The sequence below is a fragment of the Ovis canadensis genome, chromosome X (assembly GCF_042477335.2).
Source record: "Ovis canadensis isolate MfBH-ARS-UI-01 breed Bighorn chromosome X, ARS-UI_OviCan_v2, whole genome shotgun sequence".
NCBI lineage: Eukaryota > Metazoa > Chordata > Mammalia > Artiodactyla > Bovidae > Ovis > Ovis canadensis.
The window spans coordinates 115414820-115536715 of NC_091727.1; the positions used below are offsets into that span (position 1 = coordinate 115414820).

The following is a 121896-nucleotide window of genomic DNA, read 5'->3' on the forward strand; positions in this document are numbered from 1 at the left end:
CCCAAACCCCGACGACAGCAGATTAATGACAGGAAAAGGAAAGAACTGCAATTAGAGGGCAGCCTAGCGGTCAGTTTACTCTTCCTCAACAAAGCCCACTTCCGGCCCCACGCCTTCCCTGCTGCGGGCTTTCCAGGCTCACTGGTCCCTGGGGCTTCAGGGGCGACTCTCAGCCTCCTGGTCTGCAGACCAGACTCGGGCCTGATGAAGGGAAAGCCACAATAGGCCTGATCAGCCTAAATATAGGCGCCCAGCCTACCCTCCTTGGGCCCGGGCCAGCCTGGTGCCCACCCTCTCTCTGTTCCCTCGTTTCCAGGCAATAAGAGGAGGAAGTTATCCAGGCAGCTGCATCCTAGCTATACAAGAGGGGGGAAATGAATGGAAGGTGGAAGAGAGAAGGGGAGAACGAGGGAGAAAAAGAGGAAAAAATAGTGGGTAGGGAAAACCAGGGAAGGAGGATGGAGGAGATGCATAGGAATAGGAGCAGTCACCCCACCACCATGCCCTGTACCACTCAGGTCCCTTTCCCAGCTCCCCCGCATCACATGTAAGGGGCTTTCTTCCTAAGGATGCAGGCGCCTCACCCAGGAGGCCTTCATGGTGGTGGTATCTGCTTGACCTGGCTGCTGACCTGGTTTCTGGTCCTCTAGCTTGCTGTGACCTCTCGGAAGGTGTGGTCGCTGCCCCTGATTACTGACTTGCTCTTGGTCAAGACCAAGGGAACTGAAGTGTTCCACTGTAGTCCCTGGGAGCGGGGGACCAATTATGTGTATGGGGGTGTATGTGATACTGCCCCTGCCCTGGGGGATTGTCATTGGACCCCCCTTTCGTAGGAAAGAGGATGTGAAACTTTCAACTTTGTGCAGGTTTGGGGCTTCGGTTCCTCAAGGCCTTATCTCTGGTGTCTGCAGCCGACCCCACTCTATCTGTCTGGCCATCTGTGAACCCTGGTTCCTGTGTGCACCTCTGGTCTTGACTTGATTCGGGTTCAGCCTCCCCTTCTTGTGTCTCAAGTCAGCTCTCCTTACCTGGCCCCACTTTCTCCTATCTCGCCATGTGCATGCATGTGCAGTTAAGAAAGCTCATTTCCTGAAAACAGGCTTATCAGTGCTGTCGACTGAAAAAAAATGCATAACCTAAAAGCTGAGAATTATGGTTTATTGAGTGGACTTTCTGAGGACTTGGGGGAGTGGGGGATGGGGGATGGGGGAAGCCTCTCAGATAGCTCCGAGGGACTGCTCCCAAGAGGTAAGGGAGGAGCCAGAATACAAAGGAGTTTTGTAACAAAGACCAGGTAGTCAGAATATCAAAAGATTACTGTTAAAGAAAACTAGACAACCCAAGTAAATAAATTTAGCCCTTCTCTGTGTTATGAGAAGATGCAAGAGTCTGCGCTTATTGAAGTTATTCCTTTGCTTTGCAAAGATAAGGGCCAGTATTGTGTTCTTTCCCATCCTGTGTCCCCTCAGGGAGCATCATCAGTGGTGGCTGAAGTGGCTAAGAGCCGGGCAGCTGGCAGCCAGTCTGCATCCTGGTGCCTCCAGGCTCACCGTGGGGTGACTGATGGTTGGATGGCCACGGCATCCTTTGTTTGCTGATACAGCGGAGATGGGCAACAGTTTTCATCCACAGCACAAACAATAGGTTGAGCCATGGACAGAGGAGCCTGGTGGGCTACAGTCCATAGGAGTCCCATGGGGGTCACAGTGAATCGGACAGGACTTAGTGACTAAACAACAACAAATCTGAACACTGGCAAGTGCGTAGAGTAGCCAGCTCATTAGCAGCTGAGATTAAAAGCAGAGATGAAGCCAGAAACTGGCAGCGTTCTTTTATTATGTTAGAACCAATCAGTGATGTCCCAAACCTTTTCTCATTCAGTCTGTACCATGGCTTTCCAGAACGCATAATGCCAGTCTTACTGGCCCTTGGATGGGACACCAATGTCACGGCCCTCTCTCTTCTTGGGATATCGATGTGTCAGGCTGAGGGCCCCAGTGTGTTTCCCACGATCAGTCACAGGAAACCAGGCCTGGGGAAGAGAGAGCCTGGAGGCCGGGCTGTGGGGTTTTGGAGGGTTTGCTTTACTGTATGAAGAGGTGACGCTGTTGCACATGAGGTAGGTCTCCAGTAGTAGACACGCATTTCCTCAGACACATTTAATCTTTTACTACAGGGTTCTGGGGACCAGAATTAAGGTGCTGGTGGAACAGTGGGCTCAGCCTGTGGCCTGACTGGGTTGAGGCTCCTGAGGTGAGGAGCCTGCTTAAGGGGACCGCTCGCTGCTGAAGAGCAGGATGAAGACTTGCAGCGTCACCTCTGAGCTCTGGGCCCAGCCCTGGGTTAAACGCGCTGTGTTGGGAGCAAGAACAGCTCTGTGCTCCTTACTGACCACAATTGTAATGCAACACAATTTAACTCCTGGTAACACTTCTGCTTCTCCCAGCTCTCCCTTCAGCGCTCCAGCAGCTTCAAAGATTTTGCCAAATCCAAACCCAGCTCCCCTGTGGTGAGCGAGAAGGAATTTAATCTGGATGATAATGTGAGTTCCAGAGCCTCCTTGGGGGATCTGGCTGCGGGCCCTGGATTGGGGAGTGGAGGGGAGGGAGGGAGGGAGGGAGGGGAAAGAGGATTTTAGGATTGTGGAGGCAAAGCCTTTTTAAATACTTTGGGCCTACCTCTGCACCCACCAAAATTCTAGGCCCTAAAGCTTCACCTGCATTCTTTTCGTTTGCAAATTGCTAATTTAAATATGAATGAATAGGGCCAAGAATAGGTCTGGGGCTAAAATGAGGATAGGGACCTCTCCTTCCACCCCTCCGGGGTTTACCTGGACCCCAAGGCCTCCTTCTGCTCCCAAGTCCTGGACCCAGACATGGCCACCTAGGTTCCCGAATCTCCAAATTTCTTGTCACAGATTCCAGAAGATGAGTCAGGTGTGCCGACCCCAGAGGATGCCGAGAAGAGTGGCAAGAAGCTGGGGAAGAAGTGGAGAGCGGTGATTTCCCGAACCATGAACAGGAAGACGGGCAAGAAGATGGTGAAGGCCCTGTCAGAGGAGATGGTGAGGCCTGGGACCCAGGGAGTCCGCGGGTTGGGGCGGGTGCCACAAGGAAAAGCAGCGGTCTAGTGGGGGGTGAGCATGGCCGTCAGGAGAGCCACTGCCTGGGCACACTGCCTGGCTCCATACAAGCACGAAGGTCACCATGGGAAGGGAGTTCCCCCAGCCAAGCACGTGGCAGGCAGGCACGGTCCTGAGGGAGCAGGAGTGGGGTCTGAGGAGGGATGAAGGTCTGGGAAACAAGCTTCCTTGGGAGACTGACCTGAGGAGATGAGATAGCCTGGGGCATGTTCATTCACCATGAAGTTTTACTTGAAAAGAGCCACTGAGATTGGAAAGGCTTGATTCAAAGATGCCCGAAGAAAGAAAATCAAGAAGGCTGGCTGTGGGGACGGGGTTTGGGGTAGAATACATACATGTATAGCTGAGTCCCTTCGCTGTCCACCTGAAACGATCACAACATTGTTAACTGGCTATATTCCAATACAAAATAAAAAGTTTTGTTTTTTTTTTAAAAAAAGGCTGGCCTTGGCCCAGGGAGGGAGGGCAAGACAGACAGCTGTGGGGCAGGCACATCCAAGTAGCTGAAGTCACACCGGGCGTCTGGTTTGCTCCTGGCTCTCAGAGGAGGCACCCTGGCAGCAGTGTGCTGGAGTTAGCTCCCGCTAGCAGACTCCTGCCAGCTCAAGACAGCAGTTGCTCAAATCTTCAGTAATTTCATGAGCCAGGTGTGAGATACAAGCATTATTGAAAATTAATTTATACCAACTTAGAATTAAATCAATTATTTTAAGAAGAAAAAGAGTAAAGTCAGTCTTCAAAATTCACTTCCTAACTCTTGTCCCGCCTTTCACTGTGCTCTGTGCCCTTGTCCCAGTGGCTGGGGGGTGCAAATAGCCAATGCTGCCACTCATGCTGGCTTCCCTGGCGGCGCAGTGGTAAAGATTCTGCCTGCCAATGCAGGAGCCATAGGAGATGCGGGTTCGATCCCTGGGTCAGGAAGAACCCCTGGAGAAGGGCATGGCAACCCACTCCAGTATTCCTGCCTTGGCTATCCCATGGACACAGGAGCCTGGTGGGCTAGAGTCCATGGGGTCACAAAGAGTTTCACACGACTGTGAACGCGTGCACACTGCTCATTTAGGTAGTAGATCTGTTGGTCACTATGGGAAGTATTTACAACACAGAAACTGGCAGCCCCTACAACTCAGGGCTTTTATTCCCATTCAGTCAACTAGTGAAAGAGTTACAACTGCACTGAGGGCTGGGGAGGCCCAGCAGCTGTGGAGTCAGGCTGACGGGGCTGTGAGTTCCTGCATGGCCTTGGGAACATTCCTCCGTGACTTCTCACCTGTCACCTTGGGGGGATCAAGCACCCGTCCTTGAATAAGGATGAACTAAAATCCTCTGTGTCGCACATAGGAACATAGTTAAAAGTAGTGAGTCTCTTCAGCACTGTGACCTGCCTGGCTATGCACTACTAACACCTCTGGGTTCAGACTCCAGCAGCAAGACTTTTTGTGTGTGTACAAGGGCACTTCAGGCTGACACAGCACGTTCACATGGTACCAAGGGAGCCTCATTCCATGGGCAGGGCAAGCACTCTCAGTCCCACTTCACAGAAGAGGAAACTAGGGCCCAGAGGGTGCCCTGCAGCCTTGCAAGAGGCACGGCTGGGGTGGCAGCCAGGCCCCAGCTCTCCCGGGAGCCCCGGCTCACTTCCTCTGCACCCGAGGCGGCCCTATGGGCACCTCAACCGAGGCTACTCAGGGCTTCCTGCTTCTCCTCCCCTCCAGGGAGATACTCTGGAGGAGGGCTCAGCGTCCCCAACGTCTCCAGACTGCAGCCTGGACAGCCCCGGCCCTGAGAAGATGGCGCTGGCTTTTTCTGAGCAGGAGGAGCAGGAGCTCCCAGCTCTCAGCCGCCAGACATCCACAGGTGAGTGTGGGAGGTGGGGGCACACTTGCTGACCCTGGAGGAAAGGACAGGGTGAACACCATACAGGTGACTGTCTGAGAGGGTTGGTAAAAGAAATGAATCTTTCCTGTTAATCTGCTGGGACCTTTCCCAGTCTCTTGAAATTAAATCTTCCTAACAATCTCATGGGGTGGTAATATTATTATCCCCACTTCGTTGATGTGAAAACTGAGGCTCAGGCAAGTTAAGTGACTTGCCCAAGGTGACCCCGTCTTGAATTTAATTCTGCCCTCCAGGAGCCTCCACTGGCTGGAAGAACCTCATTGCTCTCTTGGTCTAGGCCTCCTCCATCTTCCAAGGGGAGCTAGAGGCTATGGGCTCCCTGGGCCTCTGACATCCAAGGCTGGGGGTCAGGGTATTGGCTCTCCTGCTGTGAAGACTCCACCTCCTGGACACAAGCCCTTGGTTTGCTGGGCCCGGGGCTCCACTTGGCATCTTCTAGATGTCCCTGGGGCTGGACAGGAGCTTTCAGCAGCCCTGCCTGAATGAGGTTCTGCAGGCTGTGGGCTGCAGACCTACAGAGGCACTGCCTTTCTCACCCTTATGATTAGTTCCAAGTTCTCTGATGTTTCTCTTGCTCCAAAGACACTTCCTTACCCCCACTAAAAGTCACTTCCACCCTTCATCCTGCCCTTCTCAGAAAGAATCTGAGTTTCCATGTGATGTAGCTAGACACCGAGTCTTATTAAGTAATATTGATGCACGGTGTGGCTTCTTGGTGGAAGGTGACTTCCAGGAGCCCTGGAGTGGGAGTCAGGAAGCCTGGAGTCTAACAGACCCAGGGCTGCCAATTATAAGGTGAGACGCTTTGGGCAGTTCACTTAGCCTGACTGGTCTCAGTTTCCTCATCTGCTCATTGGGGGTGTTGGCCCAGTTGTTTTCTAGAGACCCTCCCAATTTGCCTAGTCTTTGATCCTCTTATGGTCAACTATTTTCATGCCTGGGGCCCCTGAAGCTGTGCTCATCAGGGTGGCGGAGAGGTTGGTTCAGAATCACTTCTGCAGTGTGAGACTTCTTGGAGCTCAGTTTTCTTCCCTTGGGATTTCTAGCCAGACCCCCTGGAAGGTACCAGCTGGGCACTGCCCCAGCTGTCCTGGGGACAAAGATGACCTTCCTCCCCACCCCATTTCCTGCAGGCAGTGAACTCTGCAGCCCCAGCCCAGGTTCTGGAAACCTTGGGGAGGAATCGACTGCACCACAGTACACGGGCCCCTTCTGTGGCCGGGCACGAGTCCACACCGACTTCACTCCCAGCCCCTATGACCGTGACTCACTGAAGCTGCAGGTAAGGTTAGCATTCAGGCCTCTGTTGAGCCTGGCAGGTTGTACCCATACAGGAGGCTGCACTGAGCCAGGGTAAGGTGGTGTCAGCAAGAGGCCAAGGGGCCCTCTCATCCTCCGTCCGTTCTACTCTCCTCTCCTCCCACAGAAAGGAGACGTGATCCAGATCGTTGAAAAGCCACCCGTGGGCACATGGCTGGGCCTGCTCAACGGCAGGCTGGGCTCTTTCAAGTTCATCTACGTGGATGTGCTGCCCGAGGAGGCTGTGGGGCCTGCGCGCCCCAGCCGCCGACAGAGCAAGGGCAAGAGGCCCAAGACCAAGACTCTGCATGAGTTGCTGGAGCGCATCGGCCTTGAGGTTTGAGTGGGGGCCCTGCCCGTATGTCTAGGAGCAAGGGATGGAGGCCAGAGCAAGTCAGTTCCGGGCGGAGAGATGGATCTTCAGTGGGGGTGGCTGGTAAGTGGCCTGCTTCTGCCCACAGGAGCACACATCCACTCTGCTGCTCAACGGCTACCAGACACTGGAGGACTTCAAAGAGCTACGGGAAACACACCTCAATGAGCTAAACATCATGGACCCGCAGCATCGGGCCAAGCTGCTCACGGCCGCCGAGCTGCTGCTGGACTATGACAGTGAGTGGGCTTAGGAGTGGAGGGTGGGAAGGGTGGGGTGGGGAGGCCTGCCCCAGTCCTGCCCTGGTGCCCCTCCGCAGTGGGCAGGTGCTTTCTACGCTTGAATTCCCATCTCTGGGCAGAGCTTGTGAGCAGAAGGGGTTTTAGGAGAGTTTTCTCGACCTCTACAACATCCTGTGAGATCAAAGGGGGCCAGAGGAGGTGAGGCACAGACTCCAGGCCTCAGTGTTGGGTAATGATGAGGCCAGGATGCAAGAGCAGGCTTCCTGGCTACTAGCTCAGTGCTGAAGACGTTTGCACTCCTGGACAGGAGAGCTGGCCTGGACAGCACTTGGGGCAGGGGGAGGGTGGTGGTGGGCCCCCAGAGGGAGAGACAGCCTCCAGTGGGCTTCCCAGGGTCCCTCCACCCAAAAGGAGCCCCTGAGATTTCTGAAGCCCCCTCACCGCTAAAGCCTGAGCCCCCCCAATTCCTCTTCCTCCCTGGCCTCTGGCAGCTGGCAGTGAGGAGGCGGAAGAGGGCACAGAGAGTGGCCAGGAGCCAGCGGTGAGCACAGTGGCAGAGCCCAAGGTGGACATCCCACGCGACTCTGGCTGCTTCGAGGGCTCTGAGAGCGGGCGTGATGAGGCAGAGCTGGCGGGCACCGAGGAGCAACTGCATGGCCTCTCCCTGTCTGGGGCCCCTTGAGGCCAGAGAGGGGATGGACCCGGCCTCCGGTGGTGGCCCTAGGCTGGAGGACTGGCACTGATCCTGGCCCTGATACCCCAAGGGCCCCTAGGGCAGCAGAGGCCGGCCAGGCCTTACAGATGCAACTGGAGTGCATGACAGGCCACACAAGCCCGGTCGCCTCCCTCCACCAGCTACTGACAACACAGCTCTTCCAGCTGCGGCCAAGGCAAGGGGGGTACCAAGAGGCCACCAAGGCCTCCAAACCCTCCTTGCCTCGACACCATCTTCCTTTGTCGTGATGATCCTGAAAAGGGGGCCAAGTCAGTGGTTCAGGTCCAATCTCAACACCCTGGGAAAGGTGACCATTGCAAAGGACTCTAACTGATCACAGATGAATCCAGATTCTCAAAGGTTTGAAGAAAGCCACATGTATCTTTCCTACTTTCCTTCACCGTAATTTTCTTACAGGTTTAGCCACTAAATCATTGTGCCCCTTCAACCGAGTGCTTTCTTCAGTCTCAGTCTAGGACGGGTCAGGATAAGAATGTATAGTTTCTGAGGGCCTTGCTAACTCTGACATTCTGTGATGGTTAAATGTCTGTTGTCCTGTTACTATGGCCCCGGACACCAGTGGGGTTTACTGAGGGTGCTAGAGGGGCTTTGGGCTCCCAAATGAAATGGCTCCTGCTCCTCCATTCCATACCTTCTCATATAACTGAAGCCAAGTTGCAACTGCCCCAGCTTAAGTCAATGCCCACACCTCAATAAGCACCTTCTGAGCCCCTCAAATGACACTTCCCCAAGGCTGAGCCAGACCTGGCTTCCAAGGACGGACTGGCCCCTCAGAGGTCCAGGCCCAGACCTGGCCTCTCACGTGGGTCCTTAAAAGCAAAGAAAGTGCAAAGCTTAACATTGTGGGGTCTGCTACTCCATCTTTACTCTGCTAAGGTTTTGATGGACCTTGAGCTCCAGAAGGGAGAGAGTGTTGGTAGGGGGCCTCCCTTGACCCCAGTACCAAGTTTGTGCCCAGAATTCCCAGAGTAACTCTTTCCCAGGGCCCAACTGGCCTGAGGGCAAACAGTGCCCACCATGTCTTGGACTGCTTGCTTCGCAGACACACTTGGACTCAGAACCAGAAACTCTGGTAGAAGCCATCTTGGGGGGGGGATAGTTTCAGTGTAAATATGAGGGAGGTGGGGGGGGTGCTTCCAAGGTGGCTCAGTGGTAAAGAATCTGCCTACCAATGCAGGAGACACGGGTTTGGTCCCCGGGTTGGGAAGATCCCCTGGAGAAGGAAATGGCAACGCACTCCAGTATTCTTGCATGCAGAATCCTTTGGACAAAGGAGCTTGGCGCGCTGCAGTCCATGGGGTCACATGACTAAGCATGTGTGCATGAGGGTGGAGGGTGACAGGTTGGTAGTAATAAACTGGTAGAACTAAATTACTGTCTCCTGCTGTCTTTCCTATGGAGGAGGCGGGGAGGTAAGGGGCAGGGTGTGGGGGGATGGAACAGATCAGTCTCCTTCAAAGCTGGACTCAGCAGAATTTCCTTCACTGTCAGGGCCATCTGTCCCTTACCCAAAAGATGCTCATGCCCTTGATCCCGCTGATGGCTGACCAACCCTCCTCAGAGCCCAGGCTCCTGTGGCCACCAGCCTTGCTCGGGTCTGAGGGTGGGAAGCAATAGCTCTCTCCTTCTTAGAACTATTCATTCCCCACCCCCAGTGACTGAGGAGCCTGTCCTGGGGGCTGTCCAGGGTCCAAGAGGGGGAGACTTGAAGTCAGCATGGCCTTTTCTCCAAGGTCACCTCTTCTCGGGTCCCACCATGTACCCACTGAAGCTCCACTGTCTCCTGGGAGGTGAACTGGAGACTAGGACCCTTGGCTTTGTTTCTCCAACATGAACTGCTTCAGGGACGGCAAACTGGAATGTGAGCTCCCACCAGCGTGAGGATGAGGCCACTCTGCTTCCATGCTTTGTTCCCAGCCACAATCATCCACTACTGTGAGTGGCTGGGCAGCCCAAATGGCCTCACCGCCCAAGGGGTACTGAATAGTTCCAATCACTTCAAAAGCACTAACACGGGCTTTGCATGCATCCTCATGCTATCCCCCCACTCTGAGGGGATATCTTCCATCATCTTCCCAATTTACAGAGGAAACAGGTTGAGTGGGAAACCCAACAAGCTTTCAAAGCCTCGCCAGCCCTCCAGAGGGCAGTCTATCCCTCTGTGATGTGCCTCTGACATCCTTTGACCCAGCCATTCCCTTCCTAGGATTCCATCTGTACAAAGAGCCACATGAGTGCACACAGATATATGAACAAAGATATTCAGGCTAGCTTCACGTAAAAAATTGGAAACAATGCAAATGGGGAATTAGTTAGATACATTATGGTTCATTCATACATCATTAAACACAATGTTGTAGAAAAATATGTAATGACACAGGAAAAATCTTTGTGATTTTTTATTGTTTAACTTGAAATGTTAAAATTATACAAATAACGTACAAACGTTCTTGTAAAAGAAGTCTGAGCAATATCATGGGGGGAAAGTGAGTAATAAACCTTATTTATACAGTGATTCCATTTTTATTTATGAAAAGGAAATATACACAAGAATAAAGACCAGAAAAATCTGCATCAAATGGTTAACCAGTGGTGATCTTGTGAGGAGGGTGGTTGGGATTAGGGGAGTGAGCAAGAGGAGTACTCATATAATATATTCTTGTCTCATTTGAATTTCAAAACAATGATTTTTATATCTATAAAAAAGGACCAATGTTTTAATTTTTTAATATGAATTTATTTATTTTAATTGGAGGTTAACTACTTTATTGTATTGGTTTTGCCATACATCGTGTTTTAATTTTTGAAAACAATGGAACTAACGGGCCTAAGCCTCCAGTTTAGGTAGCAGCAAAGTCGTTGTCCTGCTGCCTTTCTATGCAGGCTTTTGGAAAGATGGGGAGTGGGGGTGAATAAGACCCAAAGTACTTAAAATCCACATACACGAAGGGGAGCCTATCAGAGGAGAGTCCTACAATTTTCAAACCCCCTATTAACTCCAAGCTGGGGAAAGGAAAACTTCAGAAAAAGAGGAATGACTGAGAACATGTTTTGAAATCTTGCCCTGCCCTGGAGTGGGGGATGGGAAGGTGTCTCACAGCTACTGGGCTTCAGTTTGGTCTGTAAACCAAATATAGGCTGAAAGTAAGTAGTTGTGCAAGGGCTCCAATGATCATCAGATTTAGGGAGTGGGCCGTGAAGAAGGGCAATGAGGAAATGTAGACTACAGGCCAGGGGGAGAAAGGCAGTGTGCCTCTGCAGGTCTGCTGCTGGAAGCTCCTGTCCAGCCCCAGGGTCATCTAGAAGATGTCAAGTGGAGCCCCGGGCCCAACAAACCGAGGGCTGGTGTCTAGGAGGCAAAGTCTTCACAGCTGGAGAGCAAACACCCCCAGCCCAGGATGTCAAAGGCCAAGGGAACTGTAGCCTCTAACTCCCCTTGGAAGGTAGGGGAGGCCTAGGCCAAGAGGGCAATGGGGTTCTTCCAGCCAGTGGAAGCTCCTCTAGGGCAGAAAGGAGAGTACTAGCAGTTAGCAGCTCTGGCCAACCTGACTTCAAGTATTAGGTCTCTTACTCATTAGCTGGATCATCCTGGACAAATCGTTAAACCTCCTTGAACCAAACTTTCCACATCAGTACAGTGGGGATAATAGTACTAGTCCCCATGATGGAGCTGTTACCTAGACTGAATGAAGTAGTGTATGCAAAATACTTGGCATAGCGTTGAGCACAAAATTCATGCACAATGAATGATATCATGTCACCATCCTGTGACCTCCATTTCACTCCCTTTAAGGCCCATCTCTCCTTGGACCCTTAGTTAGTGCAGTGACCCAGAGCAAAGGCTTTGGAGTTTAACTAAAGTGTCTTCAAATCCTGGCTCCACCACTTACTAGTTAGTTACACAATTTGAGGTAATTACAGACACATACATTTCTTTTCTATAAAATAAGAATAATGATCTATATTGTGATAAATATATCAAGTGAACACTTTATACACCTTAAACTCACACAATGCTATGTTAATTAAATCTCAATTTTAAAATAATTTAAAATAAATAAAAATTAAATTTAACAAAAAAGAATAATCAGCTAATAATACCTACCTCTTGGGGTCAGCAGAGAAAGAAATGAGATAGTGTATAAAGTTCCTGGCACATAGTGACAATAAATCGTGGAGTTTTACATTTTTTGTAACCTTCAAGGTACTAAGCTCAAGAATGGGCACAAAGGCCATGCTGACATGTGCTTGTCTGCAGGCTAACTGCTGTAGCTCAGAGACAAGCTATCTCGAAGCTTCCAGAGGGTGCTAGCATTCAGGGTAGGGGTTCCAGCTCTGGTTTGTGGAGAGGCTGGTGATGGGAGAAAGTCCATCTGGGAAGCCTGGGACAGCCCTTGCTGTGCCCAGCCCATAGGAGGATGATCAGCCCAGGGTACCAGCCTTATTTTAGGCAACTCCCTTGGACGTCCATGTGCTGCCAGAAAGAAGTGGATAAAAGCCAGATTCAAAAAGAAAGAGCATCAAGTCAGGATTAGAGGCTGAAGCAGTTAGGGGAAGCAGTCAGCGGTATCAGCACCTTCCTCCTAAACCATCTCCCCTGTCACTCGCCACCTCTCTTTCCCAGTGGAGCCATGGGAGACAACGGGCATTAAAACCAAGCTAACAGAGGTCTGTAAAGGGAAAAATGGGCCCTAATCACGGTAGTCTCAGTGAGGTTCACCGCCTTCCCCCCCAGCCTCCCAGGCAGGAAATTCAGGATGAAGTACGAAGTTTCCCAGCTGGGGAAAAGAAGTGGCTCTCCCACCCCTCCTTCACAATAAGGCTACCTTCACTTCTCACACAACGTCAGCCACATTCTATGTTGCTTGGCCAACAAACAACACAATCAAGTGGGAAGGAACTGCCTCCCCTGTAGACCCAGCCGACACTCCTCCTCCAGGAAGGCCCTAAATAAACGCAATTCTATAGCACTTGATATGTAGACTTCACCTTTTCCTATAACTTCACAGTTACTAATATAGCATTTGTATACCACTGCCTCTGGGACCTGCCAGGGACAGCGTCAGAAAGGGCCCAGGGCAATGGCCCTCACAAAGGGACAGGCAATTTGACTGTGGGAACCCGGCTAGGCAACTTCCTGACTTTCTGTGCTAAAGAAACCCCACCATCAGTTCAACCTAAGTGCAGGTGTCTGAAGAGAGATTTAAGAGATTTAAGTTTAAAACAAAAACCCAACAACTGCCCCCAGACCAGCTCGACTATATATAGTCAGCCCTCTGCCTGCCTAAAATGGAGACATCATTGGTAAAATTCACCCAAAATGGCCAAAAAAAAAAAAAAATCCTAAAATCATCGCTGCTTCTCAACTCTCAAGAGAATGGGGTCAACAACGCAATTTTGCCTAAAGTTAGCCCTAGAATGTGGTCAGTTTTCAACAAGTATTTATTGAATGTTAAATAAAGGAAAGGTTCATTTCATTTCAGTGGCACTTGGAATTATTCAAACCACTTTCTCTGTCTACACCTGCTCGACTGAGGGATAGGGGGTTATGCTGGAAAACTCTCTGGACTCGGACTGAGGACATCTGGATTCTGGTCTTGGCTTTACCAGTAACTGTCCATGTGACCTTAGATAAGTCGTGGTACTTTCTGCTGAGAGACAGAGAGGGTGCACAAAAGTGAGCACAAGCAATATGAACTACATGATTGACTGGTGTTTTCCTTTCAGGAGTGTCATGGACAGAGGCCAGGTTTTATGACAACCATGTCTCTAGTTGGGGCACAAAACTACCACCCACGCAGGCAAGTTGGAATGGTCAGATAGCTGAAGACCGGCAGTGGCTTGCAGAAAAGGTAGTGGGAGGGGAGCTTGAAGAAAGTGAAGAGACATGGAATGTTAGGGTGGTAAATCTACGCTGTGCTCCAGAGTTGTAAGGACACTTCTAACTCAAGGCTCCCTTACTTCCTGGCCTACGGTGGAGGATGAGCTCCAAGCTTCCATTTATTAATGACAACCCAGTCCAGTACTCTTGCCTGGAGAATCCCATGGGCAGAGGAACCTGGTGGGCTACAGTTCAAAGAGTCACAAAAGAGTCGGACACAACTTAGTGACTAAACAATAAGAAAAACCCCTAATGCCAGAAGAAAGATAAACAAAGGACTTAGCCAATCCACAGAATAAAAATGGCAAGAAACATAAGGGAGGTGCAGAAAATGTTTTACCTCATAATTAACGGAATTAGGAAATGAAGGCATGGAGATACCAGTTAATAACTAGCTATCAGATGATCAAATGTTTAAATAAGGTGTGTTGAAGGAGGCTCTCTGATACAGAGGTGGTAGGACAAACTGGGTCAACCTTTCTGTAAAGTAATTTGGCCATATTTATCAAGAGCCATTGGAGGAGGAAGTGGCAACTCACTCCAGTATTCTTGCTTGGAAAATCCCATGGACAGAGAAGCCTGGCGGGCTATAGTCTGTGGGGTCACACGACTAAAGTGACTTAGCATAGCACACATCAAGAGCCATTAAACTCAGTAATTCCACCTTTTGGAATTTATCCTAAAGAAATAATAACAGATATGCCCATATATAAGGAAGTTCATCATAGCAATATTTATAATAAGGAAAAATTGGAGATGCCTAAAAAATGTCTGACAATAGGGGAAATATTATATATATATCATGGAGTCATTAAAAAAATTTTCAAATAATTTAAAATGGTATGAAAAATACTAAGTAAAAAAAGCTGGATTACAAAACTATATTGATAGTTGAATTCCAGTTATGTTCAAAAATATGTATATATATATATATATATATATATATATATATGTATGTATGCACAAGAAAAAAGGCCAGAAAGAAATAAACCAAAACATTAACAGTGATTAATATATTTGGTGATAAGTTTATGAGTGATTTTTTTCAATCTTCTTACATTCCTATATTTTCAAAATTTCAACATGTATTACTTTTAAAATTTAAAAAGCACATTAAAGGCATAAGGAGATGAGGGGCATTGTTGATTTTCTAAGTCTTCCAAATATTTAGAGGTAGAAAGGGACCTTTGAGATAATCTAGTCCAGGGGTTCTCAACCCTCCCTTCATATATATAATATTTTGTAATATACCCTTGGCCTGAAATGCATTTCACAGTTAATATAAACTGCTTATACTCATAATCTCCAGAATAGCAATTTAATACACTAACTATAGTATAAAGAAGAAACAAAAGGGAAGTTATTTAGAATCAGATAACTAAACTTCAGATGCAAATGCCTTTGTAAGACTATACTAAAAGCTCTACTAGTCCAATGCTTCCACTATACATGCAGATTCACTGCAAACGCAAGTGCTACAAAGGAAGAATAAATATTGGAGACTTAAAACACCATGAATGGCACTCCTGTTGGTGACCTGATTTTCAAAAGTCACAACTCTTGGTAAATTTCTGAATAAAATAAAGGACCATCTTTACTCAATTTACATAATTGCTGCATTACTGGAAATTCAGTGTATAATATTAAAACTATAAAAATATGTTTTGTGTTTACTTGTATAACGATTAGGCCCAGATAGTGGTACTAGGTTTTTCTACCTATACTGATGTCCTATAGGGCATCTGATGGTTTACAGAAGATTTCTAGTTCCCATTTCCCTTTCATATTTATCCACAACATGAAATCCACAATGACTCCCTTTTTAGGGAGTATGCCTTGCATCCTTTAAAAGTAATGATATTTGCAGTTGTAGCCTTTGAAACTATTTCTAAAGCATATTTCCAAAGAACCGCAAGCAATTCCTAGAATGTGTTCTCAAAAGTGACACAAATGCTTTTTGAATCATTGGAAGCACTGGTCTTCTTTAGTAGCACCAAGGCACGAGAGAAAATTATTAAAAAAAAAAAAAATTTACTGTGATCCCTTGGTGATTTTCCCTAGCCCAGCCCCAAGCTTCAGAGGTATAAAGTGAACTGAGCTGGAAGAAAAGGACTAACAGGGCCAGGCCTTGGGGAGAGGGAGGGGAGCTAGGTTGCTAGGTTACTGCTTGAGCCAATCCAAGTGGTCCCAGAGGGGCACCAGACACAGTACTGGTCCCTCTCTCTGCCCCACTAGGCTGAGGGCCCTCTAAAAGGGAGGGGGTCAAAAGGTGGTGGAGGGGTCTGGTCATTCACACTAGGCACAAGTAAAGAAATGAGGCAGAAGCACAAAGAAACAAACATCCTTCTATTTCTACAACTATTCAAGTCTCCTTCATTAATTGGCTTCCCCCCAGAAAGAAGGATTTCTTTATTAAGAAACACCAGAGAGTGAAAATCCCACCATACACATACAACACACACACACATTTGTAGGCTCACACAAAAGTGCTGAGATTTACATATTAAATTGCATTTAAGTTAGAAAACAGATCTTAAAACAAAATAATTATTTTTCCCTCAACAAGGTAACGAGATTCATTCAGCAGGAAAAAGGGACTTATGGGTAAAGGCAGGAAGGTCAGGACAGGAAGAATGGAGTTTAGCTGCTATAGATTGAGAACCCACTGCTGCCACTGGTGAAAAAAGCAAAGGGGGAGATGGTGTTCTCATCTAGGGCAAAGGGGGCCCCAGGGCCAAAGGGACATGAAAAATAAAAAGGCCCCAAAGAGTCAAATTCCACCAGCCCCCAGAGGTTTTGGATTCATGCCAACCATCCTGGCCTGGGGAAGTGGGGAACATAGGAAACTTAAGGAATGGGGAGGAAGGGGAGAGGTGGAAAGAATGTCAGCCATTGAAAAGAGTAAACAATTTAAAGCCTATTCCCCTGGGAAGGACCAATTCATCAATCTCCACTCTGATCAGAACTCAGACTAGGAACAGTCCCAGCTGGTGCATGGTATGAATGGACAGATCTTCAGGCCAAGGTCTTAAAAATAGAAGATTTATAAAGGAAAAGAACAAGGGCAGGAAGTAGGGAAAACCAGAAGCTTTAAAAAAATCATTTCACACTAGTGATAAGGGGTTTCCATTTTGACCCTTCACCTCAGGAAAAGACAGCTTATCTAATGGACCCAAGGGTCAACAGAAGAGTGGCTGAGGTAAACTGGAGGAGAGAGGACATGGGCTGAGACAAGATGGGCAGAGAACTGACTAAAAGCAGTTTCATCTGAGTGGCGAGTTAACTGAAAAAAATCTAGTATCTTCCCAACTTTCCAGGCTTGGCCTTATTTTGAACTGACTAAAATCTAACTACAAGGACAAAACCGAGAGAGCCAGAAAAAGAATGGGAAAGCAGAGGCAGATAGGACAGGAATCAGAGTTAGTCCCAGTCCTAGTCTCTCTGTCTCTCCAAGGACTGCTAACCTCAAATCCTGCTACAAGGAAAATAGGAAGACAGAGAAAAATCTGTGAGCAGCCAAGTTTCATTACTTTTGATTAACTGGGGAGAGTGAAACAGGAATTGGTAAGGAATTTTGATTAGAGACTATTTAAAAAGAAATATTACCATCACTCGTAAAAGATCACTAACAAAATATTTCCGGGGGCAGGGGGCTGATAAGCCTGCTTTAATAACTAAGACTCATCTGCAATTAAAACCATCCATCTGTATAAAAACAATATCCTAATAAAGAACTTGTTCTCTTACTTTAATATAACCCTCGACCCTCCCAAGCTTTCCAACACTGTCCATGGCCTTGAAAGGCTTTTTTTTTTTTTTTCATAGTTCAGAATAAGGTAAACTTCAACCCAGAGTGTAAAATAGATCAGTGGAGAGTTTGGGAGCAATCTCTCCAACCCAAGGGTCCCCTGGAAAAGGGAAGTATGGGTAGTAGTAACAAGCAACCCCTTCAACCCCACCCTCACCCCCCACCCCGCCACACAAAGATACTTACACCCCACAGTGGTTCCTGAAGTGGAAGGGGAAGGAGGAGGCAGGCAGTTTGCATTAGACACAGTTTAATCACCTTCAAATAGATTAAAAGTTCTGGTTTACACTCCCCCCCCTCCCCAGAAGTCATCCAGACAGGACCCTGGCTTAGAAAGAGAAAAACACAGGTGCTCTAGGAAATATAGCCACATATAATACATAAATTTTCTTCCCTGAAATAGAGCAGGTCCTGAGCAGAGCTGACTGGGGGCCACAACCCACCCCCAGGGTGAAGTGACTCTGGGACTCTGCCGGTGGAAGTGCTGGAAGATTGGGGCCTGGAGGAAGCCCCTGGTGTGGTTACCAAGCCCGAGATGGGCCAAGGCCTTAGAGTGGGTTACCCGGGAGGGCAGCAGTGCGGGGCTTTCCCTCCTCACTCAGCCGAGGCCTAATGGAAGTACTTGTTATCCTCTTTTTTCTATTATTTTTTTTCTGTTTTGAGGGGATACAGGGGGAGAGGAGAGGAGAGGAGAGCCTCTCTGTGCCTTGGTTTCCCCATTTGTGCATACAGGGCCTCTACAGGCCTCACACAGGGAGTCTGAGGGGGTAGTGTTTAAGTGAGCACTCGGGCTTCCTCTGAGGAAAAGGAGCCACCAAAGTGCAGACTTTTATTACTGCCGTTCCTGCTCCCAACGGGAACAAGAGTCAAAAGGAAAACAAATTAAAAGGGGCTAGTGAGAGAGGAGGAGAGATGAGACAGAGAGTGTGAGGGGCCGTGCCATTGGCATCTCATAAGTTCTTATTGAGAATGGCACAGGTAGTAAAAAGTTTCTGGGTAGTCTACAAGAAATGTAAATCGTTATCTATACTACAACTACTTACATATATCTCACAGGAAAAGAGTGGGGCTTAGGTGTTAAGAGAGTGGACAGGGGACAAAGGAGAAGCTACACGAATAAATACAACAACTGGAAGCTACCTGCCCCATTCCTGAAAGGATTTGCTGGCAATGTTGGCACTTTGGAGCCGTGAGAATCCTCCAAACCTACTCTCCATCCTCCTCCATTCTGAAGGCCTCGAGAATCCAGGTAGAATGCCCTGGCCAGCAGTCTCTGTGACTGCCTCTGGACTCGTGACATGCAGCAACTTGAGGGGAATTGAGCCAGTCTCAAGGACCTTTACCCCAGGATTGGGCCAGTGACCCCAAGCAAGAGAGCTGGGATCTGGAGGGAAGAGAGGGGAGTCCAAAGAGACTCCGTGGCTGAGGCCATGGAAAACCAGCGCCAGGGCCCAAGGGACCCATTTGTCCAGTTACCAGAGGTGACTGACATCTTCTGCGACTGCTTAGAGTCCAGAAATTAAAAAAGCTTGCAGCAAGAAAATGTCAGTTTACAACAGGGTGAATAAAGACCAAAGAAAAACAGTGAGAGGAACAGCTTACTCTCTCTCTGTCTCAGGTTTACCTTCTCCCCTTAAATCTCTCACAGCCCTAATCAAACACAATGAAAGTCTCTTCCATACATAGGCTACTTCTCAGCTTCCATCACCTCCTGTGGGGGCTCTGGGGGCTCTGGGGGTGGCATCTCTTCAGGAGTGCTGGTGTCCTCCGGCATCTCATTGCTTAGATGGTCTATTGGGGCCTGAGAAGGAAAAGATATCAAAGTCAATATAGAATCCAAATGGAGATAATCCATAGACACTGAACTCATCCTCTGAACCCATTAACCACACTCATGGCTAGAGATATGCTCCCACCAGCCCGAAACTCAGAACCAAAACTAGACTATTGTCTTCTCAACAGAAAGCAATTGAAATTTGAGTTCTACTCTTAACTGCCTGTTGTGGACAGATGTTTCCATTATTATTCATGTTAATAATAAACGGGACCACAAATAATTACACAGATCACCTTCCCTCTTTCACAACAGAATATTATAACATACATGTCTCACCAGGTCTGACACAGTGGCTCTCAATCTTCTTTGGGCCCTAATACGTGGCTCACTAGAACAGTGATTCTAAACCAAAGGGGGTAGGGTGGCTAAATTTTCAGATGGTACATCTGCTTTGAAAATATCTCCTGAATGATAGTCAGGGAAGTCTCCAAAATAATTTCATTTATATTATGTGAAAGTGAAAGTCTCTCAGTCGTGTCCAACTCTTCGTGACTCCATGGACTGTAGCCTGCCAGGCTCATGGAATTCTCCAGGAAAGAATACTGGAGTGGGTAGCCATTCCCTTCTCCAGGGGATCTTCCAAACTCAGGGATCAAACCCAGGTCTCCCGCACTGCAGGTGGATTCTTTATGACCTGAGCCACCAGGGAAGCCCATTTATATTATAATAACATCAAAAAGAATAAAAGACTTATGAATAAGGGTCACAAAAGAAATATAAAACTTATACTCTGAAAACTATAAAACATTGTTGAAAGAAATTTTAAAAGACCTACATAAATGAGATTATAGCCCATATTATTGGCTCAGAAGGCTTAATCATGTTAGTCTTAACATGTAATTATGTTAATCATAATATTCTCCAAATTAATCTACAGATTTAATACAATCCCCATCAAAATTTCAGCTGGTACATCTGCAGAAATTGATTAAGTTGATTCTAGGAGTCATATGGAAATTAGAAGGAACAGAACCAAAACAATTAAATAAAGAATAAATTTGGAGGACTCACACTTCATAATCTCAAAACTTACTACAATGCTACAGTAACCCAGATAGTATGATACTGGCATAGGAATAAACTTATTGATCAGTGGAATAGGACTGAAAGTCCAGAAACAGATTCTCACATTTATGATCAACTAATTTTTGACAGGGGTACCACAACAATTCAACAGAGTAAGGATAACCTTCAATAAACTGTGCCAAGACAACTGGATATCCACATGCAAAATAAAGAATTTGAACCCTCTACCTCATACAATATACAAAATTTAACTCAAAATGGATTAAAGACCTAAATATAAGAGCTAAAACTATAAAACTCTAAGAAGAAAACAGAGTATAAATCTCCATGATCTTCGATTAGGCAATGGTTTCTTAGATCTGACAATGAAGTGAAGTGAAGTGAAAGTCACTCAGTCGTGTCCGACTCTCTGCGACCCCATGGACTATATAGTCCATGGAATTCTCCAGGCCAGAATACTGGAGTGGGTAGCCTTTCCCTTCTCCACGGGATCTTCCCAACCTAGGGATCGAACCCAGGTCTCTGGCATTGTGCGCAGATTCTTTACCAGCTGAGCTACAAGGGAAGCCCTGACAATGAAAGCGCAAGCAAAAACAACAACCAAAATAGATAAACTAGACTACACAAAACTGAAATCTTTTGTGCTTGAAAGGACACCATCAAGAATGTGAAAAGACAATATACAAAACTGGAGAATCTTTGCAAATCAAATCTCTGATAAGGGACTTACATACAGAATAAAAAACTCTTACAACTCAACAATTTTAAAAAAAATCCCAAACAATCCAATTTAAAAATGGACAAAGGATCTGAATAGACACTTCTCCAAAGAAGAAGATACACAACTGGCCAATAAACTAATGAAAAGATGTTCAGTATCATTATGCATCAGGGAAATGCAAATCAAAGCTACCATGATATATGGCTGCACATATTCAAGGATGGCTAGAATCAAAATGGTGGATGATAATAACAAGTGTTGCCCAAGATATGGAGAAACTGGAATCCTCATATGCAACTGGTGGGGGTGAAAAAATGGTACAGCCACTTTGGAAAACAGTACAGCTGTTCCTAAAAAGGTTAAACATAAAATTATTATATGACCCAGTAATTTCATGTATATAGTCAAGAGAAATGAAAATATATGTCCATGTAAAAACTTGCATACACATGTTCATTTCAGCATTATTCATAATAACCAAAAGGTGGAAACAATCTAAATGTCTATCAGTTGATGAACGTATAAATAAAATATGGTCTATCCATATAATGGAATATTATCCAACCATATAAAGGAAAAAAGTACCACCACAAGCTACAACATGGATGAACCTTGAAAATACAATCCTAAATGAAAGAAGCCAGTCACAAAAGAACACATATAATACGACTGCATTTATATGAAATGTACTGAAGAAACTTAACAGTTGCCTAGGGATGGGACTGTGGAGAAGGCAATGGCACCCCACTCCAGTACTCTTGCCTAGAAAATCCCATGGATGGAGGAGCCTGGTAGGCTGCAGTCCATTGGGTCGCTAAGAGTCGGATACGACTGAGCGACTTCACTTTCACTTTTCACTTTCATGCATTGGAGAAGGAAATGGCAACCCACTCCAGTGTTCTTGCCTGGAGAATCCCAGGGACTGGGGAGCCTGGTGGGCTGCTGTCTGTGGGGTCGCACAGAGTCGGACACGACTGAAGTGACTTAGCAGCAGCAGCAGGGATGGGGCTGAGGGAACTGGGGGGAAAGGGACAGTGACTGCTAATGGGTACAGGGTTTTTTTTTGGGGGGGGAAGGGCAATGAAAATGTTTAAAAATTGATTGTTGTGATGATAGTGCAATTCTGTGAATATATTACAAACCAGTGAATCCTACATTTTTAATTGAGATTTTATGGTATCTGAATCATATCTCAATAGAGCTATTATTTAAGAAGAAAGTTCAACTAATAACTTCTGAGGAACATACTTTATTAAAGCATATCTGAGTAGTATAGCTGGGAGAGTTTCCGTAACACCTGCATATTCCAGAGAAGCAGCCCCCTTCTATCAAGGTAACCACACCACTAACTCCGACCCACTCCCCTGACCACTACCACTGCTCCTATAGCATTTTATTCTTCCCTCATCAAGACAACTGTCACTGTACCAACGAACAGCCTGTTTTATTGTCTCTCATCCCCACTACACAATGAGGTTCGTAAGATCAGGGACATTGTGTGCCTTGTTCATTGGTGTATCCTTAACACATTGGCTGACACAAAATGTTGGAGAAATGACTAGATCTTAATCTATGTCAAGGGCACAAAGATCTTAAGAAAATGTCAGCACAGAAGCAGACACAGGGAAGCTGGAGTGATTGGACACAAAATTGCCTAATTATATTGCCAAGGTATAAATTTACCCTATACCCTCTATCACCGAATCAGTCTTAAAGTCTAAAAGCTTTAAAACAGTCAGGAACACTTACTGGGCCCTGAGGCAAAAGGCTGGTACTCGCCTCTTGAGTACTGGGGGGTCGACTTCCGCTTTCCTCCAGTGGCAAAATACCCCTTCGATCCAGCACACTGAAGGAGATAGCAGAGTTAACACAACACCTCGCATCCACCTGTCCATCCACCCACATCTGCTTGCTGTGTGTGCTGGAAAACACAAGCCTGCCCTTTGGCAGTCTAGCCTGATCCAAGCACGCACCTCCTGCCTTCCATTCACTTTTTTCTTCCACAAATCATGGAATACCACATTAACAAAGGAATAAACAGATGAAATAAGAATGAAAGGTCATCCCTTCAAAACAACCAGCTTGTGGTCTATGGTCCATGTAGATATGGCACCCAGGGACAATCCCTGGGAAGCCCTCTTTTGACACCAAGAGGCCATGTTCAGAAGAATGCATCAGACCAGGTGACAGGATTGGGTCTAACTGCTTGTCCCAAGAGTCCCAGAACCTTCCAGTCCTTTGAGTACCTGGGGGGCAACGGGCCACACAGCACTTCACAGCAGTTTTTCACAATGTTGCCATGGCTATAGGGATTCTGGACACGATTCTTCCCTGTCCATGAGCCTTTGATCTGCAAGATAAAAGCCAAGGCTTACATTAAACATTATGTTGAAGAAATACATAGAGCATGGGAAGATGGAAAAGTTCTAGAGATGGATGGTGGCAATGGTTGCACAACAATGTCAATGTACTAATGCCAATGAATTGTACACTTAAAAATGGTTTAAGATGGTGTATTTTATGCTATATGTCTTTTACCACAATAGAAAAAAAAAGAAATATATGCACAGCCATGGAAAAATATTCACAATAGAGTTGAAAATGTAGATACCTGAGAGTTATATATTATTTCCATTTAAAAATATGTAATATTCATGTCAATGTATGGCAAAACCACCACAATATTGTAAAGTAATTAGCCTCCAATTAAAATAAATAAATTTATTTTTAAAAAAAGAAAAAAAGAAATCCAGACTGCAAAAAACCCCCATAATATACTCAAATAAACAAGCATGGGAACAAGTCTAGACAAGTCTAGAAGACTATAGATCACACCACAACAATGGTGAGGCCTAGGAGGTAAAATTACAGGGACTTATTTGCTATTTTTTGTTTATCTGTAGTTTCTGATTTTCTACAATAAATATGGATTAATCAGTAACTTTTTAAAAGCAAGGATGTAATTCAATGCAACTGTCTCTCTCCATTCCAAACCCAGTTAGTTAACTTTTAAGGACGTATGAACATTTGAAGACCTTGTGCCCACCCAACCATTCAATCTCTTTTTCCTCATTCCCTATAGGCATTCAGCTCCAAACAAAGCAGTCTGCTTGTTCTTCTACACACCTGGTTTAACCAATTCCCACACCTGCCTCAATCTCCCAGACCCTGGAGACAGTTCTCTAGCAGGTAATTAGAGAATAGGCTTTTGGTAGAAGAATATGTGATAAGGAAAGGAAAAGCTGACTCACATCTTCATTGGTTGTCTGGTTGAGAGCCACAAGGAAAGTGTGGAATCCAGTCAGTCCCACGACGGACCAGAGCGTGAAGAAGCAAATGAGTACTTCTAGAACAGTGAGGTGTTGTTAAGGAATGTTGAAGAGGCCACACCAGGGGACTTAATGCCTCAGCCCATGTTCATGGCACCAATCACACCATCTTTACCCCTTGGAACATACATCACAAATATATATCCATTTATAACAATGGATGAATTCTAAACTCACTGGCTGTATCCCTCATGAAAAGTAACAGACTCCTGTTTATACACTACAAGGAGCTCTCTAACAGATTTAGTGTATTTAGACGTTTTCTGTTTATTCATCATTGGCTCTTTGAAAGGGACATTTAGGAGGGGTCCAAAGCAAAACAACGATGGTCATCTCTGCCACCGGAAAACAAACTCTATAAACAAAAAAATTGGTGGGAAAGAAACCAGAATGTGATTTCTAGAAATCCCAGTTGAATCTCCTTCTCAGAAATGTAACTGCTGTACAAAATAAGCCTTAGCTGTAACAGGAAGGTGGGACTTCTAGTGACACAAGAGGTCTATTGAGAGCAAAGTACAGCCCACTAGAGAAGGCAGAGCTGAGCCTAGGATCAGAAGGACTTGGGAGGGAAGCAGTGGAGACAAGGGTGAAAAAACAACCTCCCTTTAAGCCCCAGCCATTTTCCATTCTGGTTGTTACCACTAAGACTCCATTTTTCAATTTTAGACATTGGCACTCTCTGACGTCTGAAAAATGAGATGGTGGAGAACTGCAGACAGAAAGCACGCTGAAAAGTAGTTTAAGAGGGCTGCACAGGGACCTACTGCCAGGGGAGGATATGTTCCAGGAGTTTCTTTCAATGTCTCCAGGAAGCCAATTTTCAAGGATTCTGTGAAATTGGGAGGAGGAGTAGAAAGATTAGTAACTTCAGTAAAAAATATCCACATACTCTAGTGCCTACTTTCTTCCCTCCCTATCCTTGTTACAAGCTGGCAAGAGATAAGCCCTCATTCAGGTAAGGGACTCTCCTGCAAACTGGTGCTCTCTTGACTAAAGGGTTCACCTTTCCAACGCAGGACCCAACACAACTAGAGAGTCAGCTACAAGCCCAGCATCTGGCTCCCCTCCCTTCTCCCTAACCTCCAGCTATGGGCATGCAGCAGGGAAATGCATTCATAGGTGAAAGAAACCAGAAATATCCAAGAAAAATCCTCTCTCTTCACCAATCTATATCTCTCCACTGTTCAAAACCCAGCTCAGAACTCATCTCTTCCCAGGGAGCTACCCTGAGGAAGACCACTCCTTTAACTCCACATCCTGTCTGTTCTTGGGCTGTTGGATGTGTGGGGGTGTGTGCATGTGCAGATGTGCACAAGTGTGTGTTTTCTATCTTCCGAAGCAGACCATGAGCCACTAAAAGACATTTCTCTGGTATAACCCCTTCTACCACCTGACACTAAGCAGGTCTTATGAGGCAGAAGAGAGGACACATACACCAAAAATACATCCTCAACCTTTGGGATCACCTGGGACATGCCAGGTACTCTAGGGACAAACTGGTAATTATGGCCCCGATCCCTAGCAGAGGGCCACTGAGAAGGCCAACATGCTCAGTAAATCCTGAGGTTTGGAGCTCTGCTCAGGAGCAGACAGTAGTGCTCACTTCTAATTGTTCCTAAGGTGCCTTTGCAATGGGAAAGTCTCCCCAGGATAGGAAACCACTCCCCTAAGCTGTCCTCAAGCCTCCTCCCTCCACCCACCCTTCCACCAACAGACACTGCCCTGTATACTCACTGAGAGCCACATAGACGATGTTGAAGGCGAAGACATAGATCGTGAGGAGGGAGAGAGACAGGATGAAGAGGTAGAAGTAGCGGTAGTTCCTCTTTCCAACACAATTCCCCACCCAGGGGCAGTGATGGTCGAAGCGCTCTGTGGGAGAAAGAGAGAGTCCAGCACCAAAGCCTCCAAGACGAAGCACAACCCCACCATCCACTTCATACGGAATTCCCAGACCCTTAGGGTCCTTGTGTACTGCAACTGCAAAAAACACTGGTTTTCACTTTTTGCAATGTTTTCACAGCCATCTCCTTCGATCCCCACAATCACCCTGGGAGTTAGGCAAAAGAAGATATTCTTTTCTCCATTTTATACATAAGGAAACTGGCATACTGAGGGGTTAAGTGATCTGTCTCACCATCAGTTAACAGCACAGAGCTTGTTTTTCCCAAGAAAAGTCTTAGTACGTGAGTCTACTAAGTGCAGGAAGAATAAATCAGTATAAACAGCCAAGGAAATTTTGAAAAATGAGTAGTGTGTTTTTTCTTAAACTCCAGTTAGTAAAAAATTACACACCTTAAATGGTGTGGCATAGCTTAATGGAATGGAAATCACCCAGAAATAGAATATATAAAAATCTTCTGTCTGGGAAAAGCAGTGCTACAAAACCAGTGGTGAAAGGCAGTATCATTCCATAAACAATTGGTTACTTGACTGAAAATAAGCTTCAATCTTTTTTCCTCACATTATTTATCAAAAGTAATTCCAGATGGATTAAAGAGTTAAATGTAAAAGCAAAGTAAAACCTTAAAATAACCAAAAACACTAGGTGAACATTTGTCTCCTGAATGGAGAAGGGCTTTCTAAGCATAAAAGTAATGGAAAAAAACACAGATGACAAAGAAATGATTTGACTTCATACACTTCAAAAAATATTTCCAATATGTTAAAAATACTATCAGGAAAATGAAAGAGGAAGAAAACCCAACAGGAATATATTTGAATTTTATAACAGTGTATTAAAAGTCCTTATAAATCAATAATTAAATACAAATACTCCTTCAAGAAAATAGTCAAAAATCAAAACAGTTAATAATACCACATAAACATATATTTAGTCCTCTGATTCATTAATAAGCCAGTGCAATGCTGCTGCTGCTAAGCCGCATCAGTTGTGTCTGACTCTGTGCGACCCCATAAACGGCAGCCCACTAGGCTCCCCCGTCCCTGGGATTCTCCAGGCAAGAACACTGGAGTGGGTTGCCATTTCATTCTCCAATGCATGGACAACAATAAGAAAGTTTTTGCCTATCAAAATAAGGATATATAAAATGATATTCAATGCTAGTGAGAACAGGGTAAAATGTATAATATACTGTTTGTGGAACTACAAATTGAGAGAACCTTTCTGGAAAGCAATTTGGACATATGTATCAAGAGCCTTAATAATGTTTACGTCCCTTTGGCAGAAGAAATCCATTTTCAGTAATTTCTCATAAGGAAATAGAGAAGAGCACAGAAATTTAGGGTCAATACGTTTTCATTAAATTTTTTATTGTGGTAAAATTTATAAAACATACAATTTGCCATTTTAACCAATTTTAAGTGTAAAATTCACTGGCATTAATTACATTCACAGTGTTGTGCAACCATCACAAATACTTATTTCCAAAAATTTTCATCACCCCTAAACAGAAACTCTGTACTCATTAAGTAGTAACTTTCCATTTTCCCCTTCTCCCAGTCCCTGGTAACCTCTAATCTTCTTTCTATCTCTATGAATTTGCTTATTCTAGATATTTCACTTAAGTGGAATCATACAATATATGGCCTTTTGCATCTGACTTCTCTTACCCAGCATGTTTTCAAGACTCAACCATGTTGTAGCACGTATCAGCACTTCATTCCTCCTTATGACTGAAAAATATTCCATTGTATGGCTGTACCACATTTTTGCTTATCTGTTTGTTGAGGGACACTTGGATTGCCTCCATCTTTTGGCTATTGTGAACACTGATGTACAAATATGTTTGAGTTTCTGTTTTTCAGTTCCTTTTGGTATTGCTATGGACAGAATTGTGTCATTCCCCCGCCTCCCTAAAATTCATATGTTGAAGCCCTAAGCCCCAATGTGACTGTATTTGGAGATATGGCCTCTAAGGAGATAACTAAAGTTAAATGAGATCATAAGGGTGGGGCCCTAATCCAATACAACTGGTAGCCTTATAAGAAATGGAAGTATGCAAGCACAGAGAAAAGGCCAGGTGAGGACACAGCCAGAAGGTGGCCACCTGCAATCCTCACCAGAAATCCACCCAGTCTGCTCTGTGATTTTGGACCACTAACACCCAGCACTATGAGAGAATTAATTTCTGTTATTTAACTTACTGAGTCTGTGGTATTCTGTTACGGCAGCCCAAGCACACTAATACAGGTATATATCCAGGAGTGGAATTGCTGAGCCATATAATTTTAACTTTTTGAAGAACTGCCAAAGTATTCTTCACAGTGGCAGCACCATTTTACAATTCCCACCAGGAAAGTATGAAGGTTCCAATTCCACCACATTCCTAAACTTATTAATTTTGATTAATGTGTTATAATAATGAATGAAATAGGATTGTGAATAATATAGACTGATAGCAGATTGCCTAAATAAACTAGAATATGGCCATATGATGGATTATGCAGTCATTAAAATAGCATATTCTGGGACTTCCCTGGCGGTCCAGTGGTAAAGACTTTGCCTTCCAATGCAGGGATGTGGGTTCAGTCCCTAGTCGGGGAACTAAGATCCCACAGGCCATGCAGTGAGGCCAAAATAATAACAATAATATATTCAAAAACCATTTATTAAAGATGTAGAAAAATGCTCAGGAGATAACAGTAAATGACAAAGGCAGGACTAAAAACTCTATCATGTAGATAGAGTTTTACAAACAAGAGAAAGACTAGAAGGAAATACAACAAAATGGAGAATGAGTTTGGGATTAAGTTTTATTTATACCTGTACTTTCTATCTTTTCTACAATGAATGTGTATTATTTTAATGAATCAAAAAACCCACAAAAAATAAAATACATCATTTTTAAAGCACAATGAGCTGTGTACCAGTCAAAAAAATAAGTGTTAAGAATGGTGCACCTCCTAGTTAAAGGGCTGCAATATCTTTTCAGAAAAAGGAATGAAGATAGCCTTACTTTAAACAAACCTGCCATATAAAAAACATTGGAAAATATATATTCATACAGATATATTTTTATTATATTAAAATCACACTTTTTTCTAATAATACAACTAGTACATGCTCATTGTAGAAAACTTGAAAATAATTTTTTTTCTAATGAAGGAAACAAAATCCCTTATAACCCCACAACCTATAGATAATAGACAATAAGCATTCTGGAGAACTTCCATGCATAATTCTTTATACATACTTAAATTTTTTTCAATGGGTAACTGAGATCACACTATAAATGTAGCCTATCTTCTATTTTATTTCATTCCACTTTTCCCATAGACAGAAGTCTACTGCATGAATGTCCCACAATTTATTTGACCGTCTATCTACTGGTGAACAATACGGTTCTTTCCAATTTTTCATTATTATAATAATCTGGAGGTAAATATGTCCATACCTAAATCTTTTACCATATCCCTAATTACTTTCTTGGGATAGATCCCTAGAAAGCAAGTTAGTGGCATCAAAGTATACATGTTCTAAAGGCATGAATCTTACTAGGTTGCCTTCCAAAAAGTTTTTTTCCAATTTATACTCTCACTAGTGTAGGACGAAGCATTATCAAGTTTTCCTTGCTGAATTTCTAGATTTAAAAAGATCTTGTTTTAATTTTTCTCTTTGATGTTGAGTAGAGATGAACATTTTTTCATGTTAACTAAGTAAATGCATTTCCTGTTTTATCTGCTGTCCATATTTCTACTAAAATATTAGGGCTTCTTCTTAAAAAAATCAACTTGCATGAGTTCTTTATGTTTAAGAATATTAATAAGGAGAGGAAATTCTTTCTGAAAACCGTCCCATCAGACTTTCTTAAAATATCAAGTTTCCTGATTCACTTAAAATGTTTCAATTTATAAAAATCCTATCTACAAATATCTTTTACCATTTAAAGTAAGATACATCTTCCCACCCTTAAACTAAAAAGAATTGGCTAACAAGAGGAAAGCAAGGTACTCAGGCATACTCCATGGCATATACGAAGAATGCTGGAAGAATCCTTATTGATAATATAAGGAACTGCACACATTTGCCTTTCAACGGACATATTTACTGTCTGTTTTTGATCGTTTCCAGGGCTCAGCATACACTAGGCAGTGATTACAACTAAGTCACATATATATGCAAATAGAAGCACAGACCGCTGTATTATGCACACATACACCTGCCACACTTGAAGCAGAAGCAGAGAAAGAACAAATGAGGATTTGGGAATTAGACCCTTTCCAGCTTCATACAAACCTACACAAAGGTGCTTCACCTATTTCCTCATCTGCAAAATGGGGATAATATCTATCTTATGGTGTTTTTATAAGTCTTAAATGAGAGAAAGGGAAAGCACTTAGCACAGTGCCTAATATATACGAGAAATTCAATAAGTGCTAGCAACTTTTTTCTTCTTGGGAACACCACTTCTTATTTAGCCCTTCCTTCCTCGATGCTGCCCTCCAGTGGACTAGGATTCTCCTCCCCCTTTATAAGGTGGGTTCCACTTGAAACAGATTCAGCAGAGGAAAATTCAGATTTGAAAAACAGGTAAAGTTTATCTCTTCATTTACAAGAGGTTTTTTTTTAGACTAGAGGATATTTAAATTATGATCTGATCTACAAAAGTATAGTTGATTTACAACTGTTCAGAAGCTTGTTTCCTATCTAAAGTTTCTTAACTAAATCTAGCTCATTTTCTATCTAAATCTATCTTCCCGTCCCCGAAAAATCACTCTGATCCTCTTCAACTCAGCCTTTCCCCCAGGCAAAGCCCCTTTGGTTTTACTCACCCACACAGTTGTCACAGATGCTGCAATGAGAGGCCCGGGGAGGCCGGAAGATCTTGCATGTATAACAGTATTTCAGTTTCACAATCTGGTTGTTTATCTGGAAATTCTTGATACGAGGGGGTGGTCGCTGGCCTTGGGGCACCGCACCATTGGTAGCTTCTGTAGAACAGTAAAGACAGTTAATACCACCTCTCCAAGAGCAATGAGAATAATCAAAGGCTCCCTAGGCCCACTGTCATCTCCAGACTAGACTCTCAACATCACAAGAGTATCTTCCCAAAACTCCACTGAGTGCCATGCAATTATTTTGTTTACATGTAAAAAAGTGTTTCTTCAAGCTTTTTGGCTGATAACACAGAAAAACATTCATATAAGAAGAAATAAAAATGGCTAAAAAATATATGAAATAAAAACATCCAACTTTACCTATAACCAAAGAAATAAAAAATTAACACAAAGTTACCATTTCCACTTTCTATATTAACAAATATTAGAAAGAAAAATACTCATTGTTGGCAAGGATGGGGAGGAGGTACTAGTAAGCAATATGGCAGTGACTACCAAAATTTTAAATGTGTATACTTTTGACCCAGCAATTCAACTTCTAGGAACTTACCAAATTACAAAGAGATGTACAAAAGATGTTAACGCAGGATATTTGTCACAGAAGTCCCTTTTAATAGTGAAAGACTGAAAATAACCTCAATATCAGAGTAGGAGATTGGTTAAGTAAATTATGATACACACATGGGGTGAAATATTATGTAGCCATTTTGAATGATGTATGCATTTTAAATGACACAGGAAAATGTTCACAACATACTGAAAAATGAAAATGTATGCTGAAAAGAAACAGGTATAAAGGATTTTATCTTGCAAAAGTAAATACATGCATGAAAAAACTGGCAATATTTAGAATCAGAAAAACAACTATTTAAAAATAAGTGATACATGTTTATTGCAAAAAAATTCGAAAAGACAGAAAATACGAATAGGAGATAAGAAAAGTCACTGACAATCTCTCAACTCAGGGATATTTATGCATTTTGGCGTATTTCCGTCTATTCAACAGATAAACAAACATTCATAATTTTTTAAATTTGAGATTATATTATAGATACAATTGTATACCTTGTATTTTTCACTCAACATTATACAATGGGCATTTTCCCACAGTTGTTAATTGTTTTTTTCTGAAAACATCATTATCTATATTGTATCATATGCATGTACTGCAATTATTTGAACCAATCCATGTTATTGGGCATTTAAGCTGTCTCTGGAATTTTGCTATTTAAATGATGTTGTATGCAAAAACTTAAAACGTTAAAGACAAAGCTTGTTCCCTTTGATCTCCACCCTAATCACAATCTCCTCCTTTTCCTCAAGAATATGTTTATGTGTTAAAATTTATTACTAAATCATAAAGAAAAAAAGGAAAACATGTTGAAGTCTGAGCAGTAATATATTAAGTTGCTGTCATTAAAATAGCTAGGAAAAAGAAAAAAGTGATGCATTAAAAATCCTTCTATGATTATTTGTGTACATCCCAGATTATTTCCTTTAGCTAATCCTGAAAGAAGTGAAATGACTGAGTCAAAGGGTAAGAACCCTAAAGCCCATGTCACTTATTGCCAAACTGCCTCCTAGACAGATTGTATCAATTTAATGCCTGCCCATCTGTAGCATGTGAGAGTGCCTGTCTCATTGCACCCTTGCTGTGCAGGATAATTCTAAAAACAGATTTTTTTCAATTCACTTTGATTTTTAAAATATCTGCCATATGGAACTTTTTTCCTTTTTTTGCAGAGTGGGGCGGATGCTGTGAAATCAAACAATAACAGTGTGACATAAGTCTTAAAAGAATGGGGAGAGCTATTCATTAGAGGATGATCTAAGTACCAGCATGTCACCTTAACATTCTTCTGCATGTGCTTTGCATGAAGGCACCTGGGAGACAGAGTTCATGGCTCACCCTCCCCATGAGGCAGGCTACTATGCAAGGGAACCACATGTCTTCTTCTCTCTCCTACCCAGCCCCCACCCACAGCATACCTGGTACAGGGCCAAATGTAAGTTGACAAAAACTTGTTAACATAAACATATGTATGAACTCAAGAATACACCCTACTATTGACAGAAACATGCTAAATGCAGAGGTAACAACCTGACAGCTCAAGACTGGGTCCTGGGCCCAGCAATCTGACAAAACAGAGCTAACCTTGCTAACCGTCTGCTGTGAGAGGCAAGATCACGGCAAAGCACTGCCTTGACCTTCAGCTTCTCCATATGTGAATGGAAAGAGGATGATAACAGAATAATAACCCCGAGAGAGCAAAGACTACACTCATAACTGTCCCTTCCTATCTTGCTGCTAACTAGCCCAGGTCTTCCCCAACTCCAGCTGTGCCAACAAGCCCCACCTCTGTTTCCTTCCCACAACTCCCACCCTCACTGCGTCCCTAAGTAGTCTGAGCTCAGATGTGCACAAACCCGTGTCCCCTTAGCACAACTAAAACAGACTGAAATTTTTCAAAAAGAAATCCACTAAGAAGCAAGATAAACACAGTTAAATAAACAAAAGAAATACAAAAGCTGGAAGCTTTAAAAGCAAGAATATCAAATCAAAACATTGTACATCTTAAACTTACACAATGTCACAAGTCAATTATATCTCAATAAAACTGGGGGGAAAAAGAAACCAACTAGAACTGGGAGAAAACATTTCCTTGACAATAGCACGCATATAAACATTAGGAAAAAACTCAGGATGAGAAGTACAGAAATTATATTAAAAATGATAAAAATTGTATCAAAAGGTACAAAATTCAGTCTGAAAACACAGAAAAATATACTATCCTCTTGGAGAGGCACATAATATTTATACAAATATAAATTCTCTCAAAAATAAGATATAAATGCAATATAATACCTATTAGAACTCTAACATGTTTATATCTTTCTAATTAAATAAAATAATATTATTATTAATAAAATCCCAACAAACAAGCAACAATAACAACAAACCACCTGAAGGAACTAAAGGCTAACCACGGATCAGTGCTCCATTGGCATGGCTTTTAGTCTTACAAGTCCTGGGTCCCTTTCTTCTACTCTACGTGACTTGGATACTGACTCTAGCTACTGAGTATCAGACTTGAGAACAACTTAGGCAGGCACCGACTGCTATTGGATCTGGTGGGCTCCCAGTCTCTCTGAGTACTGGCATCAGAGCCTTCTTTTGCAGTGTGAGCTCCTAGGATATCCCCTCCTCGAGTTCTGGAATGTTCTGCTTCAATTCATGAAGGCACTCTGGCTGGCTCCTGGTTAGTACAGCACTTCATCTCTGTCCCAAAGAGCCCTACCCTGAGCTGCAGACTGCACTGTGATGAGCTTGTAACTACTTCCTTTACCATTCCTAGAATTCTCAATGGTTCCTGGCACCATAAGTGTCTCCTTTCACCCTGTGTTTCCCTAAAGCAGGAATTCTTAGTTAGAAACTCATGCGAGTGCTTCAAAAGATCTATGAAGTCCTGAAATTATATCCAGGGACTTCCCTGGTGGTCCAGCGGTTAAGACTCTGAGCTCCCAATGCAGGGGGCCCAGGTTCAATTCCTGGTCAGGGAACTAGATCCCACATGCCGAAAACTAAAAAGATCTTGCATGCCCCAACAAAAATCCCATGTGCCCCAACTAAGATCCAGTGCAGCCAAATAAATAAATAAATAAATAATTGTATGTGTGTGATGCATTTAAGAATATTTTTATGAAGAGAAGGTTTATAGTTTTCATTCAAAAAAAATCAAATGAATTGATGACCCCCCCAAAAGTTTTTATTTTCTTAATTAAAAAAAAATCCTCTTGGAAACAGTGCAGCAGGACCTTGGTAAGAGATCCTTCCTGAAATGCAACCCCAAAGAGGGAAGAATGAAGTTCACATTCTTTACTGAGTGGTAACAATCTCAGATTCAGGATCTCTAGGGGAAAAAGCTGGAAGTGAGTATTAATCTGCAACTATAATTATGATTCCACTCCCTTACCAATCAAAGCCACTCACTGTACAGCATCTTGCCAGCTGGTCAGAAAACCCACCTATCTCCATTTCTATGAAAGCTGCTTCATCTGGTAGGGCCCGAGGGATCACTCCAGGATCACTGAAGCTGGTCCTCAGCAGGGTAGCCATGGAGAAAAGGAATAGCATGGCAGCGAACACAGGGATGGCAGGAGACAGCTGAACAGCCAGGTAGCGGCATCTTGAAGAAAGCAGACAATTGAACACTTAGTTATTCCGACCCAATACTGACCTCGAATTATTACCAGTGTGTCACTCTGGTCTCCACAACAAAATCACAGTATTTCAAGGGCAGGGACATATTTTTTACTTTTCTCAAATTACCAAAACCTCCTAACATATGGTTCTGCACATACTAGGAGCTCAACAAATACATCACTGATTGATGCTACCTATAATATACAGGAGATAGTCTAAGGGACCTCCGATACCCCCAAGCCCAGTCCCTTCCATCAGCTTGCTGGCAGCCACATTTCCTATGCACTTCAGCAAAGGCTCATACCTGTTAAGGTCCGGGACGTAACTGAGCCTGGATTGTAAGCACCACAGGTTGCTCTCACTCTGGGAATGTCTAGAGTTTTTCGTACTCACTCATCTGACATTGGGCCTGAGCCCAAGGAGGGGGAAGAAAAGATAAGGACCAGCCATGAAGCAGAGTCCCAGTGTCAAACAGATGGTATGTCCAGTGTGTTCAAAGGCCACTGAAAAGCTTCAGAGATGCTGCCCGACTCTGCAACATCCACTCACTCCTCTTCCTTCCTCAACTAGCTCAGCCAGTAGGTGACCAGTGACCATAAGCAAGTGAATAAGAAAACTATATCTCTTTAGCACCCCTTCTCAATATCATATTTCTTCCCCTCCTTCCCCTTAACTCACCTGGAAGGCCATTCCTCTCCCTCTCTGGATATCCCAGCTCTACTGGCCTTTCAGACCTAAAGCCATCAATGCCATCATTGTCACCATTACAACCACAATTTATTGAGCACACACCATATGCACTTGGCTCTTCAGACACATTGTAGCATCCACTTCTCACACTACATCTGTGATAGCTGAAGAATCTGGGATTTAGTGAGGTCTTGCTTCTTCCAAAGGCCTATCCTAAACTGCACTGTTTTTCACTACGTTGACTTCATTTCCCCCAATTAAACTTCCGAAGAGCAAGAACTTTGCCTTTTAGGAGTGGGAACGCCTGGGTTTGAATTCTGGTTCTACCAGCTCATGTTGGGGTAACTGAGTTAACTTCTGTCTCCTTACCTATGAAATGAAGATGATAATAGTAGTATTTCATAGGGTGGTTGTATGGCTCAAATGCATGAATACAAATAAAATGCTTAGAACTGCCCTTGACACATAGTAAATGCTAAGTAAATGTCAGCTATTAGCATTATCATCATGGATCTCTATCTCCCTGAGCCCAATACAAGTATGGGAACAAAGAAGCTATCAACAAATACTTGTCCAGTTGAACTGAATATCAAACCAAATAAATGGGAATATGTGATGAGAGTTATCACTGACCTATTTTTATTCTCCTTCTCCTGATGCATATTTCTTCCTTCAACACAGAAATCTTGTCTCGGAAGCTGACTATAAGTAGATGAATAAGGACCAGAGGGAGAGTGAAGAGAGTAAGCTAAGGAAAAAGGCTTACCTCATCAGCATGGGGATTAAGCACGCCGCTGTCCACTTGGAGTAGACCTTTAACCCCAGGCTGTACCTACGCTGCACATTTGGAACAATCCCCATGAGATCCTTCTCCTGCCTCCCTGCCACACACTCAACTGCATGGCGGGTGGGAACCAACCGTACTGCTCGGCTGAGCAATTTGCCATGAAGGTGAACATACGGAGTGAATTTGCAAATGATTTCTGTGGCTTTTTGTTTGCTTGCCTGTGCATTTGTTTTTTCTAACAAAATCCTTGCTCTCAGCTTGCTTTTGTACGATTTTCTTCCTTCTCCTAAAATCCCAGGGTAGGGTCTGGCTAACTGAGTTCAGGGTAATGAAGGTCCTTGCATAGCACGAGCTTGTGGATTACCCTCTTTTCTACTGCTCCCCTTCACTGGTACAGATAATCAAGAAGTGAATTCAGAAAAGTCACCTGCACTCATCAGGGACCCAAAAGGACACAGGAGAAACACAAGGTTCTGATCTTTGAGACAAGCCAAATGACATTACCACACTGACAGAAAATAGCCATCTTCCTCATCACTGCCCATCCCTAAAGTCACTCTTGAAAACAAAGAAGTGATATCTCCAGAATTCAGACTGCCCTGGGTGTATCATTGCCAATGAAAAGCCTTAGAAAAATCAGAGCCATCTGATTGGCCACCAAAGGGAGTTTAAAACTGCTTTATTTGAGGGAAAAGATACAAAGACAGTAGAACACAAACACACACATTAATGATGCCCCCATACCCTGAAGGACCGAGCTTAACTAAAGTCTCATTTCAACACCTGCTTGTTGACTGGACAAAGGACAACTTAGATTTGAATTACGCTTCACCATCAAGGATAAAGGTCTCTGTAATCTCCACACAGAATATCTTCTGCACCTGCTAAAACAATCCACTCTGTGTGTCAACAAGTACACAACAGGCCCATTGTATTGTTCTTCGGAGACAAGGCTACTGGCAGCCAGTTGTCACTAGTGAGTGGGTGTGGCTGGGAAGGCAGATGTGGGACCAGCAGGCCTTTCTACTCAGAATAAGAGGAAATAAGAAAGCCAGAGGCTAAGACCGCTGCAAACTACAACCCATCTGTCTGCCTTTAATACCCACCTGGGTTAGCCTCATAATTGCAGTAAGCTAGTGATCTCTCTTAAATAAGAATAAGCTATGCAAAGATTTGGTGGTAATTCCCAGTATCAACCTCAAAAGTCAGGAGTATCCTCAAACATCACTAATTTGTCCTAGAGAAAGACTGGATCTATCATCCACAAATAGAAACTCTTTGAAACCCTGTGTACTTTCTATCTATATTGATATGAATAATGATATCCATACACTACTTGAAACAGAACTCTCCTTTGTCTTCAGAATACCAGGCAGTTAGAAGTGACTTTTCTCCCTTGTGAATTTTATAAATGCAACCATGTCCCCACCAAATCTCCATTTCTGCCACCTGCAGAGACATCATCACTTTAAGCCATCTTCTTTCAACCTTTTGATCAGCTTCAGGCTTCCACAGCTGGACTACATGACAGGACTCCCACATGTCTCATGGGCCACATGATGGTACTGACCAGCAGTAACCAGCAGTGCCAGGCTGGGCTGGTGTGCTATATCCCATCCCCCATCTCTAGCACACCAGAGTTCATTGGCAGGACAATCATAATGACCCAGACTTCAACTCACACAAAAAACTTCAAAAGAGATTCATGAGTGGAAGTGGTAAGAAACCAGACAGATCCCACGACAGGGCTGCCTCACAGCCTGGCAGTGTGCACTGATGTTCTGTACTCTGGTTCTGTCTCCCTAATAGCTTTCTTGCTATGCTTTTTGCTGTTGTTCTTCTATCAGCACAATCAGCCAAGTATTTATGGGTCTAACAAATGAAGAACAAGAGAAATGGAACTTAATTTTGTTGGAGAAACATAACTAACATATGAAACAGCTAAATAAGATAAGACCAATAATCAAGTGTACGGATGGTGAGTCAGACTCTAAGGACTGTAAGTGGTCAGAGAAGAGCTCTCTTGGGAATCTGGGGGCTGCTTGAAACTGCTCCCACAGCAGTCATTAAGGGTGTCTTTAAGGAAGCTTGGCACAGCAGAAAGGGCTAAGGATTAGAGCTCCACAATGGCCCCTGAGCCCACATAACAGAAATAAGCCTTTGCTGTAAGTCCTCCCTGACAGGGGCTGCCATCTGTCCTTATACATACATCCTATCTCTAGAGCACGTAAACATGTAGAACCACCCACAGGACCAGTTCAGCATTCTTGCTGATGACATTCAGAGTTTGCATGAGGGACAAAGTTTCCTTGGACACTAAAACATAATTTAATATCAGCTTCAAGATTTACTGCTATGTGAAGGTCAGAGTTTTGAAAATGCATAACCCTGTTTTGCTCCAGCAGCAAAGGGAAAATTAAACAAACAAGGACATTTTTCAATTTTGAGGCAATGAGCCATCCTCTCACTGACGAAGGCCAAAATCTCTATAGAGGCAAACCTGTTAAGTAGTTCCCAAATTTCAATTGTAACAATACATTTCACATTTCAATTGTAACAAATATAACCAATTTCAAAAATAACAAGTAACAAATTTCAACTATATCTTCCTGATCAAGAACTTAGAACAGTTCCCTGCTACCTATTATATTAAGCCCCCACCTCCTCAGGCCAGTATTCTGAGACCCTCCTTTAACTGGCCTTATCTAATCATCATCATAGGTTCTTTCTTGCCTCTTCCTTGCTCCATTCCAGACACATCTTCCTCATTACCGTGAATTCATTAGCCTCTTGCTACCGCAAGAGGAGGCATAAAGTGTCTTTTTTGTTGTTAAACACAATACCAGCTCTGGCATCTCTGAGGAGGAAGATTTAAGACTTCTTTCCCTCAATAAGCATCTCAACTGTTGTCAGCATGCTAGGGACACCCCTGTCCTTTGTGTTCACTTTTCCCAAAGCAGATGATCACTATACTCAACTAAGACATTCTCAAAAGATGGGAGATACGTTCAGTGGAGACTGACAGTGTGAACCTCATCACCACAAAAGGTAGTAAAGGCTGAAAATACACAGATGAATTCTGAATGACAGAAGCGTAAAAAATTGGTAAAGAGAAATACATTGTTCAGGAGACATAGCCCAATCCTTCTCCAGGGGACATGCTTTATCAGGAAGTTGAGTTTAGCTAAGTACTGTAACAGATTGATATCAAAGAGGCAACTATGCCTTTCTAAAACTGTCTTTAGTTGGCAGAGTCACAGAATAGGGCTAGATAAGCACAAGACTGAACCTCCACAGGGCAATTCTTCAGAGAATACTCTCTTGATTAGAGATCATGATAAAGTCACTTTTTCTTCTTCTTAATCTCACCTAAGGAATTCAGAGACCTGGACTTTGTCACTATAGACAGGGATATCCCTCCATGTCAGAGTTTGGCCTTGGTCTACCTAGCCCTGTGTCTCCTCAAACCCGGTAACTTTGTTATCAGACTGCCTCTTCCCTTCTGTCTGACCATGGGGACACAGTGCCCCTTTCATTGCCATCACCCACAGAGTAATATTGTAATGAGCACACATTACCTAATTTTTCTCAGAGCTGTCCTCATCTTGGAAGCAGAGACTAGGAGCAGCAACAGGGGTGATGATCCCTTGTAACTCAAAAGCTTACTCTCTAAGTTCACACTTAAAGGAAGAGGTTCCTTGTTCCTGCAAGGCTACCAGAATGCCATGCTAGAATACAGTCAGTTTTCCACAAACATGCCTTCATTTTCTAGTGAGTGAAATCGCTCAGTTGTGTCCAACTCTTTGCAACCCCATGGACTGTATGCTACCAGGGTCCTCTGCCCGTGGGATTCTCCAGGCAAGAATACTGGAGTGGGTTGCCATTTCCTTCTCCAGGGGATCTTCCCAACCCAGGGATCGAACCTGGGTCTCCAGCATTGCAGGCAGGCGCTTTACCATCTGAGCCACTAAGAGCATGAGTTAAGGAGGCCAAAGTAACCTAGAATCCACTAAAGCAACACAAACATTAGCTAGCAAGACTCCAGAATATGCCAGTCCAGCATTTGGCACTATGCACAGCTTTAGTAATCTGCATGTCTTCAGGATTCCGTATTCAAAAGGCAACAATGAGATGAAAGGTAGTGTCGTATAAAGGCAGTGGCTGGCCGATTGACCTTGATGAAATCTATTTCTGTAGACCTGGTTTTGTCACCCGCAAAAGGATGGGATGGTCTCCAAGGCCCCTTTCAGATCTATCATTCTATGATTCTGTGAGTCAAGACTGCTACATCTTAAGTGCATCCAGAATGTATCAATTCAGCTACATTTATTGATTACATACTCTAAGTAAGGCCTAGTAGAAGGCACTGTGGGGGCCACACACATGCAGAGGATAGTCCCTGACCCTGAAAGAACTCAAACTGTAATATCCACAGAATTACAAAATATTAAAAATGTCATGTAATTATGTGTTAAATGACTGATATGTACAATTAGTCCTATGAATGCAGAAATTACTAGAAAAATTTCATGAAGGAAGAGTCAAGAAGGGACTTGAAAAAGAGGTAGAGTCTGAATAGGCTAGAAGTGGGACAATTATTAAGCAGTGCTACAAAGCTTTTTTCAGTTCATACAATTCAATGACTCCTCTGTACATCAGAAGCACCCAGGAGGGTCAGTCCAACAGGGTTTGATAATGCCTTGATACGATATCCGCTAGAAACAGCACAGTGAGGCATAAGCACTGATCACAGCAGTAAACGCCTTCCTACTTCAGGGGTCAAGAGTCACACAATCATTCATGCCACAAGAGACCTTGACCCCAGTAGTGATCTGGTCACACAGTTAAAAGAGAAAGCTAGGAAGCCACTTTCAGAACACAGTGCACTTGGTCTTTTCCCCAAGCTTTATCAGAAAGTTGAATTTGACTAAATACCACAATAGCCTTTCAGTAGTTGGACAGTTCACAGGTTGTCAGTGTCAGTCTGCTACAGTGTCCTGACATTCCTAGCCAAGCTGTTGGCTATGTGTTCATCACACAAGCTGGACAGAGTTTGGGCAGAAAGGATGGAGAATGGTTCATGTGCTTAAAGCTCACATTTCCTAAATACCTCATCCTAAGAATACATTAGGAAATTCCTCTTTTTTTTAAAATTAGAATACTCTTGATTAAAGTATAGCTGATTTACAATGTTGTGTTAATTTCTGCTGTACAGCAAAGTGATTCAGTTATATATACATTCTTTTCCATTATGATTAATTCCAGCGCATTGGATACAGTTCCCCGTGCTATATAGTAGGACCTTGTTGTTTATCCATTCTATATATAACAGCTTACATCTGCTAACCCCGGCCTCCCACTCCATTCCTTCCTTAACCCATCCCCCATGGCGACCGCAGTCTTTTGTCTGTGTCTCTGAGTCTGTTTCTGTTTTGTGGATAGGTTCGTTTGTGTCACATTTTAGAGTCCACATACATAAGTGATATCATATGGTATTTGTCTTTCTCTTTCTAACTTACTTCGCTTAGTATGATAATCTCTACTTGCAAAGAAAGTCTTTTTTTTAAGCACTGTACAAGCACTGTACACTCTGCTTCTAAATTCAAATACATTTACTATAGAAACAATAGATACAATTACATTTAAAATACAGCTATCTACTGGTAATCTTCTATCCTCTCCTTTTCTATGTGTGTATTAGAATCTTCCAGACAGACACAAGAGTTATAGAATTTCAGAATCTCAGAGCTGCAAGAGGCTTAGTGATAATCTAGCCCTATTTCCCATCCTGGGCAGGAATTCACTCTGTGACAGCAGCTCTGAGAGATGGCTACCCAGCTTCTTTGGAAACGCTTCTAACAACACAAAGCTAATGAGCACCTGTATGGACCACTTTTTCTCATTTTATGTAGTTAACCTACTGTCCACTGAAAAATCACAGGACCCTCCTTTGAGAAATCTAAACATGTAAAAGCGAAATCCAAAAATAAAAAAGATGTCCACTGACACTACTAACACTGCATGTTTTTCATCAAGGGGCGCCCACACGCCTGACCAGATTTCTCAAGCCATCTGGCCGACCCAGGGCTGTGCCACAGGGGGTTATAAATCACCTCTCACTCATTCCTGCACACCTGCTGCAAGCAGGACCCTGTTACGAAAATGCAGGTCCAGATGTGCCTCAAGATCTGAACTTTTTTCCTCAAGGCCAAAATGCAGCAGCCAGAGAATGTACAGTCTATGCTCCTATACAATTTAAACATGAAAAGAGACGGTCGGTTCAGACACCCTCAACTGCCTGAAGGCAGGGGACTAAACCAGGTGATTTCCTGAGGTCTCTGTAAGTTCTCATACTAGCAAAGGAGCCCATATTCTGCCCCCAAACCCTATCCTCCACCATGTGGTGGATAGTGAGTTATAGACCCCCAAAGAAAAAGGTTGACTAGAAAGAGACTTCATTCCTCAGAGGCAGGCTGGTGTCCTCTGTACAGCCTGTCAGTGGCTAGGCTCAAGGCAGCCGCCACCTAGAGTGCCCACGTGTCTGCATGTGACAGACAGATGCGTGCATGTGCACACATATACGCATACACATACGTGCTCACAAACACAGATCCCACCATTCTCAGTAAGAAGGATTCATTGACGGGGCCCTCTCCCCTTTGGTCAGATGTAAACTTCCCCATTCCACTTCTCAGCTAACACTTTTACTTCCTTCTCCCTTCCCCTTTTCTACTCCCTCGCCCAGCCCCACCTTCGAAACTATTTACTCTACCACACACACAGCTGGAACCCAGGGCAGTTTACAAACAACCTCACCCTTCACATCTGAGGGCAAAGCGCAAGAAATAACTTGGGGGGAAAAAAGTCATCTCACCAGAAAACCCAACCTGCCTCTGTCAAACAGTAACTTGGTTGGTTATAAGCTTCATCTCACAGGCAGTTTTCTTCAGAGGCCTTCAGGGCCGAACAGAACACATCCAAATCATACTCTGTCTGGCTTCCAGATACAAAAAGGGCCAAACGCCAGTAGCTCCAAATTTCAAGTTCCCTTGGCCAGTCAAACCAGAGGGTTCCTGGGCCCAGAATTACCAGCTCGCTCAGGGCCTGGAAACAAATCTCATCTCTGTTTTGAATGGTTTCAACCACAAAAATTTAACCCTGAGTTGGGGAGGGGAGAGAGGCAAAAAGAGCTAGTGATTTAGCAGAGGAAGGAGTGAGAATGACAGAAAGCAGAGTTCAGCTCTGCACTTCCATAAACAAGCAAGGAAGAAACAAAGCTAACTCGGAGACAAGACTGAGAAGTGGGGAAATATTTTTTTAAATGTTATGCTTATGCCTGCCCGCCTGCACACGCTCACTTGTACCACACAAAGTATACACACACACATTCAGCCATGAAACTCTGACTGGAAAGCAGCTAAGAAGCCATGATCAACCTGTCTGATTTTGCCAAATATTTTACAACTTGGTAGCAACAGCAGCAAAAAACGTGCCTTTGACAAAAAGGTCCTCTGACCTTACTTTCCTGGCCTTGTTATAAACTACATCCCTCTCCTTCCCCTGCTGTTATTCACGCCATTTGCACTTATCCCAAAGTCTGGCAAACCAGCCCCCAAAAAATCACTCTTGATGCACTGGGAAAGCCTGAAGCCCTTACAGAAGAAAGACAAAAATGAGCCCCCAAAGATCAGAGTTCATTTTAATTATCCACCAAGGCAAGCCAAGAAGCCCCCTCCTCCATCCCATGGCCACACCCCCTGAGGGGAGTTCCATTTCCAGGTCACTGGAGGGCATGAACTGTAGCAGTTCATATTAGGTGTAGCTCATGGTCTACAAACACATCTCTTGGCTCCTTCAAGGCCTTCCTCATAATAATCCCAAACCAATTAGCATTGCTCTCATCCCTGGAATGTACATTCTCAGCATACCCAGGAGTCATGCCACAGTAGTCAACTGGTCAACTCCCTAGAGTAGTGACCAACACAGATTTCAAACTGCCTCTAAAACTAGCTGTTACATCACAGGAAAAATAACTCCAAGGCTGGTATCAGGCACACACAGAATAGAGAGTTGTTTATGTTGAGTGATTTTGACTGAAAGAAAGAGCAACTCACATTTAATAAGCACATATGTGCCACACAGGCAGCTAGACTGTGGCACAGCTGAGGCTGGAATCAATCGGCAGGTTCCCAATTCAGTTGGCTTTTCAATTTAAGAGCTAGCTGAGAGCTGAGCCCTAAGAAAATAGGACCCAGAATAACAGAATAGGTGAGTATCATGGGGTGGAGTTATGGCCACAGGGAGTGCTCCTAGGCTCAGGAGGGGTGGAGAAGAGGCAATCTGTCACTAACCACCTAAGGAGACCACTGTAAAGGGGAGGTGAGTAATGAAGATGAATTCTTTTATTTCCTAAGTGTTCCAGGGGCGGCCCCAAATCAGTGCTATAAAATTGGTTATCAAACGTCTTGGTCTTTTAAGGAGGCACATACAAAGCAATGAATTCAGTTGACATGATCTACAGACACTGCTCAAGAGGACAGTGACAACCTTCCAAGGACTAGCCATAAACTCCCCAGAAAGAAGGTTCTTTCCCTGGACCCAAAGTAACCATAATCAGGCAACAGTACTCAATGGAAACTCACTCGAAGGCGAAGAAGAGCGTACATGTCCCCAGGATGAGGAAGAGGGTCAAATAGAAGATGCCCTTTTGCCGGGCCATCATGACGCGGCCATCACAGCAGAAGGTGTTCCTGCCTGGGAGTTTCTCCCATTTCCGTGTTACCTTCTTTCTCACCACCATCACAGACATGATTGGAATTCCTGGTCCAAAATGGGTTTGTGATTATAAGAGGGAAGATACAGAAGCTGAGCCCAGCTTTGAAATCACGATGTGTGCTATTGCTGCCACTGGGTCAAACATCATCAGAAGTCCAATTTCTAGCCCTAAGGAAAAACACAAAAAGAAAAAAAAAATGAGGCAAGAACAAGAAAATGCAGTTCAATCTTCCTTTCCCAGAGGCAGAAAGATGAGTACTGCCTCAAGGGTTGAGAGTGAAGAAATGGAAGAGTTTATTTCCAATCTGTTTTTGTCCCCTAAAAGAAGAAAAGGTTAAAGGTTCTCAAAAAGAGAAAGAGGCTAGTATATCTTACATACATCCCTTTACTTTCAGTATAATACTGATGATTTGACTATCACAGAACTAGGAACTAGAAGAGGTTTTATAGGTGACAGCCCCAATTACTTTGTTTTGGAAATAAGTAAACTGAAGACTGAAGTGGGGAAATCACTTCTCTGGGTCACAAGGCCACGAAGCTAAGCCAAGAAAACAGGTCTGTTGACTTTCAGTCCAGGGTGCTCTCCACTATACCATATTATTGTATAATTATCATGAAAAAGACTCTACAAATGATGGAATTTCTATCCTTAAGGGCCATTCCCTTCCCTCCTCCATTTCTTCACCTTCTTTCTTCAATTAGCCACTGGAATCTGAATCACACCAGGGAACAAGTCATCCTTTGGGAGAGCTAGGAGGTTTTGGACACTGTACACAAACCCAGGTTGTATTTACTCCAAACAGATTTCCCCTAATCAAACCCTCCTAACTTCCTGAGTCTGGGAAATGAACCAACTTTGCCGGTCTAGCCTAACATTTGTGGGAATCTTAATGAAACCACATCACAGACCTGTAGGTGAAGGGCTGACTTAAGCCAGAGAGATTCTTATATGGCTGGGAGGAGGAGGGGCCCAACGGGGGGGAGGGGTGGCAGCAGTTAAGAAAAGTCACAAAGGTGCTTTCTGGGACATTTCAGAAGTACCATCTCCACTTAGCATCCTGAATCCCCAGGCCCAGCCTTTCTCACCGCTGTCACCCTTCTCCTTTCAGGTGTGGTGCTGTGGCCTCTATTTACCGATACCACATGCCTCACGCTGGCAAGAAGGAGGCGGAAACCTGCAGCTCGACTGACTGATGAGAAATAACCAACTGGGCTGAAGAGGGCAACGGTCCAAAGAGAGACTAGGAGCTGAGCAGGGAAAGGAGAAGCTGGAAGGCTTGGGAAAGGGGAGGGGGCATCGGAGGTGTAGAGAACACTTCCTTTGTGTAAAACTAACCTGGATAACAATCTTCTCCTGATAAACCGCCCCAGCGGGAGGAGAGACCAGGAAGGGGAGCAGGGCCTGGGAGAACAAAGATCAAAATCCGTCGAGAACCAGCGACCAGCCCAGCGGTTCGGGGCCCGAGGCCCGAGTCCCGGACGGGCGGCGGGCGCGGCCTCGAGAGGCCCGCCCAACCTCAGCCACGCCGCCGACCACCGCCCCGGGCAGGATGGGACGCGCGCCACCTCCGCACGCTCGTACACACACACGCCCCGCCACGTGTAGTCACCCCCGGCCAGGGGCTCGGCAATCGCCGAGCCGAGAAGGGCAGAGCAGGCTCCGCGCATCCCAGGGCAGCCGAGGGGGCTGCAACCCACCACGCGGCCGAGCCCCGGAGACCCCCACCCCCACCCACCCCCTTGTTACCTGAACCCCGGAGACCGAACTCGGCCGGGAACCGAAGCCAGGAAGTACACTGTCCCAGGGGACCGCGTTGGCCGCCAGAGATGGCAGCGGCTTCTCCCCAGCCCGGAGGCTGCCTCCTCCTGACAAGGGGCCCCAGTCGTCGGGGCCCTAAACCAGCTGTGGCAACCGCCCACCGCTGGCCAAATGGAACGCTCCTCACGTCACCAGGTCGTTCCAGTAGTTGCTAGCCCTCTATTGGCTGATCCGCCTCGGCGCCTCCGCCCCTGCCACCCCTGCCCCGAACTACCATTGGCTGCGCAGAACGCCACTCGACGACGCCTCCGCCCCATTCCCCCACCCATCTCCCGACTTCGTGCCCACCTGCCAAGCCTTTGCCAGCCTCCCTTTGGGGTCTGAGCACCGATGTGTGAAGTGTCGCTTTCTATTAATATAGTTCCGCAGGGACCGGGATGAAGCGTAGTGTCAATGGGACTAGGAGGAACGGGGGACCTGCCTCCCCCCGCACACACGTACCATGAGACGCTGAAGGAACCCTGGCTCACAGATCCCGGTGCTCACCCCAAACTGGATCCTCCTTGGGCCTCTCCAGCCGTACTTACATGAAATCAATCGCGACTTGGGATTTTACTCTGTACCCGCGTAAAAATAAGTTCTGCCTCCCAAGTCATATTCACGAGGTAGGGATCCCACCTTTGTCCCAGTCACCCTGGCCTGCATCTGTGGCTTTAGGGACAAAACAAACATATAAAAAGGAACTTGAAAGAGATAACTGTCCCCAAGAGGATAGAATCACTTTGCGGTATCGTAAACAAAAAATTGACGCTGAAACTCTACTGACAGGACATAAATTCTTTCAGGTAGGTGATGAAGTAAAGATTGCTTCAAAAGCTTATAAATGACTATTAGATTTGAAGAGCTTGTGATAATGAGGCGCTGAGTGGGGCTCAGAGGGGAGCAGCAGAAACTCTACCCACCAACCACATTGATTCTATCTTTCTGCCACCTCTCTGACAGGGCAGTTATTACCACAATGAGCCACTGCTACTGATCTGAGTGAGTCGCATCCTTTAGAATAAGATTGGAGTGGGGAAAACAGTTGAGAACCGCGAAATCAATATTCTACAACAGACTTTAAAAGATACTGGGTCTGTTTCCGCTACTGTGGCTCTTGGCTTCCAAATATAAGGGGAAATATGAGAGAGGGTGTAAGGTGGTCTTTCCTTACCTGTCACACTATCAGGGAAAGTGCCCAGATTGTCAGCTATTTTCCTAAGCTTGAACAAAGTTTCTCTGGGGTGAAGGTATTTGCAATGAATACAAAAGAGACTGCCAAAGCTCTTCCCAAGGCAGTTTTTTTGTGTGTGTTAGTTGAAGGACCACTGCCTGGTCAAGAACTATTTCTCCTTTTATGGGATTTGGGTCCCACAAGATATGAAGCAAAATTCTATCTAATGATAGTTACATTTGACACATTCATGGTACCCTTCAATCAAAAATTTTAAAGGATAAAAAAATTACTAGGTAATTCTCTTATGAGAGATGTGTTATAATTCATTTGTAGGAGAAAGTACATCTTTATAAAGCTTTTATTGTTCCCCAGCACTCATGCTGATTATAATCATCGGTGTAGTTTTTATGAACTGTATGATCAGTATCATCACCTCCATTCTCCCCTTTAAATCCTCGAGGCTGCTGGTATTGCATTCATTTGGTATGGAAAGGAGAAGGACAGCCCAGCAGGCCTCTGGGTTCCCAAGCCTGTGTATACCAGAGGCCCTTAGGAGTCTCCCCGGCTGTCATCCTCCCAATTGGGGAGTGGACAAAAATAAACCTCCACAGCACCCAAACGTCTCAGGTGTAGGTGAAGCCCTGGGAGTCCTGGAATGAGTCACAGCAACACATTCCTGAGCTCTGCCCCTCCCTGCTCTGGGTCACATTCCCTCCGGGATTATTAAGTGACTGTGTAGGTCAGGCTTGCTTTACTACAATCTGTTATCATTTGTGCTCACCTCTGAAAGAAAAATAAGGAAAATGGATATGGACAAACCCTCCATACCGATTCCTTCTATGCCATTGCATCGTTTCATATTATCCCCAAGGTCTTAATACACATCCCTAACTACACTGTGACTATAAATGAACATTGTTTTCTCTTTTACTCTTTTCCACAAACCTCTAGACTTTATGCATCCAAAGGGGTGTTGGCTCCTTTGAAGGGGAGTTGCAGTCACGTGGTGAGTGCTCCAAACGGCATGGAATAAAGGCGTAGGCCTCCATTGTGTGGTCACACACATTCTGGTGTGCTTTTTTAAAAATACTTGTCTCCATATTGACAGTTCCTGCGTGTGTTCGTGGTGTGGAGGTGTCAACGGCCTCAGATTCTGAGTGCTGCTGTGGAGTTGCAACTTGCCTCTTTGTGTTGCTCCAGACATCTCTCCTGTAAACACCCAGAGACCCCTTCAGTACTGTATCCAAAACAGATCCCCAAACTTAGTCCCCATCCTGCATTTAAGCTCTTGTTGGCCTCATTTTTTTTTTTTGTCTGTTTACATTAGCCTCAACCTTTTCAGGCCGCCTTGTCCTCCTACCCACACAAGTGTCCCTTTCTAGCTCACCCACCTGGCCTGCTCTCTTCTTACTTTCTGGCTATAAATAAACATATATTTGTAGAATGAACTGATGAACAAAGGAAAGAACCACGGGCATCCTGTCCACAGGGACCAACTTAGTGTTCTTAAGCAATAGCTATTTCCCTGGGGGCTGGGCTGCTTTCCCTGATGCAGAAGAGGCAAGATGGTATGCATAGCAGAAAGCACCGAAGCTTTATAGCCAGATGGACTTAGGTTCAAATCCTGACTCTGCTACTCAGGAGCTCGTGTAAATTATGTCAAGTAATTTCTCATTTCTGAGTCAATTTCCTCAGCTGTAAAACAGAGCTAATGCCTACTTCATAGAGTTATAAAAGGAATGGGAGATGATGTGTGCTAAATGTCTGGCATATAGGAGAAATACAATCAATGATGTATGTTCTAATGATATCTGTAGGTAACTGCCGTTTCCCACCTCCCTCCTTTATCTGCACTGATGACTGGGGGTAGAACTGTAAGAAGAAACAGACCCATTCTTCACTTTGTCGAACCCTGGTCATCCGTGTGCTGTGTGTTTACAGAGCGTCTAAATCTGTCACTTGGAATTAATCCTTATCTGACTGGCCCCTTGGCTTCCCAGTCCCCGGGGAACCTTACTTATGCTTGGGAAAAGCTTGGGCTATAATCGTGGTCTAGTAGAGTGGCTGTTTTGTAGCACCATCATCTCCAGGGAATCCTCAATATTGCCTGAATATTATGTGTTTCAATAAGTAAGAGACCACTGGCATCTCTGTCATTGTACACCTTCTGTGTTCACATCACTGTGTTGGGACTGTTGGCTCCTGTCAGAGACTGAGAAGCACCTTTAGGATGCCACCATGTGAAAACCAAACATTTTACAAATAAGTAATATTTGTATAACAAATACAATACAAAAAGTCCAGGGAAAACTGCCTGGGTGCCAAGAAGATCCTATGACAGTGCAACTAAAGTGCTCCAACCCAGTCTCTGCCCCTGCCTCTGGTGCCAGTCTGCTCTTGCCAGTTTTAAATTTTATTTCATCTCTAGACTGTGGATCTTTGACTCTACCCAGAATGATTTTAGATGCTGTGCCGGAGCCCTCAACACTAATCCTAAGACTTCTTGTTGTTGTTTAGTTGCTCACTCGTGTCCCACTCTTTGTGACCCTGCGGACTGTAGCCCACCAGGCTCCTCTGCCTGGCAGATTTCCCAGGCAAGAATACTAGAGTGGGTAGCCATTCCCTTCTCTAGGGGATCTTCCCAACCCAGGGATCAAATCCACTTCTCCTGCATTGGCAGGCTGATTCTTTACTGCTGAGCCCCCTTTCACTAAACAGGAGTCATAATCACATCAATGGAGACCATTTATTAAGGACCTCCTCTGAGCCAAGGATTGTGCTAGGTATTCACAGTTTAGGTCCCTAGATTATGGTCTAAACTTGATGTCTAAGTGAGAGCATATGATACAAACCCAGCACAGCCCTAGCCTCCCACAGTTTGCTCAGCCTATACCAGGCATGGTGAGAAATATCCAAGAACTAAACGACATGATCCCAGGCTCTAAAGAACTTCAAGTATTCTAAGGGAGAAGAGAATAGCTCATGTGAAGTCATTAAAGATAAACATGAAACAGGGCAGAGTCCAGTTCTCAAGCATGCACCACAGTTTCCAACCTTTTAAGGAGAGCTTGCCTCAGAAGGGTGTACCCTTTCAAATACTGTTGATAGAAGAGTAAATTGGAAAAATCTTTCAGTAGGGCTGTTTGGTAGTATCTCTTAATATTTTCATATTGTATAACCATTGACCCAATGATCCTACTTCTACTAAGAAATCCTAGCACATGTGTTCAAAGATAAATGTACAAAGACATTCACTGTAACACTGCTTGTCAATGAAATAGTTAGCAGCAGCCAAAAGTTCATTAACTGTATACACAGGAAAGAGAAGACTATCACCTTTCTGTAGGTGTATATATTTCAATAAAGATTTTTACATTAAAAAATTAAGCATCAGCTGACAAGCAAGTGTGCCCAATATGTATTAAGTTTAAAAATCAAGTATCTAAACTTTTCTAAAATACAAACTTTGTAAAATAAAAAACTCATTTTGTATGTGTATGACTTTATATATCATATGTATAGTTTTTAAAGTCTGGAAGGATATATACTGAACAGTGGTTATCTCTGGCAAGTGAGAGTGGTGAACAGACTTTTAAGTTTTACTTTATACAGGTCTTTCATGTCTGAATTAGTTACAAAAAGTGTTATTAATTTTAGAACTTTAAAAGAAAGATTTATATTACAAGGCTATATATCTCTCATTCAATATGGCAGAAAGACCACATGCATTTATATCCACTCTCTCCTAAGACACTATTAGAATTATAATAAAGGGATTGAAAAGGCATAAGCTCATAACAAAGAGAAGGACTCAGATAACACTGTATTTTACAAATGTTTAGAAGACAGAAATTGGAGGGAAGGATATTGACTGAACACACGCTGATTTGGAACCAACGAGTCCAGAAAAACACCGTAGATAACAGAAAAAGAGGCACCCAGGGAAAAGGGGAGTTGGAAAAAGAGATAATATAGTTAAGAGCTAGGGAAATTTAGGATACAATAAAAGCATAGAAGGCAAGAAATAATCCAAAAAGAAGCAATGAAGAAATCCAAGAAAAACAAAATCTGTACAAGAAATCATGGATCAAATGTGAAAAATCAGATAGAATTAACACAGAAAGTGGGCTTATAGATGAATAGAATTTATTCTGAGCACTAGACAAAATGAGAAAGCTGGAGAATAGAGATATGGTACAGACAGCACATGTTTAGTCAACTCACAGCCAAAAAGAAAAAAAATGGGGGGCAATCAAAAATTCAAATACAAAACTGTTTAAAAATGTCATTTTCCAATAATGATGACCAACTAGAACATGGAGTGATATAGAATAATTGATGGAAGTTGTAACATGAAAATATAATCAAGGCCCATTTCTTAGCTTTACACTGAAAAATATACAATCATAATAATACAAACACTATCTTTATTGCTTTTCAACCTTTGGAATCCAATCTAGAGACAATCACAGGAAACAATTATAATCACAAAGTGTAAGATAAATGTTAACAAATAACTTTAAAGCATAGCATACAGAAACTGGAAAGTAGACAAATTTAGGGGAGGTGGAAGGTTGCATAGAGGCACTAATATTCTAATTTTAGAAAGTATAGAATCAAGAGATACTATCTATAGATGATGGAACAAGAAATATTTATGTGTCTTATATGAAGGCACAAAGATAACCAAAAAAGATATGTGAACAGAAAAGATACGCACTAAAATGGTTGTCAGTTGAGAGGGGAACTAAATAAAGGAACTAAAAGGAGTGATGTATTAGGAGAAAAGAGAAAAGTGGTTGCTGCAGTTTAAATGAGTTGTGTGTGTGCTTAGTCACTCAGTTGTGTCAGACTCTTTGCAACCCCACGGACTGTAGCCCGCCAGGCTCCTCTGTCCATGGGGATTCTCCAGGCAAGAATATTGGAGTGGGTTGCCATGCCCTCCTCCAGGGGATCTCCCCAACCCAGGGATTGAACCCAGGTCTCCTGCATTACAGGCGGATTCTTTACCATCTGAGTCACCAGGGAAGCCCATAAGTGAGCTGAATTCCCATTTATTAGACCAGGAAGTCACTAGATAGATGATATCTAGAGCTGGTAAATCAAAGAAAGGCATATCATTTAGAGAAAATGGATTACACCCCCCCTTACTTATCTCTCTGCTTCCACCCTTGTCCCCTTTTAGTCTATTATTAACACAGCAGCTAAAGAGGTTCTTTTAAAAGTTAACTCAGACCTTGCCAGCTGCAGCTTGTCCAATGGCTTCCCATCTGTGAAATAACAGAAAATTTTTTATTGGTCTTTGTCTCCCAGTTCCTGGCAAAGACTTCCTAAAATGCCTGTAAATTCCTAAGTGGTAAAAGCACTAGGAACATCTTTTGTTTTAATATTTGGCTTTTGATCCCAGTTCCTGACACAGAGCTCTTGAAACCCTTGTCATTTCCTGGGTGATAGGAATGTCTTTTGCTCTAATGAGGCAACTCTGGGGGCCTCCTGGAGGGAGACTGGTCACCAGAAAGACCACACCATGATTAGAAACTTGGGATTTTCAGCATCACCTCCCATTCTCTTGAGAAAGGAGAAGGGCTGAAAATGGAGTTAGTAATCAATCACGCCTATGTGATCTGTATCCTTTATCACATACTTATATAATAAACTGGTAAACATAAGGAACATGAGTTGTAACTGCTAGAACAGTTCTGTGAGCTGCTCTAGCAAATTAATTGAACCCAAGGAGAGGGTCATAGGAACCTCAGATTTACAGCCCATCAGACAGAAGGAGAGGTGACAACCTGGACTCGCCATCTGAATTTGGCGGGGGAGGGCAGCAGTTTTGTGGGACTGAGCCCCTAACCTGTGGGATCTGATGCTCTCTCCAGGCAGAAAGTGTGGTCTTGAGTTCAAGGGTAGGACTCCCAGCCAACGGCTCGTTGCAAGGAAACCCACACGCACACAACTGGTGTCAGAAATGCTGTGAGTGTGGCAGTCATGTGACAAATAAAGGAGAAACACAGGGAGGGAAAAGGTTTTTCTAACTCACCATCTCACTTGGAACAAAAGCCAGTCATTACACAGGCTTGCTAGACCTCACCCAGCCATCTGTCTCAGCACTCCCCAAGCCCTGCATCTCCTGCTACACTCCCTTGCTGGTGCTGTGTCAGCCCTCTTTGCCATTCCTTGAGCAAACAGGACATGTCCTCCTGCAGGACCCTTTTGTACCAGCTCCTCTGTCTGCTCTTTCCCTAGATATTTGCATTTGTTGTTTGTTCAGTCGCTCAGTTGTGTCTGACTCTTTGTGACCCCATGGACTGTAGCCTGCCAGGCTCCTCTTGTCCATGGGATTTCCCAGGCAAGAATACTAGAGTGGGTATTCTTCAGATACTTGCATGGCCTAATCTATTACTTCCTTCAGGTCCTTACTCAAATGTCCCCTTCTCAGAGAGATTTTCCCTGCCTACACTATTTGAAATTGCAGACTCTGCCTCTAAGAGCTCCCTAGCTCCTTTTCCTGCTTTATTTTTCTCCACCACAATTACTATCGTTTAACATGCTGTATATCTTAATTATCTTGTTTATTGTTGCTCTCTACCACCAAAATGTAAAGTCAATAAGAGCAGGGATTTTTGTGTTTTGTTCAGTTCTTTATCCCAGGTGCTGAGAATAGTGACTGGCACACAGAAGGTGCTTGGTATGGACTCAATTGTATGCTCCCAAAATTTACATGTTGGACTGCCAAACTCCACTATTTCAGAATATAACCATATTTAAGGACAAATTCTGAAGCTCCAATACTTTGGCCACCTGATGTGAAGAGCTGACTCATTGGAAAAGACCCTGGTGCTGGGAAAGATTGAAGGCAGGAGGAGGGGGAAACAGAGGATAAGATGGTTGGATGGAATCACCGACTCGATGGACATGAGTTTGAGCAAACTCCAGGAGTTGGTGATGGACAGGGAAGCCTGGCAGTTCCATGGAGTCTTTACAAAGAGTCAGACATGACTTAGTGACTGAACAACAACAGTATTTGGAAATAAGGTCTTTAAAGATGTGATCACATTAAAACAAGGCTGTTGGAAGAGTCCTAATCCAAGATGACTGGTATCCCTATAAGAAGAGGAAGAGTCACCAGGGGTGCACATGCACAGAGGAGCAGTCTCATGAAGAAGCAGCAAGAGGGTGGCCATTTTTAAGCCAAGCAGAGAGGCCTGGAACGTATCTTTCCCAAATGGCCCTCAGAGGAAACCAAACTTTCCGCAACCTTGATCTTGGACCTCCAGGCTCCAGAACTGTGAGAGAACAAAGTTCTGCTGATTAAGCCTCCCAGTCTGTGGTGTGTTGTTATACCAGCACTATTGCAGTGTTCAATAAATATGTGGTTTGAGTGAATGAATAAACAGGTCGATGGATACAACAGGAGCATTAGAAAAACTCAAACCAGAAAGACTTAAAGTGGTAACACTCAGGGGATGGGACCACAGGTGGGGAAGAGTGTGGCAGGAGATAGTTGCATTTTATTATAAGGAAGTCCTTTGGCACTACTTCATTTTTGTCCACATGAATGTATCACTTTGATAAACATTTATAAATGGTAATTTTTAAAAGGGGTTTTTTACAGAACAACAAAAAATGATGTTAAGTCCATGAGGCTTTATATTATTGGGTCCCCACTGGTGATGATTTTGCCCCAGGGGACATTTGTCAATGTCAAGACATTTTTGGTTGTCACAAGTGGGGGTGGGGTGCTACTGACATCAAGTGGGCCGAGGCCTGGGACACTGCCAAACTTCTTACGATACAAGGGACAGTGCCTCCTAACAGGATTATTCCACCCAGAGTGCCAAGAGTGCTGACAATGAGAAACTGTTTTACATAAATGTGTGGGTGATTGAGCCATAACAAATTATTAAGGAAAGTTATGGCTGCTGAGGAAATAGAATTAATCTCTACAATGTTAATAGAAATAACCAATAGAAGAACGTACTGGGGAGAAATTACCATACTATTCTACAATCTATTCTTTGATGCCTCTGTGAGAGAAAAATTCTGGACTGAATGATGGCAGTGCTAGGAACATGGAGGGCATAGTAAGTATAGAGGGACTGACTGACCTCTGCCCATAGATCCTTATATAAAACTTCACTACAAACAAAGGCAAATGGCCATTCATCCCATATTTCCTCACTCTCACTGCACTGCCTCATCCAGCCAGTTCAATCCATCTTCTCAGCTCTTCATAAATCACCATTCAACATTTCCTTCTTTCTTTTATCCCAGACTCCCATCTCAAGATTTCCCCCAGACCACAACTCGTGCTGGAATGCCTTTTCTGCACCTTTGAGGCAAGTTTCTCCCTTCTGTCATTTACACAGGACCTCTCTGATGACACCTTCTCCATCTCCTTGGAAAAGAGTGAACAATCTCTGACTGAGTCCACACTGCATAAAAACAGAAGCCGCTTGACAGCTAGCAAAAGCATCTACTTGTTCACATACATAACTAAGTAAATATTTAATGTATGATCTGTTAGCTGTTCCTGTTGCTGTGTATTTCTGATAAATGCATCTGTGTTAGTGTTATGTCCAGTTAGAAGTGGTTTGGACAAATGTGATCTGCTTTGAGTATATGGTTTCCAGGAGAAATGTGAGAAGGAACACGGGCAGTCACTGTTCCATGCTACTACTTAGAGCATCACTTTCCACCTCAAAGCACAGCATTTTCATGCTGCCGGTACTGAGTGCCAGCTAGAGAAGGGGAAAGATCTGTTCCACCATCAATGCACTGTGGAAGATCTATAAAAGCAAACACAAGAGACTGGTAACAGTGCTCGCCTTCAGGGGTAGAAACCGGAGAACTTGTATAAAGGTGGGAGAGAATTTTCAGTATACACTCTCTTACTGCTTTGAAATTTTGCTCCATGTGCATATATTACCTATACAGAAATTTTAATTAATTTTTACATCAATATACTGTACAAAATTACAGTACTTGGATTTCAAGCCAAACCTCTACCCAGCCACAAATGGATATAAAATTATCCCATCTCTTATATTCAGAACTGAAGTATTATGTATATATTCAGACAACCTGTTAGACTGAATCCCACACCGAGAAAAAAACTAAAAAGAAACTAATGTCTGCAAAGATATGTTCCCTGTTGATATGATTTTTCTTTAAATTGCCCTGAAATAGGCAGAAGAAAATTGGCTATAGTGAACTATAATGTTCATCTACCTCACTAAAGCATTAATTTTAAGGATATTTAGAGGTCTGAAAAAATGCAGTGACAAAATTTTAATTACATTTTAATGATATGTAACTGATTGGCCAGGAGCTTTTAGCACTCTGTGTTGGTTGTAGACGACAAGAGAAGGCCATTCTATCCAGGAATAAATAGTCTCTGCCTTGTTTTAATTAGGATATAATGATGATAGAGACCAAATCCCTTGGGATGAGAGAATGCTTTATTGAGAACTTCATTTCCTGAAAATTTCCACATTACCCAGGGACTGCAAAACCAAACGTCACAAGTTAAAAACGAAACAAAATAGAAACGTCTCTTGTCCAAACAGCCTCTAGTATGAAGATATACTCCTTTTTTTATCTGACTTCTAAGATCCTTCTGGACTTAAGAATGTCTACCAGATCTCTGGCCATCCAAGATAAATAGTCTTTACTCTTCTGATGTATCTTCCCCTGGAAACTCCAGGAAATTGACTTTCATTCCCACTGAGGAACCTCTTCCCCACTGGCTGCTCCTGTCACGTCTTGCTTTTAACCCTTGAAATCTTTTGCATAGAAGGTAACCTGAAGACTAATTTTCTAAAGGTGATATCAATGTGTTTTTAAAAAAAAAGAATACTGGAGTGTGCTTCTTAACTTCTCTTCTAAATGGGGAAGGAATCAGGCCAAGCCGAATCAGCAGAATCAGGCCAAGCCGAATCAGCTAAACCAGGCTATCTAACTACCTAGAGCGATTCAGCCTACCTCTGCCCTTCTACACTCCGTGTTTCTGTTCTGGGTTGAATAATATCCCATTAGTTATTATATTTATCTCTAGAAATGTGATCTCTGCTATTCTAAAATTTAAAAAGGTATCTCTTCAATCTTACAAAGTCTGTTCTTACATGATCACAGTTTAATTGGTTGTATATGTCACTCTGGTATGTTCGTCTGCTCGGTCTGCCGTAACAAAATACATAGACTGGGTTGTGTAAACACAGAAATTTATTTTCTTAGAATTCTAGAGGCTAGAAGTCCCAGATCAAGGTGCCAGCTTGATTAGGTTCCTGGTGAGAGCTCTCTTCCTGACTTGCAGACAGCTGTCTTCTTGCTGTGTGCTTACGTGGTCTTTTCCTCTCTGGCATGCAGAAAGAGAAAGAAAGGGAGGTTCAGGGGCAGGGAGAGATCTGGTCTTTCTTCCTCTTTTTATAAGGATGCTAGTCCTATTAGACTAGAGTCCCACCCTTATGACCTCACTTAACCTTTATTACCTCCTTAGAGGCCCTGTCTCCAAATATAGTCACAGTGAAGGTTAGGGCTTCAATATGTGAACTGAGGGACTTCTCTGGTGGTTCGGTGGTTTAAAATTTGTCTGCCAGTGCAGGGCATATGTGTTCAACCCCTGGTCTGGTAAGATTCCACATGCTATGGGGCTACTAAACCCACATGCTACAACTGCTGAGCCTGTGCTGTAAAGCCTAGGAGCTGAAAAGAGAGGCCATGGCAATGAGAAGCCCAAACACTGCAATTCACCACAGTAGCTCCCACTCACCACAACTAGAGAAAGTCTGTGCAGGAATGAAGACCCAGCGCAGCCAAAAATAAATAAACAATTAATTTTTAAAAACATGTGAATTGAGTTGGAGGGACACAATTCAGATCTTAACAACTGGTTTAACACTAAAACAGACTGCTTCATATTTTAGGAAATTATCAGTTTATTGGAGATATAGGGAACATGTATCTACCTTGTTGTTTAGTCGCTCAGTCATGTCCGACTCTTTGTGATCCTATGAACTGCAGCACACCAGGCTTCCCTGTCCTTCACTATCTCCTGGAGCTTGCTCAAACTCATGTCCATTGAGTCAATTATACCATCCAACCATCTCATCCTCTGTAGTCCCCTTTTCCTCCTGCCTTCAATCGTTCCCAGCACCAGGGTCTTTTCCAATAAGTTGGCTCTTCGCATCAAGTGGCCAAAGTATTAGAGTTTCAGCTTCAGCATCAGTTCTTCCAATGAATATTCAGGATTAAATATTCAAAGTATTTACCTACATATATACACACATTGAGAACACTACAACTGGCCAAAAGGCAAAGTGAACCGATTGTTTTGGAGTTGGTCAAGATGGTGCATAGAATGCATTTGGAAAAGGAAGAATAAGGATGTTAGGGAAGAATGAGAAAAGTCAACTGGTAGAATAAGAAAGGAGGAGGGGCAGCAACTATACTGGGAATCTTTAACCAGGAGAGTGTTGAGTTGCTAGCAAAGCCTTGCATTAAAGCAAACAAATTCCACAGGATTGAATAAACTGCTTTGAGTACACACTCCTCCCAATATTCACAGGGGCAAAGCTCTGTCTGGCAGGCTGGACTATGAACATTGGCCTAACCTGTCTCATCCTGATTGCACACTCACAGAACAGCAACCATGTCCTTCTAACTCACTTTCTACAGCATTATTGGGCAAAAAAAGCATTTAAATGCTTTCAATGGTGATGATTATAGAGAAAAATGGAATATAAATGGCTACTGACATGTTTCATTGTAACAACTTTTATAACCCCATTATTAAGGAGATGAATATCTTCATATTCCTAAATAAGAGGTAATCACATGTCTAAAGGCTCTTCGCCCCTCACTTATTTTGTTAAAATGCTCTTCTCATTTATTTTCCATCTTTTCCCCCTGGTTGTGCATTAGTTACTATGGAAACATTGGGATGCTATAGTTGAGCATATCAACATCCCCAAGTTCTGTTAGAGTATGAAGCCAATTTACATCAAGGTTACTGGGAGAGGGAGTTATTGCTGAGGGTTATAAATGAATGCCAGACAGAATGAAATGTGTGGCACTATCAGATAAACACGGTCCTCACTTAGCATCACAGAAGGGGTAAGGCTCATCTCCTTGGTCCATTCTGTGTACAGAAATCCAGCTGTAGTTATCAATGAGGTTGTCTAGGGCCATCAGTGCTGCTATAGCAAAATATCATAAACTGAGGGACTTTTAAACAACCAACACTTATTTCTGACAGTTCTGGAGGTTGGGAAATCCAAGACAGGGAGGTAGTATATCCAGTGTCTGGTGGGAACCTGCTTCCTAGACAGTTAACATCTTTTCACTGCATTCTCACATGGTGGAAGGGGCAAGGGAGCTCTCTGGAGTCTTTCATAAGGGTACTAATACTTTTGTTTGTTTGTGCCACATGGCTTTCAGAATCTTAGTTCCCCAACCAGGTATGGAACAGGGATTGAACCCCAGTCACAGCAGTGAAAGCAGTCCTAAATCAATCACCAGTGGACTGCCAAGGAATTCTCTAGGGCACTAATCCTATTCATGATGGCACCCACCCAATGACTTAAGCACCTCCCAAAGGTCCCGTCTCCTAATATCATCACCTTGGGGGTTAGATTCCAACATATGCATTTGTGGGGGACACAAACATTCAGTCTATAGCAGAGGTCTACAAAGCAAAGATATTTATCTTTAACAGTAGCATGGGTTCTTTTCTTTTTTTGCTCTAAGTATCATGTATCTATAAACATTTTGCAATTTGTTTCACTTCCACTTTAATCCAAGTGTTCTTAGACAAGTCATTATAAATTTCCAAGTGGTCAGATATTTTTTTTGCTATAGTTTTACAGTTAATTTTCTTTTTAACTTTATTGTGGTAAGGAACTTCGACCACATGTGTGTGTGTTTGTGTGTGTGTGTGAGTGTGTGTGTGTACCTAACTATACATTCTCAACCACAATGCACCACATACAACTAAAACTGAGTTTATAATTTTCTCTGGAACTAGATACTCCTCCATTTTCCTTACCTCAGTTGTAATGCCACATGCATCCAATCACTCAAGGCAAGAAATCTACAGATCAGCTTTGCCTCCCCTCCTTCCTTATTCACTAAATTAAATCAATCACCAAGCCCTGCAAATCTTATCTCCTAAAAATTCTTCACATTTGTCCCCTTCTCTATATTTCTTCTTTGACATTACTTATTACATAGTGCAATGAAAGGATGAAGATTAAGTTCACTTCCACCTCTCCCACTTCCCATCCATCTTTGCAATATAATTTTCACATTATTATTATTTCCTCTAATGATTATCCTTTTTACTTTAAATAATATGCTTAAACATATATTTCTTTTTTTTTGAAGTATAGTTGATTTACAATATTAATTTCAGGTGTATAATATAGTGATTCATTATAGGTTACACTTCATTTATTTTTTTTTTATTTTTTTATTTTTTAAATTTTAAAATCTTTAATTCTTACATGCGTTCCCAAACATGAACCCCCCTCCCACCTCCCTCCCCATAACATCTCTCTGGGTCATCCCCATGCACCAGCCCCAAGCATGCTGTATCCTGCGTCAGACATAGACTGGCGATTCAATTCTTACATGATAGTATACATGTTAGAATGCCATTCTCCCAAATCATCCCACCCTCTCCCTCTCCCTCTGAGTCCAAAAGTCCGTTATACACATCTGTGTCTTTTTTCCTGTCTTGCATACAGGGTCGTCATTGCCATCTTCCTAAATTCCATATATATGTGTTAGTATACTGTATTATTTGACCAAACCAGAGGTATTTCCCTCCCTCCCTGCACTTTGCAAGATAAAGAGATTAGTTTCCCATAGTTCCCTCTACTTCTTTTCACTCATCTCTCAATCTACATCCATTCTCTTACACCTCTATTTTCACATGTGTCCAAACCATCATCTTATCAAGCCTCCTACCTAGTGTCCTTATTTCCATTCTTGCCCCACCTTAACAATAGCCAGAGTGATCTCTTATGAGTTTAATGCAATTTCTGCTTTTGTCAGTGGTGAAACAACTTGTTTCAGACTAACCATCTCACTGAGAACAACTACAAAAGCTGATCAACATATGAAAAACATTTTTTTGGTCATTTCGAAGGGCCAGCAAGGCAGCAAGGAATTGAGAGTGCAAGATTCTGGAGAATCTAGATAGAGAGAAATGAGCCAGACATCTGGCTGCATTTTTGCTTTTAGGGCATTTGCCAGTCTGAAAGCTGTTAACTGAGAAGCTAATAACCCAAGCAGAAAACAGTGGTTGGGAGTCTGAGAAGCCAAGGAGAGACTTCAGAGACATCATGGACCAGAGAGGGGTAAAAGAGGGGAGTGGAGAGGGGAGGGCTAAGACTGGAGTGCCCATGAAGGAGGAGGAGCCCTGATAAACACCACAGAATTTCAGCTGATTCCCCCAAATAGCCATTACCTAGGGGACGGAGGAGCCTAGTGGGCTGCCATCTATGGGGTCACACAGAGTCGGACACGACTGACGTGACTTAGCAGAGGTAAAAGGGAATGGGAAATTGATCAACCCTCATAAGACTGAAGGTCAGTCTCAGTCTCTAATCTAATTAAGATGATCCATCCCTACCCTGAGCGCTTGCCAGAGCAAAAAATAAATCCCTTGTTTACAACATCAAGAGTGAAGCCCGGTGTAAACTATGGACTGAGAATAAGCAGCCCGAAATGTGTTTTTGTCCCTAGAAGTAGAGAATTGCCCAAAGAAAGATGGGGAAACATCAGCAGGACACAGAAGTTCCCTAAAAGGGTTCCCACTGGCTAAATTTGAAAATTACAGTAAATAATGATAGTATTAGATTAAAACCCACTGAATAAAGTAAGAAATTGTGAGTCCATATTGATCTGAATGAATGAATAAGTAGTTTGATTAGGAACTGGGGCTAAATAGATGTGTATAGCCCAGAAGATACCACCTTAATGTAATGAAAGATCAAAGCATCACTTCAGTGATATTCCTGCCAAAAAATTGTAAACTAATATGATCATGAGGATATACGAGATAAACCCAGGTTGTGGGACGTTTTATGAAATAACCGGGACATTTACAAAATAATAATCCTCAAATGTCAAGGTCATGAAAGTCAAGGAAAGAGAGGAACCGTTTCAGGTTGAAGAACACTAAATGGACATGACTAAAAATGCAGTGCTTTGTTCTGAATTGTATTCTTTGGCTATAAAGGATATTATTGGCAAAACCAGCAACTTGAACGAGATTTGAATACTGGATATTAATGATGTATCAATGTTAATTTTCTGATTTGATTGTTATATTAGAATGGTCTTTGCTTTCTTTGAAATACACATGGAAATATTTTGAAATCATGTCAGTGACTTACACATAAAAGGTTCAGGGAAAAAAGTTTTTGTAGTGTACTTGAAACTGTTCTGTAGGTTTGAGATTGTTTCAATTTTTTTTTAATGTCTGGGTTTTAAAACCCAGTGAATTAAAATTTATGACATTAACTGCACATGACAATAACTCAACTTAAAAGGGAATGAAGTAACTTAAAATGTTGAAAGGTGCTTACACTAAGCAGTGCTAAAAGTACTAATTGCAGGTAGGCTTTAGTCAAGAATGCATGTTGTAATTTTCTAGGTTAACAACTAAAAGAGTAATAAAAGAAAGTGTTGCTAGGAGAGTGGCCAAGCTGACAGAGTAGGAAACCCCCAAGTTCACCTCCTCCCACACAAAAATGACAACTATTCACAGAGCAACTATTGATGAGAAAGACCTGGAGACTCACAGAAAAGATCTTCTAAAACTAAAGCTGTAAAGAAGAAACCACAATGAGATGGGTAGGAGGGGCAGAGATGCAGCAGAGAGGATAATAAGAATTGCAGAGGTTCTCCTAAAGGAGTGAAGGATCTGAGCCCCACATCGGGCTCCCAAGTCCAAGGGTCCTGCACAGAGAAGGCAATCCCCAGAACATCTTGCTTTGAAGAAAAGCAGAGTTTAATTTCAGTAGAGCCAGAGGGCTGTGGGAAGTAGAGATTCTATTCATTCATAAAGGGCACAGACAAAATTTCATCGATTCCGGGACCCAGGGCAGAAGTAATTTGAAAGAAGCCTGAATGGGACCTACCTGCTGATCTTGGAGCACCTTCTGAAAAGGCAGGGGGCAGCTGCAGCTCACCCTGGGGACACAGACACTGATGGCAGCAATTTAGGGGAGCTCATGCTATCATAAGGATTCTAGTGCAGGCAAGACCCATTTGGGGATCCTCCCTCCAGCTTGTTACCAGCCTGTCAGCACCCAGTACTAGGACAACTCAGGCCAAGCAACTAGCCTGGCAGGAACATAGCCACACCCACCAGTGGGCCTGCTGGCTTAAGACCTCCTGAACCCACAGCTGCCACAGGACAGGGTCCCATTCACTAGAGGACCCAGACACAGCCCTGCACACCAGTGCACCGGCCTAAGCCCTGAGACATCCAGGGCCCTGCAACCAGAGAACTTGTGATCCAGTTCAGCCTACCACTGGGCCAGCACTAGCCTTGGGACCAGCCTCACCCACTAGTGGGCAGGCACCAGCTCCAGGACCTCCTGGGCCTAGCCCCACCAACCAGCAGGTCAAACCACTTTGGGACCATTAGGACCCTGCAGCCAGAAACCCTGGGACCAACTCCACCCTCCAGTGAGCTAACACTAGTCCTAGGACACCAGCTTCAGTCTCGCCCACCAGTGTACTGATGCCAGCTCCAGCTCCAGGGCACCTGGGCCTTGCATCCAGAGACACCAGGACCAGCTTTGCCCACCAGTAGGCCAACACTCGACCTAAGACCTGATCTCACCCACCAATGGTCAGGCATCAGCCTCAAGACTACCACAGCCATGCAGCCTGCCATGTCAGGAACTAGCCCCACCACAGAAGGCCTGAACACCAGCTCTGGGACAGCTTGGGCCCCTCAGACAGTTGCTCTGGAATCTGGTCGAACACACAAGTGGGCTGACACTAGATCCAGGACACTCGGGGCCCTGCAGAAAGTCACCTTATGACCTGATGCCACCCACCCAAGGCTAGCAAGCCTTTGCACCAGGCACAGCAGTAACTAACCAGAGTAGGGGCAGACACATCCACCAGACCATGCATAACAGTATAGCTCAGCACAACAGAAGGACCCATGCAGCCCATATAAGAGGCATTCCTAGAGCATATAGCTCTGGTGAACAGAGAGGATTGTGCTGTTAGAACACATAGGATGCCTTCTACAAAAGGTCACTTATCTAAGGTCTGGAAGCATAACCAACCTACCAAATACACAGAAATAAAAACAACTTAGGCAAAATGAGGCAACAGGAGAATATTTTCCAAATGAAAGAACAAGATAAAACCCCAGAAGAAGAACTAAGTGGTGGAATAAGCAATCTACCCAATAAAGAGTTCAAGGCAATTATTGTAAAGATGTTAAAAAAATCAGGAAAAGATTAGATGAACAGAATGAGAAGTTAGAAATTTTGACAAAGTGTTATAAAATATAAAAAAGAGCCAAACAGAGATACAATAACTGAAATAAATTATACATTGGGAGGAGGAATCCATGGTAGATTAGATGATACAGAGGTACGGATCACTAAACTGGAAGACAGAGTAGTGGAAATCATGGATGCTGAACAGAAAAAAGAATAAAGAATAAAAAGAAATGAGGGCAGTTTAAGAGACTTCTGGGACAACATCAAGCATACTAATATTTGCATTATAAGGTCCCAAAAAGAGAAGAGAGAAAGGGCCAGAACATATTTGAAGGCATAATAAACTAAAAATTTCCTTAACTTGGGAAAGAAAAGAGACATCCCAATACAGGAAGCATGGAGAGTTCCAAACAGGATCAAACCAAAGAGGACTATACTATAATTACAGTATAATTAAAATGACAAAAAATTAAAGATAGGGAATATTAAAAACAGCAAGGAAAAAGCACAAATTATATACAAGGGAACTCTCACAAGGCTATCGACTGACTTTTCAGTAGAAACTCTGCAGGCAAGAAGGGAGTGGCATGATATATTTAAAGTGATGGAGGGGAAAAGTCTACAATCAAGAATACCCTACCTGGCAAGGCTTTTATTCAGACTTGCTGGAGAGATCAAAAATTTGTCAGAGAAGCAAATACTAAGAGTTCAGCATCATCAAACCAGCTTTATAATAAAAGTTAAAGGGACTTCTCTACAGGAAAAAGAAACATGAAAATTATGAATGGAAAAATTTCATCAGTAAAGGCAAATATATAGTTAAAGGTAGAAAATCAACCATGTATAAAAGTATTAGGAAGGTATTAAACAAAGGTAATAAAATCATCTATATCCACAGCAAATAATTAAGGAATACACAAAACAACAAACATGTAAAATATGACATTAAAAATGTTAAATGGTGCAGGAAGAGGGAGTAAAAATGCAGGAATTAAAATGCATTTGAACTTAAGAAATCAGTAATTTAAAATTTTCATATATATATGTGACACCAAAACCAAAGGTATCACAAACACAGAAAATTGCAAGCCAATATAACTGATGAACATAGATGCAAATATTCTGAAATTTATTCCAGGACTGCAAAGATGGTTTAATATCCATAAATCAATTAATGTGATACACCATATTAACAAATTGAAGGAAAAAATCATGTGATCATCTTGATATAGAAAAAGCTTTCAACAAAATTAAACATCAATTTATGATTAAAAAAAATAAAAAGCAAAAATAAACAGCTCTCTTGGGTTCTCTGGTGGCTCAGTGGTAAAGAATCCACCTGCCAATGCAGGAGACACAGGTTCGATCCCTGATCTGGGATGATCCCACATGCCGTGAGCAACTAAGGCTGTGTCTCACAACTATTGAGGCTGTGCTCTACAGCTTGGGGGCCACAACTACTGAGCTCACGTGCTACAACCACCAAAGCCTGAGTGCCCTACAGGCCCTGCTCCACAATAAGAGAAACTACTGCACTGAGAAATTTGCACACTTCAGCTAGAGAGTAGGCCCTGCTGTCCAGAACTAGAGAAAAGCTTGTGCAGCAACGAAGACCCAGCACAGAAAAAAAATAAAATATAATCAGTTAAAAAAAAAACACCTCTCAACAAAGAAGGTATAGAGAGAACATACCTCAGCATAATAAAGGCTATATATGACCAACCCACAGCTAACATTATACTCAACAGTGAAAAGCTGAAAGCATTTCCTGTAAGATCAGGAACAAGACAAGGATGTCCATTCTCATCACTTTTATTCAACATAATATTGGAAGGCCTAGCTATAGCAAACAAGAAAAAGAAATAAAAGGAGTCTAAATTGGGAAAGAAGAATTAAAACTGTCACTATCTTCAGATGACATTATACTATACATAGAAATCCTAAAGATGCCACCAATAAATTACTAGAATTCATGATGAACTTAGCAAAGTTGCAAGATACAAAATTAATGCACGGAAATCTGAGACATTTCTATACACTAACAACAAATAATCAGAGAGAGAAATTAAGAAAACAATTCCATTTACAGTTGCATCAAAAAGAATAAGATATCTGCGATATCTTTTACCTACCTAAAGAGGTAAAAGAACTGTACTTGGAAAAGTATAAGGTACTGATGAAAGAAATTGAAGAGGACTCAAATGAATGGAAAGATGTACTGTGCTCATAGATTGGAAGAATTAATATTGTCAAAATGATCATATTACCCAAGGCAACCTACAGATTCAATGTAATCCCTATCAAATACCAATGACATTTTTCACAGAAGCAGAATAAATAATTCTAAAATGTTTATGGAAACAAAAATTACCCTGGATAGACAAAACAACTTTAAGAAAGAATAACAAAACTGAAGGTATGACGGTCCCTGATTTCGAACTATACAACAGTTACAGTCATCAAAACAGTATGATACTAGTACAAAACAGACACAAATATCAATGGGATAGAATACAGTGCCCAGAAATGAACCCACGCTTATACGGGCAATCAATCTACAATATTGGAGGCAAGAATATACAATAGGGAAAAAAAACAACCTCTTCAGTAACTGGTATTGGGAAAACTGGACAGCTACGTGCTAAGGAATCAAACTGGACTACTTTCTCACACCATATGAAAAAATAAATTCAAAACAGTTTAAAACTTAAATGTAAGACCTGAAACCATAAAACTTCTTAAAAACAAAAAAAGCAGTAAGCTCTTTGACATCAGTCTTAGTAATTTTTTTTTTTTGCGGATATTTCCTCAGGCAAGGGAAATGAAAGCAAAATTAAACAAATGGGACTACATCAAACTAAAAGGTTTTTGCATAGTGAAGGAAACTATCAAGCAGCAAAGGCCACCTACTGAATGGGAGAAGATATTTTCAAGCAATATATCAGATAAGGGGTTAATATCCAAAACATACAAAGAATTAATGTAACTCAACATCAAAAAAAAAACAAACAACCTGATTGAAAAATAGGTAGAGGATCTGAGTAAACAGTTTTCCAAAGAAGACATACAGATGGCCAGCAAGCACATGGAAAGACACTCAATATCACCAGTCACCATGTGTGCGTGGGCGCTCAGTCACTTCAGTCATGTCCAACTCTTTGTGACCCTGTGGACTATAGCCCACCTGGCTCCTCTGTCCATGGGATTTCCAAGGCAAGAATACTGGAATGGGTTGCCATTTCCTTCTCCAGGGAAGTTTCCTGACCCAGGGATTGAACCTGTGTCTCCTGCATTGGCAGGCGGATTCTTTACCACTGAGCCACCTGGGAAGTCGTCACTAATCATTCAGGAAATGCTAATCAAAATCACAAAGAAATTACAACTTACACCTGTCAGAATGGCTTTTATCAAAAAAGACAACAAGTAACAAGTGTTGCCAAGGTCATGGAGAAAAGGGAACCCTTTTGCACTGTTGATGGGAATGTAAATTGGTGAAGCCACTATAGAAAATAGTATGGAGATTCCTCAAAAAATTAAAAGTAGAACTATCATACAATCCAGTAATTCCACTTCTAGGTATTTATCTGATGAAAACAAAACATTAATTAGGAAAGATCTATGCACCTTCTGTTTATTGTGGCATTATTTAAAATAGCCAAGACACAGAAGCAGCCTGATTGTGCATTGACAGATGAATGGATACAGAAGATGTGGGGTGTATATATACACACAATGGAGTGTTACTCAGCCAAGAAAAGAATTAAGCCTTGCCATTTACAACAATATGGATGGACCTAGAGGATATTATGGGCTTCCTTGCTGGCTCAGTGGTAAAGAATCTGCCTGCCAATGCAAGAGTCGCAGGTTCAATCCCTGTGTCAGCAAGATCCCCTGGAGGTGGAAATGGCAACACATTTCAGTATTCTTGTCTGGGAAATCCCATGGACAGAGGATCCTGGTGGGCTACAATCCATGGGGTTGCAAAAGAGTCGTACACGATATAGCAACTAAACAACAACAAGAGAGTATTATGCTAAGGGAAATGTCAGACAAAGACAGACAAATATTGTATAATTTCACTTATCTATCAAATATTAAAAAACAAAATACATAAACAAACATACCAAAACAGAAACAGTAATAGATACAGAGAACAAACAAGTTGTTACCAGAGGGGAGAGGGATGGGAGGGGAAAAGAAACAGGTGATGGAAATTAAGAGATACAAACTTCCATCTGCAAAATAAACATCATGGTATGACATGTACAGTGTGAGGAATATAGTCAATAACTCTAATATCTTTGTATGGTGACATATCATATCAATAACTAGACTTATCTTGGTGATCGTTTTGAAATGTACCAAAATAGCGAATCACTATGCTGTGTAACAGGCAGTAACATAGTGTAGTAGGCCGATTATGCTTCAAAAACAAACTCATAGAAAAAAGAAGTCAAATTTGTGGTTACCAGAGGCAAGGGGTGGGGAAAGAAGGAATTGGATAAAGGCAGTCAAAAAGCACAAGCTGTCAGCTGTAAGACAAATAAACACTATGGATGTAATGTAAACATGGTAAATACAATTAGCATTGCTGTATGTACAAAAGTTAGTTAACAGTGAATCCTCAGAGTTCTTATCACACACACAAAAAAGTGTTTTTCTAATTCTGTAATTTTGTATCTATATGAGATAATTGATGTTCAATAAATTTATTGTGACAATCATTTCATGATGTATGTAAGTCAAATCATTATGCTGCACACCTTAAACTTATACAGTGCTATGTATCCATTCTATCTCAATAAAACTGGAAGAAAAATATTTAATGGTTAAGAAAAAGAATGTATTACTGCTGCTGCTGCTGCTAAGTCGCATCAGTCGTGTCCGACTCTGTGTGACCCCATGGACTGCAGCCCACCAGGCTCCCCCGTCCCTGGGATTCTCCAGGCAAGAACACTGGAATGGGTTGCCATTGCCTTCTCTGAAAAGATGGAAACTAGAATAATAAAAAACCCATCATACTTAGTGACTCACTTTAAAATAATAGAGCATGGGAAGGGGAAAAAATAGTAACTTTACTGTGGAGTAACCTGACAGGCACCACCTTGGTCAAGGTTAATGTGACCAATGATAAGTCATGTTGATAACATGTACCCTTTGATATGATGTAATTAGAAAGGCATTTCATCTCTGATGTATTCTTTCCCAAAGCCCAATATCCCAATCTAATCATGAGAAAAACATCAAAGAAACCCAAACTGAAGGATATTTTACTTAATTATGACAAATTCTGCTCAAGATTGTTAAGGTTTTGAAAAACAAACACTGAGAAACTTTCACCAGTTAGAGGAGACTAAGAAGACAGGATAACTAAATGCAATGTGGTAGTGATGCTAAGATCCTGAAGCAGATAAAGAACATGAAGGGAAAAACTAGTGAAATAAGAACAACATTGAAGTTTAGTTAACAATGTTATTTTAAAAATTTCAACAAATGATAGCATTACAGGAATTTGAAACTGAGTTAAGGGTGTATGGAAACTTTCTGTATTACTTTGCCACTTTTCTGTGAATCTAAAATTATTCCAAAATTAAAAGTTTATTTAAAAGAAACTTAATAAATCCAAAAGTAGACAAGAAAAGGAAAAAAAGGAAACAACAGATATGACAGACAGGAAACAAACAGAAGAATGGCAGATATAAACTTTAATGTGTCAATAATTATAGCAATTGGATTAATATTCAAATTTAAAATATAGTTCAATTTATGAAAAAGTCAGCCACACACTGCTTGCAAGAAACACATTTCATTTTTTTGGTAAGAAACACATTTTAAATGACATGATTCAAAATGGTCAAAAATAAACTAATAACAAAACAATATCATCCAAACAACAAATCAGGATAACTATGTGAATATCAAACAGAATAGAGTTTAAGGGAACTGGCATTATAAACAGGGACTTTCCATAATGACAGAAGATTTGACTCAATAGGAAATGATAGCAATCTTAAATTTATACGTACCCTAAATAACAGAGTCAGAAAATATATAAAAAGTGACAGAACTAAAAGAAGAAATTTTAAAAATTCACAATCAGATTGGGAGATTCATACACATCTCCCCCAGTAATTGGCATGAAAGGCAAATAAAAAACAGTTAAGCATATAGAAGATTGAACAACGTGATCAATCAACTTGACCTGACAAATATACAATCTTACTAGCTCAAAGTGTTTAAACAAGATCTTGGACCAGTAGTTGGCTGACCACTAAACTATGGTAACCCAAGGGTTAAGTCTAGGTATCTAGGCTTAAAAGTGAGGACAAGGAAAAGAAGAAATTAAAAATAAGAACAAAGTCCATGGACAGAGGAGCCTGGCGGGCTGCAGTCCATGGGGTGACATGACTGAGCATGCGTGCCTGAGGGTGGAGGGTGATGGGTTGGTAGCAATAAACTGGTAAAACTAAAAAAAAAATAAAAATAAGAACAAGAATTTTAAAAAAACAACTAAGCATAGATTGCAATTCTCACACAGTACAGGGGAAATAGACACTACATAATTAGTCCAAACACATCACTAAACAAAAACAAATAATCAAAATTAAAAAACAATGAAACAAGAAGCAGCCCTTACACAGAAGAAAAAAAAAAAAAAGGAAGCTTATATAAATTGTCTCTAAGAGGGCCTAGGTGGTAGATTTAGTGCATAAAGACTTCAAATTGTTGTCACTGTTGTTGTTTAGTCGCTCAGTCGTGTCTGACTCTTTGGGACCCCATGGACTGTACCCTGCCATGCTCCTCTGTCCATGGGATTTCCCAGGCAAGAATAGTGGAGTGGGTTGCCATGCCCTCCTCCAGGGGATCTTCCTGACCCAAGGATCAAACCTGTGTCCCCACGGAGTCACAGAAGAGTCGCAAAAGAGTCGGACACAACTTAGTGACTAAACAACAACAACAGCAATCTAACGAACAGAAAGTAAAAAGAATGAAGAGGTTGGTCCAAGAATGAAGAACCTCAAAGGCCACTGAGACACCATTGAAAACACCACTCACGCATAATGGATGTTCCAGAAGAGGAGTGGAGAAAATGGGAACATAAAAAGTATTTGAAGAAACATTGGATGAAAACTTCTCAGATTTCAAAGATTACACATGCAAGAAGCTCAATGAATTCCGAGTAGCACAAACTCAAAGATATTTACAGATAGAGAGGTCATAGAAAAACTACTGAGAGCCAAAGCCAGAGAGAGAAGCCAAAAAACAGCGAGAAGAAAATTATATTCCTTATATAAAGAAACCATAATAAAATTAACAGCTGATTTCTAATCAGAAACAGTGGAGACAAGAAGGCAGTCTTATGACATATTCAAAGTGCTGAGGGAAAGAAATTCAACCTAGGATTCTAAGAATCAGTTCACCATAGCAACAGCTCATGACAACACTTTGTCTTTCCCAACTTCCAAGTGTCCCTTCAAGTCTTCTGCTGTAAACTGTGCTGAAGGGAAAGGTGTGGGAGAGCTCTTGAGCTGATACTATGGGGGACGGAGGAGGTGACAACTTTGAAGATATAAGCACTGACTGCCTGAAACTGGAGTTATTGGAAGAAATCCATATGAAAGACTTAGTGCAATTCTCAATACTTGAAATAAAACAAAAGATAGTGAAACTGGAAGACAAACTCAGTTCTAACCATGAAGGCAGTGAATGGAAAGCCCGCTATGAGGCACAACTTGCACTGAATGATCAACTAGAAAAGCAAATTGCTAGTCTCAGAGAGAAAGTGGAACAAATCCGTGGAAGTCCTTCAGACAGACTATCTTCTATTCGTGTCTATGAGCGGATGTCAGTGGAATCATTAAGTACATTACTTAAACAGCTAGAAAAAGAAAAAAAGAGGCTTGAAAGTCAAGTGAGAGAGTGTGCACTTAGACTGGAACGAGAATCAAAGGCTTACCACAAGGTGAAGGATGAACGTCGTATGTACCTAGCTAAAATGTCTCAGCTCTCTGGCCTACACCACTCTTCTAAAAGACAACCAGTGAGTCTGCATAGAATGAAAGAGGATCCAGTGAAAATAGGAAGATCTAATCCTGCTAATCAGAAGATGATAAATGCCAAGAGAGGCCCAGCAAAAAAGATGACAAGATCCAATCATCTTCCAAAACTCAATCCATGATTCCAGAACTGGACGGATTTCTCTATTTTTTCCCTTTTTTCATTTGTAATATTCAAACTGTGAAGTTACTGTTCAACACATTTTTCAGGAAATGAGGTAGATGAGAAAGAGCTATTAAACCTCTTTAAGCTCCTCTTCCAGTAGTGTGTTCTTTTGTCTACCTAAAATAAATTTTCTTAGTAATTTAGTCTAGTTACAAAAATAATTTTAGAAAGTAATTTTAGTGACCCTAAAATATGTAGTAGCAGTGTTTATGATTCATAAAATATCCTAGGAAACCTGAATGCTGTTATCTTACACTTGATTTTAATAATATATCCTTTATCTACTCTGATACTAATATTGTTATTATATTTGGTTTCTAGTTGGCTGTTAGCTTAAAAATGTGAATTCATCAAAACTGTGTGCTATTTTAGGCTATATCATGCTCATTTTTTAAAACCTAAGGTTTAAGTGAAGCTACAAACCAAACGCATTTTAAACTTTTGACTTGAAGCATCATGGTGTTGTGGAAATAGTCTCCAATCAGGAGCCAGCTTGGCTATAGTCCTCTTCTGCTGTAAATTTATGAGAACTTGGGAAAGTCTCTTCACCTCATCTTTATTTTCTTTGTGACCCCACGGACTGTAGCCCACCAGCCTCTTCTGTCCACAGAATTCTCCAGGCAAGAATACAGTGGGTTGCCATTTCCTTCTCCAGGGGATCGTCCCGACCCAGGGATCTAACCCAGGTCTCCTGCATTGCAGGCAGACTCTACCAACTGAGCCACCAGGGAAGCCATAGTCCCCTTCTGCTGTAAAATTAGGAGAACTTGAGAAAGTCTCTTCACCTCGTCTTTATTTTCCACACCTGTAAAATAAATGAGGCAAACTATGCAACTTCAAAGGCTTCTTACCATTCTAGAAAACCAATACTTATTCAACTACTGCAAGGACTTGCCACTTAGTATATGGTGGGTGATATGTGTCATTTTGGGGTACTTATTAATTCATAGTGATGGCCTAGTTTTTTGGAGCAAACTTTGCAATTGTCCACAATATTCAAGAAGTAGAGATTGAATAAAGATAGGAAAAAAGGTTCTTTTAAGGCATTTAGAAAATATATTTAATTCTCTTATTCATGTTTAGACTATTTTTGCAACTGTCACATAGGTCTGCAACATAAATATAATTTATTCTCTCAACTTAATAATAAATGAAACTGTTAGCCTTTAAATTTCCAGAAATCATCCAATGGCAATTGTAGTTTCTAGCTTATGTTGTTCTCACCTGATATCCTAAAATCTAAATTCTTTCTATTCAGAATTGCCAGTATTGAATACCAAATACATTTCTATAACTATCTCTATAGACGTTCACTTTCTTTTTTCAAGGAAGAATGCATAAATTTCATACAGCTAAATAATTCTTTTATATGACTTTAAAATGCAATGCAGTGAAATATAAAGCAATTTCCTATAAATTATTCCACATTGGAGTTTTTGGAAATATTTCCCCATTCTTAAGCTAACCACAAATATCATATATTGACAGCAAGGAGATTCAACCAGTTCATCCTAGAGGAAATCGGTCCTGAATATTCATTGGAAGGACTGATGCTGAAGCTGAAACTCCTATACTTTGGTCACCTGATGCCAAGAACTGACTCATTGGAAAAGACCCCGATTCTGGGAAAGATTGAAGGCTGGAAGAGAAGGGGACAACAGAGGATGAGATGGTTGGATGGCATCACCAACTCAATGGACATGAGTTTGAGTAAACTCTGGGAGTTGGTGATGGACAGAGAGGCCTGGCATGCTGCAGTTCATGGGGTCACGACTGAGCAACTGAACTGAAACTGAACTGATGGGTTAGTCACTGAGTCGTGCCCAACTCTTTGTGACTCCATGGACTGTAGCCTGCCAGGCTACTCTGTCCATAGGATTTCCCAGGCAAGAATACTGGAGTGGGTTGCCATTTCCTTCTCCAGGGGATCTTCCCAACTCAGGGGTTGAACCGGGGTCTCCTGCATTGCAGACAGATTCTTTACCATCTGAGCTACCTGGGAAGCCCACTATGATCTATATTATTAAACAAATACTAGATTTTTATGTTTTATATTATCTTTCATATCATTAACAGCAAATTAATACTCTGAATATTACAGATCATCACTGAAGAATTAACAAACTTGTCTCTAAAAAAAACAAGCTTGTTTCTATTAATATACAGAAGGAGGTAGGCCATTGTAGGGATTAGATTGAGGAACATTTAAAATTATCTCATCATTGTGATGGTTGTATTAGTAGACCATATTATCATGGGGACTCTATCACATTTAAGTGTTAGCTCTGCAAGAGCTATGTTGAAATACTTTCAAATGTGACAAATTATCTTTTTTTTTAAGTCTCTGTCTTAACCAGAGTGTCTGTGTCTTAACCAGAGTGATGAGATGTTCGTGGGATAATATAAAGAACTGAAATGGAAGACTCTCTCAGATCTGTGTTCTGGTATCAGAAGTTAGAAGTTTTGCCACTTCTAAGCTTTTACTTTGAGTAGATCACTTTTCATTGACTCGTTTTCACCATTTATAGAATTGGGAGGGAATATTTACTCCAACTACTGCCTTGTAATTGCTGTGCAGGTCAAGGAAATTTAGTAAACAATTATTTATTTACTTATTTGTAACTTCTTTACCACTTTAAAAAAAATGAGTTAGCTTTTGCTAAATTTAGAGGTATCACACCGAGGAAACCAGAATTGAAAGAGACACATGTACCCCAATGTTCATCGCAGCACTGTTTATAATAGCCAGGACATGGAAACAACCTAGATGTCCATCAGCAGATGAATGGATAAGAAAGCTGTGGTACATATACACAATGGAGTATTACTCAGCCGTTAAAAAGAATTCATTTGAATCAGTTTTGATGAGATGGATGAAACTGGAGCCGATTATACAGAGTGAAGTAAGCCAGAAAGAAAAACACCAATACAGTATACTAACACATATATATGGAATTTAGAAAGATGGCAATGACGACCCTGTATGCAGGACAGCAAAGGAGACACAGATGTGTATAACGGACTTTTGGACTCAGAGGGAGAGGGAGAGGGCGGGATGATTTGGGAGAATGGCATTCTAACATGTATATTATCATGTAAGAATTGAATCGCCAGTCTATGTCTGACGCAGGATACAGCATGCTTGGGGCTGGTGCATGGGGATGACCCAGAGAGATGTTATGGGGAGGGAGGTGGGAGGGGGGTTCATGTTTGGGAACGCATGTAAGAATTAAAGATTTTAAAATTATAAAAAAATTAATTAAAAAAAAATAAAATAAAATATATGCGGGAAAATAAATAAATTAATTAATTAATTTTAAAAATGTAAAAAAAAATGACACCCATAAGACAAAAGATGAAAATAAAAGTTTTGCAAGAATTCAAGATTGAGAAAAACTCTCGTTTTAAGGTTTCTAGTAGCCAGTACAAAGAAGGAACAAGTTAAACAGCTCTCTCTCTCTTTTCTGTAGAAGGAATATACAAGCAAAGGAAAAGTTTGATCTAGTTCTAATTTCTGAAGATAATTTTCCACGTGAGGTTTTTTGAGAAAATGCAGTTATTTACTGCAATACTTAGAGCAGGGGCCAATATAGGGGAATGGGATTAAGAGATACAAACTACTATGCATAAAATAGATAGGCAACAAGGATATACTGTACAGTACTGGGAATTAAAGCCATTATTGTGTAATAAATACAAAAGGGAGTGTAATCTATGAAAATATTGAATCATGGTGTTCTACACCTGAAACTAATATAATGTGGTAAGTCAACTATATTTCAATTAAAAATAGCAATAATAATCAGAGCAAAAATGAAAATTTGGGCTCCCTTTTGGCTTAACACTGAAATGTGTATTAATATCAGTATTTAAGCTCAGAATTCATTAAGCAAAAAATCAGTAAAACAATATTTAATATATTTCAAAATCTAAAATATCTAAATGTATCACAGAATATCAAGAAATACCATTTATACATCTGTGTCTCTTTTGCTGTAAGTAATTAACCTCTAATTAAAATAAATAAATTTATATTAAAAAAAGAAATACCATTTATAAAACAAATATTGCTATAATCAAAAAGATAGGTAATAATTGTCTTGGTGATGATATGGAGAAATGGGAGCCCTTATACGTGGCTGGTGGGGATGGAAAATGTTACGGCCACTTTAGAAAACAGTCTGGCAATTCTTCACAAGGTTAAACATAGAGTTAACACATGACCAGGCAATTCCACTCCTATGTATACAGCCAAGAGAAAAAATTATGACCATATAAAAACTTGTCCACAAATGTTTATAGCAGTATTATTTATAATAGCCAAAAAGTGGAAACATCTCAAATGTCTACTAATTAATGATTGGATAAACAAAATGTAGTATAGTCAAACAATGGAATATCATTCAACAGTAGAAAGAAATGAAGTACTGGTATCTGCTATGACATGGACAAACCTTGAAAGCAATATCTTAAGTGAAAGAAGCCAGTCACAAAAAACACCACACATTGCATAATTCCATTTATATAAAATGTCCAGAAGAGGCAAATCCATAAAGACAGAAAGGAGATGAGCTGTTGCCTGGGGCTGGTAGAATCATTGAGAGGATGAAGAGTGACTGCAAAGGGTACAGGGTTTCTCTCTTGAATGATGAAAATTTCTAAAATTGATGATGGTGATGACTGCACAACTCTGTGAATATACTGCTAAAAACCATTGAACTGTACAATTTAAATGGGTTAATCATATGTAATATGATTGATGTCTCAATAATTCTGCTATTTAAAAAATAATTCTATATGCAGAAAAATAACCCTTAAATATCAAAAAGCCCCACAAACAAAGACAGTCTCAGGGGGGGGAAAAAAAAAAGCCTAAGAAAACAAATTGCTGTCAGACTTGCTTGATCAGGCTGAAGAGGAATTATAACTGGAGTCCCCACAAAGAAATAGAGCAACAAATGGCAACCCACTCCAGGATTCTTGCCTGGAGAATCCCATGGACAGAGGAGCCTGGCAGGCCATGGTCCATGGGGTCGCAGAGAGTCGGACACAACTGAAGTGACTAAGCATAAGCAATGTTAGTTAGGGTTTCCCTTGTGGCTCAGCCAGTAAAGAATCAACCTGCAAAGCAGGAGACCTGGGTTCGATCCCTGGGTTGGGAAGATCCCCTGGAGAAGGGAAAGGCTATGCACTCCAGTATTCTGGCCTGGAGAACGCCATGGACTTTCACTTCAATGTTAATTACAAAACAAAATACAAATATATTTTTATTTCCTTCTCAAAACTGATTTAAAAGATATCTGCATGAAACAGTATTATTAAAACATTGTTCAGGAATTAGTGGCAGGGAGAGCCAGGGGCCTGAGTTTAGCTGTGGGGGGTGAAGGTGGCCAGGTTAGGGTCTAAAAAAATAGTGTTGAGAATATATAAGATGTAGTGTATATGACAATAATAGCACAAAGGAGGGCAGAGGAAAGGGAGCAATGTTAGAGCAAAGTTTCAATACACTACGAGAAATAAATTACCATCAATGTGAAGTATATTGTTTTAAGATATCTACTGCAATCCTTTTCCCTGGTGGCTCAGATGGTAAAGTGTCTGTCTACAATGCGGGAGACCCAGATTCGATCCCTGGGTTGGGAAGATCCCCTGGAGAAGGAAATGGCAATCCACTCCAGGACTATTGCCTGGAAAATCCCATGGACAGAGGAGCCTGGCAGGCTACAGTCCATGGGGTCACAAAGAGTTGGACACGACTGAGCGACTTCACTTCACTTCACTGCAATCCTCAGTGAAAGTCATTCAGTCGTGTCCTACTCTCTTTGAGATCCCATGGACTATACAGTCCATGGAATTCTTCAGGCCAGAATACTGGAGCAGGTAGCCTTTCCCTTCTCCAGGGGATCTTCTCAACCCAGGGACTGAACCGAGGTCTCCCACATTGCAGGCAGATTCTTTACCAGCTGAGCCACAAGGGAAGCCCAGAGCAACCACTAAAAAATAATTCAACAAGTAGAGTAAACAATGGAAACTAAAATGGCTAAGTTTTCACCTTAAGAATATAGAAAAAGTAGAGCAAACTAAACATAAGGCAAGCATCAGTTCAGTTTAGTTCGGTCGCTCAGTCGTTTCCAACTCTTTGCGACCCCATGAATCACAGCACGCCAGACTTTCCTGTCCATCACCAACTCCCAGAGTTTACTCAAACTCATGTCCATTGAGTCGGTGATGCCATCCAGCCATCTCATCTTCTGTCATCCCCTTCTCCCCCTGCCCCCAATTCCTCCCAGCATCAGGGTCTTTTCCAATGAGTCAACTCTTCCCATGAGGTGGCCAAAGTATTAGAGTTTCAGCTTTAGCATCAGTCCTTCCAACGAACACCCAGGACCGACTTCCTTTAGAATGGACTGGTTGGATCTCCTTGCAGTCCAAGGGACTCTCAAGAGTCTTCTCCAACACCACAGTTCAAAAGTATCAATTCTTCGGCACTCAGCTTTCTTCACAGTCCAACCCTCACATCCACACATGACCACTGGAAAAACCATAGCCTTGACTAGACGGACCTTTGTTGGCAAAGTAATGCCTCTGCTTTTTAATATGCTATCTAGGTTGGTCATAACTTTCCTTCCAAGGAGTAAGTGTCTTTTAATTTCATGGCTGCAATCACCATCTGCAGTGATTTTGGAGCCCCCAAAAATAAAGTCTGACACTGTTTCCACTGTTTCCCCATCTATTTCCCATGAAGTGATGGGACCGGATGCCATGATCTTCGTTTTCTGAATGTTGAGCTTTAAGCCAACTTTTTCACTCTCCTCTTTCACTTTCATCAAGAAGCTTTTTAGTTCCTCTTCACCTTCTGCCATAAAGGTGGTGTCATCTGCATATCTGAGGTTATTGATATTTCTCCCAGCAATCTTGATTCCACCTTGTGCTTCTTCCAGCCCAGTGTTTCTCATGATGTACTCTGCATAGAAGTTAAATAAGCAGGGTGATAATATACAGCCTTGACGTTCTCCTTTTCCCATTTGGAACCAGTCTGTTGTTCCATGTCCAGTTCTAACTGTTGCTTCCTGACCTGCATATAGGTTTCTCAAGAGGCAGGTCAGGTGGTCTGATATTCCCATCTCTTGAAGAATTTTCCACAGTTTGTTGTGAAGAATTTTCCACAGCATAGATAGGAATGATAGGGGCTTCCCTGGTGGTCAAATGGTTGAGTCTGCCTTGTAATGCAGGGGATACCGGTTCAATTTCTGATCCGGGGAGATCCCACATGCCACAGGGCAATGGGGCTGAGCCCATGCTCTAGAGTCCACAGACTGCAACTGCTGAGCTCATGTGTGGCAAGAACTGACGTCAGGCACCCTGGAGCCTGTGCTCCACAGCAAGAGAGACCACTGCAGTGAGAAGCCCATGCACTGCAACTGGAGAGGATTCGCACACTGTAACAAAGACTCAGCACAGCCAAAAATAATAAGAATATATGAATATGCTTCTTAAAAGATAGGAATAATAAAATTCCAGCAGAAATCAATAAAATAGAAATTGGAAAAACAGTAGAGAGAAATTAATGAAAACAAAAGTTAGTTCTTTGAGACCAACAGAGTTGATACACATTTAGCTAGATAGACAACGAAGACAAAAAGACTTAACTTCCTAAAATCAAGAAGGAAGAAGCAGACATCACAACTGACTCTACAGCAATAAACAGTTTATAAGATGGACATATCTGGTGGTACAGTGGATAGGCGTCTGCCTGCCAATGCAGGGGACACAGGTTCAATCCCTGGTCTAGGAAGATTCCACATGCCGCAGAGCATCTGGGCCTCTGCACTACAACTATTGAGTTCACATGCTGTAAGTGCTGAAGCCCGTGCCCCTCAATGAAGAGTAGCCTCCTACTCACCACCATTAAAGAAAGCTCACACGCAGCAACAAAGACCCAGTGCAACCAAAAATAGATAAATAAGTAAATAAAAATTTTTAAGTTATAAGAGAATATTATTTAACTACTTTATACTGGCAAATTAGATACCTTAGATGAAATGGACAAATTCCTGGAAAGACCTAATCTACCAAAACTGACTCAAGAAAAAATAGAAAATCTGAAAGATTGTAATAAGTAAAGGAATTAAATTTGTAATTTAAATTCTTTCCACACGAAAAACCCAAGAGCCAGATGAGTCCACTAGTGAATTCTATCAAACATTTAAAGAATAAATAATAACCATATTCTAGAAAGTATAAAAGGAAAGAACACTTCCCAACTCCCTCTACAAGCCCAATATTAAGTCACACTAAAGTCAGACAAAGATAGCATAAGAAAGGAAAACTATACATCAATATCCCTCATGAATAGAGACGAAAATGCCTTTGAAAATTAAACCAAATTCCCTGGTGGCTCAGGGTAAAGAATCCACCTGTGATATGGGAGACCTGGGTTCGATCCCTGGGTTGGGAAGATTCCCCTGGAGGAGGGCACGCCAACCCACTCCAGTTTTCTTGCCTGAAGAATTCCATGGGCAAAGGAGCCTGGCAGGCTACAGTACAATAGGTCACAAAGAGTTGGACATGACTGATCAACTAAGCACAGCAATATATCAGGAGTATTTTACATCATGACTAAATGAGATTTTTTCCCCAGGAATGTCCAGTTAGTTTAACATTCAAATATCTTAAAGGGTGGGCTTCCCAGGTGGTGCAGTAGTAAAGAATCCTCCTGCCAATGCAGGAAGATGCAGAAGACCTGGGTTCAATCCCTAGATTGGGAAGATTCCCTGAAGAAGGGCATGGCAACCCACTCCAGTATTCTTGCCTGGAGAATCCCATGGACAGAGGAGCCTGGCAGGGTGCAGTCCATGGGGTCACAAAGAGTTGGACATGCATGAGCAACTAATACTTTCACTTAAGAAAGCTGTGCATATTTGATATTTTTACATATTTGTGAGACACGATCAATAACACAGAAGAATGGAAATGTATATCATATTTAGAGAAGAGTGAACAGTGTAATTTAAATAGAGTACATGATATATGTGTGTGTGTGTGCTTAGTCACTCAGTCATGTCTGACTCTTTGCAGGAGGGACGTGAAATTTCTATTGTTTTTCCCAAGAGCCCAACATTGTGCATTTTGAGTAGTGAAATGTGTGCCTTGGTTACTATTAATAGTGTTGATAATGAGTACTGAGCTCTTGGCAAAGCCTTATATTGTGACCTTGGAAGGAAAGTTATGACCAAACTATACAGCATATTAAAAAGCAGAAACATTACTTTGTCAACAAAGGTCCATCTAGTCAAAGCTGTGGTTTTTCCAGTAGTCATGCATGGATGTGAGAGTTGGACTATAAAGAAGGCTGAGCACTGAAGAATTGATGCTTTTGAACTGTGGTGTTAGAGAAGATTCTTGAGAGTCCCTTGGACTGCAAGGAGATCCAACCAGTCTATCCTAAAGGAGATCAGTCCTGAGTGTTCATTGGAAAGACTGATGCTGAAGCTGAAACTCCAATACTTTGGCCACCTGATGAGAAAAGCTGACTCATTTGAAAAGACCCTGATGTTGGGAAAGATTGAAGGCAGGAGGAGAAGGGGACAACAGAAGATGAGATGGTTAGATGGCATCACAGACTCAATGGACATGAGTTTGAATAAACTCCAGGAGTTGGTGATGGACAGGGAGGCCTGGTGTGCTGCAGTCCTGCTGCTACTGCTGCTAAGTCACTTCAGTCGTGTCCGACTCTGTGTGACCCCATAGACGGCAGCCCACCAGGCTCCCCCGTCCCTAGGATTCTCCAGGCAAGAACACTGGAGTGAGTTGCCATTTCCTTCTCCAGTGCATGAAAGTGAAAAGTGAAAGTGAAGTCGCTCAGTCGTATCCAACTCTTTGCGACCCCATAGACAGCAGCCTACAAGTCTCCTCCATCCATGGGATTTCCAGGCAAGAGTACTGGAGTGGGGTGCCATTGCCTTCTCCATGGGGTCACAAAGAGTCAGACACGACTGAGCAATTGGACTGAATTGAACTGAATATATAGAGAAACATGCGATTTTATATTTAGGGTATCTGTGAGGCAAGATTTTCCAGAGTTCTTTAACGTGACAGAGATGATCTTTAGACAATGCCCACCAGTTTATAATAAATTTAAAGATGGAACTATTTGCTAGCCAGGGCATGCAGTGCTAAAATGGCTGCCTGAAGTTTGGCCAAGTGTGTGGTTTAGGGAGTCCTGTCCTTTTTTAGGGCCATCCTGGTTAAGGGATGGAAAACAGCAACATTCCATTGAGCTCCACATAGTCTATTGTTGCTTATACAGTTAATCCCAAGGGGTTTCCCAGGTAGCCAAGGGCCTGGGGGAGGGGTGACTTCCTCTAGCACCCTGGAATCTGGCAAGGGACTAAGCACAGAGGAAGCCATCCCCTCCTGCAAGTAGAACACGTCACAGGGCCCAGGTGCGGTGGCGTCTTGATTAAGAAGGCCCCCATAGCTGTGCTGAGTTGGTGGGGTGCTGTTTCCACAACTCAAAGCATAATGAGCTACTGAGTATGGAGGGTCACAGGCTCCAGATCTGTGAGAACCTGTTTTTAGAAAATCCCAGTAGGTAGCCAGGCACTTTTTTCAGGGGCAGTACTCTTGCCTGCAAAATCCCATGGACAGAGGAGCCTGGTAGGCTGCAGTCCATGGAGTTGCTAAGAGTTGGACACAACTGAGTGACTTCACTTTCCCTTTTCACTTTCATGCATTGGAGAAGGAAATGGCAACCCACTCCAGTGTTCTTGCCTGGAAAATCCCAGGGACAGGGGAGCCTGGTGGGCTGCTGTCTATGGGGTCGCACAGAGTCGGACACGACTGAAGTGACTTAGCAGCAGCAGCCAGGCACTTTTTTTCAGGGGCAGTATATTGCAGTAGAGGGCTTCCCAGGTGGCACTAGTGGTAATGCCTGCCAATGTAGGAGACATGAGATGTGAGTCCAATCCCTGGGTTGGGAAGATCCCCTGGAGGTGGGCATGGCAACCCACTCCAGTATTCTTGCCTGGAGAATCCCATGGCCAGAAGAGGCTGGCATGCTACCGTCCATAGGGTTGGAAAGAGTTGGACACAACTGAAAAAGTTTCACGCACATATATTGCACCAGAAACCCTTGGGCCACCTATGACCATCAGAAATGGTACAGACAGGACTTCCTTGGTGGTCCAGTGGTTAAGACTCTGCACTTCCACTGCAGGGGGGCTTGGGTTCCATCCGTGGTAAGGGAACTAAGACATCATATCCCCTTAAAAAACAAGTTGTGCAGAGATGATGGGAGGTATTAGAAGAGGTTGCCAAAGTCCCTTTAGTGAAGGCACTTGCAGGGGGGCATTAACAGGAGTATCTGTTGATTTTCATTTGGGAGTAAAATTTATAAATGAGATATATGTTGTCATTAGAACCCAAGAAGGGCTAAATTTATATTTGGATTTGTATGTCCTTAATGAGTGTGTCTAATGAATTACTCTGGAAGGTGAAGGTGAAGTTGCTCAGTCGTGTCCGACTCTTTGCGACCCTGTGGACTGTAGCCTATCAGGCTCCTCTGTCCATGGGATTCTCCAGGCAAGAATACTGGAGTGGGTTGCCATTTCCTTCTCCAGGGGATCTTCCTGACCCAGGGATCGAACCCAGGTCTCCCACGTTGAAGGCAGACGCTTTAACCTCTGAGCCACCAGGGAAGCCCGAATTACTCTGGGGGAGCATGTTATCAATGGGATGCCATACCTGTGCTCCTGGAGAAAGGTGGATGTAGTTAAGATCTTGTCTGTAAAGACTGCGTGTCATGGCAAAGCTTCTGAGGTGCCCCATGGGTAGGCTGGAGAAGATGTATAATGTCCCTTTAGGGTAAAGGCAAATGACCACTCAGAGGCTGTTGAATGGGCACTGGACAGAAAATGGTAGCCAGAGCTAAAGCAAATATTTTTTAAAAGTATTTCCCAGTTGTCAAATGAATAGAATCAGTGATTTTGATAATATTGGATAACTTGTATGGGGTCCTTGGTGGAGGGGCCCACAGCATAAAGGTAGTGATAATCCACCTTGAGATACATCCCCTCTTGTTTTTTTTTTAGATTTAAGAATGGGCAAAATTGGGCTATCAAAGGGAGAAGAAATGGGGATAACCACTCCTTTATTAATTAGCTTTTCTCATTAATAAGTTTAAATAATAAGTTTTAATCTTTGAGTTCCTTGTTTTAACTTATACTGAACCAAGTTATTTTATCTGGGGGTCCATGGGTCCCATTTTATTAAGCCAAATTGTAAGTTCACAAAGACAACTTAAGTTTAAATTTATTATGTTGCATCGAGCATCTATGCCCAATATAGAATATTTTAGGGCAATAGGTATGTGACTGGAAATTTAGCCAAGGCTACAATTAGAGTGAGGTATACCCATTTTTTCTTCATTTTATATTTAGTTACCTTCTTTAGATTTTTAGGGGACACAATATGTAAATTTACTGGAATCCCCAGGCACAACTGTAATTTAAGCCCCATCTGAATTAAGTTCATAAAAGTTCTTGTCAGTTGATGTATTTTAGCAAATGTTAAACTTAATTTAGAACCAAGGCTATAGAGGCACAAAAGCCGATCAGCATTGTTTCTATCATTTTGCTACATAAATTCTTTAATATATAAATTTCAAATTTCCAATTGGATCAAATTGTGGGATTTGGTTTTAATTTAGCTATATATTTTATATATCTACAATTCATATATTATATATTGATATTAAAATATTATGTTTACCTAATTTAATTACCTTCTATTTTCTCCTCCTGTGTCTAGCTAGGGATTTGTTTCAAAATCAATAAATAATCTAGGACTAACATTATCCTTGTTAGAACTGGCATTTGCTCAGTACATAAGGTTTAAAGTTCCCCTTTATTTTCCCTCAGGATTGTAGCCACCTAAAGCAGCAGTCTTTTATCTTTATCTTTTTTCTCTCTTCTGTTTTAGGCTTGTTGCCACCCAAACAAAGCTACAGTCTAGTTTTTGTTTCCAACTGAGAAGAAAGAAAGAGGGGAGAAAAAGGGGACCCCTTGTATTTAAGCAACCACTCCCTGGGACCACCCCTATCCCCACTGGACTTTTTTTTTTTTTTAGAATGGTCTGTAGAATTTATAGGCAGCTAAACTTCTCCCCTTCTTTTTTCTCTTTTGGACATTTACCTGATAAGCTCTTGGTGATCCCCAGTAGCCTCTGCTGTGAGTAGTGGCCTCTCTTTCTAGGCTACCCCACCTCAAAGGGGTGACATCTAGGACAGCAATGGTGACCTCAGCTTTATCTTTTCAGTGTTTTTTTTTGTGGTGGTTTTGTTTTAAAGAGGAGATTCAGCATACCACATGGACCTGGACATTTACCATCTCCTCCTCACGTGTTTTATAGGGAGTGGAATTAAAGTGCCCCTTTTCCTTCATATCCCCTTTTTTAAATCAAACATCTCCAAGGATGGATTTCTTACATCCCTCTTAGTTGAAGCACAAATATGACAGCAGCAAAGCAAACAATAACAAAAGGATTTGCCTTTGAAATGAACTTTAAGGTTTGGGGCTTCCTAGGTATGCTAGTGGTAAAGAACCTGCCGGCCAATGCAGGAGACGTAAGAGACGTGGGTTCAATCCCTGGGTTGGGAAGATCCTCTAGAGGAGGGCATGGCAACCAACTGCAGTACTCTTACCTGGAGAATCACCATGGACAGAGGAGATTGGTGGGCTAGGGTCCCTAGGGTTGCAAAGAGTCGAACACAACTGAAGCGACTATACACATATACCATGGTTTGCTGTGAAAAGGAACCCTGAGCTGTACTGCCAGTACATCTGTAAAGTGTACCAGGGACCAACGCCTAGTGTCTACTCACTTATTGGGAGGGAAGACATCAGCCCACTGCTGACTTCAGCCCTGTTGGGTCAATGGATCAGAGTGACACCCAACATGGTCTCATCAGAGGAAGCCTTTCTTCACTCCCTTGGGCAGGGAGCTGGATCTTCTAAATTAGCCAGTCATCCTAATCACCCCCAATGCCACTGCCCAGGAATTAGGTATGTCAAACCAGGGAAACCAGGTTTGACTCAGTGGACCCAGCTGTCCAAGGTGAGATGACAAATATGGAATTTTTCCAACAACCAGTGGAAACTTCAGCACCTGAAACTAAGTGAGGAGTACCGTAGAGGCCTTTGAGGTCCTCTTAGATTTAGTTGGTGGGTCATGGCAGCATACAGCCCATATGGCATGAAGCAGTGGCAGCCAGAGTGCCAGTGTGCCAACAGTCAGCCATGCCCTCCCAGGCAGTACTCAGTGTGTATATGCTCAGCCGTGTCTGACTCTTTGTGACCCCATGGATGGTAGCCTGCCAGGCTCCTCTGTCCATGGGGTTCTCCAGTCAAGAATACCAGGGTGAGTTGCCATTCCCTTCGCCAGGGGATCTTCCCGACCCAGGGATCAAACCCTTGTCTCTTGCATCTCCTGCACTGCAGGCAGATTCTTTACCACTAGCGCCATCTGGGAAATACTCTTTGTTTGGTAAATCCACTTAGTAAACCAAGAGCAGTCTAGAGGCAATCCCCCTCCAATGAACGCTGAGTCATCTTGCACACTGCACCAATGGTTCTCTGCCCAAGTCTTAATTTATAAAGGTGACTGAGTGTTGAGGAAGGGATAGACTTCGGTCACAGCCTTTATTGCGATTTCTGAGGGAAAGGCAAGACAGGGCAGGGAAAACAGTTTCCGATTGGCTAGTATGAATAATTTTGGTGGGTCCTAAACTGTAGGGGTGATTTCTAGTTGCTTAGTATCCAGTCCTTGGATGATTAAGGCAGAGGACTATTGTTTCTTGTTTCTAGGGGAACTGTGAGTAATATCAAACTTTTCCTTCAATGGCATTGTTCTCTCCGTGCCACCATTCAGTCACCTTTATAAATGAAGACCCACGCACAGAACAATGTGATACTGACTGGGATGGCACTTAGGAGAAAAAGAAAAGGGGAAAGAAAGAGAGAGAAGAAGAAGAAGGTCAGAGGAAGCAGGAGAAGAAGAAAAGAAGAGAGGGAGGGAGGGAAGGAGGAAGAGGAGGGAGGGAAGGAAAAGAAAATAGAGTGTTGGCAAGGATTTAGAGAAATTAGAACCTATGTCATTGCTGGTGGGAATGTAAACTGGTGCAGCTGCTATGAAAAATGATATGGCAGTTCCTAAACAAAATGATATGGCAGTTCCTCAAAAAAAATGATATGGCAGTTCCTCAAAAAAACGTAGGTTTCCCATACAATCCAGCAATTCCACCCCTGTGTATATATCCAGAAGAATTGAAAGCAAGGATTCCAACAGATACTTGTACATCCATATTCAAGCATTATTCACAATAGCCAAAAGGTGGTGCTGTGGTCTAAATGGCTGTGTCCATCGCCTCCCCCATTCATATTAATTTATTAGTAGATGAATCTTTGGGAGATGATTAGTTCATGAAGGTGGAGCCCTCATGAGTGCTTTATAAAAGTGCTTTTATAAAAGAGATCCCACAGTGATCCTTAGTTCCTTCCACTATATGAGGACCCAGAGAAAAGGTGCCAGTTATCACCAGGAAGAGGGCCTTTACCTGGACATACTGGCACCTTGATGTTGGACCTCTAGCCTCCAGAAACGTGAGAAAGAAATGTCTGTTGTTTATAAGCTACCTAGTCTGTGGTATTTTGTTACAGCATCCTGAATGGACTGACAGGGGGCAAGCAAACCAAGTATATACATCAACAGATGAATGGATAAATAAAACGTGCTATATACACACAATGGAATATGATTCGGTCTTATAAAGGAAGGAAATCCTGACACATGCTACAATATGAATTAATTTTGAAGATACTATGCTAAGTGAAATAGCCAGTCACAAAAGGACACATAAATTATTCCACTTATATGAGGGACCTAGAGTAATCAAAGTCCAGAGACAGAAACTATCAATAGAATAGTGGTTGTCAGGGGCTTGGGGAGGGTAAGTGGGGAGTTACAGAGTTTCAGTTTGGGAAGAGAAAAAAGTTCTGGAGACAGATGGTGATGATGACTGTATGACAGTGTGAATGTACTTAATGCCAGTGAAGTATACACTCTCAGTTCAGTTCAGTCAGTCAGTCATGTCCAACTCTTTATGACCCCATGGACTGCAGCACGCCAGGCTTCCCTGTCCTTCACCATCTCCCAGAGTTGGCTCAAACTCATGTCCACCGAGTCAGTGATGCCATCCAACCATCTCATCCTCTATCGTCCCCTTCTCCACCTGCCTTCAATCTTTCCCAGCATCAGGGTTTTTCCAGTGAGTCAGTTCTTCTTATCAGGTGGCCAAAGTATTGAAGTTTCAGCTTCAGCATCAGTCCTTCCAATGAATATTCAGGACTGATTTCCTTTAGGATAGACTGGTTTGATCTCCTTGCAGTCCAAGGGACTATCAAGAATCTTCTCCAACACCACAGTTCAAAAGCATCAATTCTTCAGTGCTCAGCTTTCTTTACTCTCACATCCATACATGCACTTAAAAATGGTTAAAATGGTAAATTCTATCTTATGTATAGTTTACCACAGTTCTTTTAAAAAATCGACAAAGAACAGGAAGTAAATTTGTCAAACTGATAAAGGAGATGAGAAAAGTCTATAGCTCACATCATAACATCATCTTAGCATCAACAATGAAAGAGCGAATGCTCTCTAAGATTAGAAACAAGTCGAGGACGCCCACTCCTGTCACTTACATTAAATACTGTATTGGAGATTCTAAGCCAGGGTAATCAATCAAGGAAAAAGAAATAAAAAGAATCCAGATTGGAAAGGAAGAAGTAAAAGTGGCTTTTTTGGCAGATAACAATCATTACTATAAAAAGTTGAATGAAAGAAAAAACCTATGAGACTAATGAGTTCAGTAAGGATTGAGATAAAAACTAAAAAAAAAAAATGAATTGCAATTCTATACACAAGCAATGAAAATGTGAAAATAAAAAGAAAGATAATTCTATTCACAAAAGCATCAAAAAGAATAAAATATTTAGAAATAAATTTACACAAAAAACTATAAAAAATATTGTTGAGAGAAGTTGAAGATCTACATAAATTAAGAGACATTCCATGTCATGAAAGATGGCAATTCCTACCAAATTGATCTATAAATTGAAATCAATAAAATGAAATCCCTATAAAAAGTCCAGGACTTCCCTGGTGGTCCAGTGGTTAAGACTCAATGCTTCTACTGCAGGGGGCATGGTGGTGGGTTCAATCCCTGGTTGGGGAACTAAGATCCTGTATGCCACTGCTGCTGCTGCTGCTGCTAAGTCACTTCAGTCATGTCCGCTAGGTGTGGCCAAAACAAAACCCCTAAAAAAGTCCACCAGGCTTTTTTATTTTTTTGGAAATTAATACGCTTACCCTGAAATGTATATGAAAATGTAAAGGATCCAGTATAGCCAAAACAATTTCCATATTTCAAAACTTGCTATAAAGTCACAGTTATTGACAGTATGATAATATCATAAAGATAGAAATATAGATCAATGGAACAGAATGCAGAGTCCATAAATGAACCCTTATATAATGGTCTATATATTTCTGACCAAGGTGTCAAGGCAATTCAATGTGGAAATGACAGTTTTTTCAACAAATAGTGCTAGGACAATTAGAGATTCATAAGCAAGAAGATAATTTTAGGCCCTTATCTACACCATACATTTAAAAAATGAAGTCAAAATGGGTGAGCTAAAATAAAAGCTATAGTCATAAAACTTTTATTTTTTATTGAGGTATAGTTGATAAATAATATCATGTTTCAGGTGTACAACACACTGATTTATAATTTTAAAGGTTATATTCCATTTATAGTTATGAAATATTGACTATATTCTCTATGTTGTACAATATATTCTTGTAGCTTATTTATTTTATATATGGTAGCTTCTACCTCTTAATCCCATACCCCTATCTTGCCCCCCACTTCCTCCTCCACTGGTAACCATTAGTTTGATTTCTATATCTATGAGTCTGTTTCTTTTTTGTTATATTCACTAGTTTGTTTTATATATTTTTAGATTTCACATATAAGTAATGTTATTATCTGTCTTTCTCTGTCTGATTTATTTCATTTAGCATAATACCTTCTAAATCCATTCATGTTGTTGCATATAGTAGAATTTCATTCTTTTTTATGGCTGAGTAGTATTCCAGTGTGTGTGTGCATGCACGTGCGTGTGTGTGTGTGTGTGTGTGTGTGTGTATCACATCTTCTTTATCTATTCGTGTTTTGATGGACACTGAGGTTGCTTCCATATTTGGCAATTATAAATAATGCTGCTGTGAATATCGGGGTTCATGTATCATTTCGAATTAGTGTTTTTGGTTTTTTCAGATATATACCCAAGAGTGGAATTGCTGGATCACATGGCAGTTCTATTTTTAGTTTTTTGAGAAATCTTCATACTGCTTTCCACAGTTGGTATACCAATTTACATTCATACCAACAGTATATGAGGGTCCCTTTTTCTCTACATCCTCGCCAACATTTATTACTTGTGGTCTTTTTGATGATCACCATTCTGACAGATGTGAGGTGATATCTCTTTGTGGTTCTGATTTGCATTTCTCTGATGATTAGTGATATTCAATATCTTTTCATGTGCCTGTTGGCCATCTATATGTCTTCTTTGGAAAAATGCCTATTCAGTTCTTTTCCCTATTTTTAAATCAGGTTGTCTGGGTTTTTTCTTTTTTAAAATTTATTTAATTTGAGGCTAATTACTTTACAATATTGTAGTGGTTTTGCCATACATTGACATGAATCTGCCACGGGTGTACATGTTCCCCATCCTGAACCCCGCTCCCATCTCCCTCCCCATCCCATCCCTCAGGGTCATCCCAGTGCACCAGCCCTGAGCACCTTGTCTCATGCATCGAACCTGGACTAGCAATCTGTTTCACATATGATATTATACATGTTTCAATGATATTCTCTCAAATCATTCCACCCTCACCTTCTCCCACAGAGTCCAAAAGTCTGTTCTATACATCTGTGTCTCTTTTGTTGTCTCACATATAGGGTCATCGTTACCATCTTTCTAAATTCCATATATATGCATTAGTATACTGTATTGGTGTTTCTCTGACTTACTTCACTCTGTATAACAGGCTCCAGTTTCATCCACCTCATTAGAACTGATTCAAACGTATTCTTTTTAATGGCTGAGTAATACTCCATTGTGTATATGTACCACAGCTTTCTTATCCATTCATCTGCTGATGGGCATCTAGGTTGCTTCCATGTCCTGGCTATTATAAACAGTGCTGCGATGAACATTGAGGTACACATGTCTCTTTCAATTCTGCTTTCCTCAGTGTGTATCCCCAGCAGTGGGATTGCTGGGTCATATGGTAGTTCTATCTCCAGTTTTTCAAGGAATTTCCACACTGTTCTCCATAGTGGCTGTAATAGTTTGCATTCCCACCAACAGTGTAAGAGGGTTCCCTTTTCTCCACACCCTCTCCAGCATTTATTGTTTGTAGGCTTTTGGATAGCAGCCATTCTGACTGGCATGAAATGGTACCTCATTGTGGTTTTGATTTGCATTTCTCTGATAATGAGTGATATTGAGCATTTTTTCACATGTTTGTTAGCCATCTGTATGTCTTCTTTGGAGAAATATCTGTTTAGTTCTTTGGCCCATTTTTTGATTGGGTCTTTTATTTTTCTGGAATTGAGCTGCAGGAGTTGCTTGTATATTTTGAGATTAATTCTTTGTCAGTTGCTTTGTTCGCTATTATTTTCTCCCATTCTGAAGGCTGTCTTTTCACCTTGCTTATAGTTTCCTTCATTGTTGTTGTGATTTCTCCATTTTCATTTCTAATTTTGTTGATTTGATTCTTCTCCCTTTGTTTCTTGATAAGTCTGGATAATGGTTTGTCGATTTTATTTATCTTCTCAAAGAACCAGCTTTTGGCTTTGTTGATTTTTGCTATGGTCTCTTTTGTTTCTTTTGCATTTATTTCTGCCCTAATTTTTAAGATTTCTTTCCTTCTACTAGCCCTGGGGTTCTTCATTTCTTCCTTTTCTAGTTGCTTTAAGTGTAGAGTTAGGTTATTTAGTTGACTTTTTTCTTGTTTCTTGAGGTAAGCCTGTATTGCTATGAATCTTTCCCTTAGTACTGCTTTTACAGTGTCCCACAGGTTTTGGGTTGTTTTCATTTTCACTAGTTTCTATGCATATTTTTATTTCTTTCTTGATTTCTGGGTTTTTGCTGTTGAGTTATATGAGCTGTAAAACTATAAAACTTTTAGAAATAAACAGGAAAAATTCTTTGTGACCTTGGGGTTTATTTCTTGTGGCTGTATGACTGAGGGTCATATCAATTTGACCTATTGACCAATTTAACCAAACTGATGTTTATCATTCCAACCAACACAGCAGAATACATATATATTTCAAATGCACATTAAACACCTGCCAATATATACCATATTTGGGGCCAAACAGATTATTTACCGACTGAGCCACAGGGATGGCCATCATTAGTCATTGCTAAATCACTTCAGTCGTGTCCAACTCTGTCCTACCAGGCTCCCCTGTCCCTGGGATTCTCCAGGCAAGAACACTGGAGTGGGTTGCCATTTCCTTCTCCAATGCATGAAAGTGAAGAGTGAAAGTGAAGTTGCTCAGTCGTGTCCGACTCTTCACGACCCCATGGACTGCAGCCCACCAGGCTCCTCCATCCATGGGATTTTCCAGGCAAGAGTACTGGAGTGGAGTGCCATTGCCTTCTCCAATCATTAGTCATTAGGGAAATGCAAATCGAAACTACATTGAGATACTGCTACTGCTACTTCACACTTGCCAGAACAACTATAATCAAAAAACAAACAAGAAAGTTTTGACAAAGTTGTGGGAAATCTGGAAGCCTCATACATTGTAGAATTGTGCAGTCACATTGTAAAACTGGTTGGCAGTTCATTACTGTATGACCTAGGAATCTTATTCCTAGGTATATACCCAAGAGAAGTGAAAATAGAAGTCTACACAAAAACCTATACACAAATGTTCACCATGTATATAATGTAAAAAATAATACCATCTTGATACATCATAATAGTCAAAAGTGGAAGTAATCTAAGTATCCATCAACTTATGAATACTAGATAAGTAAAATAGCATAGGTACATCTATACAATGGAACATTATTCTGAAAGTAAAAAGGAATGAGGTACTGAGACATGCTGTAACATGGATGAGCCCTGAAAATTATTCTAAGTGAAAGAACCCAGTCACAAAAATACCACATATTATATGGCTCCATTCATATGAAATGTCAAATAGATAAATCTATAGAGACAAAAAATAGGTTAAATGAATGCCTACAGCTGGGAGGGTCTGGGGTAGGAGTCCAGAATGCGTGTTTTTTCTCACACCATCACGCAATTTTCCAGTTTTCAGTAGATACTGATAGTAGTAGTAGTGTTAGTAGCTCAGTTGTGTCCAACCCTTTGTGACCCCATGGACTGTAGCCCACCAGGCTCCTCTGTCCATGGGATCCTCCAGGCAAGAATACTGGAGTGGGTTGCCATTCTCTTCTCCAGAGGATCTTCCCAACCCTGCAATTGAACCTGGGTCTTCTGTGTTGCAAGCAGATTCTTTACCATTTGAGCTACAGGGAAGATCTGGATACTGACAGGGTATCCTACAAATTTAACTCAATTCTGACACTATCTACCTTGAGAGAGTGTCAGATCCCACAGGGTTAAGGGCTCAGTCCCACAAGACTGTTCCCACCCCACTTCAGATACCCATCACAAATCCAGATTGCTACTTGTGCTTCTAACCACTGACTATAAGTTGAAGGTTCCCACAACCCCCTCCTCAGGTTCAATTCATTTGCTTGAGGGACTCACAGAACTAAGAAAATCAGTTCACTTACTAGATTACTGGTTTATTGTAAAAAGGATGTAACTCTGGAATGGACAGATTGGAAGAGATGCTAAGTGCCAGGTATGTGGAAAGATGCATGGAGCTTCCATGCTCTCAGACACACCCATCTCCCCACATCAACCCAGAAGTTCTCTAAAACCTGACCTTTCAGGGTTTTATGGAGACTTCATTACATAGATATAACTAATTAAATCATTGATTCTTAGTGATTGAACTCCATCTTCCAGCTCCCATCCCTTCCCCAGAGGTCAGGGAGTGGGGCTGAAAGTCCCAACTCCTTAACCATGGTTGGTTTCTTGGCAACCAGCCCCCACCTTTAGGTTACTTAGGGGTTTTCCAAAAGTGGTGGCTCAGATGGTAAAGAATCTGCCTGCAACACAAGAGACCTGGGTTTGATTCCTGGGTGAGGACAATCACCTGGAGAAGGGAATTGCTACCCACTCCAGTATTCTTCTCTGGAATATTCCATGGACAGAGGAGCCTGGCAGGCTACAGTCCAAGGGGTTGCAAAAGCATTGGACACGACTAAGCAACTAACACGCTTCCAAAAGTCACCTCACTAACATAAACTCAGGTATGGTTGAAAGGGGCTCCTTATGAATGGCAAAAGGCATTCCTATTGCTCAGAAAATTCCAAGGAGGTTGGGAGCTTTGTGCCAGGATCCAGGGACAAAGATCAAATATATTTCCGATTATACAAGGGGATGATGGCTAAAGGGTACAAGGTCTGTTTTGGGAGGTGATGAAAATGTTCTAAAATGTATTGTGATGGTGACTGCACAGCTGTGTAATTATACTAAAAATCATTGAATTATACATTTAAAAAACAACAAAAAGAAATGAATTACTGATATACAGAATAATCTGAATAAATCTCCAGTGAAAGAATATAAATCCAAGAAGTTGCATCCTATATAATTCTATTTATATAAAATGGGTTCGCAAAGAGTCGGACACGACTGAGTGATTGAACTGAACTGAACTGAACATCCTTGAAATGACAAAATTATAGCAATGGGGAGCAGACTAGTGATTGATAAGAGTTAAGGAGGAGTCAGGGGTGGGAGGAAAGCCGGTATACTGTAAAAAAGCAACATAACTGATACTTGTGGTGATGGAAGTTTTCAGTACCTTGACTATATCAATATCATTATCCTGGTTGTAACACTGTATTAGAGTTTTGCAAGATATAACCATTAGGGTAAACTGGGTAAAGGACACACTGAATCTTTGTATTACTTCTTGAAACTGTATGTGAATCTATAGTTATCTTAAAATTCAAAGTTTAATATAAAAAATGTAAAATGGCATAAGGGATATAAAAGCACTGTCTTAGTTCATTCAGCCTGCAAAACAAAAGATCACAGACAAGGTGGCTTATTAAGAACTGAAACCTATTTCTGGCTATGCTGGAAGCTGGTAGTCCAAGATCAAGGTGCCCTCACGGTTAGGTGAGAGCCCTCTTCCTGGTTCAGGGTCAGCACCTTATCACTGTGTCCTCACATTGTGGAGTAGGGCAAGGGAGCTCCCTGGGGTGTCTTTTATAAGGGTACTAATCCCATTCATAAGGGCTCCACCCTTATGACCTAATCACCTCCCAAAGGCCCCACCTCCAAATACCATCATATTGGGGATTAGGATTTCAACATATGAATTTGAGGGGACACAAGCATTCAGACCATAACAAGCACTCTGTAAATTCTAAAGTTAAAAAAATATTATCATTATTCTCATTATACCTCTTTTACAAGAATGAATAACATGGACTAGCATGACTTTTTTCATTCACTAATTCAAAAACACTTATTGAGCCCACTATATTCAAGGAATAGGTTAGATGCTGTAGGACACACAATACCATGAATTTATGGTAAAATCACAACTGTTGCCATGTTGCAAATTTTGAGTGAGCCTGGGTCTTTTTTCATGAAATGTCAACCAGTTGAAATATAAACATACTTGTGTGTGGGGGTGGTATACTTTTATTTTACTGATAATCACTAATAGCTCTAATCAAGACAAAGTGTTCTTGAGAGTTCTCTGGCTTTCTAGAGGTTGGAATTCGGCACTTTCACTGCTGTGGCCTGGATTTAATCTCTGTTCAGGGAACTGAGATCCTATGCTGTGAGCCATGTGGTGCAACCCACCACCCCCCAAAAAAGATCAAGAGTTCTTAACTTATTATCTTTCACAACTCTTCTACCTAACTACACACTTGATTTCTCCACTTAGATATCTTGCTCCCAAACCTCAAAAGTACTAAACTGAACTTTTGGTCTCACTCGCCAAATCTGTCTCTCCATCACTAGTCTTCTGCATCTTAATAATCTACTGTGCTTGTTCAATCCAGTAAGGTAGGCATAATCTTCCTCTTACCTTCACCTCCCACATGTCTCTGGTGAACCCACCAATGACTCCATCTCCACAGTTACCATGATATTCCAAGCCATTATCCTCTCTCCCTATACTACACCACAGCTTCCTGACAGGTCTCTCTGCTTCTACTGGTGCCCCACTCATCCATTCTCCACACCCCAGCTAAAGTGATGTTATCAAAATTTAAATTATGTCACTCTCCTACATAACCCGTCTATTTGTGACCCCTTTTATGTAGAGTAACATCCAAATTGCACCATAGCCTACAGTACCTGGAGACCCTGCCTGCCTCGCCATCTGCTGTCATATTTCCCTTTTTTTTCACCACCATTCAGTCACACCCTGGCCTTTCAGTTGCTAGAATATATAACAAGCTCTCCCCAATCCAGAGGTGCTGGGTATACACTGTTTCCTTTGCCCAAACACTCATCCTCAGGTTCCGCCAGGGCTGGCCCCCTCTCCTCCTTTAGGTCTCAGCTGTGCCATAATTTCACATAAACGGGAAATGGGGCAGCAATCTGGTTAGAGCTATGAAAGAGGAGTACCTAGGGGACTTGTCTCAAGGCTGCATTTGCATAGCAAACACACTGTCTTTACTCAGATTAAGTATAAATCAATAAAAAATGTCAATGTTTTCTTAAAATGCTTTTATTCATACTTTATGTAAGATTAAGAGAGCATCATCTGCCCATAAAAATATATTTTGAATTGCTTTGGGGGAATGACCAAGCAGTTCCAACTAGTTGAAGAAGTAGACAGGACTAAAGAGTTTTTTTCATTTTATCTTGAAAGGGATGAGGGTCTGTTTGCATTGTTTAAGTAGCGCAATGACATGGTCCAACTTATGTGACTAGATGAGGAGAGACTAACAACCGAAAAGCCAGTAAAACATAATTGTGCTGTGCTGTGCTTAGTCTCTCAGTCGTGTCCAGCTCTTTGTGACCCTATGGACTGTAGCCCGCCAGGCTCCTCTGTCCATGGAGAGTCTCCAGGCAAGAATACTGGAGTGGGTTGCCATGCCCTCCTCCAGGGCATCTTCCCAACCCAGGGATTGAACCCAGGTCTCTGGCATTGCAGGAGGTTTCATTACCATCTGAGCCACCAAAAAGAATAATTATTAGAGTTAATATTTATCAAGCATTTTAATGTGACAGGTACTATTCTAAGGGCTTGCCATTTATTCCAGTGCTTTATGTATATTAATTCACTTAGTCCTCACAACTATCCAATTATTAGAATTCTCACTTTAAAGATGAGGAAACAAAGGCTTAGAGAGACGACTTACTCAAGAATTACAAAACTAGCAAGCAGCAGAGACAAGATTCAAACACAGAATCTAGTTCAAAACCCACGCTCTTCATCAGCATGATTTAAGCTCCCCTTTTCTACAATAGACTACAGCAATACCACAGGCTTGAAATTGCAAGGGTCTGACACAATGGCAATGTCTAGATTTCCAATGGCAGAAAGGTGGTAAGCTGCATGAGAGAGATTCAGGAGGTAGAACTGGCAATGTGAGGGAATCACTGTAAATCATCAGGGAGAGAGGAGTGTAAGGTGACTCATATTTCTGACTTGCCTAACTGGATAGTTGATGGTGCCAGTCATAGAGATGGGAAATACAAAATTCTGATAGAAAAGAGAGAAATCACCAAATACTTCACAGTTGATGTGCCTGAGGAACAAAAATAATTGCCAGATTGCAATCTAAGATACTAGTCTGGAGTTCAAGAAAGACATCTGGGCTAGAAATGTAGATTTTTGGAGTCCTGATACAAGTGCTGATACAAGTCCTGATATGAAGCATCACTACGAACAAAGCTAGTGGAGGTGATGGAATTCCAGTTGAGCTATTTCAAATTCTAAAAGATGATGTTGTGAAAGTGCTATACTCAATATGCCAGCAAATTTGGAAAACTCAGCAGTGGCCACAGGACTGCCAATCCAAAAGAAAAACAATGCCAAAGAAAGTTCAAACTACTACACAACACAACTGCACTCATCTCACACATTAGCAAAGTAATGCTCAAAATTCTCCAAGCTAGGCTTCAACAATACGCAAACTGAGAACTTACAGATGTTCAAGCTGGATTTAGAAAAGGCAGAGGAATCAGAGATCAAATTCCCAACATCTGCTGGATCATAGGAAAAAGCAAGAGAATTCCAGAAAAACATCTTCTGCTTCATTGACTACACTAAAGCCTTTGTGTGGATCACAACAAACTGTGGAAAATACTTAAAGAGATGGGAATACCAGACCACCTTACCTGAGATGCAGGAGATCAAGAAGCAACAGTTCGAACTGGACATGGAACAATGGACTAGTTCCAAATTGGGAAAGGAGTACGTCAAGGCTGTATATTGTCATCTTGCTTATTTAACCTAAATGCAGAGTACATCATGCGAAATGCCAGACTGGATGAAGCACAAGCTGAAATCAAGATTGCAGGGAGAAATATCAATAATCTCATACATGTAGATGATAACTACCATTATGGCAGAAAACAAAGAACTAAAGAGCCTCTTGACGAAAGTGAAAGGGGAGAGTGAAATAGCCAGTTTAAAACTCAACATTCAAAAAATTAAGATCATGGCATCTGGTCCCATCACTTCATGGCAAATAGATAGGAAATAATGGAAACGGTGACAGACTTTATTTTCTTGGGCTCCAAAATCACCGCAGATGGTGACTACAGCCATAAAATTAAAAGATGCTTGTTCCTTGGAAGAAGTGAAAGTCACAGTCGTGTCCATCTCTGTGACCCCATGGACTGTAGTCCATGGAATTCTCCAGGCCAGAATACTGGAGTAGGTACTCTTTCCCTTTTCCAGGTCCATGGAAGAAAGTGCTATGACAAACCTAGACAGCATATTAAAAAGCAGAAACATTACTTTACTGACAAAGGTCTGTCTAGTCAAAGCTATTGTTTTTCCCAGTAGTCATGTATGGATGTGAGAGTTGGACCATAAAGAAAGCTGCGTGCCAAAGAATTGATGCTTTTGAATTGTGGTGTTGGAGAAGACTCTTGAGAGTCCCTTGGACAGCAAGGAGATCAAACCAGTCAATCCCGAAGGAAATCAGTCCTGAGCATTCACTGAAGCACTGATGCTGAAGCCGAAACTCCAATACTTTGACCACCTGATGTAAAGAAGGAACTCACCGGAAAAGACCCTGATGCTGGGAAAGACTGAAGGCAGGAAGAGAAGGGGACAACAGAGGATGAGATGGTTGGATGGCATCACCGACCTGATGGACATGGCTTTGAGCAAGCTCCGGGAGTTGGTGATGGACAAGGAAGCCTGTCCTGCTGCAGTCCATGGGGTCACAAAGAGTCAGACATGACAGAGGGACTGAACTGATACAAGCGTTAAAGGCTTAAGAAGAGCACATGGTATAAACAAAGAGCACTGAGTACAGAACCTAAGGAACATCATCGTTTAGGGAGTTCGTACATAAAAGGTATCCAGCAGAGAAGACGTTGGGAAATGGTCATAAAGCTAAGATACCAGGAGAGTGGAGTCATGGGAGCCCAGGATGGAGTTGCAACCATGACAAAACTGTCTTTAACCCCAGTAGAAAGTAGGTTGTATAAGGCCATGGAACATGTTTGTTTTATTCACCAGTGTATCGCCAGTGCCAAGGGGCCTGGCATACAGTAGTTACTCAAAAACATTCTCTGAATATACCTAAGAACACAAACCAACAGTATCTAATACCACAGACTTCTGGGAAGACAAACACCGAGAAGTGTCCCTTTTATCTAGTAACAAGATGATCTTGTCCAGAATAGTTTCAGCGGAATGGTGGGGTGAAAACAAAACGGGAGTGACTTCGAAAAATAAGTGTATTACTTTTCTATTTTTAACTAAAGAAAAATTCTTAAAGGTTGATGGGAGAGAAGGAAGTTGCAGCCACAGACGCAGCCCCTTCTTGAATGAAACTTTGTTATGTAGGAAGTAGGAACCCAGAGCTGCAATTACAAGGGGACGCGGGGTGACAAAGGATTTTTTCCTTAAGAGGGCAGGCAACTTGCTTTGTTGTTCACCGGCGGATCGCCAGGGCCTTAGCACAATGCTGGCCACTTCCCCGGCGGTCAATAATGCCTCGAGCTGGCTGGCTGCAGGCTCGCAGGACGCTGTCGATCACCGACAGACGCTGGAGCCTCTCCTTTTGGATCAGGCAGGGCCACGAAGGCTCAGCCCGGTCCCCGACAGCGCGGCACCCTCATGCTAACCTCACCCGCCCGGGCCTCCTGGAAACCCGGGCCCGAGAAGACAGAGGCGGACGCGCCGAAGAGCTGAGAGGTGGGTGGGGAGAGCAGAGCTCCACCCGCTGACAGGCTTTTTCCTCCAGACTCCTGACTCCCCGCTGGCGCCTCCCAAACTGCTTGGTTCCTTGCACACCTCGGGGCGGGCCGGAAGTGACGCCGCTAGTCGCGCGTGATTGGCGGAAGCCTAAATTGCTTTGCGGCCGGTACGGAAATCTCTTTCCTTTCGACTTCCGCTCCTGGTCCATGTGAGACAGGCTGCTGAGATGAACGCGAACCAGGCTGCGGAGAGGTGAGGGGTAGCAGTCCGGGGGAGGGGGAGGGTCTGAGCCTCGCTGGGGGTCGGTTTTCCCGGCTTTTGAGAAACAGAGGCCATCTTTTAGCTGGCGACAGCTGTTCCCCTCCCAGGATCTCACCATTCGTTACTGTTTCCATGATCCATCCTTTAAAGCCCTATTAATTTAATTCGCCCCCTCCGCTCTCCATCTTAGTCTCATCCCTGTTGGTCCTGTTGCGGTTTCTCCCGCTCCAGAGAAGTTAATATGTAGCACTTTCCTCATCACGTGACTCCTTTTGATGCCGCTGGTGCGGAGCGTTTCCGCCTACTGCGCAGGCAGTGACTTTGTTATAAACTCGCCTTATCTTGGAAACCTTTGTTAATTGGTGTCATCCACGACATTTTAATTAAGTACCTGCTTTGCTGAACAAGCTTCAGCTGCTTTCTTCCAATTCCCTGTTTCTCGATTTCTGAGAACAAGTGATCAAGATGTCACTTTTGAGAAAGCAGCACCTATACAGGTGTCTTCCATGTGGCGGATGCTTAGAAATATTAATGGTGAAGTTGCCTTGCCTCAAGGGCCGGCAACAGCATCTTCTGCCACCTTACCTAGGGTCTGACATTTTTATAGCCTCCCAGAGGTCCGTGGAAAATGCAGTGCTAATCAATCACTGAAGAGTGTTAGATCTTTCCATTTTCATGCAGTTCTGTATGGATACTAACACTGCTCACCTTTTAACGGGTGATGCCTGCCTTCTGCAGTCCAGATTGTATGTCTTGGAAAATTTCCAAAGATGCTCAATACTACTTGGTTTGCACCTCTTCCAGGAGATAAAGACTGTTCTGTACTGAGAACTGATGTTATGTTTTAGAGATCATTTCAATATAAGAAAAATTCCTTCAAGTGATAGTATTTCTCTTTTATCTCCTTTAGCAACCTCCTGGCTCCAAACCAACAGAAAGAACTAGAGGATTTGCCACAAGACTACCCCTTGAGCACCAGTGAAGATGAAGTGAGTGACACCTGCTAAACTGCCTTCTCCAATTTCCCTGCTGTTTCAAAATTAGGGTAGAGGACACACTTCATGGAAGGAAAAGGGGTGGCAACATTCTTTATACTTGTTCAGGTCTCACAAATAAATTATAGTTACAATTTTCCAAATTAGAGCATTCCTTCTAAACCTAAGCCAAAATGGCATAAAGCAAAGAAGTGATTACCTTAGGACCTACCCTGCTAATAGAAACACAAAATAAATCAAGATAAAGCATAGATGCTCACAGACACAGTTAAAGCTATGGCAGCTTGATGCTGAGGTGCTAAGTGTAGTTTCTGGGGAGGGGGCTCAGTGGTGCCACTTGGAGTGTGTGTGCCTTATGATTTCCCTATTTCCAAGTTTGAATTTCCATAGAGAGTTACTTGATTTTCTGACTGAAATATACACATACATAATTAAGCTGGGCAGCTGCTATAGGAATTCCAGCTCTTTATTCTCTTGAGAAAACTACTTAGATCGGCTTTTTTATGTCAAGGTTCCCATGTCAGCTCACACTATATATTCTATACAGAAATATTATTCTCATGGCACTTTTCTTAAAACCAGTTAAGACAGAAGCATGGCATTAGCTCCTGGTTACTAAGGCTCTATATTCCTTACAGTGAGGAAATTTCGGTTTTTGAAGCAGTTCTTCCTGTTTGAGCTGGAATGCCTGCATGCCAGACCTCATCTGATTTCCCACTTCTCCACTGACCAAAAGAATGGGAGATTTTACATGTGCCTCAGTTTCCATACTGTCTTTTCCTTCCCCTCATCATTCTGATGGTTCTTCCTTTTTCTGTTTCCAGGGGGACAATGATGGAGAAAGAAAGCATCAGAAGCTTCTGGAATCAATCAGTTCACTTAATGGAAAGGATAGGTAACATTCCCTTCAATATGGACATTTCTAACTAGCTGATTCCATGGGACTTATCTGCAGCTAACATTCAGTGCCGAAGACAACATTTTTCAGCATCATTCTTAAGAGCATGTACTTTGGAGACTGTAGGTAAATCCTCTGCACATCAGCTTCTTCAAATAGAAAATAAGATTGACATGTCCCAAAGTCACTCGAATAAGTGGCAGATCAGGTATTCAGATCCAGACATGTTTGAATCCAAGTCTAATACCTTTTTCACTATGCCTACCTTGTACTGCCTTGTGTTTTTGAGAGGCTGTTTTCATTAAGAGATGGTTAAACTACTGTGTCCAGCTTAGGAACAGATTTCCTGGTTATTTTGTGACAAAACCTAATTCTAGAATAAACATGAAATGAAAGCATTGTTTGAAGAGAGGTGTTTGTTCCCCAGCAGACTGTATCCATTCTCTATGTATTCTGTTTTGCTTAATTTCAGGCAGAAATTGGCTGATAGGTCTGAGGCTAGTCTGAAGGTGTCAGAGTTCAGTGTAAGTTCTGAAGGTAAGTTAACAAAGGAAACTGTCTGCATGGACCTTGTGGAATTCCAAAAGCATAATGGTCTACTTCCCCTTGGCACCCTCTTTCCAGCTATTTTTGATGCAGTTAGTGAATCATACCATACATACTTACCCATGAGTGAATGAAGAAGGGTAATCAGATGCTCTTGAATTTCTTCCATTTCTAAAAGAAAATGAAAAGGCCACAGTCAAGATCTGCCATAGAGCTTAATGAGCTAACTGTATCTAAGGTTATTTTTTTTCCTTACGCGTGCTCACCCAAGAAGCAATTTTTACCCCTAGGTGGGGAAATGGTATCACCCCATTTGAGAATATATGATCTAGTAAATAGCAGAGTTGAGATTTTCACTTGACACTGAGTCTAGGTGCCAAATCTTTCCCACTGTATTCACAACTTAGGTAAGGTGAATGAGTTAGGCACTTTTAGTGATCTTTAATGTAACCTTTCAGCACTGGTAACAGTGTATTCTCCCAAGCTTACCCATTCAGCAAATACTGTACCTCTACTATGTATGAGTTTCAGGATTGGTTTAGATACAGAGTAAAGAATAAGTGATGGACCTCCTGGGGTTTACATTCTAAGGCAGTGAAACAGTAAGCGAATTATAACAAAATGATACAGTCAGGAGACTAAGCAGCTCCTTTCCTTTGGCTGCTGCTGCTGCTAAGTCGCTTCAGTCATGTCCGACTCTGTGCAACCCAGAGATGGCAGCCTACCAGGCTCTTCTGTCCCTGGGATTCTCCAGGCAGGAACACTGGAGTGGGTTGCCATTTCCTTCTCCAGTTCATGAGAGTGAAAGTGAAGTTGCTCAGTCGTGTCTGACTTCGCGATCCCATGGACTGCAGCCTACCAGGCTCCTCCGTCCATGGGATTTTCCAAGCAAGTGTACTGGAGTGGGTAGGCATGAATGAAATGCCTCTGAGGAGGCAAAACTTAAACTGAGATCTGAATAACAAGAAAAGTCAAGCATGCAGAGACAGGGAGTAGTGTTCCAGGTGAGGGAGCAGCTGGTGCAAAGGCACTGAGGGAGATAATATGGTCAGCATGTTTGAAGAAGAGGAGCAAAGTCAGTGTGGCTGGACCATCCTCCACTTACGGATAACTTGAGATTGAAGAGGCAGACAGGGTGGTGGTTTAGTCACTAAGAATCGTGTCCAACTCCTGTGATCCCATGGATTGTAGCCTGCCAGGCTTCTCTGTCCATGGGATTCTCCAGGCAAGAATACTGGAGTGGTTTGCCATTTCCTTCTCCAGGGGATCTTCCCAACCCAGGAATGAAACCTGGGTCCCCTGCATTGCAGGCAGATTCTTGACCCACTGAGCTGTGAGGATAATGGGGAGTCATTGGAGGACTTTCTGCAGGATCATGACATCCTGTGATTTACAATTTCAAAACACTGGTTGCTGTGTGAAGAGTGAATTGCAGTGGGCAAGCGTGGAACCAGAAAGACCAGGAGAAAAGCAAATGACTGTTTTAAATAGTTTTCTCTCTTCTACACTTCAACACGTTTGGGGATGTAGGAAAGCAGTGCCATCACTCTGGCTAGTGATGGAAGTAAGAGGGCTATTCCTGCTTCCCTGCACACCTGCCTGGCTACCAGCACTTTCTGCTGAGGTGATGCTGAGGTTTTGCCTCACTTCTCAGTCTGACCAGAAAGTTTGGCCTTTCTACAGGATCAGGAGAAAAGCTGGTCCTTTCAGATCTGCTTGAGCCTGTTAAAACTTCATCTTCATTGGCTGCTGTGAAAAAGCAGCTGAATCGAGTGAAATCGAAGAAGACTGTGGAGTTACCACTTCACAGAGAAGAGATTGAGCGGGTAAGTCAAAGAAAATGTGGTCCACTAAGGGCAAGAAACTGACCAAGAAAAAAGGGCAAGATGAGAAGCGGGGAAGGCCTGAGAAGTGGGAGGGGGGCAAGTTGTGGTTGCCTCACCTTGGAAAAGATTAAAACTAATCTCAGGGCAAGTGCAATCCTGAGAAGTAAGTAAGCAAGAGCTAATCTCTAGCATCCTGATTCTTTCTTGGACTGAGTAACGTGGCCTGCTAATTTCCTGCTGGTTCTTTTGAGTTTAATGCTTCATTTCGTGGCTCTTTCTTTCTGTGTGCTTTTGCCTGTTTCAGATCCACAGAGAAGTGGCATTCAATAAAAGCTCCCAAATCCTCTCCAAATGGGATCCTGTCGTTCTGAAGAACCGGCAAGCAGAGCAGCTGGTTTTTCCCCTGAGCAAGCCCCAATCAGCCTTTGCTCCCATCGAACATGTGGTCAATGGCTGGAAGGTTAGTGCCCCTTGAAAGGTGAGGTCACACAGCATGGACATTGCAGAGCCTGCAGTTGGTCTCATTAGACGTGTTAAGCGGAAATGGCAGCTGTGGTCATTTTAGTTGAGTGATTAGAAAGGGAGAGGGTGGGAAAGCAAGATTCATAGGCAGTAGCTCACCCTTCCTCAGCTTGGAGTGTCCCCTACATGGCAGTTGTTGTTTAGTCCCTGAGTTGTGTCTGACTCTGCCGCCCCTTGGACTGTAGCCTGCCAGGCTCCTCTGTCCATGGGGTTTCCCAAACAAGAATACTGGAGCAGGTTGCCATTTTCTTCTCCAGGGGATCTTCCCAACCCAGGGATCGAACCCACATCTCCTGCAGTAGCAGGCAGATTCTTTACCACCAGGGAGCCCTCCTCCCCCACATACACATGATTATCTCCATGTTTTTGTGTGACGACATCTGATTTGCCAATAGAGAAGGAGGAACATCATGATGTTTTCTTTTTCACACCCTGGTTTTTTAGAAGCTTTTACAGCCAGCATTCTGATCTGGGGAGAGTCAGGAACCTGGCAGCATTAATGATGCATTAGGCGGGATATATGAGCAGCAGGACCGAAGTTTACTTGAAAAGGAACACCACATTAAAATATAGCAGATTGGTGATAATGACTAGAATCTTAGCAAGTAACTCATTATGACTGAGCTGCAGAAAATAAAAATTATATTTTAGAGCTGGGTTTCCCAAACACTAATCTGAAGCAAATTTTTCAATCATCTGAACTGTAAGGATAATTGTGAATATGGCGGTGTGGGGTTGTCAGCTGTTTTTTATTATGAAATTATTCTTTCCACTTTAATGGTGTTGAAATAGCTTATCTGTTATGAAATGGTGGTGGTGGTAAATGATGGGGCCAGAGGTGGAACAGTAGTTATGCCAATGGCAAAGTTAAAAAGTTAGTAATCCCATGTTGTACCTGAAGTGTCAGTGTTTAGTCTGAACAACTTCAGAACAGCTAGCCTTTCTTTTCCAATACACCATTGGTTATGGAGTCTATACGGGGGTGTTCTGTCTTCAGCAGAAAGATAGTCCAAAATAGCAGCGCCCAAACCCTGGATAGATGGTTTCTCTGCTTTCTGTAAATCCTAAAATGGTGTCATATGTGTCAGGAAGTTGAGATAACTAAAGCTCATCAAAGTAAACATGGCTTGCCGCCATAGCTAGACATTGAGCAAGGTGTTGCTTATTATGGGGATAAACTCTGTTTCTGATGTTGTTATTGAAAGTCACCACCATTCTCTTTCTAGGATGCTTCCTTTTCCACATGAAAATGAGATCAGGTTTAAAGTGTGGCTGCAGGATGGAAGGGAGACTTTAGGAAAAAAATTTTAAGAGGTAATACAATTTGCAGGATTTGAAAATAAGTATAGAAGAAATGTAGCATTTGACCCCACCCCTGTCCCCCATCTGCTCATTTTTACCCCCATACTCTCACCCAGAGGTCACTACTCCTACAAGTTATTTGTTCTTATTAAATTAAAAGTTTTATGGATATATTTATGTTTATCTCATTTTTTAAAATCAAAAAAGTAGTAGTAATCTACTCCACACTGTTCTGCACCTTGCTTTTTCCAAATGCTGGTGTGATCTTGGAGGTGGCAGGCAAATGCCAAATTGGTCAATAAAGATGAGAGTGGGGGAGGGGTTGCACTGAGAATGGTGCAGCCAGTCTGAGGTTCATTTTTGCGAAATTATACCAACATGGCACAGAGAAGTCAGGGGGTCCTTGGTGACTAGTAGCACCTTAGAAGGCAGAGCCCAGAGGCTAGCAGTATACTAGTGTTCCTGGAAATAAAGAATCTAAAAAGTCAGCACTTACAGTTTTGGTCCAGTTACCTAAAATTCCATTTGACTCTAGCTGAGAAGCATTAAAGGGGATAATGCGTGAGAAAGCATTTGTAAACGGCAAAGTGCTAGAAATGGGGTAAGCTAACTTACCACCCACTCCCTTCTTCCCTCCCCTAGCAGCTGGCACCACCATTTCCAGAAGTGTGCTCCTCAAAACCTTCCTTTCTCAGTGTGCCTGGGGGTGGGCTAGGGGGTATTGGCAGAGTCTGGTTGCTAGAAAATAGCACATGCCACTCTTGAGAGTTGGGCAGACCACGGTGTATGCCAGACACCCTTTTAAATGGTATGAAAAGATGGTAAAGAAATCCCTTTGACTTAGAGGACAAACTGATTTTATTAATCAAACCCACTGAATTTTAAACTTTACAAAAATGAAGTAAAGCTCGTCAGTTGATGAGGAACATGCTTTGGAAAGAGCTGGTCCCTGTTCTGTCACCCTCTTCCCTACTACCTTCCTGAAACTTCTTTCAAAATGCATTAGTGAGGGGCCTCCCAGTGGCCACATCCCAGGTCTGTGTCTTCAGCTTATTTGACACCATTAACATATTGTGATTAAAACTGCTGCCTTGGAACATAGGCTTGCTGTTGTTTTCGTGTCCGTTTTGGTTCTTATCTGACTTTCTTAGTCCTTTTTTATTCTTGGGCTGTAAACATGGTACAGATCACTGTCAACTCCTGATTTCTGGACCCGTGTTGCACGTGACTCACAGGCCTCACCTGGGTCTCCCCTGTGCACCTGAACTTGACACAAGACAAAGTACGCCTAGTATTTTCCTTCCCCAGACACTTAAGCTGTACTATGACCTTCATGCTGTACCTCAGTCAGTGACATAACTCCTCCCCTCAACTGCCAGCCCATGCAGGGGGTGAGTCCTGTAATTCTGTCTCACAGCCCTGGTTCCATGTGTTATTTTCATTTGACACTTTCCATAGAACCCCTTACACAGTCACCAGGCTTTTCTCTCCAAAACACAGCACCAGTTGTCACTTTTCTGCTTAAAATCCTTCAAAAGGCTCTCCACTTACAGAATAAGACAGAAGTACCTGGCATCTTAGCTACACTGGACAATGCATTGTTCCCTAACATATCTTTCCCTTCCCTAGATCTGTGTTTTGCTTATACACGTCTCTCCCTTTAGGGTTTTTTTTTCCCCTCCTTGTAGAATTGTGCTGATGCCTCAAAGCCTAATTCAAAAAGTCTCTTCCTTCCCCAAGCCTACCCCATCTCCTAATCGGAATTGTTCCTTCCTCTGTGATTACTCCTATGGACTTTTAACCTATCATGTTGGTGATGGTGCAATGTCTTTCCTCTGAAAGGCTATGAGCTCTATGAGGACAGGAACTATCTTAATTAATTGTGTATTCCTAGCACCCCACACAAGTGCCTGGAATGTAGCTACAATCAATAAGTGTTTGTAAATTGAATTGAGTCAGAGGGAGATTACAACATTGTAATATAAATCATTTTATAGCCTGTGATTGATCACTACTGCAAATACTAAAAGTGGAAGAACATGCACCTTTACTGTTCAGTAGAATAGGTTTATGGTTCGATCAGTAGGGTAGTGTAACGTGGGATGATGTGTTTATGCATTTGTCCAGATATTTGTAAGTTCAACACTGACTGTGATATATATGGCTTTTCAAGAAAACCACATAAAATATGTGCACGAGGTTTGAAACTGGCTCTTGCCCAGGGCTATCTTTATGCCTTGCCAAAGTGGACCATGACATGATCAGCCTGATTATTTTAGCCATCCTTACAATATCAGTCAAGCAGCAAATGGGGTCTTTTGTTGACATGTGAAGTCACTGGTTCAGTCCATTTCGTTTCATTAGCGTAGATACCACCTAGCATGCAAAGTTATCTGGAAAGTGAAGCATCAGAGCCAAGTTAAAAACTGACTAGAGTTAAATTTGAACTGTCAGGAAGCGGGCTAATTACCTGGAGGTCATTTTGTTAAAGGCGGTGTCTTTTTGTGTTCATCTTAAGACCTAACCTCCCCTTTCCTCTAGAAATATTCTTAAAGGCAGGCTGATACAGATCTGAGGTCCCTAACTTTGTGTTAAAAGTAATCTGCTTCAAATATACATAAGAATTCAGGGACCATTTTGTTTTGCATCTCTCTAGACTGACAATTTGGTACTGCTGTTCCTCTGTCCTGCAGGCATTTACCTTAAGAGCATCCTGCTTTGATTCTTAAGAGAATGGTATTGTTTTATATATATTGGTCATCTGAACACAGAGTGATTCCCTCGGTAATATTAGAGAGTAACCTCAGAGGCCCCTTGCTGAAGTTACCTTAAATCAGAATAAAATGTAAGGCTTTATCTGTACCCTTGAACAGCAAGCCTAGAACCCCCTTCTTTTGCTGTAACAGCCCATCCTGTCCAGTTTGTGATTCCAGTCACTGTGTAGATGGCCAAAGGATTGTAAAGAGGGAGACTCTAAGAGCATGACTTAAGACTTAGAGTGTTCTGTTACCTCCTTAAGGCAAGAACTCCCCTGGAGCAGGAGATTTTTAATCTTCTCCATAAGAACAAGCAGCCTGTGACAGACCCTTTACTGACTCCCATGGAAAAGGCCTCTCTCAAAGCTATGAGCCTGGAAGAGGTAAGTGTGATAAGCCCTTTGATCCACCCAGGCATGCTCTGTTTCTCCCGGCATTTACCATCAATCCTAGGGGTCACTGTAAATGTCATTCATTGTAGGTAAAGATGCGCAGAGCAGAGCTTCAAAGGGCCCGGGCCCTGCAGTCCTACTATGAGGCCAGGGCTCGAAGAGAGAAGAGAATCAAAAGCAAAAAGTAAGGAAGCCTCTGTGAACCAGCCTTGGGTTCCATGGGAAAGCGGCATGGCTCATCACAAGTTCTTAGGAGAAGGACTGGCAGCTGTGGGGTCCTGTAGGAAAAGTCCCAAAGAGGAGTGACTGGCCTCTTTTTCCCTCACACCAACCTCAGAGAGTTTTGCCTGCTTCAGTGGTGCCTGCTCCTCTGGCTTTGGCTTTCCATCTTGGATTTGCTAAAAAAAGAGGACTGTTCAGTCACTTTCACTCCCTTCCAGGGCATCACAGAGTGGTTCTGCTGAATGAGCTCTGACTTCAACAGCTATGAAGCCAATAGGGCTTCCTTCCTGCCTTTTTTGCCTTTTGGGATCATGTTCTGCTCTTCCCTTGTGCTTATGCTCTAGAAGTGGAGGGGACTCATTTGTGGAGGTCTGCCCTTGGGGGCTGCAGGGACTGAGGGTCCCACCAAGCCTCGCAGGTCTCCAGCCGGCTCCCTGCAGTCAGCTAGCTCTGTGACGTCCAGTCCATCCCTGGCATTAGGAGACCCCTCGTGTGGTGAGGGCACTTACATGTGTGGCACCAGTGGTTCAGCTATCTCTCTTCCCTCATACCTCTCTCACCCTATAGGTATCACAGAATTCTGAAGAAAGGAAAGGCCAAGCAAGCCTTAAAAGATTTTGAAAAGCTGCAGAAGGTCAATCCTGCTGCGGCCCTAGAAGAACTAGAAAAACTCGATAAGGCCAGAATGATGGTGAGGCTGCCTCTGGCCCCCAACCCTTGAACCTGCTTTCCCTAGAAAGCAATAAGGAGCTCACTGTGCCCTTTCTTTCCAGGAGCGAATGAGCCTTAAGCACCAGAACAGTGGGAAATGGGCAAAATCAAAGGCAATTATGGCCAAATATGACATGGAGGTAAGATACCATCAGGGTGAAAGGAGATATGGAATTGGAGGAAAGAAAGGCAAAGCAGTCCATAATGATGCTAGCAGAAGCAGAGTTGGGGGAAAAAAAAGCCATGTGGATGAATGGAAAACCAGGAATCTAAAAAGGCATCAGAAAATTTCTAAGGCAGAGAGGAAAATTATGTGGAAAAGGAGAGATAAAAGGGAAACAGCACCAAAGGCAAGAAGAGAGGAGTTGTATGTTAAAAAAAAAAAACACAAAACTTGTTTCACATGTCGATTCCTTGAGGACAAAGAATTTGTCTTCCATTTTGTTCCATAGCTGTTAACACAATGGTGTATAAGCAGTTTAAACGGTAGGTACCAGGAAGCTTGAGAGGAGGCAGCTCTGAGGAGTGGACTGGGAGAGGTGTGACTGCGGTCACTAATGATAGGCACTCGTGCTATGACTTTCCCCAGGCTCGCCAGGCTATGCAGGAACAGCTGGCCAGGAACAAAGAGCTGACGCAGAAGGTCCGGGCGGCCTCTGAGAGTGAGGAAGAGGAGGAAGGCCAGGAGGAAGAGGAAGAACCTCTTGTCCCTGACATGGTGAATGGGGTGCAGATAAAGGCAAATGGACTGAACCCCTGGATGGTCCAGAATCACTTCACTGATGCCAAAGAGGCTGAGATCCAGAAAGACCTGGAAGATCCTGCTGAGCCTGAAGCCCAGGAGACTTCTGAAAGTGAGGAAGAAAGAGCAGTGGTGGAGGAAGAAACTCTCTTGAAACAATTTGAGGAAAGGCGATCACTTAGACAGAAGTCTGAGCTCAACCACATGGCGGAGCCAGTGCACAGCCGTGTAACAAAGGGTGAGCAGTGGTACACCACAGGGGGGTGCTGCCTGGTGCTGGTGCTGGTGCTTGTGCTCTTGGCCAACTGAGAGGAAAACTGTGCCCTCCCACCCGTGCTGCAGAGATTAGGCTCTAGGGCCTTTCAAGAGAGTGCCATGGGTCCCTGAAGAGAAAATACATTCGTAATGACCGTTTTTCTTCAAAGGCATTTCATAAGCGGGCATCTGCATGGCTCTAGAGTATGTGCTCAGTCTTCAGAAAGACAGAAGTACACCATCCTTGAAGGAGGGGTGGGAGTAAACATCACTGGGACCTGCAAGCCAAAGAGCAGTGTAGTGGGCTGGTAAATCTGAAAATTGTTCACACCCATAGATGCAAAGGTATATTTTGAGATATTATGAAATGTCTTCAGATCATCGCTGCAGTTGTCTGCTTTGTTTGGGGAGGAGGAGTAGCATTTTTAGCACTCTGTTAATGTTGGTTGATATGTTGATGGGGGTGTGACTTTTTTGATAGGAATGAATGACTGACTATAGGTACAGGGTAAATTAGAATTGTTAGCCCATGCAAAAACTCAGTTTGCATATTATATATATTAGGAACCTTGGCACCCTTGAGGCAGGTTGGAACTCGTGTTCTGGGGACAAAGCAGGGTGTTATAAAGCCTGCTCAGGAAACTAACTGCACTCAGAAACCACCTGGTCTGGTCAGATTCTTGGGTCCAATTATATTTCCTATAAGAATAATGAATGAATTTACATGATAACAAGATTCTGTTTTTCCATGGTTTAAAAAAAATTTTTTTTAGAGCTGTTGTTTAGAATGTATTGGGGGACCTTTGGGGTTTTCAGCTTAGGAGTTCCAGGGTTAGTAATTATAAGTAGTCACTTCCGAGAGGATTGTAGAAAGCACTAGCCACAGGCCAGGATGGTTCCTCCCAGACCCCTCAAAAATTGCCTATCTAGTGAAATATATCAAACGGTTGTGGAATGAAAGGTAGATAAGAGACGTGGGTTCGACCCCTGGGTCGGAGATCTGGAGGAGAACATGGCAACCCACTCCAGTATTCTTGCCTAGAGGATCCCACGGACAGAGGAGCCTTGCAGGCTACAGTCCATGGGGTTGCAAAGAGTCTGATATGACTGAAGCAACTTAGCATATACAGATGATAAATACGAAAGATCTCAAACCTTTGGGGAAATAGTATCCTAAAATAGTGGGAAGGCATGGACCCCAAACAAAATGAGTAAGGAAAGTTGATCCTTGACAGTAAACACACATATCCTCAGGCCAGATCTAAGTAGCTTGTGCCATTGTCTTCAAGCCAGAGCTAGAGAAAAGGATGAACTTGGGAACAGGAGCAACTTGAGTCAATGCAGGGTACAGTCTTGAAGCATGTCAAGGCCATGTCTCCCTCGGGGCTTTCAGAGGCTAATGGTGTTTGCTCTGCTCAGATGGCCCTGGTGCCTGGCAAGTGCGAGCTACTTGACTGCCACAGCAGGTTGTGAGATGCTGCTTTAAGGTAAAACAATGCTGGATACAGTTTTTACAAGTAGAAAATTACAGTGTAAATTACAAATAGGACGTCACAGTTTTTAGAAATTACAAATAATATTGTGTTGGCCAAATAGTTCCTTCAGGGTTTTCCCGTAAGCTGCAACAGAAAAATCTGAGCGTTTTGGCCAACTCTATAAATGACAACAAAGTTGCTTTTAGAAGCCAGTTGCTAAAACAGCTTTTTTAATAAAAATGTGGAATTTGGAGCGATCCACCCAAGTAGAGCCTACTCTCTGGGCAAATTAAGCCACGGCTCTATACAGAGTCACTGGCAAAGCTGGGAACAGGACCCAGAACATCCGCTTCCTAGCGTGCTGCTTTTAAATCCTAAACTCCATTGCCTGTGACTTGACAGGTAGTGAACTCACCAGGAGATCTAATGAATGGCATATTCTCTTACCCATTTGTCGTCATTAGCCTGTCTCCCCTGGTGCCCCATGCCCAGCAAGAGTTCAGTAAATGCTTGTGAGACACCACCCACCCTACTTTTCTGACACCTTTCATTGCTTCCCCCAGATCCCGGCAGCCAGGAGGTGCTGTCCGAATTGAGGGCACTGTGTCAGAAACTCATCACGGAGAACCATCAGTCAGGGAAGCAAGAACTGAGTTCAGCGAGGACAGCTCAGAGAGAGGAACCTGCCAGGGAGGAAGAGGAGCCCATGTTGCTGCAGAGGCCAAAGAGAGCTCGGACTCTGGACGAGCTGGAGGAGCTGGGCAGAGAAGAGTGTGTTGAAAACAAGGAGCTTCCCAGAACTGCAGTGGAAGGGCTGCAGTTGGAGAAGAATCTAAGTAATCATATTGGCACCCCCAAGGAGAAGAAGAGGAAGGAGCAAATGATTGATCTCCAGAACCTCCTAACCACAAAATCGCCTTCCGTGAAGTCCTTGGCAGTTCCCACGACTGTACAGGAGTTGGTGAGCAGAGCCAGGGTTGCGGGGGGGGATCAGAGCTGGCGTGGAAAGTTTCCTTCCTGCACGAGCAATAGAATCGAAAGTTTTGTGCTGGGGGCACATGGCGGTAGTTGAGAGGTCCGGAATAGTATTGCCCAGGCTGGTCCCAGCGACAGCTTAATAGATGCAATTATGTGAGTGCCGCTGAGACTCCCTCATCTTAAATTCTGAGCCACCACATCCTCCCTGTCCTGTGACTCTAAAGCCCTCACAGGACAGAGGGACTCATTCAAAGATCTGGCCAGATGCCAGGCAGGACAACTCAAAGGTGAGTGAGTTTTGCTCTACTCAGTGGGATCCCAAATGGTCTGGGGCTCCCTGATTAAGTCATTGAAACTGCTCAAGTGAGGAGCCCCAGCACCTGTCTTTTCAGGGATATAAACTGAAGGACTCCCACATTCTGGCCAGGCCCACTTGGAGCTCCCCCTCCTGACACTGACTGGTTCCTTCCTCCACCCTATAGTTTCCTTCTTGAAAGTTTTAAATCGTGTCCTCTGATAACAAGCTAGGGATATTTACCCTAGAGAGAAGATCAGAGCTTGGTTGGCTGCCGGTTGGTTTGTAGTGCAAGACCATCATTGTTCCGCACTTCCCCCTAGAGGGCGCTAGAATGTCACAACCCAACCATCTTGCCACAAACCTCGGCTCAGGAGGCAAGCCGTAACTATTCTTGTTTCTTCCTAGGAAGATGAAGAAGAGAGAGATCAAAGGCAGATAATAAAGGAAGCTTTTGCTGGGGATGATGTCATCAGAGACTTCTTGAAAGAGAAGAGGGAAGCTATGGAGGCGAGTAAGCCAAAGGACCTGGACCTGACTCTGCCTGGCTGGGGCGAGTGGGGTGGTATGGGCCTCAAGCCCAGTGCCAAGAAGAGACGCAGGTAAGTACAGGAAAGAAAGCCCGTTTGAAGGGCACCAGGTTCTCCCACTTCACCCTCGTGTGTCCTCTCTGCCCTTTTGACTAAGTCCTTAATGCTCTTAGTCAGACACCCTGCTGTTCTGCTTTCCAGGTTTCTCATTAAAGCCCCTGAGGGTCCTCCAAGGAAAGACAGGAATTTGCCAAATGTGATTATCAATGAGAAGCGGAACCCCCATGCAGCAGCTCATCAGGTGAGGGATAGAGAGCAATTTAGCAGCCTCCTCCTTCTGCTGCCTGGCTCTCCTCCTCAGGAGGAGTGTTCTAGGGCTCTGTGGTCAAGAGCAGGGTGTGATCTTGACCACAGATCAGATCTATTCTTGTTTTCACTGGCTCTGAGATGAATAATTCCCCAGATTGACTCTGCTGTTTTAATTACTGGGTGGGTAGGTTAAAACTGAATCTTTGTAGCATTGGTGAGGCCCCCAAATTTGCATTTTCAGCCAGTACCCCAGAAAATGCTGATGCAAATGGGCCTGACAAAACTCAGAGTTGCTATGCTTCAGGCTTGTGCTTATAGTCCAGGTAATGTTTGGAGGCTATAGGTTTAACCTACGTCCTAAGAAAAATGACCAGCTTGTTCAGGACAGTGAAAGGATGTAAAACTGTATCATATGATAATAAGCTAGGGATGTTTACCCAGGAGAAGAGCAAACTTGAGCACAATCATGGCTTTCAACTTTATTGCAGGCTTTTGTGTGGGGTGCAGCCACATATCATAGAAGTTAGAGGAAAGGCAGGATTCCCATTCAAGGAAAAACTTTCTGCTGGTCCAAAGAGAAGGGGTTGCTCTGGGGGTGTGAGCATGCATAGAGGGGACTTGGGAATGAGATGGGACTCAGTGACCTTTACGTTCCCTTCAGTTCTGAAAATCTATGACCCCAAGATCTATCTAGTCAGTTTAATATTGAAATGAGTTGTATTTTTCATTCTAAAGAGGGGGGAGCTATTTAATAGGTACAGAAGAGAGGAGAAAAATATGATTTCAATAATACTCTGTCAATCCCACTAAGACCCTCCCTTAACCTAAAGAATCTGTGTCCTTCACCACCACCAGGACTGCCTGGCAGTACTCAAGCTTCTCTTTGAGTGTTCCATTGAGTATCTCCAGAGACTACTGATTGTAACTTCCCCATTTTTCTGCTTATGTCTTTTTCCTCCTCTTTGGCCTTTGGGGAAGCATTTAAAGATTATTTAAGTCTGAAACCAGCACTGTGGTGGAATGCAAAAGAGTCCTGGGCAAAGAAATGAGACTTGGGAAGAGCATGAAGCTGAGTGTAGTAGCCTGGTGGAGTTCAGGATTTGGGAGTAAATCTTTGGGTTCCTTAAAACATCAATGCTATGAATCAAGGGAAGGAAAAAGAAGGGGACAAAGAGGCAGGAAAGGCACAGATAAACCAGTACTCAGATGTCTGGTAGTCACAATGCTATATAGGAAGACCCATTAGGGGCCAGCAACCCTGCAGCTACTTAGTATTCCTCTTGCCACAGGGGCCTTGTTGGGATGGTTTTTCATCCCTCCATGGTTGGGCAAGCCTGGGGGAAGGGAGTTTCTGATCCCAGTTAGTTCCCTCCCAAGTGTCATCAAGCAGCTTGGCACTCCTAAGGTTGGATGGGTGCGTGGCCATACCTTGGCCACTCGGTAGCTCCACTCACCACAGCCATCGTGTAGGACTGAGGCTTATGTGCTAAAACTCCCTGGCCAGCTGACATTAGAGTTTACAGCCTTGGCTCAGGCCAAGTCACTCTGCCTTCCTTTCCAGGTGCAGGTGCTTCCGCATCCATTCACACACCATCGACAATTTGAAAGGACCATCCAGACCCCGGTAGGATCTACATGGAACACCCAGAGGGCCTTCCAAAAGCTGACCATGCCCAAGGTTGTCACCAAGCCAGGCCATATCATTAAGCCTATCAAAGCAGAGGATGTGGGCTACCGATCTTCCTCAAGGTCGGACCTCTCTGTCATACAGAGGAATCCAAAACGACTCTCCATACGTCACAAAAAACATCTGGAGAATAATTGTGTGGATTGAATTGCTGAAGTAGTGACACCATGGTGCCGGGAACCAATAGCCCTGACTGTTCCTCCACTGGCCTGGTTTTACTTGGAGCTGCAAGATGATTCCAAAACAAGCTTAGCACACCATGGGTGTAGTTAAGCCACATTTTAGAAATAAAGGCATTTTTATCTAACTGGAATGTTTACTATGTTGTTATTTTCTTACCAAGGACTAAGTTGTCCTAAATTGGACTGGAGGGAAGTTACCCTAGCCTATGACCTTAAGTCCATGTCAGATATAACCATAAATAATCAGTTTAATAAGTCAGAAATAGTAACTAAATATTGTATATTCTCAACCTCTGAACCTAGCAGCAGTATGCACAAATCAGGCAATTGGATTCTGCTCGGGGCTGGTCCTGGGCTTCCCACGTGGCGCTAGTGGTAAAGAACCTGCCTGCCAATGCAGGAGATGTAAGAGACACAGGTTCGATCCCTGGGTTGGGAAGATTCCCTGGAGGAAGGCACTGAAACCACTCCAGTATGGAGAATTTATGTGTGAGCCTCCCAGCTCACAGGTTGCAGTCTAGAGTAGTTAGCACTTTTAGTCTTACTTTATAGATGAGGTAAATGAGCTTTCAGAAATAAAGCTCTATTCCCTTTACTTCCTAATGAAGGGCCAACTCCTCACCATTGTTTATGATTTATTCAGGTGTTACTTTGCTATACGGCAGTTCATGATCAGCTTCTCAGCTCTGAGGAACCTGCCTTTCTCTGGATGACCTTATGTATCAAAAGGGCCCCTGCAGCCAGAGATTCCTAACAAGAAATTGGAGAAACCCCCTCTGATAGGGAAAGGACATAGCCACTAGCGCACTTCACCTACTTCCCCACAGCCTTTTTAGACCTTTTCAATTTTTATGTCACAACCTTATGAGAATCTTAAATTATGAACCCTCACCAGAAAAAAACACCTACACCATTTTACATACAGCTTCAGGAGCTTTGCAGACATTTGAAATCCTGGGTTAAAAGTTCTGCCCCTCCACGAATTTCCTTTTGCAATTCTCCCCACCAGTATGGCTCTTTTTTTCTGAGCCCATCACTCCTCAAATCAGTTTCTACCTCAATGGTAACTAGTCACAATGCCTTTATTTTATAGGTTTAAGATTTCAGTTAGTGACCGAGTAAGCACTGGGACCCTAGACTTAACTCTGAAGCCAAAAGCCACGCCACGTCTCAAATTCCCAGTGGCAGCTGTGGACCCGGGCTAACACTGCTCATCCTCTCAAGAACCTGCCCGGTGCTAGGAAGGGAACTGAGTATGTTGATCGTGTTCAGAGCTCAAGGGGTATTTTTAAATTATCCACTGGTTTGAAATTATCTGCGATCCACTTGCTGGCTGACACTGCCCGTATGGAGGAATGGGGGACCCCTGCCAATTCCTGCCTCTCTTTAAGAGACCTTAAGCTTCTCTTGCACTCTTTTGAGCACAAAGCTCCCACTTCTGTCCCACCCACCCCCCCAAAATCGAAGCACCCAATCAAGTGCCCCCAGTAAACGGCCAATCCCTTTCTACTTTCTCGGGACCCTCCTCAGCGCCGTGTGTTCCCCGCGGCCCACGAGTGATGCAAACGACCCTATCCTTCCAAGGGGAGGGCAGGCGCTGGAACGTGCTATAAACGACTCCCACTCCCTGCCTTCCAAGCCCCCAAACGGATTCGATTGTTGTTCCGTGGGGCTTTTTTTTTCTTTTCTTCCTCCGAACCTCCGAAGTGTTCTCCCTTCCCATTGGCCAGAGCTGCCCCTTGACGCCACCCTGGCCTTGCTCGCTGATTGGTCCATTCTGGATGTGCCCAAGCCTTTTTCCCAGGGTGTGGCCCCCCCCGCCCCCAACAGGGTTCTGACCCCTGGCTCCTCCCTTCCCTCCCAGCCCCCCTCTCTGTTCCGAATGGTACCGCCCTGGCTCGGCTCCCCCACGGCCCAGGCCCCTGCCCTTAGGGCCCCCGGACGGGGCGGGGCACGCTGGGGACGGGCAGAGGGCGGTGGTGGCGCCTTCCTGCCGAGCCCGAGACCGCCCCCGCCACCCTTCTGCAGCCCTCGTAGGTCCCACTTTCCCCTGGGCAGTTTTCGTCCAGCCTCAGTAGTCCCGTCCCGTCTGTGCGGCCCCCACCGTGGTCTTTAGGTCATCCCGATCGGCAGCGTTAAATC

At 42.8% G+C, this 121896-nt stretch overlaps 4 protein-coding genes, 2 long non-coding RNA genes and 1 other non-coding gene across 9 annotated transcripts in view; 4 read left to right on the forward strand and 3 right to left on the reverse strand.

The window, feature by feature from the left end:
• SASH3 (SAM and SH3 domain containing 3) overlaps window positions 1-9062 on the forward strand; it is a 15104-nt gene extending 6042 nt beyond the window's left edge. For both annotated transcript variants that reach the window (XM_070292096.1, XM_070292097.1), the window contains exons 3-9: window positions 2447-2542; window positions 2918-3064; window positions 4858-4999; window positions 6175-6323; window positions 6468-6677; window positions 6802-6952; window positions 7447-9062. In XM_070292096.1, the coding sequence (XP_070148197.1) occupies window positions 2447-2542; window positions 2918-3064; window positions 4858-4999; window positions 6175-6323; window positions 6468-6677; window positions 6802-6952; window positions 7447-7637 (1086 nt within the window). In that variant the 3' untranslated portion in view covers window positions 7638-9062. The remainder of the gene's footprint in view (window positions 1-2446; window positions 2543-2917; window positions 3065-4857; window positions 5000-6174; window positions 6324-6467; window positions 6678-6801; window positions 6953-7446) is intronic.
• Window positions 9063-17613: 8551 nt separating this feature from the next.
• ZDHHC9 (zinc finger DHHC-type palmitoyltransferase 9) lies at window positions 17614-47537 on the reverse strand. 2 transcript variants are annotated; one of them, XM_070292100.1, is made up of 11 exons: window positions 47298-47537; window positions 46887-46952; window positions 45418-45718; window positions 35121-35281; window positions 31029-31187; window positions 26028-26165; window positions 25074-25122; window positions 24216-24318; window positions 23211-23314; window positions 22714-22810; window positions 17614-19181 (listed from the first exon to the last, which is right to left on the reverse strand). In XM_070292100.1, the coding sequence occupies exons 3-11, from the start codon at window positions 45582-45584 to the stop codon at window positions 19068-19070; spliced, it is 1092 nt and encodes a 363-aa protein (XP_070148201.1). In that variant the 5' UTR covers window positions 45585-45718; window positions 46887-46952; window positions 47298-47537; the 3' UTR covers window positions 17614-19067. The 2 variants fall into 2 exon arrangements, with proteins under 2 accessions (XP_070148201.1, XP_070148202.1); XM_070292101.1 differs by lacking the exon at window positions 46887-46952.
• TRNAG-CCC (transfer RNA glycine (anticodon CCC)) lies at window positions 34583-34655 on the forward strand. Its single transcript has one exon. It is a non-coding gene; the product is annotated as a tRNA-Gly (tRNA).
• A 2136-nt stretch (window positions 47538-49673) lies between the features above and the next one.
• Window positions 49674-117450, reverse strand: LOC138931189 (uncharacterized). Its single transcript, XR_011446449.1, has 3 exons — window positions 117290-117450; window positions 105691-105741; window positions 49674-49734 (listed from the first exon to the last, which is right to left on the reverse strand). It is a non-coding gene; the product is annotated as an uncharacterized lncRNA (long non-coding RNA).
• On the reverse strand, window positions 58732-59581 carry LOC138931186 (uncharacterized). The gene is made up of 2 exons (XR_011446446.1): window positions 59493-59581; window positions 58732-58882 (listed from the first exon to the last, which is right to left on the reverse strand). It is a non-coding gene; the product is annotated as an uncharacterized lncRNA (long non-coding RNA).
• CCDC169 (coiled-coil domain containing 169) lies at window positions 73540-74181 on the forward strand. Its single transcript, XM_070289656.1, has one exon. The coding sequence runs from the start codon at window positions 73540-73542 to the stop codon at window positions 74179-74181; it is 642 nt and encodes a 213-aa protein (XP_070145757.1).
• Window positions 102526-119879, forward strand: UTP14A (UTP14A small subunit processome component). The gene is made up of 15 exons (XM_070292095.1): window positions 102526-103122; window positions 104042-104120; window positions 104951-105021; window positions 105497-105561; window positions 107254-107396; window positions 107701-107856; window positions 112240-112359; window positions 112458-112552; window positions 113158-113281; window positions 113364-113441; window positions 113891-114281; window positions 116337-116734; window positions 117455-117648; window positions 117778-117877; window positions 119447-119879. The coding sequence occupies exons 1-15, from the start codon at window positions 103097-103099 to the stop codon at window positions 119717-119719; spliced, it is 2313 nt and encodes a 770-aa protein (XP_070148196.1). The 5' UTR covers window positions 102526-103096; the 3' UTR covers window positions 119720-119879.
• Window positions 119880-121896: the final 2017 nt, after the last annotated feature.

What these genes read in the sequence shown, in the direction of transcription:
- ZDHHC9 (XM_070292101.1), bottom strand. Translation starts at nt 45,584, where the DNA reads ATGTCTGTGATGGTGGTGAGAAAGAAGGTAACACGGAAATGGGAGAAA. An exon ending in TTTCATAGAAATGGAGATAG is followed by an intron (nt 31,188 to 35,120) that starts GTGGGTTTTCTG and finishes ACTGTTCTACAG; the next exon opens with AAGCTACCAATGGTGCGGTG. An exon ending in ACCAGACAACCAATGAAGAT is followed by an intron (nt 23,315 to 24,215) that starts GTGAGTCAGCTT and finishes TTTATCTTGCAG; the next exon opens with ATCAAAGGCTCATGGACAGG.
- CCDC169 (XM_070289656.1), top strand. Translation starts at nt 73,540, where the DNA reads ATGGGGGACGGAGGAGGTGACAACTTTGAAGATATAAGCACTGACTGC.
- UTP14A (XM_070292095.1), top strand. Translation starts at nt 103,097, where the DNA reads ATGAACGCGAACCAGGCTGCGGAGAG. An exon ending in AAGCTATGAGCCTGGAAGAG is followed by an intron (nt 112,360 to 112,457) that starts GTAAGTGTGATA and finishes CATTCATTGTAG; the next exon opens with GTAAAGATGCGCAGAGCAGA. An exon ending in CCCATGCAGCAGCTCATCAG is followed by an intron (nt 117,878 to 119,446) that starts GTGAGGGATAGA and finishes CTTCCTTTCCAG; the next exon opens with GTGCAGGTGCTTCCGCATCC.